A 121,896-nucleotide genomic window follows, 5' to 3' on the forward strand; every position below is an offset into this window, starting at 1 on the left:
AGGTATTAACTTTGAAGATTCAGTGTTTAGAAGCCCAGATTATGCCCATTGGGTCTTACTTTACTGAAGGTGATTTTACTTGTCTCAAGAGTGAGTCCCATTGGGAGGCAGAGGCAGGTGGATTTCTGAGTTCGAGGCCAGCCTGATCTACAAAGTGAGTTCCAGGATAGCCAGGGCTACACAGAGAAACCCTGTCTCAAAAAACCAAAAAAAAAAAAAAAAAAAAAAAAGACTGAGTCCCAGCTGACAAAGTAGGTAAGGATTTTCCCTACAGAAATTGTGACATTCTTTTTTTCTCATCAGCTTGTGTCATTGTTCAGCTAGTTGAACCTTCCCAGCACTGCAGGTGCCAGGGTACCTCCCAGGCCCCTTTAACATGATCATTGGAGGCTGTTCTGGAGGATCATTTAATATTGGTTCTTTAAGAGCAGGCATATTGATATCACGTAGGCACCATGCAAGATCACTGGATCTCTTTCAGCTTTAAAGTCCATGGAGCAAACAAATACTGTGTGCGATTTGAATGTTTCCAGGTGGCCTTGGACTTCCATTACTCAGGTCAGCCAAGTCACTCAGGACCTTTCCTAGCCATTCCCCTAGCCCTTCCTCGGGGCTAGGGTACCTTTACAGGTAGCCAGCTTGACAAGTTTCATTCTTTCCTAATGATTAAGCTATTGAGGAGTAAGAGATCACAGAAGGATCAGCAGCATTTGAAACAAGCTCTGATGGGAGACCTGGCTTTGTTCCCAATCAGCTGCTTGACCTTATTTGCATGTCACCCTTACACACATTTCCTAACTTCTTCCAGACCTTTTACTCTTCTGTATGGTGGTGTGATCTCTAATCTGCAGGACTGTGTGTGGTAATCAATGTGGCCCTGGTCCTAGAGTCAATCACATTGTTCTTCCCATCGGTGGTGGTCTCAATAAGAATCGTTCCCAGAGGCTCATAGATTTGCATGTCACACTATTTGAAAGGATCAGGAGGTGTTGCCTTGTTGGAGCGGGTGTCTGCTTGCTGGAGAAAGTGTGTCTCTAGACATTGGCTTTGATCTCCTAGCAGTGGATCACGATGTAGAACTCTCAGCTACTTCTCCAGCCCCATGTCTGCCTGAGTACTGCCATTCTCCCACCATGATGAAAATGGACTAAACCTCTAAAACTGTAAGCCAGCCCCAACGAAAATTCTTTCTTTTATAAGCATTGCCATGGTCATGGTATCTTTTCCCAGCATTAAAATACAAAGACAACAGCCTATTCTGTCAGAACATCACAGGTAACTAAATAGCAAAGTTTGTTCTCTCATCACAGTAAAATGTGCCTAAATGTCTGTTCACCGCTGCCACCAAAGCTGGTGTCAAACGATTCAGAATGAAATAACAAGAGTTTAAAAAATCATTCCATGTGAAAGGAGAGTTTCAAGCAGGGCCATGAAGGGCCTTTAAAGACACATTTCATTGAAACAGAGTTGAGATCTACGTACATGTAGAAAAGTCAACCAATGACTGGTACTGTGGCCAATTCCATATGCAAATACATGCACTGTAGAGTCCCCATGAAGAGAAGCTAATGGTCCACTTTTGGTTCTATGTGGTGAGTTAAAAAAAAATCCCAGGCAGTGGTAAACCTAAAAAATGCTATTTGGGCTCTGGAATGCATTTTATATGTAATTTTTTTTCTTGGCAGGAGACTTACCTTTCTAATTATGTTCCCTTTAGGCTATTATTAAAATCAGTCTGCATTTCCTAAGCATAGGCCACTGACAGCCAGAGGAAGGCAGTCCATAAGCGACTGAGTAAGTAAGGTCTACCTGAGGTTAAGTGCTAGAAAATACAATACCAATCAATCATAGAGTTGATGTGTGGGGCTATGTGCACAGACAAATGTTCTTCTAGTACTATCATACAAGAAACAAGAATAAAGAACAATATGGCAAAGTTCTTGCAAAAGGCCTTTCCAGAGATCTGAGTACAAGGTCATGTAATCTTTCTGGAGTCCTCTACAATCAGCCTTTATCTGCTGAGATTGATGCATTATTCTTTCTATTACTCTTCTGCATTTGTCCTAATTTTCTGTTAATTTGTTAAGAAATTCCAAAAATAGGGCCAGGTGTGTAGTTCAGTTGCAGAACACTTTAACATGTACAAACTCCTGGACTCCTTTGACATCACTTGAACAAAGAGATGCAGAGGAAGGTGGATGAGAAAGACAATAGTTATCAGGAACAGTGCTATGCATCTGTGGCCTCAGCTACGTGGGAGGCTGAAGCAGGAGGGTCACTTAACCCAAGGAGCTAAGGGCTATCCTGGGCAAAATAGCAAGATACCATCTTAAGAAAAAGAAATGTCAAAAGTATACTGCACTGTATATTCTAATTCCACACATGAATATTTGTGCTGAAAAATAAATTTCTGTAGGTTTTACTAATAAATGCTGAACTCAGAAGTGTCTTCAAACACTGATCCATAAACATTCCATTTTACACACACACACACACACACACACACGATTTTGTATATGATTCCTTATCCATAGAACAGGTAACTTCTTACAATAAACAGAATCCATTTACATATTTTCATAATACTCTTATCTCTAGCTTTTGTGGTGGCTGATAATGCTGAGGGCATCAGGATCTTGCAAAAGCATCAAGAAAGAGTACTTTGTATGAGGAAATCACAAATACATTCCAGGTCAAAGGAGCTTCTTTGACCCATTCCCTAACATTAGTAGTAGTATTGCATTCTTCCCAATAGTCTTGGTGAGTATTGTCTCAAATGGTAATAACAAGGCTGAATCTTAAAACAAATGTGGTGCACTTGAGTTGTACCCCATAATACTAGATGGTCCTTCTTTCTGTTTAATAATGGCTTCTTGAAAAACTTTGCTGAGATAATTCAAGGCCATGTGCACTAAATATCAAATTATGGCACTAGTGAGAAGTCATGGCCTCAGCGTTGGTGTCTACAGTTACTCAGATCCATTGTCATTAGCCCTTCACTCTCAATATATTTCAGCTAACCTAACTAGGAGAATAAAATGTGACACTCTGATGTGCACCACATGTGCACCATCCTTCAATTTATGGGGTGCTGGAGATGGAAACTAGGGCTGTCTCAAGTGTGCTAGCCAAGCATCCTACCAACTGAGGTCCTTCTCTGGCTCTCTTCAACTCGCGTTTTAAGTATATAGAAGGTTTTAGAAGAATTATGAGTTAAAAAGTATAGAAATTCAATCTACAAGGTTATCATAGAATGTACTTCATTTTTCCCCAGTAAGTTCTGAGTTGGACGGATTCTGAGTGCTTTTTTTCTAATGTTTCCAGGGGGCAAGATATGATTTTCTATTTTCCAATGAGATCTATCTCACAGACGCAGCCATTCCTCTAGAACAGTGCTGCTCAACCTTCCTAATGCTGTGACCCTTTAATACAGTTCCTCACGTTGTGGTGACCCCCCCCCCAGCCATAAAATTATTTTTGTTGCTTCTTTATAACTATAACTTTGCTACTGATTATGAATTGTAAATATGATAATGCAGGATATCTGATACGTAACCCTGAGAAAGGGTCCCTCTGACCCCCAAAGTGGCGGTGACCCATGGGTTGAGAACAGATACTGTCATTAACTTACCAAACTCTCTCACTATGTAAATAAACATATTCTTTCAACACAAAACGGGAAGTACAACTATGTATGGCACCATCTACTTATTTTATTGTTGGTTCTATTATCACAAGTGACAATTTATATTTCATGTAAATCCTTTGGTTTTTAAATAGTCTTAAAGGGGTAAATCAGTTCTTTGCACGTCTTTCACTTTTATCCAAATACTAGGTGCTCACTCCTTTACCAATACACAAGTTGAATTATGAACCTTTTTCTGTTTTGCCTTACATATTCCCCTTCCCTGGCAATCTCTTCTCTGATGTTTGTCTTCAATGCAGAGTATGTGAAGTGTTTGAAAGCAAAGTACCTCATAAATAACTTGCTAAAACTCAGACCCTTCACATGCAGCTAACTTTGGGGAAGTCAGGGCCCACGCCTAAGGCTTTTTATTCTGCCTCCTGCTCTAAACTCTAAAGGCTTTCAAATATTCAACTTGCCTTTCTTCTCTATTGGGGGGAGGGGTAGTGTGTGTGTGTGGGGGGGAGAGGGTAAGCCTGCCAGCTGGTGAGATGCCAAAAGTTGTCCAGTCAGACCTGAATGGAAAAATCTATGATTTGTTTATTTCATAGTTCAAGTTCAAAAGCAAAAGACAATTTAAATAATAAAAGGGCAACAGAGGGAAAAAAATTGCAAAGAAAGAAAACAAATCAGTGAGCGTCCAGAGAAACCTTCAAGAATATTTAATTCGGAAAATGTTATTAGTTTGGAGGACTTGACTGAAAGAAAACAGCTGGGCAGAGTTCAAGGTTTTAAATTAAAAACAATCTAACAAGGTCTACAGGGACAACTCTTTGAGCCATATTTTGGAGACCAGATTCGTTTCTACCAAGTAAAAGTAATAGCAGTCTAAGCTAAAAAGGAAATTCCTCACAACTGAGGTACTTTCTAACTATCAGCACATTTTCCAAGTTCTCACAAGGCAGCCCAGCTATTTACAATCTAGTTTCCCTCTTATATAAATGGAGTTATGTTTTCTGTGATTTGCTTTAAGAAAAAAAAAAAACAACAAACACTTATACACATCAGCCGGAATATGCCTATTTTATTAACATCGTGCTTTAATAAATAACTGGCTACTTCTAATAAAATTAAGCCTCTGTTTACAACAGCCCCCAATATTTTATTTTGACCATTCTTCAGAATTTGGTGTAAAAAGTTGAGTGAAATGTAGACCCTGAGCTATCAAGTAATTGTGTTTCGATATAAAAATAGAGATTTCCTCTTACAGCTGAAGATTGAATAGTAACATGAAACCGCCTCTTTGTGGGCTTTCAGTTCAGTAGAATTCTGGGATCTAAATGACTTTTAGAGCAGGAAGAGACTTGCATGGTTGTAGTCTTTCTGAAGACCTGAGTACTCATTTTGAAATGATCTACTATGTTTTCCAGATTTTCTGACTGGTTATTTGTACACAAGGAAAGGGCTTCCAAGGGGACAAGGCAGTGGACAGTCTTTGGCCTGGGACAACTTCGCCACTCCATCCATGTGGCTAAGAGTCAATGAGAAGATGTGCTCTTCCCAGTTTTACCTATTCTCATCTCTCCCACAAAAGATAAGATGCCAGAGCTCAGCACTCAGCTCTCTTCCCTGTGGGCTCCTTGCCTGGGATATGTAGCAAATGGATGCAGACCACTCTAAGTCCTTCATTTAACTGATCAAAAGGAGCAGGCAAAAAAAAAAAAAGTAGATAACCTTACACTATTTTAAAAACTGGAATCTAAAACAAACAAACATACCCCCCCCAAAAAAACCCTGCAAATATGTACACACAAGACAAAAACTGCTCAAAAGAGTGTTAACAGCTATTCACGGAGCCCAGACAGCTCCCTTTTATGGCACTCTGCCCAGAGTGGTCAGTAGGTCAGAAATCTGCATCACTCTAACACAGGAGAACAAATGAGATTGCTGGTCACTTGCTACTGCCATCGGGATAAAAAAACAGAAAGTGTCAGCACTAAAACAAAAAATTGATACACTGTGACTTCCTAACTTATCTGGTGTTTAATAAATACCCTCAAGCCTACGTGTCCATGGGCTAAGTGGGACATCCTGAGTGCCGCTCTTCTTTCAAGGGAGACTACAGCAAGAATCTTTACTTTGCTGGATGGGGTCCACTTTAAGTTTGGGTGGGTTCAAGAAATCAAGTTACATGTGATTCAACTCAATAAAAAAAAATGGGTGATCTGCAGTCTCTTCCAACCTCCAACTATGAATGAAGTCTCATTCTGTTCTTGTCCTGGTGTTTGAACACAGTCTGGCAATTGGCTCAGAACCCTGCTTGTGCCTTCACATTCTGTCCTAACTTAATATAAATGAAAGAAAGAAAGAAAGAAAGAAAGAAAGAAAGAAAGAAAGAAAGAAAGAAAGAAAGAAAGAAAAGAACAAAAAGGGAAGAAAGGGAAGAAAGGAAAGGAAGGAAGGAAGGAAGGAAGAAAGAAAGAAAGAAAGAAAGAAAGAAAGAAAGAAAGAAAGAAAGAAAGAAAGAAAGAAAGAAAGAAAACCCAAAGTCAACTCCACTTCTCTCCCAATAAGGCAGCTAAAATAACAGGGATAAATGGAAATTTTCCAGCTTGTTTGGGCTTTTTCTTTTAATAAGATAACATGATAAATAAACCTGCTTCTGTACAGCTATTTAATATTTCAGAAATACGTACATGTTACATGCCAAGAAAGGACCCTGGTTTTCTTGTGAGAAACAAGGTGAGACCATAATTGGAAAAGAAAAACCCCACAAATAAAATCAGAGAAGCCAACAAAGAAAACAAGATCACCAATGCACAACTAACTACAGTTCTGTACCTACACTGCTAGCCACGCAGAACACGAGTCTCAAAGGAGGGGGGAGATGAGGGAGGGAACAAACTTAAAGGCAGGAGGCCCCGCTGTCCCCTCAAACTGAATGAAAAAAACAAAGTCAACATTGCTTAAACCAGTGGCCACACAGTAAAAACTGTACATTGTTGTCCATTCATTTAAAAAGCAAAGTCACTAGGATGGTAAAAAAAAAAAAAAAAAAAAAGTGAGAACTTGGTGCCTTTGAACTTTCTGATGACGAACACTTTTACTCAGAGTTTGACAATTATCTCCACTCTCCCTGCACAGCGAGGAACAGGATGCAGAGAGCAGCGAGGAGGTAGGGCTTTGCCTCTGCATGGGCACCACCAGCACTGTCAGCTTTCTCGTTGGCGCTCTTCCCAGAATGGTCAGTGGCGTTGTACTCGAACTCCGAAGGGCACTGCTGATATTCACATCCGCTTCCACTTCCCTCTCCACTACTCTCATCACCTACATTGGAAAGAGAACAGGAAGTCCATCGCACATATTCTCACCAAGTCAGAGAACACCACCCCCCCCCCTGCACTTGAAAGTCACCAATGCTTACTGATGTCAAAGAAGTCCACGTCATTTCCATTGTAAGCATTCTTCATTTTACTGGTCATAACCCGAAGGGCCATGATCTGACGAAGGATCAGTATGTCTGGCTTGCTGGTGTCAACCTGGACTTCTGGGTTGTTGCCCTGGTTGGCCAATCCATTTCCTGTCACTGCAAACAGGTACCTGAAATGAAGAAATGGTCCTGTTGACACAATCACTTAGCTTGAAGACTTTGCTCAGTTTTAGAATCTCCACTGAGCATGGTGGAACAGAAGTTCTTCCATTTACAATCAACTATAATTACTCAGTATCCTGGGAAGGTGTACTTTCTGTGATCTGCCTGTGATCTTTTTGAAAATGATTCCCTTTTTTGTGGCAATTATTCTGTCAAAGAAAAACACTCTCTCAATAGGTGCTTATCTCACAGAGTGTGCCAGGATGGACACATAGAATCAAGAAAGAGAATGTGACCTTTTGAGTAATGGTGCTATATAAAGCCAGACCCCTGATACAAGGGCCACAGGCACTAAATATTTTTTAATAGCCCTTAATAGTAGAATATAACTACTGCCAGGCTTAGTCCTTTGTAAGTATCTGGGTGCCTTTTTAAACACCTAAATGGGAAGCTCATGCCTAAGGTTATCAAGAAACCTTCTGTCATCACTACCTACTGGAAGCTGCTTCCCTTGGGTACCAGCTGAGAGAGCCATGTTGGAAGGCCAGCCAGGCATCTGGATGGGAGAGGATGCTACTTCCCTGGGGGGTGGGGAGGGCTGACCTGCTTTTGCCTTTGCCATTCCAGCAGTCATCCTCATTTTCATTTCCTGCTGCCATCCTCTCATCATTGCAAACGGTGCTTGGGAGAGAGGACCAGAACTTCTTAGCTTGTTTCAGTTTCTCCTTGACATCAGTAACCTAAGGGAAAGAAAGAAGAAAAAGGTCTGTCCATGTATGAATGTGAAACTACCATGTATGATCCCAGCAGACAGGAGGCTAAGGCAGGAGGAGGGTTTCAAGTTTGAGGTCAGCGTTGACTGATCTACAGTGAGTTCCAAATCAGCCTGGGACACAAAGCAAAAGCCCATTCCATTTTGTCAGATGTATAGCCAGTGACAAGCTGCCTATGATTCTGTAAATAACCCCTCACCCTTGCTTCTTTAATTAATCCTATTAAACTCATTGACACATACATACACATCAAATACGAGTAGAAAGGGGACTAACTTGGAAGACAACAAAAAAGGATAACAGGGATACATATCATCAAAACACATTATATACATATTTAAACCATACAATGGGGCTAGAGAGATGATTCCGTGCTTAAGAGTTCTTAGTGCTCTTGCGGAGGATCTGGGTTTATCCCTAGTACCCACTTGATAGCTCACAACAACTGTCTGTAAGTTCAGTTTCAGAGGATCTGATGCCCTTTTGTGCCTTTTAACTGACCCTTACACAGGTCATACACACACACATACATGCAAGCAAAACACTTATATATATGAAATAATAATAAAAACCACAAGCAGGCAAATAACGTTGCTAACATATAGCCATCTCAAACAACCAAGCCAAATCCAAACTACTTATAGATATACCTTTTTGATCATTTCTAAGTATCTGTGGATTATATGCAACTCGCTGTTTCAAGAATGGGCTGAAGAAAAATATACAGGTTTTACGCTTAGAAATAAATAATCTCTCAAAGGAATTAATAGCTCAAATGCAAACTTTAAAGGAGCTACCTGGATCCGTTCTCTACCTCCTCATGTAATTGCCATCTGAGGTGCACCCAGCCCTATACTCTGCAAACACAATCTTTCACTCCAGGATTTTACAGTCTGAACCAAGCATCCACATCACACAGGAAAACTTTACTGACATTATTTGTCCTCCTTTCACATCAGCGTCCTGTCAGGCTTCCTGCTCTATGGTCCTTACTACTACTATACTAGTATTCCCAGGTTACCACAGCATGCTGCCATATATGTAATCTTGTTCATTTGTGGTGTGTCACTTCACTGATGGCCACAAGTCACTTTTAGACTTTGGGGGAACCTAGCATTTTCTCGCAAGTACCAGATTCCTTAAAGAAAACAAGCTGTTATTTGTTTTCCTGCCATCTGTGCATTTGGGGATTGTGAGTTGGTATTTAAAAGTATCTATTTTCCTATCATAATATTATCTCCTTTCACCTTATACCACGTGGCTCTCTGCCCTCAAATCACTTTAACTTTAAAATCTAATACACTAAAATATATCACTAAAGTTTTTGAAATATTTAAAATACAATAAAGATGGACTGAATCAAGATTGCTTTTCAGTATGAGGACATTTACTTGGAAAAGGTGATTAGGAAACCGTAGCCAATGGTAAAGATATCTTTTTTTACCCAGAGGTCGTTGTTCATTTGCTTTCTATGTACAAGGTGAATGGTGATCACGTCTGGACATTTTGTGTATAGCACAAATAATGCAAATAGTATGGGGATGGCTTAAATTGACATTATTGTTTTTTTTTTTTTTTTTTTTTTTTTTTGGTTTTTCGAGACAGGGTTTCTCTGTATAGCCCTGGCTGTCCTGGAACTCACTTTGTAGACCAGGCTGGCCTCGAACTCAGAAATCTGCCTGCCTCTGCCTCCCAATTGCTGGGATTAAAGGCGTGCGCCACCACGCCCAGCGACATTATTGGTTTTATTGGCCAAAAAAGTAAATCCATGCATGACCATAAGAAGTTAAAAAAAAAAAAAAAAAGAAGTTAATGTTATCCTATGAAATCAATTCAGGGTTTTAAGTTGTTTAGTCCTAGGCTATTTTGGAACCTATTGAACAGCTTAGACTCTCCCTTTGTTGAGGTCTTTTGATACCAAGGCCCTGTCTTATTATTGCTCTGAGCTTCCCCTGGGGCATAACCTAATGGCAGGTATATAACAGATGCTAAGTAAACACACAGTGACATTAAAGGGAAGTCGGGAGATGAAACGTGTTACAGCCCATTTCCTTGATGATACAAGAACTTTCTGAGACAGAAAACGAGGTACATTCACTGCCACCCACACATAACTACATTAAAAAGCTGGAATATAAAAGACTCAAGACTCATGCGTCCATGCTTTCCAAGGAAAAGTTCATTTTGAAGCAAATGTTTGCAGTTCCTTGCCATTAAACACACCCATCCCTGCTAAAGAGCTCACCAGTCGGTCCAAACTAGTGCCAGCTGCCGTGGTTGGGCGTTGCTCTGGATGATAAGGTCTGAATCGAGCACTGAAGGCACTTTCAGAGATGGATCGAGAAATTCGTCCAGCTGGGAGAGGCTTCGGAGGTCCACAGCCTTGGAAAACCTGCATTGGAAGTGAGTGAGTTTTTATTAGGGACTTTACAGGACAAGACAGTGGGCATCTCTAGCCATCCTGCCCAGCCTTCAATACCTTCTGAGACACTTGAACACTATTATCCTGCATGTTCATGATAGCATCAGAAATCTTCACATCGATGGGATCCATAACGGACTCAATGTTGAAAGGACCCTCCAGCCTCTCTGCCACCATCAGCATAGCATCTAACAAGGTTTGGAGAAAAACACAGACAGCATATCATTAGTACAGATCTGAGTATCAGTCTTGGTTATTTCACAGCCTTTTCTTTCTGGAGAGAAAAAGAAAACAGACTTTTTTTCAATTTATTCGTATTTTCTAGTCATTTCCATGAGTTCAAATTGTATCTATACATTATGCATCAGTAGTATACTAAAGTGTGAAAGGGCCAGATGAATTTTCTGTTCTGTGGTAATTCAATCAGGAATCATCTATCATTGAGATTGTTCAGTCCTTGAAGTGTGTCAGCTAGCATTCAGCTGCCAATGAAGCTGGGGGCAGAGTACCAGGCCTGTTCTCCCAGACACTTCCCTGGGATCTTTTCCTTTCAGGTTCCATTTACGAGACTTGAAAACATAAATCAGTTACAATCCTGGCACACCAATTCTTTTCTTTCATTTCATTTAGACATTTCAGATCCCTGTGTGCACAGTTGGATAATAGAAATGAAAGTGTTCAGGGGATTCTAAAGACTTCAAATAATGAAACTTTGAGGCTTGCAATTTGGGGGCTAAGATAAGCTCATTTGCCAATGTGAGAGCCTCAACTGATTTAGTAGTAAAACACACGCCTTTTTGTAGTCCGGTGAAACCATGAGACAACATGCACTGCACAAACATTGTCCATTTGTGGTGTGTCACTTCACTGATACCTGCAAGTGGCTTTTAGACTTTGGAGGAACCTGGCATTTTCTAGCAAGTACTGGATTCCTTAAAGAAAACAAGCTGTTATTTGTTTTCCTGCCATCTGTGCATTTGGGGATTGTGAGTTGGTATTTTTACCTGATACTTGCACAAAAGTAGAACACTTGGAAATGAAAATCCATCCCCACACCCAAGGAGAAAAGGACGCATAATTATTAAACAGTAAACTAAAAAATATTTTTACTATTATTATTTTTTAAGTTTTATTTATTTATTTTATGTATATGAGTGTCCCATCTGCTTGTATACCTGCATACCAGAAGAGGGCATCGGATCCCATGACAGATGGTTGTGAGCCACCATGTGGTTGCTGGGAATTGAACTCAGGTCCTCTGGAAGAACAGCTAGTGTTCTTATCTGCTGAGCCATCTCTCCAGCTTCCTTTTTATTATTATTAATTTTTGTGTGTGTGTGTGTGTGTGTGTGTGTGTGTTGTCTGTCTGTCTGTGGATATATATACAAATGAAGAGTGGGTGCCTATGGAGCCACAGTTGTCTGATCCCCTGGACCTGGACTTAGAGGCGATAGTGAGGCACCTGATGGACCTCTGGAAGAGCAATTAAGTGCTCTTAAAAGCTGAGCCCAACTGGTAACTTAAATGGGGTTTTCTCTTTTACACTTTCAATGCCAATGAATGACAAGCAAAAGGAGTTAGATCCCCATTGTCTACTCCTCTAGGCACTTCAATGTCAAGACCCAGAAAGAAGTATTCTTTTCCGGAAGGCTGGGTGTCCCTCTAGGCTGCTACCCCAGCTGAGCCTCTACCTAATTTTCTAGTGGGGGGGAAGCTTTAACTATCAAAATGTAAACGAAATCGAAGTTGGTTATCGACCTTTTGTCTTCAGCCTACCACAAATGCTACACAACATTTTAAAGTGTGAGGTCATTTCTCTAAACTACAATTCCAAAGTCACCAACCATGAACAGATTTCTGTGAAGTGCAGTATCTTAAAGTAACAGCAAATGAAGTTTCAGACTGCATTGTGGTAAGCACCAATAAAGTGGTGCCTCTAACCTTTAAGGAAAGGCTGACAGCATGAATATGCCATTGTACTAGAGGAGAGAGGAAAAATGCTTTGGATGTGCTAGCAGCGAAAGGCGACTTATGCAAACAAGTGGAGCACAACGTAAATATGTTCATCGCTGTCAAAGTGTCAGGACCGCCACATACAGAAAGCACATTCCTTCGCAAGCCAAGAAATATTGCTGGCTCCAAATAAAAATATTATGAATAGATAATAAACATCTAAAATCAGAGGCTTAAATGGGGGGGTGTATTTTGTACCTACTTATTCGCCTCGTGGTGAGGAAAGGCCAGATTGATCGCTAATGTGCTTGTTAAAGACTGAATGGAAACATAAACCCTAATTCTTCTGGCTGTTTGGTGTCTTTGTAAACTCAGAGCTGCTGGCCATAGACAAGGACCTGGGAATGGAGAGGGAAACCAGGCCTTTGTTGGGGCCGGTACCATGGTGTTGTGTGTTGCCCAGCTGAAGAATGCCAGTGAAGATGTATTCTGCCGGTGGCTCACAGCCCACAGTGAAAGCTGCCTCTAACCCTGCAGGAAGTTATGTCTGGCCATCTATTGACCAGTAGCTGCCACCAATCCCCCGCCCCCTAAAAATTACCAAGAAGAATCTAAAGATGGCTGCTCTGGTGTTTTATTTTCTTTCTGGTTGATAGAGGAAACAATTTTCATATGCATGTGATATTATACTTGCTACTGTCTCCTGCCAAGAACTGGCTAGTGTCCTTGTCAGCAATTCCAATACTAAAGTCCCATTGGCAGCAAACAACATATGACACTAATAGGGTTGGCTCTGAGTCAAATGAGTGTTAACGGAGGCACAGTATGTGACAGACAAGTTGAACCTAAGAATAATTTATGATTCTCTGAAAACAAACTTCTTTTGGGGTAATCAAAGGGCCAGCATTTGGTTTACTCTGTAAATTGAAGGCTTTGTATCTGCCTGCTACAAAGGCAAGTTTTCAAAGGTGTTTCCTATATTTGGACCCATCCTGTTGAAGACTGGCAAGACTTAGCACTTAGAACTTGTGGTGATAGGCAGATGTAGTTGTGGATACAGGGAGAGCCCAGCAGCAAAGCTGACTTGGAAAAATCCCTACTTGGTTTCAGAAAGAGTCAAATCTGGTCCAACCACAGAGCAGCTCAAGGCACTGGTCTAAATGGCCCCTTCCCAACTCACTCAGAAGAGCATCCCTGTCTTGGGAATCAGCAGGAGTGGGAGGGGACAAGTAGAGCAATTAGGATGAGTATGATCAAATACATTATATGCATATATGAAATGTCATATGAAACCCATTATTATGTATAATTAATGTATGCTCATAAAAAAACAATGTTGAAAAAAAGTATTCCCTTCTCACTAGGGAAAGTGACTCCTTTTTCATTTTGTCTCCAATAAAGAATGAGAGACCTACACCTTTAGCTTCCCAACCTGACTGAAGAGCTGAATGCAGTTTCCCAACTTAACCCCAAGATGTGATTAACAAAAAATCTTTCACTATGCAGTAACTGTGCAGACATTTAAACAGCAAAGAAAAATTCCAGAGAGAGAGAGAGAGAGAGAGAGAGAGAGAGAGAGAGAGAGAGAGAGAGAAATGAATATTTACAGCAGAGTCGTGTAATTGGGACTGAATTGTACGACCATGGAGGAGATTAATTAAACCCTTGTGAAAAACCCATGAAAAAGAACAGGAGATAAACATGTCTATTATTATGCCTGGCCTTTTAAATCAGCTTATTAGAAATAAAGAGTAGTGTGTCCATTAAAAATATTTACATACAATTGCATACTACACTACTCCAAAAAGTATCATTTAAAATAGCTGCAGAAAATCAATTCCAAAACCCCATCCATTTTCACTTGGGTTTAATTTTGTTTCTTCACAGATAGCACATGCAATTTAAAAAATACACTCCAAGAACAGCAGCAACAACTTAAGGCTGAAAACATTACTTAAGCCAGCCAGAGTATGTTTCTGATATGCTGCGGATCTGTAACATCTTAGAAGAGACGTAGAGAAATTTGTAATTTATTTAATACAAGGATGTGAGAAGGCCTTGGTAGTAGTCGCTGGGCAGGATGAAATAACAGAGTACACTGTGGCAAATGCCCCTGTATTGTCCTCAGGGTGCCTAGGTAAGAAAGGAACCAAAGCTTAATCACTGTCACCACAGTTTTGTACTGCATGCCAAAGATGCCCTTGTCCCAAAGACAAGCCTACTATGTGCAGAAGTTTAATAAAAGCCCCACCATCTAAGAACTAAGTTTAACCAGCTGTGGTACAGTACACCTGCAATTCCAGCCATCTGGAGGCAGAGGCTAGAAGATGGTGAGTTGGAGGCAGCCTGGGCTACTTGGCAAGAAAGAAAGCAAAGCAAAGCAAACCAACCAACCCAACACAGAAATTTAGGAGGGAAAAATAAGTGAATTACAAATTTAACAACTGGCTATGGGAGGGCCTAATGTAGGGGAGGTGCTTAGATGGGGACGCATCATAGTTTTTATTCCCATGGGAAATTTTGGCTTTCTCCCCTGGTTTCATTCTGTGTGTAAAAGCTTTTTTTCCCCCATGGTTTCCAGCTCTGAGCTATTTAAGCCACATTTGTGCTTAAGTGCTTAATATTTACGTCTTTTCCCTCCAATGTCTATGTTTAAGAATCGGTGGGAGCCAATTTATTGATGCACTTTCAAACAGACTTAATACGGCAAGTCACCCTCAGTCTAAAAAAAAAAAAAGGATTTTACTACAATTTTCTCTACCCCCAAAAAAGGGGAAAGAAAAGAAAAATTAAGCCCCCCCAAACAAACAAAATGAAACAAAATAAAGCAAATTCAAGGGAACAAATGACATGCGTGCTCCATGATGTCAATGATTTAACAAAACCTTGCTTTCTATAAAGACTGCAATTCTGTAAATGTGATTAGGGAGTGAGAGAATGAATTGGTAGACTCTCAGCATGTGAATGATGTTCCAGCAGCGCTGGGCTTTATAAATTCCAATGTTGGCCTTGGAGGTTGCAGGACTAATGCACACATTGGGCACTAAAGTAGATGACTGCTTGTGTTTTCCCAGAAATCCTAATTGCCCTTCTCAGAACCTAGCTAGCTTGCTCAGAGTATGGTCTGGGTTCTAGTAATGTTTTCCTAAGTGGCAGAAACACTGAACAGTTCTATATTCCAAACCATCAGAGAAAGACTCTGTCCACTCACATAAGAGGAGTCGACCATGGCTAAGTCCCCTACAAAAACAAATCCAGTAATTTTCCATATCAGAGTTCTAATCCGATGATCCAGTGCAAATCTGGTCAGTCTCCCAAAGATTTGGTTGCAATATAAAAAAAAAAAATGAGAGAGAGACAGACAGACAGATACAGACAGACAGACAGACAAAGGCAGACAGGCAGGCAGAGACAGGTTGTTGTTACATCAACCTTAGATATCAAGTAAAAAAAGAACTCCTTCAGGTTCCCCACCAATGCTACTTTCACCCTTATCTTTGTGAGACAGGGTCTTTCTCACTGTCCTGGAGGCACTGTTCTAAGGCTGGGCTGAGTGTCTCTACCAACCAAATCCTGGGATACACATACACCACCATACCTAGCTTTTTTTTCTGGTTCTTGAGATCAAACATAGACCCTTATTCTTGCAAAACAAGCACTTTGCCCACTGAGCCACCTGCCCAGCCCAAGAGAGACTCTTCAAAGCTACTTTTCTGGCTCTGTGAAGACTACATCAGAGGGAACATGAAGAAAGAACGACCTAGGATGAGGTCTAAACCTGAGTTTCTCAGAAAATATCAAAAAGGTACCTCTGCAACATTAAAAGTCGGTGTATCTAACTGAAAGAGGACACTGACTTGAAGTACTGATTTTACTAACCTCAAAGTACTTCGTGTAGCAGAGCCAAGAGTCTGGCGAACGTCTAATACTAAAATGAATTGAAAATTTCATACCTGGCAATGACAACAGTCCTTGCGGCCAGAAGTGGAGTCATCTCTAGTAAAACACAGAACATCAATCACTTGCTTACCTATGAAATTGTTCCACTCAAAATCAAGGTCTCCTTGGTTGGCCAAACAGCCTCGCATGATGTTTGAGCAATAGTTGTAACAGGGCTTCACAGTCACCAGGCCTCGGCAGTGGGAGCAGTAGATCATCTTCAGCAGTGCATGGGTGCAATGAGATGTGGGGTTCACCTAATGGGTGACAGGGAAAAAACAAGAAAATCATGGGTGAATTTAAATAGACACAACTGACACTGGAGCATCAACCATGAACTTAAGGATGGATGAGTTGATGCTGTTCCCAATTAGGAAGCTTGCCTCCAATGGAAATCAACTAAGAGGGAGATCAGACAAGTGGAAGAAGACAGATGCTGGAAATCTAGAGTTAATGTTGAGGTGAGTATCACATGAGGTTTGTTTTTCTTCATTCATTTGCTATTTCTAGTGCAGCTGGAACTCAAGACCCTGTGCATGGCCTGCTTCAACCACTACTTTCTTAAATGTCAGACTACAACATTGGTACAACTTCTGAAATACTGATTCTAAGACTGCCCTTTCTTCTATTTTTGGTTGTGAGCCTAGCCTTTAATGGCTGAGTCATCTCTCTAGACCGTATGAACCCCAAGAAGAAGGAAGATCAAAGTGTGGAGGCTTCAGTGCTTCTTAGAAGGGAAAAAAAATATAGGAGGAAATATGGAGGCAAAGTGTGGAGTAGAGGCTGAAGGAAAGGCCATCCAGAGACTGCCCCACCTGGGGATCAATCTCATATATAGTCACCAAACCCAGACACTATTTATTTGTGGATGCCAAAATGCATGTTGACTCGAGTCTGATATGGCTCTCTCATTAGAGGCTCTCCCAGAGCCTGACAAATATAGAGGCAGATGCTCACAGCCAACCATTGGACTGAGCTCAGGGTCCCTGGTGGAGGAGTTGGAGAAGGAACTAAAGGAGCTAATGGTGTCTGCAGTTCCATGGAGGGACCAAAAGTATCAACAGACCAGATTCCCTGGAGCTCCCGGGGACTGGACTACCGTACACATGGAGCAACCCATGGCGCTGGCCACATATGTGGAAGAAGATGGCCTTGTTGGATATCAGTGGGAGGAGAGGACCTTGGGCCTGAGGGTGTTTGATTCCTCCAGTGTAGGGGAATGCCAGGGTGGGAAGATTGTGTGTGTGTGGCCAGAATTTTGAAGGTCTTGGACACTGAACAGAAACTGGGAGACCCTACAGATGAATGTCTGCTAAGGAGTCAAATAGCAATGATAAAAATATTACTCAAGTCAGACAAGGATAGCCCTCCTCTGCAGAGCAATGGCATTTACTGTCATCTTTCTAGATGTGGAGGATAAAATTGTTTGGGGTCATGAAAAAGCCAATCCCATCCTGTCATTCATTTCCATCAATAGGCAGAAAGGATCACAGCTAAGAACCAAGTGCCAGCAGCTAACTGAAAGTTCCTGGCTTACTCTCTCTGCCCTCTTCTCTTTTGGAGCCTTTATCAGAGGATTAGTGCACTCTTCACTATCATCATCAACTAGCTCTTCAGACAAAGACTTTTAGAAGTTGATACTATCACAGGGAGCAAATCCATCCCAGAAATGCTATCACTGTGATGCTGGGTGACTAGCCGTGCATGTCACCTGCTCTGGTATGTTACTTTGGCTATCACTTAATCAACAGCGCCCTTAGTAACAGGAACAGAGATTAGTATTGTCAGTCTCCTATCTGGTAAGTACACACACACACACACACACACACACACACACATTCTTCTCTGGCTTATTTCCCCAAAGAAGTCTAGCATAAAAGGGGGAAAGCATACAACAAAATGGTAATTGTATACACTAAACGCAACATTCTCTATGAAGAGTTAGAATTTTTCCACAGTTTTAACCAGTCCCAAATGTTTTCCTAAACACTAAATTAGTCCCTTTAACTGTGTATTAATGTACAGTAAAATTCTGGCTAACCAATATCCTTGAGGATTGGCCTCTCTGTATAAGTAGATTTTCTGGATAGCTGAAAGTTCATTCCTTTGAAGTCACACATTGTTAGGATTTTGATGCTCATTCACCTCTCATTTTCCAGATGAACAAGCGGGCCTCAAGAAGGAAGGGTGCCCAAGTCATAGGATCTGCACCGGAAGGGGCCTCAACTATCACCAGTAATGTTGCTCTCACATTGTAGAGATAAGCAAACTCAAGCCAAAGAGATGAAACAACCTGCTGACAGTCACCCTCCCACATTTGATTCCAGTATCACACCTTATCAAACACTGTGTCACAAAGTTTCCCCAAATGGGTCACATTTTCCGGTCATCCTAAACAGCAGATAGGAACCTCTATTCTTAGGCAGTGCTTATTTTTCTCTTTTATTTTTAGTCCCAGTCCACATTAGAGAGACTGCTAAATGGCTGGATCTTAGAGATGTAAAGGTTATGTAAATGACTTATAAAAAAAAAGAACCACAACACAACACAGCTGGATGGGTTAGAGCATGCTTCTAATCCTAGACATGGGAGATGGAGGCAAAAATACAGCAAGGAAGAGTCAGTCTGGTCTAAATAGTGACACCCTGCTTAAAAGATAATAGTAATAAGAGAAGAAATAGAAAGCAGCAGAGGAATAGGAGGAGGAGCAGGGAAGAGGAACAGGACAATTATGGAACAGGACATGGCATGTTGAATATTACTATTAAGAGCCAGCAGTATCTTGGTGGATTAAATGCCCTATAGTGTCAACAAGTAGATGTCAAGCATTTCACACGTGCCTGGGTTTATTACTGATATCAAGAGAGGTGAGAATTTCTACATTAGAATATGAAACCTGTTCTATGGAACATAAATAAATCCCAAAGTAGAATAGACCCTTTCAGGAAGTAAACAAAGATGTTCAAGTTGCGATAATTAGATTCGAGAAGCATTTTCCGAAGCCCTTGTTCTACTACTTATTTTTCATGGAGTCAGGGAGCTAACTCTAAGAAGCAACACACTGCATCCCAAGTTTAACTGCAAGTCAAACCATAAATACAGTAGACCCATGATGCCTGCCCCTAAATGAATCTGATGGAGTCTTCAGTTTAAAGTCAGAGACCAAATGAAATGATATGACACAGTGGTGTTTAGTTAAAGGAAGATTATGGAGCTGGGTTTGGCAACATTTTTTTTTCCAGCTCAAGTTCTACATGTGATCTGTTACTTAACTACTAAAAAATGATCACAGAGCACTTGGCTATAACATGCTATGGGAACACTAAATACACCACAACTGTAAAGAGAGATGGAGACGTTATAAGAAACCTGGGATGAAGGAACATGCTAAACATTAAAGCTAGAGAAAAAAAGTGTTCTTTATTTTCACAGCCATAAATCAGACCACCATGTACGGTTCACACAAAGAGAATGCAGAACCTGGGAAGCAAGCCCCACGTGGAGGACAAGACCATGTATATAAAGAGGTTTTCTTCAATAGCCAGGGGATCTAAAGACCTGAAGGGGGAGCCCACAGGACCTACCCTTTGTAGAAGATATTTCAATAAACTAACATTTTAGGCCCTGAACCCGAGCTTTATCAACCTGCCTAAGGCTGGATGGTAGATGTAACAAGGACAGCTCTTCACTCTAACTCTGCAACAGCCCCACCTCTTGGGGTTTAGCAAATGGAAACACAGAGGACTTCTTAGTAAAAGGCAAAGTAGGTTAGTTGAAAAGCCAAAGGTGTATCAATCAACACAGGAAAGAAAGGGGTAAATACTAGTGTGCGAATAGTGGTGCACTAGAAATTCTCTTCTGGAGTCTCTGGCAAAAGCTCAAAGCCCCGTTGATCCAGGGATGGTTCTTGCTGCCTGTCACATGGTAACAACAGGCCATGAATGCACTGCAGGATGCTTCTCCACAAGTTCCAATGGGATATGTACACTCCTGGGGAGGAGTGAAAGGTTAGACCTTTCTCATCCATAAGCAAACATACAGTCATAATACCATAATTTGTTTTGGGACCAGGCTGGCCTTGAACTCAAGAGACACATCTGTCTCTGCTGGGATTAAAGCTGTGTGCCACTACACCTGGCTGGGGGAGCTCTTTATTTTGTTTTCTTTCCTTCCTTCTTTCTTCCTTTCTTTCTTTCTTTCTTTCTTTCTTTCTTTCTTTCTTTCTTTCTTTCTTTCTTTCTTTCTTTCTTTCTTTCTTTCTTTCCCTCCCTCCCTCCCTCCCTCCCTCCCTCCTTCTTTTCTTTTCTTTTCTTTTCTTTTCTTTTCTTTTCTTTTCTTTTCTTTTCTTTTCTTTTCTTCTCTCTCTCTCTCTCTCTCTTTCTTTCTTTCTTTCTTTCTTTCTTGGTTTTTTGAGACAAGGTTTCTCTGTTTAGTCCTGGCTATCCTGGAACTCACTCTGTACACCAGGCTGGCCTCGAACTCAGAAATCCACCTGCGTCTGCCTCCCAACGGAGCTTTTTAAAAAAAGGGAAAAATCAAGTTCATTTACATTCTATTACCTGGTGATCATCAAAAAGAAAGTCAATACTGCCTTCATTCGCTCTAAAACTCACTTACTGAAATAGATTTACTTCAGAAGTCCCCAAACCAAATAGCAGCTCATGCCACACAGGGGATAATTAAAAGAGCAAGATGCTCCAAGGTCTCCATTTCATCCTCAGCTATGCACTCTCCTATGTGGCACAGCATGCTACTTCAAATGTTCCATGTGACTGGGACTTTGGGGCACATCTCTTGACTAATAGCTGCTATGTTTTTCTTTCATTCAGGAGGCTCTGAGTCTAGATATGAATCACTTCCCAAATCCTTAGGGCTGGGATAAGAATGTGGGTGGACATTTATGATTGTATTTCAGAAGATGTCACAATTTTTAGACTTCTCCTAGGGATATAGTTGTTTCTCAAAGCTTCTGAAGACAGAACAGGAATGAATATATATATATATATATATATATATATATATATATATATATATATATATCCCTTCTACCTTTGAACAAAAATATGGCTTAAAGCACTCACAGAGAACATGCTTGCTTAGCTTTTACATGTGTTGGGGGGGGGAGGGTGGTGGCTGTCTTTCTGAAATTGGCAGAGCTAAAAGCTGAGCCTGAGAGACAGGTAGACAGGGATTCTGCACTGCATGCAGTTAACTTCCTTGAGGTGTAACATTTTTGTCAGTGATGAGGATCAAATCTAGGTCTCACACATGCCAGAAAAGTACTATGAGCCCCAGATGCTTTGGTGAATACCAACATGACTTCTTTGGAATCAAAGCCTAACTAGGAAGCCTGGGGCCAACACAGGGGTTCTCAGACTTCATACACTTTCAGCACACTCAATGGACACTCTATATCAGCTACAGCGTTGGATGCTTTCTAGTGATAAGGTATAGTTTTTCAGGTTTACTGGTGAAATGAATCAGGGATTATGTTAGAGGGCAATTTAGGACACAACTATATATGGAGCAATGCATAATAGATACTGGGAGGAAAGGACATATTGTTTAATAAAATAATAATGACTTACTGAGTGCTAGCACCATGACTTGAAAACTGTTCAAGCTGCTATAGGAGTGAGAAAAGAGATATAATTACAGTGTATTACTCACTGTCCCTGCTCACAAAGAGTTCAAAGGCTCAAGAAAACACCACTGGACATAGTAGAAAGGCATTCCCTTGGCTTGGGGGTGGGGGTGGGATGGGGCATCGCAGCTGAGAGGCAGAACACTTGCTTAACAAGCACAAGGCCCTGGGTTTCATCCCTAGTATCACAAAAAAGCTCCTCTTTTAACCAAACAGGCTGAAAATAACTCATATTTTCCCTAAGTTCTAAAACTTAAAGAACTTCAGCGAAATGTAGCAGAGGTAATGAATTCTTACCAGATAAGACAATGTTTATAGGAAGAAAAGGTTTATAGAAGGAAGAAGGGATGGTATTATTTATGGAGAACATGTATTCACTCTTGCTAAGGAGAGTTTAGCTTCTGGACTGAACAGTTCTGTACTAACTCAAACACCAAAATCAATTTGAGTGATTGATCCATAATCCTAATACACAAATATCCAATTGCTAAAAGTTGTAAAGACTTAAAATTCTTTACAATTGACTTATCATTTTCCCAATATAAAGACAACTCTAGAAAGCTACTCAGACTATAGCCTAGTAAGAGTCACTGGGAAGCCATTCATGTTCTTCTTAACTTTGTTTAAAAGTATTCACTGTAGGCTGGGAATGTAGCTTAAAGACAGGGATTTTAGAGCTGAAAAACGGAGAAAGGGAGGGGAAAAGTAGAAAGAAGAGGGAAAGGAAGGAGAGGAAGGGGAGGAGGGACAATAGCAGCAACCCCCTCCTCTTTGCCTTCCTGAGCATGTATCATGACATCTGTATGCCATATCTGCTATTAAAAAACCTTTATAGAAAAGTCTCCTTGTCAAAGCCTCTTTAAAAAATAAAATACATCAATGGAGCCTTTCTACCAAATAACCTGCATACTTGAGGCCCACATTAAAAACTCCAGTGAGCATCTTACAAAAAGAAAAATGCTGGAGCAGAACTCTTCCCACAGCCTGGATTTCATTTCAGAAATTCACAAGGAGCTTTAAGCAACATTACACAACGACTGAAGTCGGCGTGCTGCGCTCAAGTTAGAAACACATTACCTTGTACTTTATTCCAGCTCTGAACACGCATGTGTTGCTGCAAAATGCCCCCTCCCTTGCATTTTTTTTTTTTACACAGCCACTCACACCAAACAAACAGCAAAGGTCTAGCTTTTCATCTGTTGCCTGGTAACACAAGCACCCAACAAAAACAACAGGAAATATTGCACCAAATTATGGTAAGAAAAAGAGATAGGGAGCCCACACTTGCCGTGGGATGTGATGAGTTTATTTAGCAATTTCCTAAGTCATCTCGAATTCAGTACACACACACACACACACACACACACACACACACACTCGCATGCACGTGCGTGCGCCAAGAGATATATATGAGACATTCCTTGCTGTTGATCTGATAAGAAAAATTTGAAAGCATAATATATAGAATAGCTCCCATTCATTCACTCAAGAATACTTGTGGGCACACTGTAGATAGAAGCTGTACAAATACCCGAAACTCTTTTTTTTTTCTTTATGTGAAATCACTAGACTCAGTTATGCTCCCATAAAATGAAAATATGATTATTTTAACTCCCTTAAAGACTCTACAAGTTTTGGGTTTTTTTTTATACTTTGCAGTATTTTTTTTAAATTTTTCATTGTATATATTCGTTTTATGTGGTACTATTACCTAAGGATGTCTCCATACAAGGACATGGAGCATGGCTTCTCACACCCTACTACCCCTACCTTCTCTCTCTTTTTGCCTCCCATTAGTCTCCTTTTGTGCCCTAACAGTTCTCTTCTGCTTTTATGTCATTGTTGATGTAGCTATATAAAATTTAGAAATCATAAAGCAAATATCCAGAATTTGTGGTCCTGAGATTGGTTTAATTCACTTAATATAATTGGAATATTTGAAACTTTCACTTATTCCGCCTCTTGATATACCAACTCATCCCTAGCCTCACCATAGCTTGAGTTCTACCATGTCCTTTGCAAGTCTAGCCTTTACATTAAAGCGAAAAATATTACTAAGGGTAGAATGGAAGTTTATACTTGGTTTCTTAAAAGCTTATTGCCATTTATAAAGGTGTGGGGAAAAATTAAATATATATATGCATATAAATATATATGTTTTTAAAAGCTTATTTGCATTTATAATGGTATGGGAAAAATATTTAAAAAAATTGTCTAGTATTTGGAATCAAGGGAAGTAGAGAGGAATCCACAGAAATCATTTTCAAGGCAGGATGGTCATTCATACATCTTGATGGTAAAGCACCATTGTCTAATTATAGTCCCTGTAGTTTGGCATGCGGGTGTAGACACAGACCCATTATGCCAGTGCTAATTGAAACCATGAGAATGTATCTCTTTGGCAGAAGAGCTATTAATTTTCATGATGCATGTAACCACTTGTGCATTTCTTAAGCACCACAATAGACTCCATCCTCCCAGGCAAAACTGCTGTTACAAGCAGGTAAGCAAGAAATGCATCATGAACCATGACAGATAACGATGCGGTAAGTAATACAAAGATGCATAGCAGCAGGATCCTCTTGAACCATCTGTTCCTAATGCAGGGGCATCACATCAGTTGGAATCCTAAGGCTCTAAGGAGTGTGCTAACAGTGCTGGGTCCAGCAAATGTGAGGCACGGCAAGAGTACTTCAACCAAGTAGTGCCCTGCTATGGAAGGGAAGGAAGCTTGCTGGTGCCACTGGCCCTTTCAAAAGCATCGTGTTGATCAAATCATTATTCATCTTGGAAGTACAAAAGGAAACTGGAAATCCAGGGTGTTGTCCACTTATAAAGAGAAAGTGAGACCATCTCTGAGTTAAGTATTCCAGCAAGTTGCCCCAAAGCCAGGAGGCTTTTCCAGTTTGCCTTTAAACATCTCTTTGTAGCCAAGTGATTTGGGTCTCCTCATTTGGCAAATATATTTTCTACTCTAAAAGGCCTTTCTTCAGGCTAGAGGGCATTAATTTTATTAGGTACCAAAAAGTTACATATGTTAAATTGTTATTCCAAAGAAAATGCACTTGGGAAGGACTAGCAGGTGAAGAAACCCGGACATGAAAAAAAAAATTACTCAATATATAAACTGGAAGAGAATCCTAATTATAAGTTAGTCATATGAATTTAGTACTTACGCATTCTGAAATACATTTGACAGCTCATCGCTACGTCTCCCACATAGTAAAAGTTTAATTGCTTAACAGAGAGCTACAGTCCAAAAATATTAAAACAGTTAAGTATTTTTTCAAATATATAAATATGCCTGGCATACTGCTACATAGGGACATTCCATACAAGATGTCTTATTTTGGCATCTCTAGGAACTGATTTAATGTCTATGTATTTTGCTATTGTATTATTAAAATAATATAAGCAACTTTAGTTTAAAATTTTGGTTTCAAATCAGTCCTTAAGTCCAGAAGTAGTTCAACACTGAAGCCAAAACAGAATTATTATTATTATTATATTACAGATATAATACTTAATATAGCCTGATGATATTATTTTAGCCAAGAAACTGGCAAATAACCTTTGTCCTGTGTAATTTAGATGACATATCTTGTATTCTCTGTATTTCCATAAAACTATGAACTATCTTTTAAGAAGTCTTTTAAGAAGTACAAAATGAATACAGAACTGAGCTCAATTCTGAAACAAAAATGTTTAAGGAGTTAAGTAACAGTAGAACTTACATTTGGTTAAAGAGAGCACTTTTCAAACACTTACTTAGGGATATACATCCCTTGTTTTTCTCTGCGTACTTGTATATATAGCACACGGGTACACATGTGTAATATACATAGGGCACTTACACCACACATTGGCTCCTTCTAGCCCATTCATCTTAGAATGAACATAAGACACTGTTAAAAGTCAAATAAATATGCCTGGTGAACTGCTATGCCAGTAACATGGGCCTTAAAGAATTGTATACTGTGGACTGCTTCCAGACTGGGATAGAGTTTAAAATGACTGCTGAGGCTGACAGAAGCACAGCATTGAGATTACTTTTCTGACTATACCTATCACTTCACTTACCCTACCCGAGGTTTATATTCCTCACCAAAAATTTGCCATTGACAATGAAAGGATCAGAGAGAAAAGATAAGGGGAACAAAAATATTCTACAAAGAAATTCCTAACAATTTATAACCTGGAGTTGAGAGAATCCGTAAGTAGGTACATAGAGTTTTCTAATTCCAACCTATCAGCACCTATTTTCTGTAGTATCCCAGTCTCCAAACTTATTTGCTTCATTCTGGTAAACATCAGCTTCCTCTCTGACTGAGGTGACAGTACATTCTGTGTACTTAGTTGCTCATTAACAGTTAGCAGTCCCTGTTGCCTGGTTATGTTTGTTAATAAGCATCTGTTGGTTTAGACAGTGAGCGCCTTTGTTTGGATAATAAATTACATGGTCATCCTACCGGTAGATAAGCTCTATGGCAGTCAGTCTGGTGGGTATCTTGATATCTATAATACTGTTCAATATTTACGTTGACCTTTTGTCCAATCACCAAAACAACTAGAGGACAAAAGCCACTATCTGTGCATACAGGATTTCAACAGTAGCTTACACATTGGCCATCCACTTGAGAGCCTAAGGGAAAAGCCCTAAGAGCAATCTGACAAAGATAACTTTGCTCCAGTGTGTATCTTTCTTCCCTAGTATTAAGTCATAAACTATCTCTACCTAGGTTTCTTTTGCTACTATTAAAAAAAAAAAAAAACATGACTAAAAGCAACCTGGGAAGATCTGCCTTACATACCCTGGGTCACAGTCCACACAGAGGGAAGCCATGGAAGAGTACTGCCTTACTGGCTTGCTCTCCACAGTTTGCTCACTCTGCTTTCTTATACCAACCAGGACCACCTGCCCAGAGGTAGCAGCACCCACAGTGAACCGGGCCCTCCACCATCAGTCACTAAGCTCTGAACACTCAACACCTTCTTCAGCCCCAAATTCCAAACTGCTTTACATAAGGGTAGTGGCACAAGGTCCTTTAAAACCGTTCAAGGGCTTAAGGGTACATCTCAATGGTAAAAACTGGCTAAGTATCTGTAATGCCTTAGAGTTCCATTCCCAGGACTACAGGGAAAAAAAGTTGGCAATCTCACAGAAGGGAGAGAACCATTTGCACTTTAACATCTTGCTCAAAATCCTCCTGCAGGAAATGTAGGAGAGCAAAGCTTCCCTGTGGCAGTTAAGGTACAGATGGCTCAGTCTTCTACACACCAACACGAAGAACCCTTGTCCTTCGGTTCACCTCATAGACACTCATGAAGTCCCCTCTAAGGTGGCTCCAAGGAACAGTCTGAAAGATACCGGTCTAATCCAACTCTTTTAGTTTACAAGAGGTTCCTTTTATCACATAGTATATATCACAGTAGTATTTTCTACCCTGATAATCTTATAAACAAGGTCATGATCAAAACCTTGAATAGTGCACAGTATTTTTTATGAAATCTCTGAGCACACTTTATGATAAGGAAACAAGTGCTCTTAGGTACAGATGATTTCCTAGTCTACAACTAGTGAGCTCATAGGTAAGCATGGAGCCTATGGGGTGTGTGTCTGTGTGTCTGTGTGTGTGTGTGTGTGTGTGTGTGAGAGAGAGAGAGAGAGAGAGAGAGAGAGAGAGAGAGAGAGAGAGATTCTTGCAAGAAGAGAAAAAACTAAAAACAGATGGAGGCTAATTTGTTAAGGTCATTTTTAAAATTAAGATTTTAGAGTCAATGTACATCCTACTTAAGAATGGCTACCACGGAAACTACAGAAAATAAGAATGATATATAAAGATGCTCCTCCTAGCACTGGTGAATAATTCTAAACAACACATGCCCGCGGACAACGTGTGGGAGGTGAGAGACCAAGAAAAGATTGTTATTGAGCGAATGGAACACTAATGACTTGTTTTTGCACTGTTCTTCAACCTTTCTTTTGAAACCAAACCAGCCAAAATGTCCAAACACAGAGTACGTGCAGAGAACTTACCACGGAGACTTTGCTAACTACATCCCTTGCAACTGCTAAGCCTTGAGCGAAGGTCCTGGCTGCAACAAACGCGCGGGTAACCTGGAGCTTCAGTTTCCGAGGGACATCTCCAAAAGGCTTCAGCTGCTCCGTATATTTGCTCACACATTCCAAGTACTCATCTGTAAAATGGTACTGGGAGTTCACCAGGCGGAACATGCGCTCCAGAAGGCGAGCCCAGAAGTCATTTAACATTTCTTCCAGGTTCACGTTTCCCGCCACATAGTAACGCTTCAACTCAACGAAGAGATCTTTAAATAGCTCTGAATTTTGCATGTATAAGTGGCCATATGTCTTCACGAACATATCATTCAGGGATTTCTCTGCATTTTCAAGAAGTTCTTTGAAGAATTCTAAAAAGAAAATCCCCCAAAAAGGGAGAGAAAAAATGAGAAAGGCAGTTTTCTAGTAATTAAATAACTGAGTGAGATAAATTAGAAAAAAATGAAAAACAATTGTGAGATTAAACTGGAAAGCACATTTGCATATAAAGTGTACTTCTGAGCAATTTGCATCTCAAATCATTCGTCAATGAAAAGAAATCTCTATCACGAAGTTACACTTTCATAGATGGCTACCTCCAAGGGAAGGGGTAAGAAAATTTGACATCAGCAGCTTCTCAGGAATCAGTACAACATTCTGAAATCCTGAAATAAGCAATGGCAGGCTGGACATAGTGATACCTGTCTCTACTGCCAACACTGGAGAGGCAGGGGGATCAGGAGATCAAGGATACACAATAGATTCGAGGCTAGACACAAGACTGTGGGAAACAAACCAATAAACAAACAAACAAGCCAGAAAACAGCAGCAGCAGCTAAAGACAAACAAAACCTAGACAGAAATGAACACAGTATGTCTAAAAGATGAGGTTTCCCCAAACATTTTATTGTAAGACTCTAAACCTTGCTAATGCTGAGACCCTTTAATACAGTTCCTCATGCTGTGGTGACCCCCAACCATAACATTATTTTCGTTTCTACTTCATAACTAATTTTACTTTTAATTAAAGTTTAAATATCCATGGGTTTTGATGGTCTTAAGCAACCCCCATGAAAGGGTTGGTTAACACCCTAAGGAGTCTCTACCATTGCTCTAAACCAAAGAAAACCATGTCTCCTGATTATGACCTAAGATTAGGACAGGTGTTTCAAAGACTTCTTTTATCTCATTTCTTCTTTACTTATTTACATGATATGCCTGGAAAATGTCTGGGGGCACAAAACCTAATCAAACGGCCCTAGAATCAAGCTCAAGTTGCTGAAAATAATTTCTTGAATGTTTTCTCTGTAACATTAGTGTACCTTAGTGGTATCCACCTTGACTTTGGGATACTAAAGGATTCATACTGTGACATTATAATGTTCTTTTGAAGATTGCAAAGACAAATTTATAACAGATGACATCACAGCTCTGGTGTATTTATAAAATGACATAGAAAAATAAGTGAAAAATACAAATGACAATGTCTGGATATTTCAGATTCATACCTTAGCCACCATACACAGTCATAGCCCAAGTGCTAAAGGCTTTAAGTTTTAAGTGAAAACCGTAACTTAATTTTCTCTTGAAGCTTAATGAGATAAGAGATGCAGAAGTCCCAAGCTAGCTAGCATTTACAAACACAGGTGTGACCAGGAGATCCTGTAATAAGCAAGATGGAAGATGAGAACTGACACCCCAGGTCATTCTATGACATTGACTCCATACTTTGTGTCATGTGTGCTTGTACTCATATGTGTGCTTGCGCAGGCAAATGTGCATTCACCCGAAGATTATTTTTTTTAAGAGTGAAAAGCTAACATTAATCTTTTTTTTTTTTTTTTGGTTTTTTGAGACAGGAACTCACTCTGTGGACTAGGCTGGCCTCGAACTCAGAAATCCACCTGTCTCTGCCTCCCAAGTGCTGGGATTAAAGGTGTGCACCACCACGCCCGGCACATTAATCATTCTTAAAGAATTTCTTGCCTGGTATAAAAATAAATACCCCCATGATATTAAGTTTAAAAGCATGAAATATAATGAATACCAGAGAAAACTATGAGAACTTGATCGAATGAGAAATTGTGTCTAAGTGAACATGGATCAGAGGGAAGGTGGTGCCATTTCAAAATGCAATAGCACTACAAAAGTGTTCTCTTCCCACGCTGGGAGGACAAACCAGAGGCTGACAGTTAATTCCAAATAGATTTCAAAACCCTTGGACTAATAAGTACAGCCTTTTGGAAGAAGAAAGACATGTGTGGGTTTCCGTACATGCCAAGAGAGCCCTAACTCATCAATACTTGCTCCTTTGAGGTTTAGGGATAAGGTCCAGTATTCTGTCGAGTTTCAGATTTTTAGACTTTTACTTCTTGGGCTATTTCTTCTCTCTTGTTCCTAGTTGTGGATTTTCCCCTTTCCTTTCTACTACTTCTGGTCCTTTGTTTCCAATGTTTTCTTCAGAGCCCTTCTGCACAGGAGCCAAATAAAGACGCACTTGCTTCCTCGCTGGCCTTTTTACCAATGTTTTCTCCCTTAGAGTGAGAGCAGAGTATATGAAGAACTACGAGACAGGTACTAGGGTTCTCCAGAGAAACAGAACCGAGAAAGGGGAGGCTAATTATAAAGGGAATTATTGGACTGGCTCCCACAACCTCAGAGACTTCGAAGTCCTGAGAAGGTTATCAACACACCGGAGGGCCAGGGAGACCAGTAGGTAGATCCTATGACTATGAAGCCCAAAGGGCTGGAAGCCTCCTGAAGAGCTACTGGTGCCAAGGGAAACCTGATATGCATAAGCACCAGAAGAGCAGAGGAAAACCCACCACCTTCAAAAGGCCCATCAGCATGAGCTGGGTTCTCCATTTGTGTGTCATTATTCCATCCGGGCCAGCAGCCTATTAGATGGTGCTGCCTGCACCAAGGCCAGGGCTTTTGCTATTCAGATCACTGGCCCACATGCCAATCTTCTCTGGAAAACACCTCCACAGACACATCTAATAGGATGCGTTATCTCACCTCTGAGGACATTTTAACACGCCATCATAGGAACATGTGAGAAGAACGCTGTGAGGAGTCTGTGTGGGGAGGCCTGATAAGTTCTCCAAGGGTACACCAAACAGGGCTGGAGAGATGGCTCAGCGGTTAAGAGCACTGACTGCTCTTCCAGAGGTCCTGAGTTCAAATCCCAGCAACCACATGGTAGCTCACAACCATCTGTAATGAGATCTGATGCCCTCTTCTGGTGTGTCTGAAGACAGTGACAGTATACTCACATATACACAATGAATAAATCTTAAAAAAACAAGTCTTGGCCCCACACAGACTCACTGAGCCAAAAACTCTAGGTGTTGATCTAGCCATATGTGACTCTGTGTGCTGTCAATTTTTTAATTAATGAAAAATGTCTCTATTTCACTGCTCACTAGCATTTGAGCGGGTGGGGGCCAGTGCTGCTTTAATGGCAAAAAAGATGTTTTCTTTCCAATGAACTGCCTCTGAAAAATATTACCTTCCTAGAAAGGATGTTGTGTGATGTCTTGGGCGTAAGTTTTCTTATATGGGGGTTCTTTCAAGTACATGTTAACATAGATGACTAGTATGTGCTGCATTTTCCCATAATTCCTAGTTGGGGTTGGGGAGTTTGAGGGTACTAAGGAATTGCAAATGACATCTGGTCTGGGTCCTTTACAGTGCCTTTTTACCAGCATCCTTGGTAAATGGTGCTTGTTGAATCAGGGGCATGAAATGTGGAAGTGGATTGTGTTTGGACATGCCCAGTATGCTACACTTGCGTATTGCAAAAGGGAAGACTGGTCACTGTGAACAGTATAAAAACCTTATGCCAACCAAGAGCTCTTAATACTTCCTGATCTAAAAGAAATTCCAACAGCAACAGCAGGCCCTTCCTTACATTATATTTTATCATATTATTCATAGCATTAGTATACACCAGAAGAAACTGGGTGTGAAGCATTGTTTGGCTTCTGCTTCATATTTGTTTAATAAGTAAATCTGAATGTTCAGTTGCATTTTTAATCAAAAGCACCTACAGTCAGGATTTTACAGGGTAGGAGACATACAGTGGGTTCCATTGAGGTCAGTTTAATTTAAAACTTAGAAAAGAGTCAAGACTGATCCATTAGGCTTCAGAGTACTATAAGCCAAGGATATCATATGGAGAAAGTTCATCATCCTATTTTTTGTTTTTGTTTTTGTTTTGTTCCAGAGGCAGAGTCTCACTATGTAGATCAGGCTGGCCTCAAAGTCACACAGACCTGCTTGCCTCTCTTCTCTCCCAGGTGCTGAGATTAAAGGCATGCTCAGTGAATCCATCCATTCTCGTCAGGAGCTGACCATGGATGCAGCTGCCCTTAATACAGCTACACAGAACATAAGAAAAATGACTTAATGAAAAGGAAATGGATTTGATGGTGAAATATGCCTTTGTCCAGCATTACCACATGGACTTTACATTGCATCTCATGACTCAAGATTTTCTTGTGAGCCGTAAGAGCCGTAAGCCTTGGTTGCACATGTAAGTATGTGTATATTTATGGCAACATGTGTTCTAGGAAATTAGTGTGGTGCCACATATACACTAAATTCTAATGTGTCTCATTACCCAGAAAATTTATCTTCTTGCCTTCACACATTAAAAGACTCTTTTATGTGGCCATTTAAGTTGCAGATATAAAGAAGTTCTGAATGGGTATGTGGTTAATAAATGCTTGAGAAATTCTATAAAAACTAATACAACAAGTTAAAACCTCACAGCTTAATCTCTCCAAATGGCTATGCAATTTGACAGGTATGTACTGAGTGCCTATTATAGGCTCAAGTCAAAACACACAGCTTTACCGTGTACCTTAAGCTTTCTTCTGTACAATCAGACTACAACAAAACGTTCTAGAGAGACATTTCCCCTATCCAATTTACCTTTCCTATACAGCCACTTTCCACTTTGGCTTTATGAGTGCACGAGAGACTGTCAAGCATCTATACAATTCTTAATCCTTCATTTCTTACAGTGAGTTCTTCAATATTTATCTATTTCACCTTTGAGTCAAACAGACAAATAATTCATGAGACCCAAATTCATTTCTCCTTACATTCATTTCAGTAATGGGACTATTCTGCCTGGTTTTTGGTTTTGGCTTAAAAGAATGGCAGACATCATGTAAATTCTAAAATTAGACACGATATCAACCAAATCATAATTTTCATGCATAATTCTATTCTATCTCCACTGCTCCCTACTACTCTTCCTATGACATTTCCTTCCAGAATAAGGACACATTACACAGTCAAGTAAGTACAGGGCCACGGCCATCCTTTGTAGCAACTTGTAAGTGCTGCAGTTCTCATCTCTACCTGTGCCCCACCCATCCTCAGCATTATTCTTGTTCCTCAGAGTCAAGGTCAGATCCTAACTGCTAAAGAAGACCTGCCTAGGCCAAGATGCATAGCAGTCATGCTCCATAATCATTAATGAAACCAATTATAATACAAGAGTTGGCGAAGGGAACCAGCCAAGAGTAGTGTAAGCCAGAGTTCCCACTGGTCAGAGGCTGAGTTAATTGGAAGTTAGAGCTCCTATACAGCAACTGCTTGTACTTGTGTAAAAATACTGCTCAGACAGAGTCTGTTTTAATTCAGTGAAACTACTGGTCTGGAAGAGAAGTCAGAAGAAGAGGCAGTACCTGAGCATTTGTGAGCAAGGTTATTTCTGTAATTTTCCATTTGGAAGCTTACCCATACAAACAGCTCTTACTCCTTGAGCTCACAACTAGCCGCACCTGAAGGGTGGAAATCAGCACTCTACGGTGCTATGAACGTAAAGCAATGTGACTGGTGGGGGAAAGCATGAAAACTCCTTTTTAGACTACATGTCAAAGTTGGGAAGAAAAGAAAAAGAAAAAAATGAAAAAGAAAAGCCTATGTCTTTGATGGCATCTACAAAACAGGCGATTCTCTCTCACCTCACGTGGCTAATGCTGGTACAAAGTTATGCTCAGTATACACAGACACCACTAATAATGCAGGGAGTGATGCGATTGTCACTCCTAGAATTTCTTTATGTCAACATTTTCAAACATCTTTTTAAAGACTGGTTTATGTCTTGTCTAGCGGTGTCGAACATAATCCATCTGGGGGAAAATAAATGAAGGTAAGGCTGCTGGAGGTCTGCTAAGAAGACCTAAAGCCTTATAAAACCTGGAGCTGTTTATCCAACGGGAAATGCTTAATGGGTCTACCTTGCAATGTTGTGAAATGGCCCAGACATCCATGAGACTAGAAGCAAGTCCTGGGTGAAAACTAAGGAAGGGAATCCCAGCAACTACACAAAGAGAGAGTTGACACTGCCTGTACGCTAGAATGTTGCCAGCACTGCACACTCCAAACACTTAATCAGGACTTCTTATCCCTCTTGTCCCATGCATTTTATATGCATACTACTATATTTACTATGGGCCTAGTGGGCATAAGAATTGAGCTTGGGGCCTGTAAACACTTCTTGACTCTAAAATTCAATTATTCATAGTGTTAAAAGGATTTATTTAACATGGGAAAAAACTTGAGTGAAAAGCCAAGCCTTTCCTATAAACATATTCTATGTAAATATCCTGCTTTTTATAAAAGAACATCACGTACTTCTGGAATTTCTATCGCCAGCCACTTGCCTTGCATCAAATAAACATTCAAAATTCTTGAATAGGGTCAAGGGAGCTCTGCTTGTGCTATTAAATAGCGTTAGTTACTTCTATATAAACAATCAAGTGGGTATTGATGAATGAACGAGAATGTATTCCAGAAAGAGCCCATGGCCTTGAGAGACTGGAAGCCTTTTCTATTTAATCCATTTGTTTGGTGCTGTAACTCAGCGCCTTGCGTTTACATTATGAGGAAGCTGTCTTTACACATAAGGATTAATTTCTCCTTCACTAGAAATGCTGCATCTCACAGCCTTAGTGTGGCTTGCCAACACTACGTTATCACAGCACCAAAATTCTTGAGAAGCCTTCATAAGTGCTACAACTCATCCTTTCCTGGTAGGCAAACTGAAGGAAGCAGTATGATGGTTTGTATATTCTTGGGCCAGGGAGTGGCACCATTTGGAGGTGTGGCCTTGTTGGAATAGGTTCGACCTGGTTGGAGGACGTGTGTCACAGTGGGTGTGGGCATAAGATCCTCACCCTAGTTGCCTGGAAGTCAGTCTTCCACTAGCAGCCTTTGGATGAAGATGTAGAACTCTCAGCTCTGCCTGTGCCATGCTTGCCTGGATACTGCCATGCTCCCACCTTGACGATAATGGACTGAACCTCTGAACCTGTAAGCCAGCCCCAATTAAATGTTATTTTTATAAGACTTGCCTTGGTCATGATGTCTGTCCACAGCAGTAAAACCCTAACTAAGACAAGCAGTCTATCCCATCTTTCACTGCAAGCAAGTATGTAATGAAGAGCAGCTAAGATGGGCATCTATGAATGGAGAGAGAAGGAGAAACAGAAAGCATTTTCCTGACAATGTGAACTGCTGGCTTTGTGGCTATCTCCTCCTATAATCTGGTAGCCTGAAAGTGTGTAGCAGACACTTTCCTCTGCTGTGCCATGTCACTCCCGGAGAGTATGTGAGAGAGCCTGGGAGTACTAAAAGGTCACATACCCAACTCATGTTTAGCAGGAGATAGTAAATTAATAGGCTACTCCTAAGTTGGCAGGACAACTGCCAGCCGTAGTCCTCATTTGGGGCTGGTATCATACCAAAGAGTGCTAGGGGATCCTGCCAAAGGGTCAGTCTTTTCTTTCAAAGGTTAATTTTATTAATGACTTCTCCTAGGGAGAAAATAAAGAGTATTTATTCTCTTATGGATCTTGATTTTTTTTTTGTGGCCAGTGATTTAGACTGGGTAGTATGTACTTAGTACTTCTGCTGGTATTGTTCAGTTTACAGAGCTAGCCACTTGGGATATAGCACTCCCATATTTCTTTGTACCCTGAAGCCCCACAGAGAAGGCTTTGGGCATACATAAGTAAGTTAGGAAGCTAGAGTAACCACAGCAAGCATTCTAATGTACAATCTGTGTCCAGCATTCAACAGGTTGTCATATGGCTTCACAAACCCATACATATACCTAAGTGTGTATATACACACATACATTCATGATCTCATGTCAAGAAAAACAGGGCACCAAGTCATTTAGTGATTCTACTTTCATGCATGTATGTGTGCTTTGTGTTGATACACCAAAAAGGATGATGTAGCTACAGTGGTGATGGTGCAATGTTAATGATCAAAGATGATTTTTCAATGTCTCTCAAATTTCTGTTCCCTCAAAAATTTCAATGACATTCTCATATATATGAATGAGTACACTGTCACTGTCTTCAGACACACCAGAAGATGGCATCAGATTCCATTACAGATGGTTGTAAGCCACCATGTGGTTGCTGGGAATTAAACTCAAGACCTCTGGAAGAGCAGTCAGTTTTCTTTACTGCTGAGCCATCTCTCCAACACCAGCATTCAATTTTTTTTTTTAGATTTACATAACATTTCTACAAATTCATGAAGTAAGAGTGATATTTTGATTCACAAATGCATTAGGTAATGATCAATTTGGGGGATTAATATACCTGTCACCTTAAACTTTTGTCAATTCTTTTGGCAAGTGTATTTAAATTCTTCACTTCTATTTTGAGATATCCAATACATTCCTGGTGTCTATGGTACATCTATTTGGCAACAGCACACCAGAGCTTACTCCTCTACTCAACATCTAACCCATGGCCAACCTTCTCCCACTTCTCTTCCCTTCTACTCCTCCCCCCTCTATGAATCTACTCACAAATTCTGTGAGTTTTAAAAGGCTCATGTAGTACTTCCACATTGTCACAAATGTTAGGATTTCCTTCTTATGGCTGACTCATATTCTGTATGTGTACATCAAATTGTCTTCTTCCACTAATTAATCAGTTGACAGACAAGTTGAATCTACACTCTGGCCACTGTTAACAGTATGGGCAGTGTGACTTTAAGAGATTGCTTTCATTTCTGTTGGTTCTCCCTTCAGCAGCAGAACTGCTAGACCACATGATAGATCTACTCTATTGCTCTTTGCTGTGCCACTCTTACAATGCCTACAACAGTGGACTGGGGTCCCTTCCCCCTCACAGTATTTTATGATCAGAAAAGCAGTATTCCTTCCTGTATTCAAAAGGGGTTTTAGTTTCTTTTACTCAGTTTCATCAGTGGAGGCTTCAATGCATTTTTTTTTTTTTGCTTCTTCCCAAATTGTCTACAGTGAACAGTGACAACAAAGAAAAACATCATTTTAAAAAGACCAACGGGGGTCTATTTTTTCCACTAGGAAAAGCGCTTCTTTTGCAGAACAGAATGTTTTTCACTGTAGCAATTTGAAAATTATGCTAGGTATGGAGAAGGCCCCAATTACCTGTAACTCCACAACTGAAAGCAAGCTCCAGCCACTTGCTGAGTTTCTTTTGTCTTTTCTCCCATGAAAATAGATAGTATCACATGATAGAGAGACTAGGACCCCCACATTTCTGTCATGTAATATTATATAGTTAACACTTCCTATGTCATTAAAGGTTCTTCAGAGGCATTGTTTTTAAGGTAAACATTTAATTTTTTGAAGTATTTCTTTTGTGAGATTATAGTATAATTATATCATTTGCCCCTTTTTTTTCCTCCCTCCAAGCCCCCCCATACCCTCCCTTGTTATCTTTCATATTCATGGACTCTTTTTTTCATTAATTGCTGTTACATGCATTTAATTTGTATATATGGATACATATATATTCCTAAATATAACCTGCTCAGTCTGTATGTTACTTATATGTGTGTTTTCAGGGTTAATCATTTGGTATTAGATAATCAATTGGTGTGCTCTTTCTTGAGGAAGACTATTTCTCCCACATGTAACATTTTGGCTAATTTCCAATATTTTAGTATTCTAATTAATACTGTGATGTGCATCCTATTAATATCTTACACTAATCTTTATGAGCTTCTTCCTTTCCTTAGAATACATAGCTAGCAGTCAATTACTAAGTCAAAGGATATGAATATATTTAAGACTTCTAACACTGCCGCTACATCAATCACCTGAAAGGTGTGCCCATGAATTACACTGTATATTTGAGTCATGTTTAATTCTAAGTTCTCATTGCTCCATTAATTCTCCCAAGAGGGAATATGATGAAGATGGGCTGGACCAATGAACAAGAATGGCCTAAAGCATGACTAGTCTGGGAATTCTCTCAATTAAACAACTGGATCCTGTAATAGCTCAAATAAGCTTTTTCTTTACCTGGACAGGCAGACACGTAAGAGACAGCTGGGATGAATGACAACATTTCAAATCCCCAGGCTCAGTACACAACAAATAGTGAAGTAAAAAGCTTATACTTGTCTCCAACCAGATCAGTAACTTCTTCCTGATGCTATGTCTTCAAGAGAAGTCGAAGCTAAGTGCAGAGCCTCACCTAGCATTGTTGTGGATTCTGCAGGAACTGGACATACGCTTTCAATCCAATGAGATAACTAAAACCACAGCAAATGCCTCCATCTCCGAGAACAATTCAAAAGGCAGGGGAAAAAGTTGACTAATACCAAAATGTACTCATTCACATCAAGTATCACACATACATTGAAAAAGTGTTAGGGGGTGGGGTCTGGAGAGATGGCATAGCGGTTAAGAGCACTGACTGCTCTTCCAGAGGTCCTGAGTTCAAATCCCAACAACCACATGGTGGCTCACAACCATCCATAATGAGATCTAATGCCTGCCCCCCTGGCGTGCAGGTGTGCATGCAGATAGAGCACTTACATACGTTAAATAAATAGATGAATAAATATTTTTTAAAAAAAGTTAGGGCATAGATGGATAAGCAGTTAAGAGCACTTGTAACTCTTGCAGAGGATCAGGGTTCAGTTCCCAGCACCCACGTGGTGGCTCACACATTCCAGGAGATCTGATGATTCTTCTTACCTCCATGGATATCAGACATGTACTTGATGCAGATCATTTGCATGCACACACTCATACAAACACATAAAATAAAAATTAACAGCTGGGCGTGGTGGCACACACCTTTAACTCCAGCACTCGGGAGGCAGAGGCAGGCAGATCTCTAAGTTCGAGGCCAGCCTGGTCTACAGAGTGAGTTCCAGGACAGCCAGGGCTATACAGAGAAACCCTGTCTCGAAAAAAACCAAAATTCAAAAAATAAAAAATAAAATAAAAATTAACAAGTAAATCCGTTTAAAGTGTTTAGCAAAACTACACAGGTCCGTGTCACGTGGATGGAAAAGAAAATGAGAAAAATAGCAGTGCATTCCAAAGAAATCAAAGGCAGTTAGTGTGATCTAGGACAATGCATTTTTAAATAGGCCAGATGGCTTCATGTCTTTCTTTGTACTTTGTGGCTACTCTGCCTGTCAATTGTTGCCCAACACACTGTAATGAGGTTTCAAACAGCAATACTCGTTTTAAAGTCTTAAGGATTGAAATCTGAAGTGAAGATTAAAAACCAATCTAGGGGATCGAGAAATGGCTCAGCTATTAAGCATACACACTGCTCTTGCAGAGGATCCTAGTTCAATTGCCAGCATTCACACGAAGTGTCTCCCAGCAGCCTATAATTCTACCTCCAGGGCATCTGAAGCTCTCATCTGGCCTCCTTGGGTACCTGCACCCCTACACATATACTCACACAAAAACACATACATATACAAATAATTAAAAATAAGCCGGGCAGTGGTGGCGCATGCCTTTAATCCCTGCACTTGGGAGGCAGAGGCAGGTGGATTTGTGAGTTCAAGGCCAGCCTTATCTACACAGTGAGTTCCAGGATAGCCAGAGAAACCCTGTCTCGAAAAACCAAAATAATAATGATAATAATATCTTTAAAAACTCAAGCAGTGGTCACGGACTCCTTTAATCACAGGTGGTCTCTGTGACTTCAAGACCACCCTGATCTATATAGTGAGAACCTTTCTCCAAAAACAAAAGCAAACAAAATTAACCATCTGTGTTTGTGTTACTATAATATTCAAAATGTATTTCTATAATATTCAAAATATGAGTCAGGAGTTTTTTCCAAACCTAAAACAAGGTCTTTATTAATTATGGGTAAGCAACAAACTCTTCACCCTAATAACAAATTCATGAAGTTAAAATATAGTTAAGATCAGGGCTAGGAAAATTCTAGAAAATTTCAACTTCGCTAATGGCCATGAAGCTCACCTAAATGTATCTGTCACTGAAGGTGAATAGACAGCTCGCTTTCATTGAGGTCATTACTTTCAGAGGCCTATGACTTCAAATGCCTTCAGCCCCGAGTCTCCACACTGGTTTTTCTTATTGGCTTAATGAAATAATGACTGGTATGAATGAACTACAGTGATTAAAACACAGCTTTAGCTAAGTCTGGAGTGTTTCGTGTCATGCCTGTGCGAGATAAGCACAATGAGAGTGGGGGGCCTCTCTAGTTTACACAGTGCAGGCCGAGAGATGGGATGGACAATTATGTCTTTTATGTGCATTTTAAGCTAATTTAGAAATTTTCTACTATTATTCAAGTTAACAAGCTGTGGGCTCACGGGAGAGTTTTCAAAGAAAGACCTGGGGAAAGTAGTTGAGGGTTAAGAAAAAGAGGGTACCATACAGATGGCTAATTAACATCTTATAGGACCTTTCACTAAAGCAGCTGGTCTAGTCCCATATTTAAAAGATTCACAGAATTTTTAGAATTTGAAAGGGTTTTGAGGGAGCATCTTGCTCAACCCCCTCATTTTATGGATGGGAAAACTGAGACCCAGTTAATTGCCCCAGGTCACAAAGGGTCCTGATGCAGAATTCAGGCTGACAATTCGTTGTGTTCTGCCTCCCAATCAACGTAGCTTAATTTCCTCCTAAAATGACAAGTTAAGAATTTTCCCAATAGATGAGTATCAGGTGACATCTTTAGATCCTTAAGATTTAATGTGCAAAATTATCTAGCAAATAGTTTAATTCAGGGAGTTGTTTAACAGTTGTGTTTCTTTGTGGTTATTATATTATTTTATTATGTAATCCAGAAACGTATTTAACACAGCAGCTTTGATCACCTTAATAACCCATGTTTCTTTTAAAAACAATGAGTCTCACAAAACGGCCTACCTCTGGGGATAGGTCTTTATGTTGTAGTCCCCAAACATGGATTATTATGCTCCAGTTCTATTTCCATTCCCCTTGCCAAGTAATTCTCCCAATACCCACTTCACTGGCTGATTAGCATATTCATGAGACAACTGCTTCAGCTAATTAGCAGTTTTATTACCAAAAAATTCCCACGACTGGCCAAGAGGGGGAGCAGCTACCCCTGTCACTCTAACACTCTAGCTCGAGGACCATTTTAAGATAAAGAGTTGACAAAAAAGCCTGTAGGACAGAAAACTACAGAAGCCAGTCCTCACACCCAGAGGCACATCCTGAAAGCATAAGCGGCCCAGTGACACAGGCTCAGTAGTTTTGAGCTGAGTCTGATCCCCCAAACCTACAGTATAAACAGACAACTGACTCCTGAAAGTTGATTCCTGACATCAAACACCCTGTGCAATGAACACACCATGTGAACACACACAAAAGAATACTTATTATCGTTATTATTAATAAAAGTTTAATATTTTAAAATAAAGCCGGGCATGGGGAGGGTATAGGGGACTTTTGGGATAGCATTTGAAATGTAAATGAAGAAAACATCTAATAAAAAATTGAAAATAAATAAATAAATAAATAAATAAAGCCAAGAAACTGGTTGAAAGTACTACATGGAGGTATTGCCAAGTGAGGTGTTTTCTTGTATTTACCTAGCTCTGAAAACATACAGGCACTGCTTTGAATGTACAAATCCACTTATAAACATTGTATTTACTTGAGACACACAAAACAACAACAGAAAATGGAAAGTATGGAAGCAAAATAAAGAAAAAATAAAGAAAAACCACCAAACAAACAAAACCCAACCAGCCTCCCCCCAAATCCTTAGAGACAAAGAAATGGGCAAAAGGATTTGTTCTTCACATTTGCTAAGTCCATTATTGCCAGTGCAGGTACTACAGCACTCATTTGCAATGGGGTCAGAATGAACAAAACCTGAGGCAACTGAGGCCATTTCTAACCTCGGGCACACTCATACATTTTGAGAACACAGAAAGTTGCCAGGGCGCAAAATCATCTCTGTGAGTCTGAATTTTAGGCTTGGACACAGCCAGATGTTCTTTGGAAGTTAATGGACCTATTGCTGTGCTTTGTTTGGTTTTGTTTGGTTGGTTTTGCTATTTGCCTTCCATCATTTTGCTATTTCCTCACTATATATCTCCAGGTGGGTGTTGTGAGTAACTTTGCCATCCTTCTTTGTTCCCCAGCCGCCATCTTGTTTCTTTGTCCAGTTGCTGCTTCTCCATTTACATCAAAGACAGAAGGTTTGTCTTCTTTTTAAATCACAGTTTGAACAATTCTTTGATCCCACCTTTGGACTTCTGAGAATTGAAATAACCCTGACGTGCTTTACTCAACATCCTGGATCTTTTAAAAATATATCCATCAGCCAAACAACTGATGCATCACCCACTAAAGGATTGCTAAGTACCAGACAGCTGATGTTTTATTACAGAAAATTGTATCAGAAAACTTAAAATGTGTACAGTATTCCAGCTCTGTTCTGATCTCCAGACCAAACAGATTTCAGCGGCTTACAACAAATTTTAATTGGTACTCATTAACTTTATTGTCTTTGCCACATTTTAAATTAGAGCCAGAAGACATACGCATGAGCTTTTATAATCATTTTTGAGTATGCTTTGGAACTGATAAAGGTACCATTTTAATGTATTTATTAAATGAGAACAATTGTTTCTATATTTAAAAAAAAACAAGCATATGTTAACACTTACTGGTAATAGCTCTCTATATAGCTTCTTTAAAAGAAAGCTTGCACATTGTGATCATGCTACGTAGTATACTGCTACAAAACCATGGGGAGGGAGGGGGAAAACAGCTAAACTAGCAGACCTATAGGCAGTAACATTGGGCTCTACTCCAGAGAAAGATATTTGTACCAAGTCTATACCCAGAGTTGGGTATGTGTTATATTCTACAACTTTCTCTTTGAGCAGCCCACACCTATGCTCTTAGATGAGTCTTCCTTTCTGCTGAGCACCTTTCTCTTTCTCTCCACCCTCAAGCTGAAGCCTATATGAAATGCTTTATCTTAACCCTCAGATGTCCTCCCTCTAAAAACAAAAAGAGAAACGAGGTAACTAACTTAGAGAAGATGGGCTTGTGGCTTGGAAACAAGATGAACTTCATCATGCTGTCAACAAGAGCCAGATTACAGTTTCCTTTCTAATATGGGTATGAAAGTCCCATGTGGTTATTTTAAAGCACTCACCTCTCAAATATGCCAGAGTCAAGAGACATACACTGTTTCTGGGCATGGTAGTACACACCTATTCCTCATTTTCTCATAGCCCAATGGCTTCCAACAGACCAGTGGACCTAGTGCTAGGTGTATAGCACTGGGGTAGCTAAAACAAAATCACAAATCACAGGTCTCCCTCTCAAAAATAAAAAAATTAGATGAACTCAGAATGGACAGGAATGAGAGTATGAATGAATCATTGTTTTCAATAATAAAAGTAACAGTGACCTAGACACAGGTGGGATCTAGCATTGTACCTGCCAATGATATCTCTCTTCTCAATGATTAGCACAAAGTATTTAACAGAAAGAGCTACACATGCCAGGGTCAGGTTAATCAAGAGGATATAAACATACATATATTTATTCTCACTCATCCAGGTAAAGGAGACAGAACTAAGACCACAAAGACTAGAGGTGTAGGTCAGTAGTTGAGGCCATGTGTAGCCTGTGCGATGTCCTGGGTTCCTTTCCCAGTCTCAGCATGCAAAAATAAGACCAAGTACATATTGCACACCGTGTACTTGAAACAATGAGTAGAATCAGTTGCATACACAATAATATCCAGGCAGTATTTGAGTTCAACTACATTACAAATTAAATGTGTTATAGTTCTTGCCTGGACAGCTTGCGAATACTTACTAAACTGGTTACAAAAAATAAAAGTTTCAAATCATAACTCTCAAAATAAATGCCTGAAATATAACCTGTTCTACAGCTGGGGAGTGTCTTATCAGCTATATCAAATCTAATTTAGTCTAACTTCTCACCATGGTAACAGCCCTTTGCAGGGAAACTCAAAGACATTTCACTTCTAGAAAATTTGCTGTGTACTACTTCACCACGCAGAATGTCAAGAAAAGCCTGCTTCAAAGGTACTATGTAATTAGAATGGCCTTTAAAACAGGCACAAAGCAAATTGCTCTGATTAAAATCAAGTCTACTTCACAACGATCATGAGTGAGTAACATCACAGAAAGGAATCCTGGGGTGTTTGAGACCACATAGTATATAGTTCTGCATCTGTTATCTGTAGTGTGGACTCAGGTAGGGCTTGAAGTGCCTCTCATCTGCTGACTTCCTCTCTATTAAATGAAGTATACATGTGAGAGGGTTTAGAGTTTGGCTGTAGTTTTCCAGGGAAAGACTACACCAGACCTCAGCTAATAATGATCCTGGAGAGGGAAACAGGCTTAGTGAAGACCACAGACTCATAGCCATTTCCAGGTTACGGGCTGCACAGATGCTCAAGAGCTGAGCATCTTGGTTAGTTAGATTCTAAGAATTCTAGTTGACAATCCATTTTGAAATTTAAAATCAAGTCCAGCATCTGTAGAATCTCTCTATTGGGTGAGAGACTTAAAGAGTTTTGAGGTGCCTGCTTTTTATTAGGAAGTCTTTACTTGCGTCAAGAACACTATGGAGCATTCACCCAAAGAAAGAAAAGGAAAAGCATTTAAATTAACCCCATCTATTTTTAACTCTCTTTGTCTGTATTTCCATAATGCCTAGGATACAGATGCCCATGTAAAACTGCTTAGCTAACTTGCCCCTAGAAGCCTACTTTAACCACAGCACCACATCTGGTAAGAAAACTGAAGTTCTCAGAGAACAGAAGATAACTGAGAACTGATCATACAAAAACATAACTGTCAGCTCTTCCATGTAACTTAGATCACATACCATCAAACTTCTTGTAACGGGATGCAAAAATGGCTTGCAAATGGTTGCACTGTTCGCTGACCACAGTTTTGAAATCATCTTTACTTTGCAGGCTGTACTTCTCTTCCATCTCTTGAGAACAGCATGTATAATCCTGGGGACAGATCTTCAAATGGTCACCTGGAAGGTAAAAAGACAATCTATGTCACCAATATCCATCAGGTTCAAGAGGGAAGAGCTTGATTTCCGATGCATATTCTATTTCATTTAAGCCACTTGAAGCTCAAGCGTTGCATAAGGTTACATGGCACAAGGGAAAGATCTCATGGGTTGATGGTTTTATTTTGTTTTATTTTTTTAACTAAAACTTTATTGTTAAAATAAGCTTACAAATAAATAAACTACACACAAAATTAACCAAACCTAACCTCTATACAACCTAATGAACTTATATATTTAAAATTGGCATTAAAATGGAAGTTGTGATGCATTGTATTAAAATGTTCACTTTCAGTATCAAATATATTTATTATACTTATAAACTAAATTAAAATAAAATAACTAATAAAGTCACCTCCCCCCAAAAATCCAGAAGAGCTTTGTAATCTGGAAGATGCCTTAACCACAGGAAAGTTGGTATGAGGCAAGAAGAATAGCATCATTTGGTAGCAACACAAACCTCTTTAATGAATTCCTCAGGATTCTTTGTGATACACCATGTATGGAAGTCATGCAAACAAGATATGTCTTTAAGGATGGGAGTTTATATTTCAAGACGAAGAGAGGAATTTATAATATTTGTGATAACAATCATAAATTAAGTAAATATTTAAGTCTCTGTTGTAGTGTAAGAAAGTAACGTATAAATTTATACACATGAGCTCTACTGAGGGAAAGCAATGAGTTTTAAAATTCAAATTTGAAATGAAAGTAGTTTATGTTTAAGGGGTTGTCAGCACAGAGGCAAACTATTCATACTGGAAAATCAGAATCTATGCTAATTCTTGAAGAAGTGATCACAGGCCATTCTCTATGTCCAAGATTTCTTTGTATTGCCACTTTCTAGGCAGGCTATTGGACTCTAACCACCTACTGTGTGTGTTGTCACATATTCCTCAGATTCTCAAAGTCCAATTGTTTCCAATAAATGTGGTCTTTATATAGTGATATAACCCAGAGTTAAGAAAAGTGTCAGATGACTCATTCCCTAGCAGCCTAGCCTATAAAGTATCAATGTTCTTAGAACTACACTCTGTCCATAATTTAGAGCTAAGGGTTTGGATAGGTTCTTCTATGCCTTCTCCTTTGTTTTCCTTAGCCACCAAATGAAAACTATGCTTTGAAGAAACCAAAGCTTCATCCCTCACAATGACCAAACAGGTACAGCGAAGCTCAAATTTAAGCTACATCAGGTACTATGACTTGAGTCATTTCAATATTTACAGATTTGTTAAAACTGTAGAAACCCTCACTATGACTTGTTCCAATGCTCTGCTATTGCTGTCCACTTCCATAAAACAAAGAAGGATCTGAAAAGAATCAAGATCTCAGGAATGTGGGTCTGAGCCTGAAGTGCCCCAACTACTGGAGGTGGTGAGGATAACAGGGGGAGAGTTCATCTCAAAATGAAATCTCAGGAATGTGTCCCCTGAAGACATGGGAACTTCACAATGGTGTGTTGAAGAAGCTAAGGGCCACGGAATGACAAATGTATCTTTCTCTTGCTTGACTTTGTGTACTTTGATGAAACAAGTCTTTTCCTAACACAGACACAAAAGGAGTGTTGGGGTTGGGCAGGGGATATGAATATAAAAGAGTATTGGCAGATCAGCTAATTAACATTAGACTATTAATGCATAGATACAAATAATTACATACTTAGGATGGATACACACACACATACATAGACTGAGATAGATACAGAAATGGAGAAAGAGAGAAATAGAGCTATTCCTGGTCATTATCTGCAATTAAAAGTTATAGAGACTGTTACTACTTAAAGGACAATCTTCAAATCTCCATCTAGAAACTATTGTTTCTTTAGTGATTTCTAAAAGCCTTGGATAATAGATAATTTTACTAAGAGTGGAAAAGCGATTTAAAGATTGTGAAGCAGAGTTTAGAGCTGAGGTTGTAGAATATCTCAGATCTCATTAGTAAAAGAAAAGCAATGGCTATGGTTGTGAAGATTCAGTTTAATGCAACCCCTTCCTTAAAACCAAAACAACCCCCCCATTAAAGGTTGCTGGTATCAGAACACATAATTAACAGAGATAGCCTGCTGTCCGCTGCTCTTAAGCTTGAAAGTTCCTCTAATAGTCTAAACACATAAAACAGTATAAAGACCCACAAGTATGTAGTACTATACTTTTATCATTCCAGTACTCAGAAGGCAGAGGCAGACAGATCTCTGCTCAAAGCCAGCCTGGTCTATTCTCAAGCCCTTCCAAATATTCCATTGGGCATGTATAAAATTTTCAAGGCAAAAATAAATTATCAAGAGTAACTAGTAAGCTAACTAGTAAGCTAACTAGTAAGAAAGGCTTGCACCTTGTGTAAAGAAGAACAACAAGGTAGAATCATGGACGTGTTCATTGCCAATGTCATCTTCCTCTGAGAGATCTCATTCTTAGAATACTAACTGTTTTCTGCACAACACTCTGTCTCCATTTATAAAAAGCACTCCTTGAAAATTTAAGTTAATATTTTGGCCAAAAGCTCTAAGAAATGTATAATCTAAAGCATACTTGTAAATTAAACCCTAAGACATACTGAGGCTACTGAGGATTAAGGGACGGAGCAGTTAATGCTGCTGAGAACAAGGTGGAAAAGGGCCACAGTATTGCGCATTTGAATTATAGATGCGTTCCAATAAGAATCTTGGAGAACTCACTAGAGCAACAAGGCTCTTTTAAAAAGAAGTTTTACCCTTATTTATTTACTGTCTTGGGCCGTGTGTGTGTGTGTGTGTGTGTGTGTGTGTGTGTGTGTGTGTTTGTGTGTCTTGGTATTATCTTTAGTCACTGAGCCATCTTTCAGATGCTTATGTGTCTTATAAAACTTAGTACTTTTAAACGTTTTTCAATGTATCTTAAGTGGTTTGTCTGCATATGGGCCTGTGTACCATGTGCCAGGTGCCTGCAGAAGGCCCCTCCAAAAGCATTAGATAGCCTAGAACTGAAGTTACAGAGATTTGTGAGCCTCTGTGTGGGTATTTGGAATTGAACCATGGCTCCTCTAGAACAGCATCATCCTTGGTGCCATAATGAGCTAGACAGCAGCTTGGACTGTGTGAGATCCATTTCAACATCCCTTTCCCAATGTAGCAACAAAATAGATATCTGCATTTCCTTTATGAATAACTCTCTTCATAACTCTGAAGCAATCAGTTTCTTTGAGAATGGCCAAATGCAAACTCATTGCCTGACACAAGTTTGTCCTTCTCATTATGCCCCCCACTCTATTCTTTCCCCTTATCAGGCATTGTTTGATCTCCTCAACTTGAGTATTTCATGGTCAGGGATGTGGCTCACTGGTAGAATGTTTACCTAGCATGTGTAAGGCTCTGGGATCAATCCCCATCACCAAAGAGATGAAAACATAAAACAAAACAAAACAAAACAAAACAAAACAAAAAAGAAAAAAACTCTAATTATACTTTAATCAGCAAAATGCCTTATCTGGAAGGCAGAGCACATATGAATGGTTTTTCTGCTCACATGTTGCTGTGTTCAGTGAGAAATACCTTTTCTTCCTCAAGACCTCCCTTTAAAACCTCATCATCTTATTATACATTTCTCATTTAAAAAAGATATTATAACTCCTTTAGGCTACAAGAGCACAGCCACAAATGAGCTGATTTGGGAGTCAGTGGGAGACAGCACTAGATGCAAGCAATGTATACTAGGGTCTCATGTAATTCTCATTACACCTTGCATAAAGAATCATCACTAGGGATGGAAAGATGGCTGAGTGGTTAAGAGCACTGACTGTTCTTGCAGAGGGCCAAGGTTCAGTTCCCAGCACCCACATGGTGGCTCACACCTACCTCTAACTCCAGTTCCAAGATATCTAACACCTTCTTCTGACCTCTGTGGGTACTGGTATGCATGTGGCACACATTCATATGTGCAGGAAATAAATCTAATATTATTTTTTTAAAAGAATCATTACTGGATACATATTCCCAAAACTCAGCGTTGTTCATTACCACCACCACCAAAAACAAAAAACAACAACAACAAAAAAGATGGACAGGCTTCTGGATTCAAGTCGTTTCCAGACAAATAGGAGCTAGGATCTCCAACTGTCATTTGTCCCACATGCTACCATTTCCCCAACTCGATCTCCTCCTTCCACAATCCCGCACACACATCCATATGTACATACATTGCTTTAATATGTTCTATCTGCTTTTCACCCTGCCTTCACTCTGCCTATTGTTCTTTTTACCACACCCCACTCATTTAGCTGCATGTATTACAGAAAGCTGATTTTTTTTTTCTTTGTAGTACTTGTTCAGAGTTCCTTGTTCTCATTTAAAAAGCAGGTGAGCTGAATACTTTCTTGATTTTCTAAGGAAGCAACTAAATGAAGTTGCTCTTCGTGCATGGCCCTTGATTCCTTTTTTTTTTTTTTCCCTATTGTGGCCCAGCCCTGTCCTAGGAGGCTTGAATTGAAATTCAATGAACCATGCTTTTAAGGCTGAACTCTACAGCATTAAAAACAAAAAATCACTCGAAAGAGCCAAACTTTTTTAATCATACCAGCTCTATGTAATTTCTCTTTGGTCTTAATATAAATGCCTTAGTTTTTAAAGCCAAAGACAATCATAAGAAATTACTATGAAATTTTGATGAGTGTTTATTGGTTCTTTTTTTAAGGCAGTTGAAATCAGTGTTTTAAAAAGAAGGCATTAAATATTAGCAATCTCTTCAGTCCTGTAACAGAGTAACAGCAACTTGAAGTGAACAGTCTGTAGAAGCAGGTTCTTCCTCTTGATTATCTGTTGTCTACTCCTCTTACCAAAGACTGACTCTGATGCACTAACGGGTGCGTAGAATGTTCAGTTATTCTCAGATGCTCCCAACTCAGCTTCCCATGGAACATGCTGTAAATAGCAGTTGAGTTCTTTACTTAGTTTTTTTGTACACTGGTATTTTGACTGCATGTATGTCAGATCCCCTGGAACAGAAGTTGCAGACAGCTGTGAGCTGTTATATGGGTGCTGGGAATTGAACCAGGGTCCTCTGAAAGAGCAGTCATTGCTCTTAACCAATGAGCCATCTCTCTAGCCCCAGAATTTGGGTTCTTAAATGGAGAAGAAACCCTTGGCTCATACCATGTGATTGGGAAAGCACACATTCTCTATTCATAGGCAAAGTGCCTGTTCAAACACACTTGGAAAAGGAGGTACAAACTGAATGCTAAGGGTAAGAAATGTATTGAGGAGAACAAATGGGATAGATTTTAAGTGTAAATGTTAAGAGGCAATGAGTTTGCACCAGTTTCTCAAAGAAACACTGTTTCCCATGAGATATAAAGTTCTTTAGAAATATGTGTGTGTGTGTGTGTGTGTGTGTGTGTGTGTGTTTTATTGCTGATCCAGGTGTTAAAGGGGGTCTTATACAGCCGAAGGTGGCCTCTAACTGTGTCACCAAGGATTATCTTGAACTTCTGATCCTAGTGTTTCTGTCAGCCAACAATCAGCCAACAATCTAGATATAGTCACATTTCTGACAACTTGTACTAGGTGACAAAGGAGTTATTTTGACACAAAGTAGAAATGTGGAGGAAAAACCATACCCAATAGTTGAGTAATGCGTATATATGACCATGAAGATAGCAATCAAGTACAATCATTTAAGAGGCACCAGAAGTGCCGGGCATGATGGTGCACACCTTTAATCCCAGCACTTGGGAGGCAGAGGCAAGTGAATTTCTGAGTTTGAGGACAGCCTGGTCTACAGAGTGAGTTCCAGGACAGCCAGGGCTACACAGAGAAACCCTGTCTCGAAAAACCAAAAAGAGGCACCAGAAGCAAAGTCAAGATACAGAATCGGTTATATGGATAAGACAATATGGCATACACACACTATGGCATTTCTCTTCAGCCACAAAGAACAAAATGTGATTTGCAGAGAAATGAACAAACATGAAGATCATCATGTTAAGGGAACTAAGCCAGAGCCAATTCCTTACATAATCTAGATGTTTTAAGGATATCTAGGTTTTGCAATGAGGACTATTAGGGACAAAGGGATTAATGAGAAGGGAGTTACTTAAACATAGTGGGGATAGATCCAAGCAAAGCACAAGGGCATCATGATGGAACTCAGATTTTTTTAATAGGGTTTTAAGCTTTTTGATTTTTTTTTTTTAAGGAATAAAGTGAAGTCTTGGACTGGATGCGTACCCAGTATAGAACACCCATGAGCTAAGAACCCCATCTATGGCAGGAAGAAAAAAAAAGAGGGAGGAAGACATAAAACAGAAACACCAAAACCTTGAGTTCTAAAGAAACATGATACAACATAATATAATGTCCAAGGTGAAACTGACACTGGGAAAAATCTAAGAAAAGTCACAAATTGTTGTGTCGCTATTCAAAGCAGCACCACTAGTAATAACCTAATTATTATCAACAGAGGAAGGGGTCAACAAAATACAGTCTATCTGTATAATAGAATATTATCCAATCATAAGGACAAGTAAAATTCAGACATATGTTACCACCTGACTGAGACTCACACACTGCCAAGTAAAAGGAGCCTGTCAGAGAGTCCATGCAAGATTCCATTTGTAAGAAATGTTTAACACCAGCAAATCTAGACATAGAGAATATATTAGCAGTTATTTAAGAAGGGTTCTGGGGGTGAGGAGAAAGGAGGATCTATGATTAAAGAGTGGGTAGTTTCCTTCTAGAGTGATTACAGTTGATCTTGGTGAAGGAGGTACAATAGCCAGCATATTAAGAGGCACTGGCCACTACAAATGTGTGAAGGAAATGTAGGTCTGAGTCAAGAGGAATGCATCAGTACTAACTCATGAGTTGGAACAAATGTACTACACTGAGGACAGGTATTAATAAGAAGACATGTGGGAATTGGATATCTAAAAATCACTCTATTATCTGCTAAAATGAAAAGTTAAATTTGAGAAGAGTAAACCTTGGCTTTAAAAGAATAAACCATCAATGATAAATACATATGGCAGGCAGAGGGCCGGGGCCACCATGATTATGACTTTCAACATGCTTTTTAAAAAGACCAGCCGGGCGTGGTGGCGCACGCCTTTAATCCCAGCACTCGGGAGGCAGAGGCAGGCGGATTTCTGAGTTCGAGGCCAGCCTGGTCTACAAAGTGAGTTCCAGGACAGCCAGGGCTATACAGAGAAACCCTGTCTCGAAAAAACCAAAAAAATAAAAAAATAAAAAAATAAAAAAATAAAAAGACCAATACTTGGTGTAATTCTAATATTAGAAAGCTACATTAAGCTATTATTTGCCGGGGCAATTTTCCTAATCTCTCAATTGCTACCTTACCCGTTTTCTAATTTTTATTTGTTGTGAACATAAAACAATTCTTTGCTGTTGGTCTAAATAAAGCATACCAAAATCGTTTCAGTTCACTTTCTAGATGGGCTATGTAGTTACCAAGCAAGCTAAAATACAGGTTGTTATATAAGTTTAGCCTTTCCAGACCACCTAAGAAACCCCAGAGGAACAAACAATGGTCGGCTTCATGAAAACAAAGAAAGCAAATCACAGAGGTTTTTAATAATCACAGGAGGTGGGGGACCATATACATTAATCCATCCTCCCTGCTTCCAAAATGGAGTGAAATTACTGCATATAACGTGCTATGCACATTGAAAGCCTGAAGTCATTTGACCTAAACTTCAATAATAAAGCACAGAAATTACAGTCATTATGCAGGTGTATGATTTGAGATCACCTACCAATCAGTAGGAGAAGCACAGCTAGTTAGCATTTTTCAAAAACCTTGCCAAAACACAGCTCTGGAAGGTTTAAGACTGCCGATTATTCTTAAGTCTACTAATCCTGCAAGGTAAGAGAAGGAGGCCAATGAGAAACACGCACATTTCTGCAATCAGCTTTATTATATTTCACTAAGAATCACTTTCGTGTGTGTGTGTGTGTGTGTGTGTGAGAGAGAGAGAGAGACAGAGAGAGAGAGAGAGAGAGAGAGAGAGAGAGAGATGTTACTTTAAAAGTCCACTCTTCATTTTGGTGAGTTCCTAACAGTTTTAAATGTTACTCCACATTGAGACCAAACAGGTTGCTTATTACTTGTTAAATGACAAGTTCATTATGAACTTAAAATACTATCTAAGGGTCTTAGATCCCCATTTGAACTGCAAAGTGACCTATGCCAAACCAGAGTGAATGGACTGCAATACATACTGATTGACCTCTGCTGTGCTCTAGGAGTGTATATGTGTTATGTTTACTGTTCACTGGAATTCTTTTGTGTCCACTTCACATCTCAACTCAGAAACTCTGGAACCACAGATATTTATTACTGCACCCAGCACTATCTGAATACCTGCATGTCAAATGGTTTGCCCAGTTGAGTCAACCTCGTCTATTTTGCACACTTATAACCACTACCTCTAGGACTCAGTGCTAGGGACAGCAATCAACACTCAAAACAACAATATGAAAGAGCAATACTAGAATTTCTCCAAACCTCTCCAATAACTCTCAAGACTCCAACAGATATGTTCTCAACAGTGTTACTAAAAGTTATCAAAGGAAACATGTTGGGGCTCTGAGGGGTAACTAGGGGCAGTAAAGAAAGACTTTCTGACACTGATTCCCCGAGGCAAGGATACATACTTTGTTGGTTCTGAGAATCTCATTCAAATCCTAGTTGATTTATAATATTTATCTGGACTCATTGAACAGAAAGTCTGATGACATCCAATTCCAAATTCATCTATGGATTTCAGAACCTTACAGTGATCTGCAAGAGCCCCATGTGATCGTGAAATCCTTGAGGAAGTATACATAAAGAGGCTCTAAGGATGGCGTCACAAATGCCTATGAAATTAAGCGTGTCACAACTTTCTCCGAGTCTGTTTCTCTTCTGAACTTTCTTGCCTTTATCCTCCATCCCAATCTTCAAGGTTTCCTTCTGTAGAGGATGAGTCAAAGACAACGAAGAAAACAGATACTCCCAAGGTTGCTCGAATCTGTTCTAGCCTCAACAACAAACACAAAGTGGCCTAAAGAGGAAACACCCCCTGGCTATGACTTTTTTCTTTGTTGCTCAATAGTGTATCTCAACTGTCATCTCCAAGCCACGAGTCACGGTTACAAAAACAACAGAGACACGGGCCTTATCAATCATACCAGATTAAGGCCTTGGTAGGTCCATTTCTGAAAGGTGACAGATAGAGGGCTAAGCTCAAAGTGTCAAGGAAGTTCCTCAAGTCAGAGAAGTCTGGCCATTAGCAACATAACCTTCCTCGGCACCCAGCAGAACTCTTGTACAATCACAGATGACCCCAGGGAAAGCAAAGGAAGAGATAGCCTCAGGCAAACATGGCAGATATCCCTTCCCTCCACACAGAAGGCTGACTACCACATAACCACTCTGAGAATGACAGAGTACACTGTCTGGGTTACTATATGTCGTCCAAAGCAATAGCTTTCAGGCTGTGCCACACCTTAAGTTACTCCATTTTATAAAGGCACGGCCTTGACCTCAGTTGCTACACTGTACTTGGCACATTGGCCAAAGGAGTATGGCTGTACATCTTGTTGAGGTAAGTTAAGAACCACCACTCATCAGTGTATCATGAAACATTAATTTACTAAAGCAGTAAATAAACCTAAGAATATTATCTAATCTTAGCAGAAACACTGGAGATGCAGGCTTATCAATCATACCAGATGGATGAAATACCAGTCCCCTGACCTTGGACTATACAAGCAACAATACCCCAAGAATGAGATGTAAGCTACCAAGACCTAAGCACACTGGCCCATTCATTACCTGATGATTTGTCATGAAACTCCCCTAGGAAAACTGGCACAGAAACATATCCATTTCTATCCTCAGAATGCACATAGCTCAAGTAGTTTCTCCCTCCATGACATATTGCCTACTTAGGAACCTGAAAGCCATGTGTGGTGATACACACCTATAAACAATACCAGTGCACAGAAAACAGATAGTCAAGAGTTTAGTCCAGTTTCATAGAGTTATGATAACAGAGTTAGAAGCTAGACTGCTCCAAGGGACCTTGTCTCAAACAATAACTAAAACTAAATCAGAACAAAGCAAATGGACATTTGAAAATGCCTGACCCTCAATTCTGCATCTGCTAGCTCTGTACACTCCAGAGACTTTACTTTGCATGTGTATCAACTCTCTGCCTCTGCCTCCTGCTACTTTCATCTTTTCTGTAACATATATGTTGATGTGTATTTATATATAATTGTGTGATGTGCAATGTGGCCTGATTAAAATTGTCTATATCCATGAGTAGCAAATAAAATTTGAAAATTAGAAAATTTAGCAGATTAAAAGCAATGAAATTGATATTATTGTTTATGTACTTATTATTCAATCAATATTGATATTATAGAAAGACACAAATCTGTCCATTCTCTGTTTGTAATATAGTTTGCTTACTATACCCTCTCTACCACTCCAGAAATGGTCATTGTTTTTTTTTTCTAAGACCTGTAATGTTTAAATAAAAGGATATCTTAAGACAAACATAAGGATGTCTTATCCAATTCATCTACAAAGAGGTAATAGTAGCTACCTACCATTTTTCTGTTTCCAAAGTCCCATGGAAACAAAAATACAGTTACATATGGTGCATGTCTTTAATCCCAGCACTTGAGAAGCAGAGACGTTGGCCCTCAGTTGAGTTTAAGGGGAATTTAGTCTACATAGTGAGTGGCAGGCCAGCTAGGGCTTTATAGTAAGATCCTATCTTGAGAAGATGAAAAGGAATATCTGTTAAATCAAGGTCTTAATGTGTTTACTTACAGAAAAACTGATTTCACATTGGCTAGAGATATAGTTTAGTGGTAGGTCACTTTCCTAGTATATGTACATACACAAGACCCTGGGTTCCACATCCTCCTCCATCCTCCTCCTCCTCCTCATCATCATCATCAATAGGTTTCTAAGAAAACAGAAATTATAGGGAACAAAAACAAATACTCATTTGCTATACACTCAAGTCCCTACAGATCTGCTTAATTTCTGGCAATCTTCAGATACACATATAACCAGGCTGGGGCTGGCTCCTCAGTCACTATACAACCATAGTGACAGTGCAAATATACAGAGAGTGTCTTTGTTCTCTTTACTATATGACTGTCAGATAACCAAAAAAGGAAGGACGATGTGTTTCCATTCCTATTTGGGCAGAGATGAAGGGAGAGGGGCTGACAGTAGAATTGCTGCAGAATGGTGGTGTCTGCCATAGGATCTAATGGAGATAAGGGTACTTGAGAAATCAAGCCAAAAGACAATCCTGAGACCCACTGCTCACAAACTCAGACTATCAGTCAATTTTCTAGGGTTCAGAACAACAGGGTGAGTGCATGCTGGTAGTATTCTTCTAAGCTACCAACTTGGCTGCCATAAATTTTGGGGGTCATGTGCCAACTATTAATCCATAAAGCAATTATTGTCCTCACCATTTGAACCCAAAGACATTCCAATTACCTACCACTTCTAGAATATGGCTGGCCCTTTGTCAATTTAGGATGAGCTATGATCGTGAAAGTGGGTGGTTCAGGACTGCAGTCACTAAGAGACAGAAGTAAGTGAGAAAGAAATGGCTGGGATGTGCCAGGAGAGAGAGAAAGAAAAGGGAAGTACACAGCCTCGTACTACCAGTAACGGGAAAGTCACCTCCAACTGATGCAAATGGTGACCATGATAACTCCCACCAAGCACAGGGATCTGTTTTTCTCCCTGGTTTCCATTACACAGAGCCTGCAGATGGCACGCAGCATTACTACTGCAATTATTGAACATAATTATCATGAAGAGTCTTTGATGTGATAAGAAAAATTATTAAAATGACCCTTCCTAGAGAAGAAGGGCAATAAATACAACCTCATTCGGAAAATTCAAGGACCGCCTTTTGTAGCAGACCCTTCTGTCAGAAAAGCATAAGTCATTTAATACGCTTGTTTTTTTTTTTTCTTCCTCTCCTTGAATATCTTTTATCCTATGTGGAAATGAATAATGGTATGTCATTCAAGATATATTTTAAGAATATACTTAAAAGTACTTCAAAGAAAATAAGAAATGAAGTGACCTCCTCTGTGTAGTTCCTCTGATCCCATGGTAACCAAGAAGGAACAATTTTTAGAATCTGCCTTCAAGGATGAGAATAAATAACAACTGAACTAAACCCTGGCCTCATCCTAAAGCTAATACTTGCCAATGCCATGATTATCTGCTAGAACATGACAACACTGCAGTATAGTGTTAAAAGAAATACTAACTAGAAGTATAAATGCCCCATGTCACATTTTGAATCAATCTGACCTTGTGTTTTAATACTAAGCCAAAATAGTAGAATCCTAAATTGTATTCAGTATTACAGAAGCAGCTGCATTTACCATATCCAATTTGCTTAGTTTCGATGTAGGATAGTAAAACCATTTTAAAGGCTGAGACAAAACTATATATGTCCAGCATTATGAGCCTTGAGTTATATAAACTGAATGCACAAAACCGAGTAGGTTCAACTAGGTTATATGGAAAACGTGTTTATGCTTTTGGTTCTACTTTTTAATATATGACAATAAACATAGCCCAATATAAATACCAGTTAGTTGCTATGGTCGAGAGATGGTATGAGGTCCCATAGGGCTCGTATGTTGAAGACTTGCTCACAATTGTGGCACAGTTGGGGGGTGAACCTATAAAAAGCCTAGTAGGAAGTCACTTGAGAAGACTCTCTGTAGAGAATGTGGAAGCCCAGCATCTCTGGCTTCCTATGAGAAGCAAGTTCTTCATCCTATACAAGCTCCTCCCTCTGTGACACCATCTACAAGAAGTCTTTGGAAGAGCAAAGCTGACACCAGCACCATACCTTTGAATCTCTACAACTATGAGCTAATGAAGCATCCGTCCTTTATAAAGCTAGCCTGCCTCAAGAGTATATAGCAATGAGATGGACTTTACCAATTACTCTACTGGGTTAATAGTATATCAATATAAACAGATAAACTTAGAAATAAACCAATATAACCCTGAGGCTAGAAAAACAGGGGCAGGTAGATGCCTGGGGCTTTCTGGCCATTCAGTTTTGCTGAATTGTTGAGTTCCAGATTCAACAACAGCCTCTTGTTTCAAAGAAAATTGTAAGACAAAAATAATAGAGTATACCTGACATTGACCTCTGATACACACACACACACACACACACACACACTTATAAACACAAACAGACACACACACAAAGAAATGAACTACAGTTCAGTCTCACTTTCTATGCATATGCAAACTAGAAAAGGTCCATGGTAGCACAGACTCTGAGTTTCTAGTTAGCTTAATGACTGCCAGGAAGAGAAAAGGATGGGTTTCTAGAGTGTTCCATCATTTCATTAGTCTGGTATGAATTTCTGGAATTCTGTAAATTTTGGCTACAAATAAAATAAATTATTATTTCAGAGTCTATGATGGCTAATCTCGACTGTCGGCTCGACTGAATTGACAATCACCATGGAAACATACCTGAGGGTTTCCATAAAAGTTAAGAGAGGCTGGGTGTGGTGGCACACGCCTTTAATCCCAGCACTCGGGAGGCAGAGGCAGGAGGATTTCTGAGTTTGAGGCCAGCCTGGTCTACAAAGTGAGCTCCAGGACAGCCAGGGCTACACATAGAAACCCTGTCTCAAGGGGAAAAAAAAAAGTTAAGAGAGAAGAAGAAGAGAATATGGGCAGCACCATCCCAGGGCCTGAGGTTCCAGGCTGAATACAAAGGACACAACAACTAAGCAGGAACCTTTCCCTTCCCCCTCCCCTTCCCCCTCCCCCAACCCCCTCCCTCTCCTTCTCCCTCTCTGCTTCCTGACTGTGGATGCAATGTGACCAGCTGCCTCGAGCTCCTGCTGCCATGCATTCCCCTCCAGGAGGGGTACTGTCAAACTGTTGGCCAAAATAAACTCTTTCTTAAAGAGGCTTGTCTAGCATTCTTGCTACAACAGTGAAAAAAGTAACTGATTAGCCTATGCCTGAAAGAAATATTTCAGGCTGAGCAAGCACACTAGCAGTGGTGGTGCACACCTTTAATCCCAGCACTCAGGAGACAGAGACAGGCAGATCTCTGAGTGTGAAGCTGGTCTGGTCTACAGAGCAAGTTCCAGGACAGCCAGGGCTACACAGAGAAACCCTGGGCAAGACAAAGCAGGAGAAAAACATGCTTGGCACATGTGAGGCCTTTAGTTCTATCCCTAGAAGTAAAACGAAACTTTCTTTTTTCTTTTTTTTTTTTTTTTTTTTTGTTTTGCTTAGCAGTTAAAATTCTAATAGCATGCATGTGCTATTTCTTTTTATACTTGTCTATTTACTTAATGCCTGTGTGTATGTAAATGGATGTAAGCATGCTTTGGGTCTGACATCTCTGGAGGCCAGAGGGCAACTTGAGGGTGTTGGTTCTCTCCTTCCGTTGTGTAGAGTCTGGAGACTGAACTCAGAACGTCAGGCAGGGAAATGCCCTTACCTCCTCGAAGCCATCTCACCAGCCTGAATTAACATGTCAGTAGCCCAGGGATAGCTGCCCAAGAAGTATACTACATAGAGTGCACTTGTTAGAACCAAATTAAAAGCCTGGCTAAATTTCTGCGAGTGTATTCATTAAGCCAGAGAGACACCATGTGTTATGAGAAACATAGAGGCTTGATTCTGTTGCTTAGCAGGTATGACCTGGGGAAAAGACCAGAGCCTACTTTGGAAAACTGTTGGAAGCATTAAAGGTTTATAGTCTCCAAGTCAATAGCATCCACAGGATGTGCAGCTCAGGGATAGAAGAACTGTCGAACAGGCAGAAGACCCCAGGTTCCATCTTATGAACAGCAACGTCAGAAGATACTAGAGGTTTCTCCTTTTAGCTTCTGGGTTCTGGTTATTTAACTGATGAAAATGTGTTTGTGTCTTAGTATCTATCAGTAGCTTTAAAAGTGCTCATTTTTAAAGATTTGTTTAGGTATAGTCTTTTAAAAACTTATTTATTTATATGAATGCCCTCTCTGCAGATACACCTGAACCCTACCTAGTAGAGGGCATCAGATCCTGAGCTACCTAGTGGTTGCTGGGAACTAAATTAAGGACCTCTGGAAGAGCAACCAGTGCTGTTAAACACAGAGTCATCTCTCCAGCTCCCTGTTTTTGCTACGCATGTGTGTGTGTGTGTGTGTGTGTGTGTGTGTGTGTGTGTGTGAGAGAGAGAGAGAGAGAGAGAGAGAGAGAGAGAGATGCTCAGATGCTGAAATGTGCTTAAGCATTCTCCAGAGGCCAGAGATGTCATGGAGTGTGAGTTATAGACGGCTGTGAACCATCTGATGTGGGTGCTGGGAAGCAAACCTGGGTCCTTCGAAAAAACAATCCACACTATTTGCCATTGAGCTATCTCTCTAACCCTCAAAGCACTCATTTTTAATGACAGGCTAACCAATAATTTCACTTTATTCAAAAACAAAACTGTCCCTTTATGAAATATAGGCTCTAGAATTTTTGGTTTTAAAAATGACTGTTAGCAGGGCATGGTGGCACACGCCTTTAATCCCAGCACTTGGGAGGCAGAGGCAGGTGGATTTCTGAGTTCGAGGACAGCCTGGTCTACAGAGTGAGTTCCAGGACAGCCAGGGCTACACAGAGAAACCCTGTCTCGAAAAACCAAAAAAAAAAAAAAAAAAAAAAAAAAATGACTGTTATAAATTTGGAAATTAAATAAGAAAAAAAAGTATTAAAAGTTGACTTGTATCAGCAAGTTCATAGTCTGATCTCATATATTATGGGATAAATTTTGTGTCAATATCCAAGTATTTCTATATACTTTTCCTTTGTATCTTAGCATATTCTTACTCACAAATAAAAATGAAAGAGATTGAAAAAGGACACTCCTGTTATTTTATTTAAATATGAACATGACCTTTTAAATTCTGCAGGCAAAAAACTGTACCTACTGCACCCGACTAATGACCACTCTTCCTAATAGCAGTCATTTGGTTGAAAGAACATTCTGTTCTGTGCGGTAAAAGCAAAACAGGTGATGCAAAAATTCACACTGTCTACTCACGATAAGTCTATGTCAAATGAAAACTAAAAATATAAATAAATAAAACACCCTGAGATGAAGGGACTTTGTTCCTTATCACATCAAAGGAAGAGAGAACAAAGATGGAAATGACAGCTCTCCACACAATTGGTTAGCATTTAAGCACCTTTTTTATCCCCCCCTTTTTTTTGATGTTGCTGACGAGAGTTTATGGACCTCAGAACATCTGTCAGCTTACTGCCTGATCATTTCCTTATACTCTCTTTTCGTCTTAAATATCTCTGTCAAAGAGATATGCTTCTACTTAGCTTTAGCCTGGTCCTATAGATTTCCCTTTCCTTACCCTTTCCCATTTGTGCCTAAGATTCATATGTGTATACAAAGGCAGGTGACCTCAGTGGTACTCTGGCCTTGATCCCAATAGTATATAGGATTTAGGGCACCAAGAAACTGGATAAACAGGTGTGTGATGGTAATTACAGCATTATTAAATTCAACAATATAACAGGGGATAAGCAAAAGCTCCAGGGGACTCTATGCCTTCTTCTGGATTCCCATGTGCATGTAACCTACCCTACTGGCATTTACACATAACTAAAATATAATAAAAATAAATCTTATATATATATATACACATATATATATATGTATGTATACATATATATATATATATGCATATGGGGATGTATACACAAGGCCTTGGGTTTAAGGATTGCTAAGTACATAGGAGTTAAGGGTATAAAGTGGAGAAAGAACAGAACCTTCAATATTTGCAAAGCAGAAGACAGGCCAGTGAGATGGCTCAGTGGGTAAAGGTAATTGCTGCCAAGCCTGACAACTTTAGTTAGATCTGAGACCCACATGGTAGAAAAAGAATCTATGCCAGCACACTGCCCTTTGATCTATACACACACACACACACAGAGAGAGAGAGAGAGAGAGAGAGAGAGAGAGAAGTTAATAAATGTTAAAGTTACTTTTTAGAAAAAGACAGAAGCAGTTATGTTTTTGTTTTAATAAAAAACAAAAACCTACTTCAGATTAGGGATAGAAAAAAAAAACACAGAAGGCCTAGCAAATTAAATACAAAATCAAAACTTGACAGGAGCAATTTCTACAGAGATTCCAAAGCCCACAGCTGTCTGGGTCTGGGTCTCTCAGTCTCTCTCTCTCTCTCTCTCTCTCTCTCTCTCTCTCTCTCTCTCTCTCTCTCTCTCTGTCTCTCTCTGTGTGTGTGTGTGTGTGTGTGTGTCTGTCTGTCTGTCTCTGTCTCGTCTCTGACTCTGTCTCTGTCTCTGTCTTATCAAAAGGAGGAAGGCATTTAGAGGAACCATTTCATCACAGTCATGGGGCTGGAAAGGAGATGGTCAAGTGACTGAATGACTTCTTTGTCTGCTAAGGAGACTCACATTCTCTAACGAGAACACTGAACTGAGCAGGTCAGAGGTACTAGATCAAATAGTGGTATCCATGATGCTCTGCATCTAGTCACCCAAGCAGGAGGAGATAAATCACTGGGACCAGATGGTATCCACCAGCCAGTTTGGAGGTAACTCAAGGGTGAAATTGTTTTGGCCAACATGTGTAGGCTGACTTTACAAACAGCTACTGTGCCCAAGAGACTGGTGCTTGTCAATGTGATTCCTATTCCTAAGAAGGGCTCCAGAAGGGATCCTGGGAAGTAGAAACCAGTAGCACTCATTTCCATATCAAGCAGGCTGGGGAACTTTACAAGAAAGCTGAAATCACTACACACTTGCACAATAAAAGCTTTAAGAGGAAGAGAAAATCCAGAATGTTAGCAAAGGGGAAAACGTCCTGTTCACTTATTAACCTTGAGGCAATGGAACAGGTGGAGCAAGGAGAGTATACATATTAGGGACAGTTTATGAAGAATGCTAAAAACATTAACAAAAGGCACTAACACAGCTTAGTGTATATAACTGAACTTTCCTTAAAGGCTTAAAAGAGAAAGGAAATTCAGAGGTTCAAGAAAAAGACTGGGTCACCGATGATTTCCTCCAAACAAGCAAGCAAGCAAGCAAGCAAACAAACAAACAAACAAACAGAAAAGCTATAAAAGGTACACAGAAAGAAACTAAGGTTCAGTATGGGAAAATAAGAACATGACCTCTTTTGATTAAGTAAGCTAACTTTGCATCGCCCCCTGTTATGTTCGAGATACTTAGCAAACAACACAGAAACTATAGCAATGTCTCACTTAGCATCGATTCATATTTGGGGATGAACCACCACACAAAGCAAGCCTTCGTTTCACCCCCTCCAACACCCCTCCCCAAAGAAAAGGGGGCAAAAGAAACATTCAGCCTGTGAAATTTACTGTAGAAATCTGAAGCCACCCTCTGGGACACAGCCCTTTCTTTTGCACACAAATACTTCAGTTGCATATTTAACCAACTCTGCCATCTGACTTCTAGACATTCAGTTCTGCCCTGGGTTTAAAAGGGACAAAGAGTGGACCAAAATCAATGACAGCAGAAGTGACAGCTGAAAAGGAAGGCAGAAGCGACAGCAGCAGAACAGTCTGGGGCCACTTAGCTTAGGGGCACATAGTTCCTCATACTTCAAAGAGCCCTAAGGGCATTACTGCGTTATAACAGCATTTAGTAGCTGACTCTCATAATGAGGACTTCAAGTCTTCTTTAACAGATTGTTTCTATCTTTTTAACAAGGTGGGAGAACAAATACATTAGAAACCATTTTCCTGGAAAATGTTTAAAATATTTTCAAAGACAATTTGATGCCTAAAGAGTAATCTTTGGGAACAACAAAAATAACTTACACGAAGCCCCCGCCCCCGAGAAAGAAAAAAGAACTGAGACTTGATTGTATTTAACTGGTACTGGAGATGAACTTAGGCCCTGACACAGGCACTGAGTCACATATCACCAGGAAAGGTGCACAGGGGTTTTTAATCCTTATCCTCCCCAAGTACTGGAATCACAGGAATACATCTGCATCCTGAGACACAACTCTTCCCAGTGTTATTGTTTCTTTTATGTACGTGCATGTGCAGGCATGCCACAGTGTACATGTACATGTGGAGTCAGAGAGTAACTTGCTGGCGTTTGTTTCTAATGCATGGGGTTCCCAGGACTGAACTCAGGCAGCAAGTGTCCCTACTTATTGAACCCATCTTGTCAGTCACCTAAGACATTGTTTTATTTATTTATTGATTGATTGATTGATTGAAATTAGGTTTATTTACTGCATGTGAGCATATTCATTCATGTGTGAGCACAAATGTCCTTGGAGGTCGAAGGACAACTTGTAGGGTTTGGGTCTCTCTTTCTACCACATGGGTCCTATGAATCAAATTCAAGTCGTCGGGCTTTGTGGCAAGGTCTTGAACCACTGAGCAATTCTCCCCCCAAGACATAACTTTAAAGACGTAAGCCAACACATGATACAAGGTGCAACTTGAAAGACTTGCACCAAAGTTCTAGAGAAAGCTATTTGGGAGGATTCTGTAAGGAAAACCGGTTTGCTTGCTGTACATTTGGAATCTAAGAACTGTTCCAAGGGAGGCCATTAGTGGTCCTTCCACCTGAGTGTGATGTCCTTGCCAGAGACACAACATCTGAGGACTGACTGGCAGAGCAAGGCCAATAAAGGACAAAAAAAAAAAAATCCCCGAAAATTTAGAAGAGGACTTAAGTGAACATGGTAACAAGGTTTATTTCTAGGGTGGGTTCAAATTATTTCTTCAAACACACAATTTCCCAAGTGGGTAGAGAAAAATCTGCTGAACACACTTCACATCTGTTAAATGCATTCCTCTTGAGGCAACTTGGGCATGGTGAATGGAGCAGAACCTACACACACAGGAACAGACCGAGAGGACGGGCCAGTCTTGAAAGGATTGGGCCAGTCTCAAACTGCATACCCACAGCAGCGGGACAGCACACCCCGTACTCGCTGTGAAATGGACTGGCTGCTCCAGGGAATGAAATGGGGCCTGGGTGACACGAACGACTAAAGAGCAGTTTCTTGGGGGTGGAGGGGGGAGAGCTGCTTACATTATGTTTCTGTGCATGAGAAAGTCCCCAAGGTCAAAGAGAAAAAGTGATGTTAAAACTGGCTTTGCAAAAAGGGACTCTAAATTCCACATGATGGAAGTAAAGACCTTCAAGAATGGACTGACAGGGAAAGGGGCAGGAAAGAAAACAGTGAGTCACTCTTTTACGTTCTAAATGCCAATATGCTAAATGCCACATGCTCTATCTGGAACTGACACAAAACCCAGATGATACAAATGTTCTATATGAGAAGGAATGAGTTATGACTAGTTTTATAGTTTTAGGTGGCCTTGACGTAAGATGGAACATGGGCATAGCTCATCACTCTCCCTAATCTTAGAAGGCATTTCATAAATGGATGTGTGTCTGTGTGTGTGTGTCTGTGTGTGTGTGTGTGTGGTCATATATGGCACTTAGTGCTGATATTTGAAGAGCGCTTCTTAGAACAATGTCTTCTTAACATTTCCTACTTCTTAGCAGGATCACACACTAAAAGCTCCAGAGTGATGCCTCGCTACAGGAGGGATGAAAAGCTTACAATCCTGCCAGCATTTCTGGAAGGAACAAGCATCCTCTGTGAGGGCACACAGGATTTATTTCATGAGAAGCCACACAATGCGGACTTTTCAGCGAAAGCTTGTAAACTCCTTGTTTCCTCTCCAAGGGAAGAACGAGCACTGCTGTGGTCCTCAAGGCTCCCTGCCTCCTCTCCAGCTCCCACCACTCCATAGCTGCCCCCACCACAGAAAATAGGTGAGTGAGAGAGAGCAGAGGCAGCCTAGCAGCAGAGGAGGCAGCAAATGGTGGCAATGGCTGTGGCAGCAAAGAACTGGGAATGTCTGCCTGTGTTAACTGCACTACAGTGAGCAGTGTTTTACTTTTGTTTTGAAAGATGAGTTTCCATACTCGCTCACCCTCCCCTAAACATCTCACCTTTGTCGAATGAAAAAGGATGATTTCTCTCACTTCTCAGCTCTCAATGTTTCATCTCCCTCTATACTCCAGGGATGGAAGTAGGAAAACTAGCTGCTTGTGAATGACTGCTCTCTGGGTTTCAAGCCACTGAGACACAGACAGAGCTTAAGACCTTAAGATGAATTTCCTTAAGAAACGGTAAAGGCTAGTGGAAGTAAACGCACTTTGCTCTCTTGTTCTCCAACCTGTGAAGAGCAAAAGAGAGGGTAAGATCCCCTGGAATTACAGTTACAGGCCTGATATGTGGGTGATAGGAATCTAACCTGAGTCCTCTGGAAGAGCAGCCAGTGCTCTTAACCACTGAAGCATTCCATCTTCCCAGACCATGTAACATTTTTAAAGTCCACATTAGTTAATAGTAAACATTAGAATAATGCCAATCAAGAAGTATGATTTGAGTGGAATGTATGGGTATGTTGCTTGCTTGCCACATCAGGCGTTTTTTCAAATTTAAATGTAACTCCCAGTTTACCCGTGGTCAGGGTACAATTCTGTGACTTTTCGATTACTCACGGGGCTTTCTATCAGCAGGCTCAAACCATCCCTATCATCCTCAACAGAAGGCCAAGGTGGCCACTTTCTCCCCCCGACCCACCCATACATACTAGCCTTAAACAGATACTGGCAACTTTCTGCTGCTCTGAATTTGCCTTTTCTAGATAGCTCATTGGCCTGAGGCTAAGAACATGTACCCCACGCCCAAAGCCTTTCCTTTATCTCAAACATGTTTATGTTATATATTTTGTTTTTATTCTAGTGTGGGATAAAATATTTTAGAATACTGAAACCATGCAAGTCTCCAACGTCATGAGAGGCTCCCACTACCCTGCTAGGGTTCTGATTTTGAGTATCTACCCAGGGGTGGGGTGCTGGGCTGTATGAGCCATCCATCTCCATCTAAAAGAAACTCCAATCCACAGACACTGTGGGCTAATGACAGAAACTTAACTGTTATTGGTCTCCACAAGCTGACATTCCTACTACTCAAGAGACCAGAAACAACAAGCCATTTAAATTGGGAGAGAGGATCAAAACACAAAGCACTCTAAAACAACAGTTTTAATCCCTCAAGTAAGAAAACATACTTAAATTTAGTCACTACTTCCTGTTTTCAACCTGGAATTTTGCATTCTGAGCTTTAACTAACACACACACACACACACACACACACACACACACACAGGCAATTGTAAAAGCAGAATGAAATAGTAAGAGGCAGACCCTCCGCCTTGAAAACACTCATGTGAATTACATCTTTCAAAAAACGGTAGAGGGAACACATAATCAACTCTCAGGATCAGAACACAACGAATTATCCCCAAGATATCTAGACGTGAATGCAGCTGAAAAGCTAAGAATACCCAGTGTTCTGAACACAGCTAAAAAGTGGGCTTCCTAGTCACTAGGCAATTCAAGACAGTCTCGGGCTATAACAAGACACTCTCGTAATACAGTTGAGTGCAAACATGATCAAGCTATTTTAGGAGCCTGGCATGGGTGGGTCGAATGTCCTTCTCAAATGATGGTGGGAGGCAGTAATTGGCCTTTGTGAAGAAAGTCATAGAGCTTGTTGATTTCTTTTCACTCTGAAAACTCTTTTTATTCATTATTCCAGCTGCTGGGCAAAGCCTTTCCCCTGATAATATTTGCTGAATTTTAGCCCCATAGTCAAGGAATTATTTTTTTCTACTTCCCAAATTTCTCTTTGATTTAGTATTTTCTTTTCTTTCAGCAGTAACTTTGGTGGTTATCCTGTGATTTCCACCTAATTGTTAAAACTTCATCTCTTTACCGCAACTTCAACCTCTCACCATCATCATACTTGTTTTCCTGCCTTTCCCCAGCTGTCCCTCTCTCCGTCCCTAGACAATCAACAAGCACTTAGTGTTTATCTAAATAAAGTGGTGCACAGTGTCAAACATCAAAGATAAAAATGACCACACTCTGCTCTTGAGCCTAGTGTGGTTTTTTGTGCCATGCCATCCCTTGCTAGCCCCACTCCTATCCTTGTCTTAGCAATACCTTACCAAGCTTTGGAGTTGAGAGAACCTTCCCAAGGGGTGGCTAGGATTGAGACCTGACTATCTTGGCTGTCCCTTCCCCAGGCAGACCCTCTAACATCTCCATCATACTCAATTGGTTTGATTTTATTCAGATGCTGAACACATGCAGTAATAGAAGAGACTCAAGAACACTAACGGCTTAGGAATTTCCACCTCCCTTACATAAGCCAAAGCTACAATTACTTTATTTTCAAAAAAACCCATCAAAACCTACCAACTGATGTTGTAGAGGGGAGAGGAACGACACACAAAGGAAACAAGCCTGTTAAAAGTTTCAAATATGCACTATTTTCCATATTACTCATCTTTCCTAAATGCCTACAGCTGTCTCGCCTTCATTTCTCTGCAGAAAGATGGAGCAATAGCCCATAGTAGTTGACAGGTTAGAAAGCAATGAGTTCAGAAACAGCAAGTGACTAGACAGTAAACTTAACAAGCAAGGCCTCAGACCAGGAAGGACATTACAGCACCAGTACACTCATCTGCCCTCCAAGTGCAAGCATGCTACCACAAAGGCCATCTCAAGTCCTCAGCGGCTAGCTTCAGAGGTGACAGAGGTCAAGACTGTCCATGAAAGGCACAAATCAAGTATGCACTGAGATGATGAGTAAAAGTATAAAAAGATTCTAGATCACAGTGCCGAGTTCCAAGACTGAATTCCAAATGTTAGTGCATGGAAACATAAACATATGTTTTTAATGGGTCAGTTCCGTGGTTCCCTGCTTTTGAATGGTAGAGGTATTTCCAAAATAATAATCAACACAGACCTAACAAGTGGGTCCACAGGACCAACTCCACAAATTACATATATCTAAAATTCTTACCTCTTAAAATGGTGGTAGGGCATCAGTTTTCTCATCAAACTAGATGTCCTATGGACTATTTTAAGCTCTAATGTACATTTACAAAATTCCTGGATCTCACTCTGTTGTTCAGACTAACACACTCCCAGTTTGAAGGGTATCCTCCTGCCTCAGCTTTCTGCATGTGTAATTGGAACTCCACACAGTATACCACCTTCCCCGGATTCCAAGAAAAAAAGAATTTCTGGGCACTATCCCCTTTTAATGGCTCTAATTCGGAGGAAACCAGTTGTAATTGATGAAGGAAATGAAATCTTAATACTTGTTCAGATAACCACAAACAGGGAAATCAGGAAGATTAATGTAACCTGTTAACATTACTGCCCAGATCTATACTTGAGGCTCCACATCCCCATCTACCGAGACATTCTTCAATGAATCTGGACTTTATACTATAAGGCATTTTCTAACTGAAATCTAGGATTTTCTGTTTCATCATTGCTACTTGTGTCCCCCAAAAACAGGCTGCTCAACATAGTTACAAGCTGCCACCCGCTAAGCCAGCTATCTTGACAATGCTATCCTACTAGTTATAAAGCCAGGGCTGGCCAGAGACCCCATCCTGCCTTTACTCAAAGCTTGGCCAGAGGGCCCTGCCACTCAAGGCTCCAGTTTACAAACACTGCCCTGGAAAAGAAGCTGACCCACCCTAGTGCCCTGGAACTAAAAATAACCCTGTGGGCCTGCAGGCTAGCCAGGTTCAGGCAGCAAAAACCATTCCTGGACCTCCTTACCCTGGCTAGTCTTAGGTTGCACACTCTTGCCAAAGAACTGACTCCACATCCTGAGTCTCCTCATGCTCCAGGCAAAGGGTGGAACTTAAGGCACGTTAAAGTCTTCATGACCGACCTCTCTCTCCTCCTTTATTTAGTAAAACACAAGGGGAGGTAAGTGAGAAAGGAAACAACTGGCTTTGTTAACCCAGCCCTGGGCCTCAAAGGGTAGAAAAGGGACCTCAGGACACAGAAGAATTAAATGACTGATTCAAGGTTATTTGGCACAGTCCGGGGATCACTCTTATAGCTCCTAGTCAACTGTAAACACATCAATCTGATTCCAAAACATGTATGCTACACAGAGTTTGGACACTTCTGTACAAAGGGGTATTGTGATGATCCCTAGGCAATCTTTGACCATTGCACTCAAAACAATAATTCATACTTTAGCCTATTGTACTCCATCTGGTTATCAAAAATAAAAAGCAGCATTGGAACAGAAAGAGTATTTCTTTGCTGCTTTGTGGTTCCCTAGGAAGAGACTCACACACAAAAATTATTCACACTATCTGGTCTTTTAAGCAGAAATACTAACAGGTCTTGGAGGGATGTAGCTGATTACTCTATGTTGAATTTCCATGCAGAAGCAAAGTGTGGAGGGAGGCTAGTCTTAAGAAACTCACTCATAAAATTCCTTCTGAAGTACAGGTCCTGGTTTTACTTCAACTACATATGCATCCAGAGCAGGGATAAGGAATGTTCATATTGATAACATGTCATCAGAGGCAGACATCATTCCATTCTGTACAGTCTGTCTGTCTGTCTATCATCTATTATTCATCTATCCATCCACCCCCATCCATCTGTCCGTTTGTCTGGTTATGCACAAGCTGAGTGTGTCTTAGCTGGACCAGCAGTCCTTCTGAGTTCAGAGCTTTGTCAGACTTTGGAATATTTGCATACATGTCAGATGTCTTGAGGATGACACTGATGTCTAGACAAACCCATTTATTTCATGTACACATTATCATACACATACCTGGAAGTGATTTTATACAGTATTTTAGTGCGTGTGCATTTTTTACTTTGACCTAGCTGTCACATGAGACCAAGTGTGGTATTTTCCACTTGTGGGATCATGTCAGAGCTCCAAAAGTTTCAAACTTTAGAAGCTTTGAAAAGTTCTGATTAGGGGTGCTCAACCCATATGACTTCTTTGCCTCTGCTCTCCTACAACTGACCCTGCTGAGTTAGGAAATCAACCTCCTTTCTCATTCTGCCAATAGGCTTTGTTATATAATATAAAGTTCTTGTAATCTTTTTCCCCTAAGCACTTAAGAAAAATATTTTTGAATATTTTATATCCTTAATGTGACCATAAATTATTGTTCAAGTCAAGATACACTGCAAAAAAAAAAAATAGTAGTAATAGTGACACTGGAGGGTATAGCTATAGCTCAACTGGTTTATCTAAATTGCACAAAGCCCTGGGGTTCACCGTCAGCATCAAATATACCAAGTGTGGCACAGCTTACACTCGTAATATCAGAGGATCAGAAATTCAAAGTCATCCTCAGCTACATCGTGAGCTTGAGGCCAGCTTGGAACACATGAGATTCTATGGAATAAAAGTGTAAAAAGCCTGCTAAGTTCCATGCTCTCTTCTCTTAAAATGAGTCCTGTAGACAGATATTGGAAATTTGTTGGACTTTTTTTTTTCCTGGCAGTGTATGAAAATAATTTAAATTTCATTGTTTGGATAGTACAGTCAAGGCCCTTTTCCAAAGGTAGTGGCCTCCCTGATTAAGAAACCCTGAAAGCTATAGCTTCACATAGTGGCTCTCCCTGTCCCAAGTGTCCACAACTCTCCTTGGAAATCATTCTTATCTTCAAACCTCAGATCTAAAATCATCTATTCAACTCATGAAATCCTTATTGGGTTGGGAATGTAGCATGTGTGTAGAGTTTGTGCAATCCCTAGCCAGGTCCTTGTTCAATCTCCAGCACTGTTCTGACAGAAGTGAAACAACCTGGCTGGTCCTGTTTTCACATGTTCTGCAGAGCCATAGCAATCATCTAAAAGCTTCTGGTGGCTCATTTTTCACTCTTTTAGGATTTTTAAGAGCACAATAAGGGGCCGGAGAGATGGCTCAACAGTTAAGGTCCTGAGTCCAATTCTCAGCAACCACATGATGGCTCACAACCATCTCATAATGAAATCTGATGCCCCCTTCTGGTATGGAGGTATACATGCAGATATACATTAAATAAAACTTTTTCTTTTAAGAACATGGTAATTTTACTGTCTAGGAAAATAGAAAAATCATTTCAGTATCCCGGGTACCTAAATTATTTCAATATCCTGGGTACCTGATGTTATTTTCACTTATTGTCACAGCTCCTTAACCTTGTTCATGTATCTAAATGTAGAGCCTACCTTAAACATAGTAATCATAGCAGGTACCACAAATTACAGTCCTTACTCTTCTATGAAACTCAGAAATTAATTTCATTCTACATAAAATTAATAACGTCATATAAAACCATTCCTTTAATCTCCCCACAGTGAGGCACACAATTTAATCCTTGTTAGTGCTGTATGTTTGCTTTAAATCCTGTTGCTGCATTCCTTCGTGCAATCAAGTGCCTTTTAAAAACCAGTATATGGGTTACATTTGCCTTCTCTAAGAGAGGTTATGACCTTTTTATACCCTGTGGGGCTTTTGACCCCGGTTCCTGTTTTTCTTACATTTCTGCTAAGTTACGGTTCTCACAGAACCACTCTCACTTCAGTGAGATAACTAGAATCTGTCTGAAATAATATTGAGCTTTCTCCCATTAGACAATGTGAGCTAAGCAAAGAAGCCTAACATAGTATTCCAATGCATCCGATAAAGAATGACATGAAAACCTAGTCGAGGATGTCAAAATATTTTTAAAATCCTTCCTTACACGGTGATTATAACACAGCCTGATTCAACTCATGGCACTGTTCTCTTCACAATGAATTTTAAATGCTGCAGCATTTGCACAGCCTGCTTAGCAGAATAAATCATTATTTCAATTATTTAGAAGACAATTCTTGAACAGCACATAACTAGTTAAGGATTTAATTATCCTAAAGGAATAGGGGGGAGGCCAGAATTTGAGAATTAGGAATGAAATAAATCGTTTTACTCAGAAAAATGTTTCATGACCTATGAAATAGTGAATCAAGAAATCTGGAGTCGAGCACCCACAGAGCAGCTGTGACTGGTATTACTATTAGGGAGCTGCCATGCAAGAGGCAGATCAAAATAATTAACACTCAACCTGATTTTAAAAAGAGAGAGAGGAGGCCAAATGACTCCCATATGATTGCTTTTAAAATAAGAAAGGTATGTCAAGTAGTTGATCACTCAGTTAAAGATGGGAGTTGACAAGGTAGGCTGAATAAAGGTGGGCGGTCAGCGCTCTCGAGCTGGTACAGAGGAAAAGAAAATTTCAAAGTCAAGTGTCTTCTTACCAAATGTTTTAAAACAAAAACAGAAGAGCTCCTTAAAACCCACCCACATTGCTCCAAAAAGAAGGCTGATGGTTTTTTTCTTTCTTTCGGTTTTTGGTTTGTTTGTTTTGTGTTGTTTTATACTGAGAACAGCAGATATGTAATCTGAGTTCTTTTTCCGACTTCAGGAGCAACAGCAGCAAAACCCGTCCCCCAAATTTTGAGGGTTTGTCTTTCACTGTTCCAAAATCTGGCTGGAGGGAAAGGGGGTGTGTGCTCTCTTGCAAGAATTGGTTTATGGTTACTAGGGGGTGGGGGGCCTCTTACTCCATTAGGAAAAGCAAGTTTGTAGAGAAATGAGCCAACCGACAGGACCAAAATCATTGAAAAAGGCTCCACTTGAGCTCATCGGTGGTCATCGGTGGGGAGTGAGAGTTCCTCCACCAGCAGACAGGCGGTTTGTATGTGTTGGAGACTGAAGCTTAGCTTTTCATACCTTCATGGTCCCAGTGGGACAGTTTTATCATGTGAATTTTACAGCCTGGATCACATTTCCCAGCTTCTTCGGCAATGCTTGAAATGGCTCATCATGAGGAGTCTTTTCTCTTCTTGTCTTCTTCTTCTGTTTCTCTTTTCTTGGATGCTCTTCAGTCTCCAGAACCAGTTGCAGATTTATCCCACTGCCCTTCCAAGACTTCAGTGACCACTAGCTGAATCACTATTTGCAGACTAAGTCTATACTCAGGAGTACAAAAAATAATAATAATCCAAACATGCTAACGTGGTTTTTTAGAACATCTTAAAAAGAACATCTTTCTAAAAACATCTTGGGTTACAGGTGTTTGAGCTCCAAGCAAAAATGAAGTCTCAATTACTTTGTGAAGTAAAGCAGAAAATTCAGTGAGATCCCAGCAAACTTTATTAGTGATGACAAGCAATATTAATGCTTTTGTTTCAGGAGTGCTCTGGAACCTTTGTTAAAGTATTTGAAAAATACATCAGACTGTGTCTTCCCCCTGTCATTTGTTTAAGAGCTCTGCACGTGTGTGTATCAGTATGTGAAAAGTTATCTATGACCGAATTCCCATTCAGCATATGTTAGGAGCAAAACTATGCAATTAAGCAAAGTCCGGAATCTTCTTCTGGTTTAAATATACGCATAATTGGAAACTATAGCGAAGCTTCAATCTGTTGCGTAATTAATTAATTAATTCTTTTTAAAAAGATTTATTTATTTATTATGTGTTCATCATACCACTTTCTGCCTGCATGTATGCCTGCAGGCTGGAAGAGGGTATCAGATCTTATTATAGATGGTTGTGAGCCACCATGTGGTTACGTGAGAATTGAACTCAGGACCTCTGGAAGAGCAGCTAGAGCTCTTAACCTCTGAGCCATCTCTCCAGCCCCAATTAATTAATTCTTGACTTCTAGGTCTAAGACCACTGGCTTCCATAGTTCTCGAGGAGTTTATCATGAGCAGAGGAATAAACCTGATGAGAGAGGCACCTATATATTACAAACAAGCAGTTAGTTCTCTGTATTATCTACCTTAGGAGTGAGGGTGGGAATTTAGACAGGATTTCTCTATGTAATCCTGGAACTCATTCTGTAGACATGGCTGGGCTCAACTCACAGAGATCCACCTGCCTCTGCCCCCTGAGTGCTAGGATTATCTTCTCTGTATTAAGATAAATATACAATATAGCAGTCCCCATGTTCATTATTTTTAAGTTATTTTCTGCTTTCAGAAGTGCAGAAGTCACATATACATCTAGGAGTATGAACTGTATTTAGATTTGCTTACGCCACTGTCAAGTGCTTCAATTGAATGAACTCCTTTTACAGTTGGTTAAGAGGGCCAGCAACAGGGCTCATTGGGTTAAGGTACATCCTTCCAAGCCTGACGATCTGGGATTCGTCCCCAGGATTACATAGTAAAAAGAGCCTACTAATTCATAAGTTGTACTCTGAGAATCACATGCATGCATGCGCGTGTGTATGCATGCTCCCGCGCACGGGCACACACACACAAACACAAATGTTACAAATTGGCCAATATAATGAACCTTAACCTTATACCAGTTTCTGTATTTCTCATAGGGAAAAACAATGACCTCACAAAACAGAAAATGGCACCCCCAAGAGAAGCAATTTACTTTTCAGGACATTCTAGTGGCACATAATAATCCATCCCAGGGCTGCAGTGATGGCCCAAGTCGAGTGCTGGTGCAGTAGAAATGAGTGCTTTTACTTCACACCTAACCTACATGCCACCACACTAGTCCATTCCGGCCCTGCATTAGCAGCTTCGAAGAGATTTTATAATAACATCATGTTTAAATATAATTTTCAGAAAATTGAGATGAACTGGGCATAGTGGCACACACCTTTAATCCCAGCACTCAGAAGGCAGAGCCAAGTGTATCTCAAGAGTTTGAGGCCAGTCTGATCTACATAAGAGAGTTCCAGGACAGCCAGGGCTACATAGTGAAACCCTGTCTCAAAATAATAATAATAATAATAATAATAATGATGATGATGATGATGATGATGAGATGAGTATGGTGACTCACCTGAAATCACAGTTTAAGGCCATCCTTGGCTACATACCAATTTGGAGGCCCTTATGAGCTACAAATGCACATGTATGTGCGTGTGTGTGTGTGTATGCACATACACATGCACACATGGCACACACGCACAATCATTTTGTTTTGTTTTGTAAAGAGTCCCCAAGGATATAACCAAACTGTAATCATATAATATGTTGGTGTTTGTTTTCTAGAAAACTCAAGGCTCCTATGCAAATCTTTAAGTTCACCACCAGCCACTCTCTCTAGACTCAGACACCTACTTAGGACCAAGGACCCCAAAGCCACCAACTTCAAGATTCCTCCCTGTAACCACATCTCTTACATGTTAACAGGGAAAGTGGTCTAAAACTGCACTCTGATTCGATGAGAATGCCCTGGCTCTTACAGAGTCTTACATTTGCTGAAAATGATTATAGATCAATTGACACTCCAGCATTAAGAAAAATATGTTCTCCCTTTCCCCTCCCACCATATTCCACCCCCCTCTTTTTACAGGGTTTTTTCAAAATGCCAAAATACAATAAAAGATTTATATTCCCTTACCATGTTTTGGAATCAAACTGCCGTTGTCCCTGTGTACGGATGAAAGCACTGTCCTCATGGTTAAGTGAAGGAGCTTGCATGGAGATAGTCTTTCCAAAGACACGCGCTCTGTGACTCCGTGAGCACTATTCTGACCTTGCTTTTAAAGCTTCTCTTTGAAAAACATAGATCCTACTTCTATGAAAAATGATTTTAAAGTTCACAAACCAAAACACCCATGGAAAGAGTTACAGAGACAAAGTTTGGAGCTGTGAGGAAAGGATGGACCATCTAAAGACTGCCATATCCAGGTATCCATCCCATAATCAGCTTCCAAACGCTGACACCATTGCATACACTAGCAAGATTTTGCTGAAAGGACCCAGATATAGCTGTCTCTTGTGAGACAATGCCGGGGCCTGGCAAACACAGAAGTGGATGCTCACAGTCAGCTATTGAATGGATCACAGGGCCCCCAATGCCTCGAGGAGCTAGAGAAAATACCCAAGGAGCTAAAGGTATCTGCAACCCCATAGGTGGATCATTATTATGAACTAACCAGTACCCCAGAGCTCTTGTCTCTAGCTGCATATGTATCAAAAGATGGCCTGGTATCAGTGGAAAGAGAGGCCCATTGGACTTGCAGACTTTATATGCCCCAGTACAGGGGAACGCCAGAGCCAAGGGGTGGGGGTGGGGTGGGGGGACTGGGGGGGGGAGTGTATTGGGAACTTTTTGGATAGCATTGGAAATGTAATTGAGGAAATTACCTAATTAAAAAAAAAAGTAAAAAAAAAATAAAGTTCACAAACATTCAGATATGTTACTTCTATTCCTAACAACCAGTTTGCCTTTGTATCAAGAAAAACAACTCATAAGGGGGAGGGGGGCTCACTGACTCTGTATGCTTAGCCTGCCTGGCTCTCGGGCCCTTCCTTAGAATGTACACACGGGGAAAAAACATCTTTGATAAAAATTAACATTGAAGTGCTGGTGAGACGATTCAGCCAGTAAAGCACCTGCCCCAGAAGCATGGAGAGCCAAGTTTGGATCATAAAGCACACAGACAACCAGCTCCAGAGAGGTGGAGATGGCAAAAATAAAAAACCTGTGGCTTGCTAGCTAGACAACCCAGTTTACTCAGATTCAGCGAGAGACCCTGTCTTGAAAATTAAAGTGGAAAGCAATTAGCTCTGGCCTCCTCAAGCACACACACACACACACACACACACACACAGAGAGAGAGAGAGAGAGAGAGAGAGAGAGAGAGAGAGAGAGAGAGAGAGAGAGGCAGGAACACAAACCCCATATATGTACACTTTCACAGACACAACATTTAGAAATAAACAGTAACGTGCAAGTTTTCTTTCTTTTTCTTTAATAAAGAAGGCTCCCCTCACAGGTGCTAAACACAGAAGCAGTTCACAAATGGGGCTAACATGCTCACTGTGCATGAGTGCTTGCTGGCATCCACGAAACACAGGTAAGACAATGCTCTTGGCGGAACAGTCAGCAAGCTCCAAAAGGAAGCGCTTGTTCAAACTTCATCCCTCTTCTGATCACCTACCATCTGCCCATAAAAGACTTCACTTGCTTTGATGGCTGACAATCAAATGAGATGACAAGTCTCCACTACCCACCCTGGGACTCGGAGGTTAAGCCAAACGCACACTCATAATTGCCGAAGTGGAAGTTTTGCAAATGCCCTTTGATAAGGTCTCTGGTACAAATTAGCAGCATTGTAGGCGCTTGCTTAAAAGCAAGCACGTGGCATATGAACCCCTGCCCTTCCTGCTTATCACGTCTTGCAAGTCCCTGGGATATTCTACATAGCAAGCTTTGAAAGTTCAAAGTGATTTTCAAAGTTCTCTTCCTTAGTGTGTGGCTTTTAGTATCAAATTGTTGGAAAACCTTAAAGCCGAGTCTCGCTACAGGTTGTACTTTGGGATTTTGACTGTAACCACAGAGATGTTAACAAGTACTGGACATCAAAATGTCCTGCCTCCTTGAGAATCTCCTCTAACACTTACTGACACCCTTGAAACTTCTTCAGCAGCAACAAGTTAGGGTGCTTAGGACCTGCAGAGAGATTTGCACCGACTTCCAGGCAGCACAGGCGGTGTACACAGAGCATCACAAGCAAATGGATTCCTTATCAAACATTCATTCTCACATGAAGAACTTAAGAACTAAGACTGAAGATGTAACAAGAGTGGTAAAGTACACACTTAGCATGCACACCACACGAAAAAGGAAATTAAAAGAGCTGAAAAAAAAATCTATAAACTCTCTGAGTTCTCTTCTCCCTCTCCCCCTTTTGTTTTTCTAAGACATAGCCAGGCTATCTTCAAACTCACTCTCAAGGAGACACTGACCTTGAACTCCTGATACTTCTGGTGCTGGAGTTACAGGCAAGTGCTAGGCATAAGCTGCTATGCCTGGCTCAGAGTACTGTTTTCTATAGAATCATCAGGAATGATTAAGAAATATGTTCCAGTACTGGAGAGATGATTCAGTGCTTAACAATACTTGTTGCTCTTGCAAAGGACCTGGGTTTGATTCCCAGCACCCACAGAGTGGCTCACATTCATCTATAACTCCAGTTTCAGGAGATCTGATGGCCTCTCCTGGCCTCAGGCACAGCAGATATGTGGCAGATACACACATACACAAGCAAAACAAGCACACTTGTAAAAACCAAAATTAATCTAAAAATACTTTTGAAAGGAAGGAAAAAATGTTCTCTGTGCTTTCTACTCCCTGCCTCATGTACTTTTAAAACTTAAAATGTCATGATATGTGGCTTTCTTCTGGATAGGAAGCGAGCGGACTTTATGAATTCTTTTGGCCAGAAATAAATGGTGGGCAATAAAAGCACCCATCTTGGCTAAGAATACAAATTGGGATATGCCAGGAATTCACTGTGATATTATCTGTACTTTTTCTTGTATTTTCTTTTCTTTCTTTCTTTCTTTTTTTTTTTTTTTTTTTTTTTTTTTTTTTTTTGTAAGGGTGGGGTTGGGATGACCAGATCTGGCTATGTAACCCTGGCGGGAAATGCAAGGACTATGTAGACTCTCATTCTTTTCTTAGCCTCCCAAGGGTTTTAAGATTACAGGTGGCACAACCACACATGGATTTTACATTTCACAGTTTGATTATTCACAGAGGGAGAGAGAGGGAGAGAGAGAGAGAAGAAGAAGAAGAAGAAGAAGGAGGAGGAGGAGGAGGAGGAGGAGGAGGAGGAGGAGGAGGAGAAACACACAGAGACTCTAAACTAGCTCACTACCTTAACTAGTTCCCAGAGTGACTGGTATTTCCAAAGGGATGTTAATGTAACGTTCATTAATCAGTGTGTAAAGTTCATTTATTCAGTGACTGTCACAGGTCTACAGGACAGGTGAGCACTGAACACCATGTTGGGACAAACTCCAAAAGCTCTCTCCTGAAGCAGTGAATAGTCTAGACTTTTCCCCTAGGGGCCCACAGGCAAAAAGTAGGCAAGCACCTGGCAAAAACTGGGAGGAACAAAAGAGGCATCAGAAAGGCATTCAGTTCCAGGCTGTCCACAGTCCCATTCTGGAGTCTCTAGAATAGGAATGACTGTGACCCATCACCAACTTTTGGCCTCTAGTCAGTGATGTATGGAGCAAACGAAAGAAATGAGCACAATTCAAGCAAAGCTATCAAAGTGAATGAGTAGGTCAAGACTATACCTGTTGCTGGGAAACAACTGTGGAATAGGCCCTTACATATCAGTGTGCAGACCAAAAGTAGATGGATATGCCAGACCTGGTGGCTCACACCTGTAACACCAGTACTCAGGAGGGTGAGGCAGAAACACTGTTGGGAATCTGAGGCCAGCCAGTGATACCTAGGCCTGCCTAGGTTATACCGTGAGCCGTCTCAAATGATCAGACTCAGGCTGAGAGAAAGAGTCTGCTCAGAAGTATGGGGTTTATGGAGAAGGGCAAAATGTTCTAAATTAGATTGGGTCATAGGTTTACTATTCTGAACATACTGAAAACCCTGTACTTTAACAGGACAAAGTTACAATCCTCGAGGTATGAGTCCGTCAAGCTGGAGAGAGGAACCCACGTTGTGCTGCTGCCACAGCTGCAAACAACCCTGCATCACAGGAAGAAATTGGAGAACCAAGATATAGCTCTCCTTGCATCGACCGAGTGACTAAAGCAAACCCTATTCTTTATGTAAATGGGTAATTTGTACACATCCTACTCCCGGGCACTATGAAGGAAAGTTCTAGAGAAGGGCAGCAAAAATAAAAGAAGAGAGAATCCCAGGAGACTAAAGATGGAAGGTAGGAGGTGAGGAAAAGAAAAGGAAACTGTTGAGTTATGAAAGAGTTGAGCCAGGGTGAACCAAGAACAGCTCTCACTATGGAAATCTTTAGAAGCTTCGAATGGCTCGGCTGGGAGCAGGGCAGAGCCTACAAGTACACATGGGGGAAGGAGAAGGAACCCAGAGAGCCAAACCCACTCTATGACCTTGGGAAAAGTTTGCTGACCCTGCTTGGACTTCTACTCTCCAGTCTTCAAACGCAGTATGATTCTCAAGTGTGCTCAAGTCCTCACTGATTGATCAAGTGTAGCCCTTCAAGCAACAGAAAGAAAGAAGCTCCTTGAAGCAGACCTATCATATTCTATTCTGATTCCCACTACGAAAGTCTATTAAAAAGGGGGGGGGGGCATTGAGCTTACATGTGGCTGACCATAGTGTTGGACTAGTCAGTACACGTGCAACTTCCAAATTCTGAAAATACCCAGAGGGTCTGAGGCCCAGGCAAAACCACCAATGACCCTTCTGGTGTGCCCTGACATTGTTGCAGTGTATTGTACAGCTGGGTGGGTTTGGCTTCCTGCTTGGTCAGTGTAGATGAAAACCAACACCATCGACACTTCCATGTGCACACAATACATAATAAAGTGTTCTCAAAGCCTCTGACCATTTCAGCCCTCAATTTGTAAATGTCATCTATCACGCACAACAGAGTATCTCACAGGATGAACACAATCATTGAAATTCAGCCAACACTGGTGTATTAAGGGACTGCAGGAACTGAATTGAGTGGCCCTGGTATGTGTATAGTGGTAGTCTATGCTTTTTGATTTGTTAACATGTCCTCAGGGAAATAATTCTAATGGAGCCAGTACAAAACCTAATTCTCTACCAAGTAGCAAGAGAAACACAGTAACAAAATGGAAAAAGGTATTTTTTTTTGTAAATTTACAGCAAAGAACAATTTGTGGAAATGTAAAACTTTAATTGTGATGGAAACAGGTTTTCAAAAGCAATCTATTTATAAGCATGGAATGCACATTTAAAAGCAAAAACCTACTTACAGGAACAGATTTGGGGGGATAAGAAATTGAACTCAGGGCATACACTAATCAAGTGGCCTCCCACTAAGCTACACCCCCCATACACACCCACCACACACCACACACACGTCTTAACATAAAAATAAGAACTCCTTTCAACTGTGGCAATTTCCACGTGTTAATAATGTCGAACTGGAAAGACTTCACACAATTACACATTTGACAAAAAACAAATAAGATAAATAAAGAAAGAACAGTGCACACAGGAATTCCCATGGCCTTTGGGCATTTAGTGAACCAGTTCTAGGGCTCTGTTCCTCTCAGAAGAGCCAAGCCTCCCACTTTCCATTCCTCTCCAGCCACTAAAAAGCAGACGTGGTTTTTTTTGTTTGTTTGTTTGTTTGTTTTGCTTTGCTTTTTACTTTCTTTCCTTGTTTTGTATAAGAGTGAGAAACATCAGCCCGAGAAACCAAGTAGTGACTGAGCCTGGTGATCACCGAAAACATCGGAGCCTTCTTTCACATCTTTGTTGACAGCCTTTAAAATATCTGATTGACCTAGATACCGGCGTGACCCTCGAGGTAGCTGCTGTGGAATCACAAAAGTATACTAGAAGATCAGGCCTCAGAGCCTGCAAGCAGGACAAACTAATTTCAGAAAAGAAGAAGGGAACTTGAAATCACTCGGAGAGAAGAAGTGGGCCCTGGGCCCCTTCAAATGGCCCAGCTCAGTTCTATGAGCTGTCCCCTAGCCAAGTCTCCCCAGGTTTCTCCTAATCCTCAGCAGTCACTGAAGAGAACCAGGATGAAACTTCCTTCTGAACAAAGAGAACTGAAAAGGGCTGAGTCTCAAAGTCACAGGCTCCTAGCTTGCCACTGGCTCAAAGCCAAGAAGAGTCCAAGTACTCAGGCCCTGGGACCTGTGTTTCAGCTGAAGGCCAGTGAGCTGACAAGCAGGGTGGGGTGAGGGTGGGTAGCACATATGCAGAGAAGTCTGTCTTCTGAGCTACAGGATAGCTCTCTCTTAGCCCATAGCATTCCACACCCCCAGACTTTTCCCAATTAATCTATGACGTGACTGGGCATGTGTGGGCTCCTGTGTGCACACACGTGGCTTCACCTGACATACCTCCATGATGGAATCCAACACAAACACCCTTGCAGAAACAGACATGAATAAGATGCTCTTGGTAACAAATGACAATATGCAGGGAGCGCAGGGTTCTCCCAGCTGTAAAACACAAGTGGTCGGTGCAGTGCACCGAGTTACCAAAAGGAGTTAAGGAACTGGCAGTAAATCACTCTGAAAATAAACCATGGACCACAGTGCCTGAGTGCTTTACACAAGCAGTTTAAAGCCCCATCCAGTTGCAACTGCAAGCTTGTTCCATAGAAGCATCCTTTAGCCCCTTCAAGTGTTTCCTCTGAGTTCTGTCTCCTCAAGAACCTTAGGAGAAGGCTGGATATCATCTCAGAGGTACTCATAGCCAGGAGCCTTTGAATAAAGAAACAGAGCCGGGCGTGGTGGCGCACGCCTTTAATCCCAGCAATCAGGAGGAGGAGGCAGGCGGATTTCTGAGTTTGAGGCCAGCCTGGTCTACAAAGTGAGTTCCAGGACAGCCAGGGCTATACAGAGAAACCCTGTCTCGAAAAACCAAAAAAAAAAAAAAAAAAAAAAAAAAAACAGGTAACCCTGGGGCTGCATTTCCTGGAGGGTCTCCCATCTGAGCATAGGCCAAAGAGGATGGATGGCTGTTTTGTCTCTCACTCTTCTTTCATATGCCTGTCTCTATAAGCCTTCCCTCCCACCTGAGCCTATCCCTCTGCTTTTTATATTAGCATGAATACCTAACTACCTCTATAGCCACTGGAGATGGGAGGCATCAGGGAAAGAAAGAAGACACACTCAAAGAATTAATCCCTGCCAAGGTCATGCCATCTGTGGGATAACCTCTGGAGGAACCAGAGAGAATTTCAAGGATGTCAGAGGCCTCTGAGCTCAGAGCCTAGGACTTCCCAATATCTGCGGTAAGGGCTGAGCAGGCTTTTAAATAAAATTTTATCTCCTGCCTCAGCACCAAATTTTTTTCCCAGCCCTTACGTGTACCCAACACCTCTTCCCATATGACTTCATCTCCTCTTACCATTCAAATTACGGCCTCATTGCCATGTCCTGTATTGCTCATTTCCCCTTGGCAGCACGGTTGGATGAGGCAGCTCAATTTTAAGAATAATTCTAGCTATTTCCTGTCTTCATTGCTGTATCATAAATACCATCTATCAGTTTGGAACTTCAAAAATATATTATGATGCTAATGCTAATATTTAGTAAGCAGCAGTGAGTGCTTGTTATGGGCCAGGCACCAGGCCAAGTGCTATGCTTTCTTTCTTTTTCTCTTTCTTTCTTTCTTTCTTTCTTTCTTTTTTTTTTTTTTGAGACAGGATTTCTCTGTATAGCCCTGGCTGTCCTGGAACTCACTTGTAGACCAGGCTGGCCTCGAACTCAGAAATCCCACTGCCTCTGCCTCCCGAGTGCTGGGATTAAAGGCGTGCGCCACCACGCCCAGCTTCTATGCTTTCTTTCTATCTTCCCTCAGTTCAGAGCCACAACTCTGTGGGATAGGCAGGGAACTGCTCTCCCCTCCCCCAGCACTACTGTACATGGGGACACTGGAGTAGAATCCCATGGAAATATGACCATATCCAAAGCTAGCTGTGACGAGGGTAGCTCATCAGACATATTACTCCATGTTCAGTATGCCATAAGATGGCTTCCAGTGTATTCAGAGATGCTCAGTTACCACCACAAGCAAGAATGTAACATTTTCATTACCCTTGGTCCAAACTCTCCACCTTCTCCATCACTCTGACATCCTAGGCAGCCTATATGATTCTAATTTCTGAACTTTGTCTCTGTAACTCCTTCCATGGGTATTTTGTTCCCCATTCTCATTTTGCTCACTATGGATGTTTCATGAAATTGGAATTGGAGTCATAAAAAATGTGCTTCTAAAACTTCTACTCTGAGCCCGTCACAGGGGAAGAGAAGTTTCTCCAGTATTGACACATCTCTAACACCTGTTCTTTCCCCAAGCCAAGAGTCCTATTACCAACAACTTCCCCTTGCAATATGAGATACATGTGGGACTTTTTTTTTTTTTTTTTGGCTGAAGGTAAGGCTTGGCAGAAGGTTACTGGAGCCTTTGGGGAGTTCTTAGGATATGGTCTGGCCTGAGAAAATGAGCAGAGTCCCTGGAGTCGGAAAGACCGTAGTCACTACGGGAAACACCTCGGCATTTCCTCAAAAGGTTAAGTGTCAAACTGCCTTGTACTTGTTCATTCTACTCCTAGAAATATAACCTAGAGATGGAAAATAAATCAGAAATGGAAACGAATATTAGAAATGTTGATCACAGTAGTGGGAAGGTTAAAAAAACAACCAAAATTCTCATCAAATGGTAAATGGATGATGAAATTGTGTTATGTCCATACAGCAGACTAGTAACCAGCTACAAGTCTAAACGATGAAATGATGAGCACAAACAGGGAAATTCAGAAACAAAAAAGCAAATGGATTATTATTGCCAGGAACTGAAGGGAAGAAGGACTGAAAAGTGCTATCTTTTTTTTAACTTGTCAGTGTGGGGTGTGTGTGTGTGTGTGTGTGTGTGTATGTCATCCCCTCCTACCCGGTGGGTGCTTGACCAGTTAGTTCTGTTGTTTAACAACTCTATGAATGCACTGAGTCCACTCTGACCACTCCCTGTCACTGAACTGCTCTTTGTAAGCTGGACCCCAAGCTACAAGCTGTTAGATAAATCTTACTTCAATTGAAAAAAAAAAAGTTCATTTAAAGCCCTGGATTCATCTTGTAGAAGTGAAGGCAAGTCTCTGCTGCCCTTGTGGGAAGAGACAATAAATCATTTTACAAGGTTTTGTGAGAGTTACTCGAAGACCCATAAAAATCAAGAGTGCTGGCACAGAAGAAGTGGTTAAGAAAAAATAAGAAAGAAAGAAAGAAAGAAAGAAAGAAAGAAAGAAAGAAAGAAAGAAAGAAAGAAAGAAAGAAAGAAAGAAGAAAGAGAAGACTGAAAATCACTGCCCTTGCTACTTAAAGCAGAAAGCAGCATGGCTGGCTTTCTCAATTGTTTCTTCAGTTTGGCTTTGTGTGTGTTACCTATGGACCTCATGTGCACCTGACACCCATGGAGGCCAGAAGAGGGCATCAGATCCCCTGGGACTGGAATTATGGACAGTAGTGACTCATCATGTGAGTCCTGGGAATTGAACCTTGGACCTCTGAAAGAGGTAGCCAGTACTCTTTAACCACTAAGCCATCTGTCCAACCCTAAGAAAGCCTATCTTATAGCCACTAGACACAGTAATGTTCTCATGAAACACATCAGTGGTCCTAAATGAGCCAATACCAAGAAACCTAGGCATCCATGAAAACTAGATTGCGTGGGAGTAGAATTCAGGGAGTATTACATTTTATTTATTTTTTTACTTCTTTCTCTTTCTCCTTGCCTCCATCCCTCCCCTCCTCTCTCTCTCTCACTCACCCTCCCTTCCCGCCCACTGCTGTCTGTGTGCATGTGCACCCTGTGTACCTGTATGTGTTTGACCATGTGTACATATGCACGTGGAGACCTGAGGCCGAGCTTGATGTTGAGAAACAGTATCTGTCGTCCACTTTACTATTGCAGACAGAGTCGATCGAACACAGAGCTCACACACCTTTATTCCCAGCAGTTGTGGGACGCAGGCAGGAGGATCTCTAAATTCCAGGCCAAGTTCAACTTCATATACATAGTGAGTTCCAGATGCCTCAGTTACATGGTGAGACTGTCTAATTAAAACAAACCCTAGGCTTTCCAATATGGCTAGTCTCACTAATCAGCTTGCTCTAGGGATCTCACCTCTCCTTTCTGAGGCTAGAATTCCAGGCAGATTGCCATGCTCGCTATATATTTATTTGTGTTTTGGAGATCTGAACCTGCTACTCACACTTGCAGGGCAAGACCTTGAGTCATTATCGCCCCTGCCCTTTTAACATTCTTAAATTCCTTTAAAGTAACAGATTCTAGGTCCCAGATTCCATCTTAATCATCCCATCAGCCCCATAAATCTCATGCAACTTCTCCATGGCAAGACACTACAAGGTCTGATGTGAAAATGAATTCAAGGCCCCTGAAGCCCCCCCCCCCAGAGTAAGTGTTTTAGGGCTCAGTTCCAAATACAATATTCAGAGGTGGAACTTTGGGAAACTGACTGGATCATGAAAATTCTGCCTTAATCAATAACACTGAATTCATAACTTGATGGCATTATTGAGGGAGGAGAGTCAAATGTGATGGAAGTTAGTCCTCATGTTCGAGCCTTTTCTGTGATGCCCCCACCTACTTCCTAGCTGTCACAAAGGGAATAGGTTTGCTCTTCCACGATTATCTGCCTCAACATAAGCCCACAGAGATGGGGCCAAGGGACTTGTTAACTTGAAGCCTCTGAGAGTATGAGGCAAATAAAGTTTTCTTCCTTTAAGTTGGTTTTCTCATTTTTGTACTAGCAACAGAACACTAATAAGACTAAGAATGAGTCAATAAAATCCTATTGAATCTTATGATGAAAAAAAAATTCCAAATAAGAGACTCACTCAGGATATAAGGCATCCTTAGTGAGGGGGGATATGGGGAATTAAACACATATTATCAGAGCATTTATGTAAAAAGACCCTTCTAACTGAAAATAATCATATAAAACTTAAAACTGAAAATACATAACTTAGGAGCTAGCTCAGCTGGTCAAGTGAAAGCACTACAACCTAAACTCCATCTCCCCAAACTTACATGCAAAAGCGGGTGCTGGGTGCTTATAAGTGCAGCACTGGAGAGACATACACAGGCAGATCCCTGGAGCTCTCTAGCCATGACTTTGAGCACAGATGGTGTGGTGCAAGAAACCCTGTCTCTAAAACCAAAGTCAATAGCTCTTAAGGAATGATACCTGAGGTCAACCTCTGGGTTCTACATGCATATGCACAAATACACAAACGTGCGAGCACACACAGAGACACAGACACACACACAAGATGAAGGAGGGAGGGAGAGATGGAGGGAGGAAAATGGAGAGGAAGAGGGAGAGCGAAGGAGACAGAGAGAGAACACCTTGTTTAGTTCTCAGCATTTGGTTGCTGTTGGAGGACTTGTTGACACTATTTATACACAATGCGAATTTTGCATCTATTTTTGAAAATCAGTTATTCTCTAAAGTAGTGTTTTCTCTTGGAAAGTGGAAAGTACAAAGAAAGGGATAGAGACAGACAACTGGATCCAGCCCTGCTAGTTACTACCCCATTCCAGAGTCCAAAATAAGACCTGCTTCCAATATGTTCTTCATTACTCCAGGAAGACAGTCCACTTAAGGGCTCAACTATGGAGCCAGCCCTAGTTAGTCAGGCTCAATGATAACTGATGCTCTGTCCACGCTAGCAATTTTGAGGAAGCAATACCTCCAAACAAGCCAGCACTTCTTCCTCAATATGAAATCAGACATGCATGTCCCTCTCACAGGCTAACTGCCTTCCAGAGCTGCACAAGAAGGTCAGGGTGTGTTGAGGAAAGAATCCCTGGTTAGTGTAGGCTAAATACCAGCACTGCAGTAACACTCACTCATAGTGAGTACCCCAGTAGCTCCATTGGGGTAAAATAAACATACGAGATCTTAATTAGAGTTCATTAAGCTATAGCATTTATTTTGAAACTGTGAATTTGGTTCAAGACAATTGATAAATTAGGGCATAATTTGAGCATAATGTGGAATTTCACATTTACTTATGCACACAATTGTGTCGACAAGAAACATGAGGTGAGTGTAGAAAACTGCAACCAGCTGTCCTGAGTCATGTCAGAAGGCACCAACTGTACAGAGCAAACATTCACCAGCCCTCTGTGTTTGTTGTGTAGTGTGAGCCACCTCATATGCAGTCAGTGACATTTTCCATCTTCTAACACTTTACATTCATGCTGGCACCCATGCTCCAGGCAAAGTCTAGGTGTCTTCAGGGTCAAGGACCACAGTTACTGTCACAGCTAGGTGCTTCTTAACCACTCAGCATGTAGTGCACTTGAGCGTTTCTTCAGTCAGTCCTTTAGTGTTGTACCCTAACTCCAATCTTATAGGAATGCAAATAAAACAGGCAAGATCTAAGTCAGGACATAACTAAGTGCTGGTGGGGTTATTACAAAGCAGTAGGAACTCTCATCATTTGGCAGGAAGAAAAAAAAATGGCACAGGCACCTGGAAATACATTTCCTTCTGCTATTTCTTCTAAAACTAAACATGCTCCTACCATTTCAGTCAGTGGCCATGTCCCTTGGCATTTACCAAAAGGATCTGAAAATCTGTGGCCACACAAAAACTTACACACAAATGTTAACAACAGCTTTAATTGAAATTGTGAAACTTGGAAGCTACAAAGATGTCACTCGGGGGCCAAAAGGGACAATACTGACTATGGTATATATCCAGACAACTGAGTCATATTATTTATCACTAAAAAGAAATGAAATATTGAGCCATGGTAAGGAATGGGGGAAACCCATCTGAAAAGGCTGTAGACACCATGATATCACATTCTGGGAAAGGTAACATACTATAATAGTTAGTGTATGTTAAATATTTGCCCCAAACCACAGAACATATGCCACCAAGAAGAACCTCTTATGTATACCATGGACTCTAGGTTCATAATGATATGCCAATACAGGTCCATCCACTGTAATTACTGGCCAATCTGGCCACAATGTTGATAGCTATGCACATGGAAGAAGGAAGAAATATACTTTCTGTTCAATCTTGCTTTGATTCTATAAGCATTCTAAAAATATTATAAAATATTAAGGGTGGAATTATTAAGATGGCTCAGTGGTAAAGAGCACTTGCTCTTGCAAAAGACCAGGGTTCAATTCCCAGCACTGGCGTGGCAGCTCATAGTCATCTGTAACTCCAGTTACAGGGGATCTGACATTCTCTTTTGACCTACACAGGTACACCCATGCACACACAATTAAAATTAAAATTAAAATATATACATGAGAGGGGGATAAATCTTAACATTCAAAGGCCTTCAAAAATAAATAATTCATGATTATTATAATAATGTAACATAAAAATTTTCATCAAAGGAATGAAAATGACGAGATGTGCACTTTGACGTGTTTCAATGAACAAGACAATCAACACAAATCGGGATCAAAATGTCAAAGACCTAGATAATTCAGACAATTTTGACTCCTTTGTAGATAGGACTTACATGCTCTTTTTCTTGTTTTCTGGAAAGAATAGTGCTACTGAATTTTCAGAAGTTAATAAGTCTCAAGGATCTCTGTCAAACGAGGCGATATCCTTCAGCTGCAGACAGGAGACCGGGCATACCCTGTTCTTAAAACCTGCAGTAAATTAAAGCCATTTCTTTTTTTTTTTAAGTGTTTTTTTTTTTTTCTCCCTGAGGATCTCAAAGTTCAAACTTTAAAAGAGGAAAGAGACAGATGAGAGAAACTTAAGAGTTGCTATAAATGTCTCCATCTTCAGTTTGGAAGGTTACGCAAGGATGCACAATTATGTGAGTAGGAGTGAAAGTCCCAGCCAAAAGCAGACACAAAGCTTTGACCGTGGTTCACGGAAGCTTCAAGGCCATGGGCAATAGAACTGCAGGTACAACCAAGGCACCAGGAAGTCATGCATCATTTCCAAAGACTGACATTCAAGACCTCAAGAGTAAACAGTCCTTCTTAAGAGCTGCAAACGAATTCTGTATCTGAGCCATTACCCATCCTTAGATGTTCCCAGTGACTCTTTTACTAGCCAGGACCCCCCTTTCTGACCTGCCACAATCCCCCACAATAAATGAAAAGAATATCTGTATTAACTGTCATGTTGGAACCTGAGGCCCTCTTAGCATAGTGTCTGACCATATCTGAAGTACTGCTTGGTAGAAACCTCCACTATCCAGCAGATGATGATTGCTCAGTGGGATAGAATGTGTCTTGGATGTGAATATCCTATTCAATCCTTAAAGGGAGTAGCTAGATAGAAGGAGGGAGGGAGGGAAGGAGAGAGGGAGGGAGGGAGGGAGGGAGGGAAGAAGTCGAGAGAGGCAAGTTAAGCAAGCAGAGAGGCATACAGGCAGGCAAGCAGGCAGGCAGGCAGGCACGGGGGCCGACTCTCTCCATGCCACTTTATGAAACTATTAGAGGACTCATCAGGATCAACAGTTTAAAGCCAGTGAAAAAGCTCAATGGGTTAAGTCACTTGCTGCCAAGTCCAACAATCAAGTTTTAATCCCAGGTCCTGTAGGGTGAAAGAAAAGAACAGACTCCTGGAAGTTTGTGTGGGCACAAACACACAAAGGAAATGAATAAATGTTTAAGAACATAAATTTGTAAAAATCATAAGCTTCTCCAGTCCAGCCCTGATCTTTACCTACTACAGGCATCCTATTACTTCTGATACTAATTGAAATAGTGGAAAGCAGTCCACGACTAGTTAAAATACAGCTCACCTACCTGCTGAGCTCTTCTCTGTAGCCCACAGGACCGAAGGAAATGTGTGTATATTATTAGGCTGACACTCAAATGAAAGGACTTTTCTAAAACAGTCCTTTGGCAGGAGAGCACTGTGATTTGGGCCCAGCCATTAACTTTCTTGTTGCACAAGCTTCACGCCGCTTACCTCTTTTTTTTTACTTCCAACCTCTAAGCTGGCTTTTAAGAGGATTCTACCAGGGACACAAATAAATAGGAAAATGTTTAAACAAAGAACACGGACTTGCTTGTTTCAATTAAAATTAGGCTAGGCACATTCTCAGGAAACTTTATCTGGGAAGGAAGTGGGCACAGCACAAGGACTCTTTTAATTTTAACACATCACATCTTCAGGAGAATGAAAGGGACGTGATTTTATTCCCTTTCAAAAGACAGCAATAAAGACCCTGATGATGCTGTGTAACATGTGATATGCAGCCCCTAATGACATTAATGGAAATGAGAGGCAGGTGCATATTCTCGGAGACTAAAGAACAACCTGAGAGGTGGCTATTCACTCAGAGATCTGTCTATTCAGAAGCCCTAGCCTCCCTTGTTTTAAGGGCCTGCTCACTCACTAGCATGCTGTTCAAGCACTAATAATAGTCCTAATTTGCTCTGATACACTTGAAGTAAAAGTACTATTCTCCCAGGACAAAGGAGTCCTACTCCACCCCCGGTTTCTAGTCTGTTAAGTTTATGTTTTCTGAGAAGATGGGCAATTTTATACAGAATTAGGTTTTTAGGGACGGGGCAAAAAAAAAAAAAAAAAGCCCACATGTTAATCCACCTGGTGTTTTTGGACTTTTGAGCTAATTCTCACGGCCATTAGAGACCAGATTCTGCCTCTCATAGTTGAGGGAGGCAGTAGCCAAGCGCTAGCCCCTCTTTCTGAGGGTTAGATCAGGGAATTCCATGCCATCTGACACACTGGTGCTGGCAGAAGTTGGAATCTCTCCTAAAGGAGAAATGGCTGCAGTACTCAAGAGCAGGTGTTTACATCGGCCTTGACTTATGATCTGCTGTGTATTGACAGGATTCTGCTTTCACATATGGCCACTAAATCTTACTTGGCCATAGTACAGTAGCCTTGGTTCATAAGCATCAAGAGACTTTATGGATAAGGCTGGCTATGGAGGAAGCCTGGCACTTGTCCTTGGGGTGGGCTCCAAGACTGCTGATCTCTCAGTATATCCTTTCAACTGCACTGATGAAAGCAGAAGTGGCTTTCAATTGCATGGGCTGACAATCCTCATAGTGACATTAATTCCTTCTGGGTTTTTTTTTTTTTCTTTTTCTTTTCCTCTTGCCCTCTGAGATAGAATTCTATGTAGCCTAGGCTGGGACTGTAACTCCTTATGTAGATGAGAATGACCTTGAATTTCTGGCCCTCCTATTCCTAACTCCTGATGACTCAAATTATAGGCACTGGGCCAGCACAACTGCTTTATGAGGTACTAGGAATCGAACACAGGGCTTTAGGCTAGGCTGTATCTCCAGCCCGATTAATTTACTCTCATTTCCAAGTGTCTGCCAGAAAACAAGATAGTACAGGAGTAGAAGACATTCGGGTGAGCAAAGGTTCATTTTTAAAAGATTTTTTAAGATTTAATTATGGGGGGCGGTGTTTACAGGCGCCCTCAGAGGCCAGAAGAGGGCGTCACATCCCCTGAAGCTAGAGCTACCTGCAGTTGTGAGCTGCCCAAACTGGATGCTAGAAATGAGCTCCTGTCCTGTGTGCAAGCAGTATATGCTCTTAAGCCCTGAGCCATCCCTCTGGCCATGCTGTGCCCCTCTAATTCCAGTCCTGGAAAGGCTTGAAGAGAAGGATGAGACATTCAAGGTCATCCTCGGCTTCATAAGAACTTCCAGGCCACTTTGGAATACATGAAACTCTGACTCCAAAAAATTGACAGACACACAGACAGACAGACACACACACACAGACACAGACATATATATAGAGAGAGACAGAGAGAGAGAGAGAGAGATCCCAATGAGATTTTCACCTTATTAGCAAATTGTATCTTCAGAGTTTAAAATATTAAATAATATTAAATATTATTTCCCAAAAGGTTTAGGAACAATTACATAGCACTTAACAGACAGGCAATGCCAGACAAGCCTAATGTTTAGAATTTGTACCAGAAGCAGGATTTCCTGTAAACAAGAGCAGGGTTTAATTTTATAATCAGACTTAAACATGTTAACTGCTAATTAATCACATAGAACATCCCACCTGTGAAGCTGCAGCTTCTTAGCATCCTAATTTTAATGCAGCATTGACACCCATAAAGGCTCAAAGGCTGGAACCAAACTCTGTCTTAAGCTCTCCAAGCTGTAACATGGAATTCATGCTAGATGAAAACTTGAGAACCAGATGATCCATAACCATTTTCCTCAACACTTTCATGTGGTCACAATAGCTTGGTTCTTCTTGAGACAAGTCCTTTCCCTGGACTCTTCTATGCTAGCAACAACCCTGAATGTTTCCAGTAAGCATACACATTTACTGTACAAGCAGTGCTGACTGTAAGAAGCAGATGGGGAGTTGTAGTATGCACTTAATCGGGTAGCACAAATGGCCCCAGAAGTCCATACTTTTGAGACTTCACAGGAAAAAGACCTTTTCTCTACCCACCAGTGTTAGGTCTTTGCCTGCTGTGGTTTTAGTCCATTTGATATAGAGGGAAAGACATGCTTCAAAGCCTAATGGTCCTGATGTTCTAAGATCAAAGTACAAAAGCCAAGATGATGCTTTGGTCACACAAAGGTACTCTTTGTTATTATTTTTTTCTTCTAAATGGGAAAGAAAACAAGTTTTCAGGGGGTAGGGGCACAAAAAAAAAAGAAAATGAGTTTTTAAATCAAGTTGATAAAGATTTACTTAGTTCCTGATATAAGATATGCAAGGCATGATGAGGGACTATAAAACTGAGTAAGACATAATGCCTGAATTCAAGGGGCTCTTTCAGAGATGATTAAAAAAAAAAAAGTCCCTACCCGCCCCACTTTTTGAACCAGGGATCTGTTGTAGCCCAGGCTAGCTTGAACTCACTTTGTAGTCAAGGATCGCCTTGAACTCCCGACCTTCTGACTCATCCTCCTCAGTGCTGGGAACACAGGTTTGAGCCAGCACACCTGACACAACAGCCAATTTTAAAATAAGATAAAATGTATTGCCTTGAGGACTAGGGCTATGTCCACCTTCCTCATTTTTAAATCTTAGTAATTAGCATTTAGGCGGGGCCTGTAGTGGATACCTAATGTATTCTTACACAAGAAGTGAATGACCAATTCACTAATCAAATCATTTACTCTTTCCTAGAAAATTGATATGAGGCAAAAGACTTTGCTAACCATGGGTATGTGAACAAACATGTGAGAGATTTTTTGGTTGTTTTTGACCAGCAGAACCATCTAGGGATGAAATGAAGCACTTACCTAATATGTACAACTAACTCCCTGAATTCCATCCTGAGGGCCAGAAAAGAAAGAAGCAGAAGAAAGAGAGGGGGAAACTTCAATAGAAGACCCAAAGAAAGAGAGCAGTCCCAGCTGTTCTTGAGAGGTAAGAGGCAGGCATAAGATGGTAGATAATGTGAGAATGGTGGAGAAAAGTAGCCCGTGGTCTCTCATAAACTCACTATTTATGGCCACAGCAGACATTTGTGGCGAGGTCCACAGATTGGGAGTACACACTCCTATTGGCTTATTGGTCTGAAAGACTGTTCTGAACATAATGACTGTGACTGCCATTAGATTTTGTATAGGAAGAGCCTATCGGGATGTTAATGCCTTAACATTCAAGTGTCTTAGGATATGGATGAGTTCAAGTTCACCCTGAGATGAGGCTCTGAATAAAAAAGAATAGGCCCTCCAGGGCCATTCACAAGTTCTCATCTAACATCCCAGGGCTCAGCCAGACAAGCATACTGGTTGAGCGCAACCTTGAGCAGAGAAGCACATACCAGCCAGTCTGCTTATTAGAATCCAATCTACAGAATGGACGCCAGCTGTCTCCCAAAGCTCTGAGCCCAATTCTTCATACTGCTTTTTTGATCTCCTGGGAAAGGGGGCCTCTTCTAACATATGTACACCACATATATCAGCCCTGACCCCACCGCTTCTCAACCCCCTCTTAATTTATTAATTTGAATGACTGCATTAACAATATTAACCTATAACATACTACTTATCTAAAATCTAAAAATATGTCTCCAAAGACTCTGACCAGCCAAAATCATGCACTGAAGAAATAGAAGAAGCCCTCACCTTACAATGTATGTGTGCTTACATGACACAGAGTTTTGATAAGCTTAACATTATGGTTCCAAAGACTGCAAGGGATGCAGCCAAAGGAGGAGGAGGGACAGGAATTGCTAAAAGCCAGCACAGAATGACAGCTGACAGCGGGGAAGGAGACAAAAACCATTCAGAAAGCTCAGTTACCCAGAACTGCTCATTTCAAGGTTTGATTGTATTCAAGAATCCATATGCAATGAGGAAGGGGCTTTCCTCACAGTCCCCTTCCCTTTCCTGATCATCTCATCAGCTCTCATCATCTCATCAGCTCTCAACCCACTTGTCGCTAAGACAAAGAACGTCATAGTTGGGCAGTATCTTCATAATAATTGAGCTCAATGCCCTCATTTTACAAATGCTCGGAACAAGGGCCTGATAGGAGAACACGTTGCATGCCCTTCCTCCAGCTAGTTAGTGGGCAGGGAGGGAGCAAGCACTTCAGCTTCAAGACCCAAGCCAGATCTAAGGCACCACGCACCACCTCCTGTATTACAGTGATATCTTGATATGTCTATGCTATGTTGTGTGTTGTCACTGGTATGGTAATACATATAGATAATCGGGGTGGGGATGTGTGTGAGAAAAGGCAGGGAAGCACTTAGCCTAAGGGAGGGGACTTCCTTTCACAAGAGGCCCCTTTGCACAGAGATTAAAAAAAAAAAGCAGTATGAACAGTTGGGCTCAGCGCACAGAAAGAGAACAGGTAAGATGGGCCAACAGGTTGAAACACTTGCCAATAAGCCTGAAGACTTGACTTCAATCGCTCAGACACACATGGTGGAATAAGAGAACTGACTTCTGAAAGTTGTCCTCTGACTTCCACACATGCACCATGGCACATGTGTGCCTATATGTATATATAAATACGCATATACTCCCTTATACAAAATAAAACATATATTTTTGAAAGAGTCCTAGTTGGCCTGGAGAGAGGGCTCAGCACCAGCTGCTCTTCCGGAGGACCCAGGTTTGATTTCCAACATGCATATGAAGGCTCAAAAGTATCTGTAACTTCAGACCTAACACCCTCTTCTGGCCTCTACAAGAACTATACACTCATGTGGTACACAGACATACCTGCAGGCAAAACAGTCATTCACACAAAATAAAAACTTGCAAATTTCTTCAATAACAAGGTTCAAATGTCAAGTATTTAAAAACCCATCTCTAATTTGGTTGATTCTTATGATTATTGTTGGTATATGTCTTCACATTGGAGCTTAGAACACCCTTCCTAACAGGAGGCCTGTATATACATCACTACGAATTCTGAAAATGACCCCCCCAAAAAAGACCCTCCCCTTCATCACCCAGTACACAGAGTGCTCTCTCTGCTTCCAGTGGTCCTCTTTGCAAGGAATTTGTTACAATAGTTCTGCAAAAAGCCACGTGGACTGCTCTTAGCTCCCTGTTTCTACCGTATCAACCGCTTCCTTTCCTCACAAGGTCAGAACTAGGACAGAACAAGAAAAAAAGGGCTTTGCAAAAGAATTGTGTAGATCCCACATCCAATTAGTTATATACTGCTGTAGTGTCTCTGGTTTCTACTGGTTAATTCTTTAAATTGAGTGAACCTTACATATTGTTCTTAATTATTAACAGGCTGTAACCCATTAAATGCAGTATAGTCAACAATTAAAAAAGGTTCATGAACAGAAAGATGAGGCATGGATTAGAAAAGCAAACTCTCTCATCATTTCTGCAAGCCCCCTGGAATAGTACTGCATAATTCTGGGCTGGAAGATAGAAACTAAACTGGGGCTCAATAGAAGTAGCAAAGTAACAGAGGATATTACCTTGTACAGGAATATATCCATGGTCCTAACTCTCACAAAAGCCCCTTAGTCCTACAAGTGCTAATCTAAGATAGGGTGATACCAACCACCAAAGGTTAAGAGAGAGATGGAACCTTATATTTAGCTTTAACCAAGTGCATCATTGCCTGATCCAGTAAGCAGCCAAGAGCCATTTCTCCCACCTGTGCAGGTGGCATGGACAAAAGCAAGCAAGCCTGGGGCAAATCCTGCTATGTGAAGGTTATTTCTGAACTCCAGGGTTGAGGCTCCCTGAGAGCCCACACGAGGCTGATCACTGCAGCTTATCCACTCCCGCTGCTACACACGCTTACCTTTTAAATGATTCATCACCCCTGTTCCTCACAGAGGCCTAATTTACACAGCTGTATCTTGTAGGTCCTAAATCAGTTTCCATTCAGCATACCTCAGCCTACTGGCCCAGATATGCTTGCAGAATAGGCACAATCTGTCTTGTTTAATGGGGCATTATTGGCCAGATCTTCTTTTTAGGTCCTACTGAGGAAAAGAATATAAAAACCTTGTTCCCAATGTGTCAGACTGTCCCCAATGAAGTAGCTAACCTTTGCTCTCTTTCCATGTTTCTGCTACTCCTCCCTCTATTCCACCCTTTAAGCGCCTGTTTCACTGGCCACCTGTCAAAATAAAACAAGCCTCCTCAGATCTTTCAAAAACTGATGCTGCAAAGAGGCTATTAGATGATTTCTTTCCAGGACCTGTTGAAAGATAAAAGATGAAGCAGACAATTTAAAAGGCGAGACTGTACCCTGCCGATCACAAAGCTCGAGGCAGACAAACCGTGGAAGCCAATGACACAGGAAACGCCCTTTGACCAGACACAGACACTAGGCTAGGCAGACTTAGTTTCATAAAAGAATACGAGGCTGAATTGATCCATTTCACAAGTAATAGTCATAGAACCATTTCATTGTAGTAAAGTAGGAGAGGAGGGAAGGTGGAAGGTCAAGAGGAGTCCCTCTTTTAAGAAAAACAATAGCAGTCAGTATTTTCTAGAAGTTCTGTTCAGATGACAAATGGTGTAAGCAGAAGGGTTTTGTTTGTTCACTGTCTATGTTTTGAAGTGAGACACTCAGACATACATATGGGAAACTTTCCACTGATGAAAGGATAAAAGCCAGAGAAAAGGTACTACCCCTTCAACTGGGGACACTCAACCTGCAAGTTTAACCCGCCTTTCCACCAGTAAATGCTTTGGCTGTTTCCAGGAATATTGCTAAACTTGGTTTTTTAGAAACCAAAAGAGAGGCAGGTTCCTGGCAAGAACTAGACGGCAGGTCAATTTGGGAAATGCTGAGGGGAGGGGCCCCTGATCTTATGGTGCTAATTCGTTGGCTGAACATTCCAATTTGCTTCCCTTTGCCTTCCCTGCTCTCTGAAGGGCTTAAGAGTACGCTGTGCTTAGACTAGGCTTTATGCCCAGGGCACATTTCCTTCTTTAAAGTCTCCTGAAAGTAAAGAACTTGGCAATAAAACTGAAGTGAGGAATAAAGGTGGTCATTGCTGTGTCCCAGCATCTAATCAAAGAGCCCACTGGAGCTCAAATAGAAGACACTTGCCTGGAATGTGTAAGGCAGGTGCGCACACACGCGCGCGCGCGCGCGCGCGCGCACACACACACACACACACACACACACACACACATACAATTCAGCCATTTGTAAAAACTGCCAGTATAGAGCCACAGAGCCATGTTCATAATTTCACTTTGGAAGTAGCAGAAGCAAACACTTGGCTAACTCATGAGGCCCTAAGGTTCAACTGGTAGCACAAGGGGAAACAAAACAAAACACAGATGCACCAGCGTGTTAGGTATTGTGGTTTAAACCATGTAGAAATATACCCATGTGAGAAGGGCTGGACTATGATAGGAAAAAGACAGATGCAGAAGTGACTTGTCACTGTGGCTGTCACAAAGTATCTTCAACTGCAAAGCATTTGACTTGTGACTTGCCATAAACTATAATCTCAAGAGGCCACCACTTGCACCCAGGTACAAAGTCCCAGTAGCGTAATTATTAATCAGGGCTCGCAGGAAACAAAGACCTGAAAAATAAAGAGAAGATGCTGTCTGGAACCACCAAATCCCTTTCACTTTCTAGATCTCAAGGACACAGGCTGGGGCTAGAGATCAGAGCACGTGCCCTACATACATGAGGCCCTGGGTGCCATTTTCAGAACCTGAAAAAAGGTTTTGTTAGGCAGGGATGGTACATTCCTTTAATCTCAGCAGGCAGATCTCTAAGTTCAAGGCCAGCCTGGTCTACATAGTAAATTCCAGGACAGCCAGGGCTACACACAGAGAAACCCTATTTCACAAAACAAAACAAAAACAAAAACAAAAACAAAAAACAAGAAAAAAATGTCTCTAGGGTCGGGAGAGATTGGCTCAGTCATTCAGAGCACTAGCTGCTCCTTCAAAGGCCAGATGCTGAGAGTTCCAACACCCACATGGTAATTCACAACTGTCAATAACTCTCAGCATCTGGCCCTCAAATGCAGACATACAAGCAGACAAAACATCTATATACCTAAAAGAAAAGAATCTTTTTAAAATAAGTTAACCTTAAAAAATTATGTTTAAAAAAAAAATCAGGCCAGACAGTGGCACACGCCTTTAATCCCAGCACTTGGGAGGCAGAGGCAGGTGGATTTCTGAGTTCACGTTCAGCCTGGTCTACAGAGTGAGTTTCAGGACAGGCAGGGCTACACAGAGATATCCTGTCTCGAAAAACCAAAAAAAAAAAAAGAAAAAATAAATACTGAAGAAAGGACTGACAGGATGTCTCAGCAGATAAAGGCACATGGCACTGAGCCTGAAGAGCTGAGTTTAAGCCCTGGGAAGCCATGGTGGAAGGAAAGCCAACCCCAAACCCCCTACAACGTGTCCCCTGACTGTCACACATGAATCATTGCACATACACACAAAAATACATGGAATAAATAAGTATATGTAATTTGCATTTTTTTAAAAAAAGGACAAAGTATCAAATGGCACACAGCTTCTTGAATTTGTATGATATACATTCAACATAGAACAAAAGTATTTTCCGCTTTCTGGTTATTGTATTGGGCTGTTGTTTCCTGTTAACATAGTCTTGGTAGCTATGTAAAAGGAGAATTCTGGCTCCTAGAATAAGAGATCTGAACTCACAGATACAAAGGACACTAGAGATGGGAAGAGTCTCACTCTTTAGACTAAAGATCCATGATGGTACCCGAGACCTGACAGCCTGGCTGAGTTTCTTGATTCCTGATTCTTTGGGCTTTATGGGCGATCAGTGGAAGAAATTGGCCATGTGAAATCATGTTGACAACACTGATTCTTACCCTGTCTAATGTCTTTACAAAGGAGCCTGCCATAATAAATCCTTTCTAGATTTAGGAACACTAAGAAAATATCTTGCCTGAAGAGCTGTTATGTTTTCTTTTATCAGATAAGGGGGCGGGGAAGCATAAGCAGGTGGGTGTCCTGTTTTGCCTCAGCTACCTGGAAGCCCAAAGTTCATTTATTGTAATAGGTAGGTCTGGTTTTAAATTCTTCATTCCATCTGGAATTCTCTCCTCTGTGCTCACTCTTTGTATTTCCTATTTGCATTAAGTGGATTAATCCACATAATGTATTCAAATTCTATCTAAAATGACTGCTCAGTGAATGTCATCTCTTGTTACTCAAAATAATTGTTGCAAATAACAATTTTCCTTCTGATTGTAGGAATCCAATTGAATATGGCTCCAATAATTTTAAGCAGGTGGGATTTTCATTAATTATTTTGTAATTTTTTTTAAAGTTTCATGTTCTGCCAGAATTTCATTTAATTAAACACATATGGTTCAAGGATCAGTAACCAGCCCCTTTTATAACTGCGCCCGCGGTGTTTGAGGGACTAACAGATTGCCATTACTACAGCAATTAGAGAGCTGAGGAAATCATTTTAGTGTCTTGTTTTTTTTTCTTTAAATGGAAAAATATTCAATATTGACTGATGAAAAGGAAACAAATATTAGGCAATGGGGGAAGAGAAGAGAGGTGTATGAGACGTGCTGGTCAAAGTTACAATCAATTGTTTGGAAAGGGACATGGGCTCAAATCATCCATCTCACGGGCCTGAATCTAGTGCAGGGAAATTTGTAGTGTATGAGAAAGTCACAAACATTGAACATTTATTAACATTTAAATGTACTACTACTCTGCCTTAATTACAATAATGATAAGCCAGGCTTGATAGTTCATACCCATCATGGCAACCCCAACCATCAGGAGAAATTATATCAAGTAAAGGATTATTTGAAGTTGGAGGCCAGTCTGAGGTACATATCAGCTTCCAGGCAGGCTTATGTTGCAGAGAAATTTTTAATAAATAAATAATGTAGGGTGGGCATTATTTCATAAAATGACTATCAAAATTGAGACCCTTCATAACAAATTAACGTTCTCTCGGATATCTCTCCAATCACTACTTTCTCCAACATGACCAAGTATGTAACTATAGAAATACAAGCTCTAGCCTAGTATGGGGGTTCACGCCTTTAATCCCAGCACTTGGGAGGAAGAGGCAGGCGGATTTCTGAGTTCGAGGCCAGCCTGGTCTACAGAGTGAGTCCCAGGACAGCCAGGGCTACACAGAGAAACCCTGTCTCAAAAAAAATCAAATAAATAAATAAATAAAAATTTAAAAAAGCATGCAAGCTCTGACCTAACTTACTGGTCACATTTCTAGAAACTGTTGAAAATGATGAAAATTCCTCTCTAATCAATTAACAACAAATTTCCTAAAACTTGAGGCAATTCATATTTGGCAAAACATAGGATCAAAATCTCCATCTCTTAAATGTCACCCTAGGCAGCCACAGAGCATTGGCATAATATTCAAGCATATAGCATATATTCAAAGACATTTCTGAAATTAATAACTGTGCCAAAGCAATCATTTCCTCTTATTCTGAGTGATCAGCTACATTCTCCCCATATTAAAAGCATGTCTCAATTTTCCCTGTTGTTTTTCCTCTGTGCAAAACATGAGGGGACAACAGCTGCTGGGACTTCAAGAAAGAAAACAAATATCCTGCCGTAACAGCAGAGCTGCCATTAGTCTCTTATATTAATATGGTCAATTGGAGAAATGCCTTCCATAAATTTGAGTAATTGGAAGGAATACGGGATGAACCATACAGTATTTTGAAGGAAATGAAGATTTACCACTTTCTAACACACAGTGACTCCAGGAAGTATAGCAATAAAAACAACTTCAAGATCTACTTTTATATACAGAGATATTGGGCTAGGGAGTTGGCCCAGTGGGAAAAAAACCTAAGGACCTGAATTTGAATCCTAAGTTGGGAGGAAATAAAAACCAGCACAGCTATGCACGCTCATAGCCCCAGCACTGGGGGAAGGGAAGAAACAAGCAATTCTCTGGCTTCCACATGTATGTGACATACACACACACACACACACACACACACAGCCCACAAAATAAAGAAAAAAACAAAGAGATATTGTTGAAATTAACACACTGCTTCTGTTTCAATGGTTCCTGACATGTTTATTAACACTTTTCCTCCCTTGTGGATGTTAAACACCTCCTAATATCTTATTTACATCACTCATTTGATTAGCAAGCCCCCCCCCTTTTTTGACACATGCTGTATTTGTAACATGTTATCATAAACATGTTCTTCCCCGGAATTCCATTTTATTTAATTCACTCTGAAACTTAGAGGCAACCAAGAAAATGATCAGGGTTCCAGGACAGAAGCTAATGAAAGTTCGCTGATGAAAGTGGTAAATGCTGGGTGCTTTAAAAATAGATCGTTCTTTTTTTCTCTTTCAAAGCAAACACATAAACATGCAAAAAATGAAAATAAAATAAAAACAGAAACTGGGCATGGTGGTGCACACCTGTAATCCCAGCAGTCAGGAGGCAGAAGCAGGTGGATCTCTGTTAAGCTACATAGGAGACAACATCTCATAATCAAACAAAGAAACAAAAAAATACATAGAGTCTCTTCCTGTAAGCTCAGGTTAGACAAGAATTGCTTAAACTCTATCATGAACTCTCATGGCTGAGTGTACATCACAAGCCCTTCATACCACAGTACCATCTCAATGATTATTATTTTGGTTTGGTTTGGTTTGGTTTTGGTTTTTCGAGACAAGGTTTCTCTGTGTAGTCATGGTTGTCCTGGAACTCATTCCCTGGACCACGCTGGCCTCGAACTCAGAAATCCACCTGCCTCTGCCTCCCAAGTGCTGGGATTAAAGGCGTGTGCCACCACCGCCCAGCTTCAATGATTAAATTTTAAGAAACACTTTCAGTTTGATTTAGACAAATTATCTTCATCATAATAGTAAGTCACATTATTTTAAATAAGGCACTGGCCATAATAATCACATTTCAATTTGTACAGAAACCAGGGTATACCCTAATTGCCATCATGAAGCAAAGACCTGACTCTCTGACTACAAAGTGGTATATCCAATTTATTACTATGCAGTGAGGATTCTGCATCAGTTTGGGCTTGGACCTTCAGCCTTTGCCATTTCATTGTGAGTGTAAGTAAAGTTGCCTACGTTCTGGGTACCAGCACCTCACGACTTTGAATTTCTGAAGAAATCACCATCTAAAGATGGATTTTATACACAATAGTCATCGAAATTTTCTGGAAAAAAAAAAAGATGTAGCAGGGGTTGTAGTTCTATGGTTATGTGAAGTCCTTCAATCTTCAGCACAGGAAAGGAAATAGGGAAGAAAAGAGAGAACTGAAGTAAAACAGAATAAAATTAAAAACTAGTAACTCCTGAAATGGTGAGAGCCCGAGCTGAGTGTCACGGGGCTTCCCACTGTGTTCCTGCAAGTGCTACACTTATCACTCGGGTTGCATTTGTTTCTGTCCTAATCTCTGTGAGCAGCCTCTCTGTACATGCTCTCCAGGCGAGGGGCCAGGGTCCTCCTCTCCTCCTGGAGGCAACTTGCACACCACCTCGTCATCGTTAAGAAAAGGCTCAGAGAAGAAAGTTATCAATTGACAGAGACATTCCCACCATATTTTGCTGAGCCGGTGGTGTACTCTAACAATCATTACTGGACTAAAGGACACCAGCCTCAGCCACTCTATCATTATGGGATGAGAATGGGCACTGCCTTTTCACAAACACCTGAAGCCTCTGGTGCTTATACACTGATTCCTCTCCAGAGTAGAACAGAAAAGTAACCCAAGAATTAACTTAGAACTTTCCAGTTCCCATCCAAGTCCAACAAGCATGTCAATAAGGATGTCCATCCAGAGTATATGGCCAGAAAAAAAGGGGGAGTGGGTTCCTTCTAGGTCTTGATAACAGGTCCATAAACTCTGCGTGCTCTGATAAGTATTCTGCAACTGGCCTCAGGACTCACTGCCAGAAACACAAACAGCATGTTCATGGGTTGAGCTGGGATGAAAAAAGCATGGCTCCTAGTAAATAAGAAGATACTCATAGGTCTGAAACACGCAAGAAAACAGTTGTCCTCCCATCCCTGGTAGTCCATGAGGCCAAGTGCTAAATTCTCTCTTTCTCACTACTTTGATTTCAGTGCCTGTCAGTGAATAGCTAACTCAATAGGGATGGAATCCTCAGCCCAGGCACCCCTTCCTATAAGGAAAAAAGATTAAGATGTATTAAAGACAGTGAGTGCTGGGCAGTCTGCCCCAAGGTTGGATGGTGATAACACAAAGAAGAAATCAGAGAAAGAGCATGACAAAATCTGGGGGTGGGGCATTTTCCTATTTTATATATGGATTAAAAAAAAAAAAGCTTCTGTAGTGAGGCAATAAGTGAGTGATGAAGCCTGAAATCTGTGAGGGGGTGAGCTCTAGTCTGGCTACAGGCTATTCTCAGCACTGAGAGGCACAAAGTCTGGGGGTGGAACCCTCCAGTACATTACTTACCTAGCACGAGTGAGGGCCTAGGATGGGACCTGCAAAGGCTCAACTATGCCTGGGTACTTGAGGAACAGAAGAGAGTGTGACCAGAGTCGAGGCAGGGGCATCACAGAATAGAGAGAGAAACTTGTTCAAAAGACACCTAATGGGCAGATACCATAGGACTTCAGAAGCTCTGGGGAGCACTCTGGGGAGCACGGGGAGCAACTAGAACCTGAACTTAAGATTTGATTTGGTTTGATTTCGCGTGGGTACTTGATGATGGTGTGTACAAGTGGAAATCAGAGGAACTCGTGAGGACTGAGTCTCCCCTTCCACCATGTGGGTCCTGGGGATGCAGCATAAAAAGTCATCAGGATAAGGGGAAAATACCGTGACCTACGGGGTCATCTCACTGTCTCCCACTAGAGCCTTTTGAGCAGGGAAAGTAATGTGTCCTGAGTTAAGTGGAAGAAAACAAGAACACAGACTGCTGTGTTGAAACCAAGGATACTGGTGATAAGCCACTAATAAATCCAAGCAAGAGGTGACAGGCACCAGTATGACACTGTTCTGAGATCAAGAGTGCACGTTCGGGACACATCTTGAAAATATGGCCCAGTACCATAGAAGACCATCTAAGCAAACTCCCCCCACCCCCCAGTCACTGGAAGCTTGGTTCAGACCATAAGAAAATGGATACAGACATTGGACATTGGAAAGTTCTTTTTTTCTTTTGCCTCTGTACCTGAATGAGAGTGTGGCCTCCGAGTGCCAGACTGCTTAACGATCAATTACCTGACCTCCCACGAGAACAGTCTCTCCCAAGGGCATCCAGGTCTAGTGGACCTGAAGCAGCAGAGCGAAGAGAGCTAAGACAGTTAGTACCAAACTGAGGGTAAACAAGGCCAACCATTAACCACATGGCAAGCTGGGGGCGTTTCATTCAAGTACAGTTTAAAATGAACTCATTTCAAACGCCCCTTGTCCCCCCCCCCCATGCCAACAAAAAAGAACTCTTTCCATGGACCCAAAGCACTAAACCCAGTGACTTCCCTGGAGAAGGAGATACTGCGAAGATCTGTAAAGCTATGTTGGTGAGAAGTTTGTCTTGGTTTGCTTTTTTGAAAAAAAAAAGTCTTTGCCCAGGGGAATATTGTATAATTAAAGCAATTTTGACAATAGTAGATAAAAATTTGACTCTAAATCGTAAAGAATGTAATGACTACCTATTCTGGTGTGCACCCACAGACACACAGACACACACACACACACACACACACACACACAGGGACTTCTGTGAAGTGACTGCCAGAAAAATGGCACTCCCACTCAGACTGGACCATTGCAAGTGGGAGCTGCTAACCACATGCTTTCCACTGCTGTTTGCAAGGACAGAGTGCTTTGTTTTTGTCTCTGACTAAGCACCAGACTGAACACTCAATGGAGACAAATGTGTGAGAGAATAGAAACAATAAGAGAAGGAGGAAGGAAGAAAAAAAAAACTCTATGCTTATGCCGGGGACTTCAGGCTTGCTGGGATGTTGCTCTCAAGGGCTTAGGGGAAACCAAGGGAAGCTCTGTAGTGCAAATGCAACCACTTCCAGCCACTCTGGGAGATACAAGCTGGATGGTTCAGAATGAAGCCAGGCTAGCTCTGAGCAGAGCTGGTGTGAAAGGAGTGGTGAGAGAAATCGAGATGGGGCCTGGGTAAGAGTAAGGAAAGGGGCATCTGGTAGGCAGAAGCAAAAGCCCGCAAGCTTCAAAAAGCTCATCTGCAAGCCCAGCGAGTTGCTGGAGTTGCTGCTCGTGCTGGAGCAGACAATGTGAGAAGTCTCCGGGGATTAAAGCCAACCACATGCAATGCTGTCCTCTCACCCCAGAGCGAACCAAGTATCAGCACCGCATTGGACGTGGAGAGGAACAAAACATGCTAGACTTTGCCCTGTTTCCTTTGGGCACCAAGGTCTAGGTAGCTGTAATAAAGTAGAACATGTGGCTTATAAATGGCAGAAGTGCAGTGTCCGCCACCAAGGAGGCTAAGAAGAAGTTCCACATCAAGGTACTGGCATATTCATATTCGGTGTCTGGTGAGGGGCCTCTTCCTAGTTCACACATGCTAGGCTTCTCACTACTGACCGCATATAACCCATGCTCAAGGAATCTCACAGAGGCCTTTTAATAGGGACACTAACCCCATTCAAAAATGCTCACCTCCCTCCCTAAAGTCTCCTGTCCCAATACCATGAGCATGTGCAGTGTTAAGCTCACAATATATGGACTTGGAGGAAGACAAAAACATTCAAACAGAGCAGGTTGAATAAAAATGCCAGTTCCTAGAATAAGGGCTGAGCTCAATGATGGCCTTGGGGTTCCATCCTCAGAACCATCCCAAAAAATCTATTCTCAGAATTAATATAAAACTTTAATAATTCCTGTACTTTTGGAAACCACAAAACATTTCTCAAGAACCTACCACTAGGCTACCTGGTATGACAGAACTAGAGGCCATGGGTCTGGTCTCTCAGATCAGGTCGAACCAGGCAAAGGAGGCTTTCTTTTTTTAAAGGCTCAAATACCTACAGAGTTAAGTATCCTTAACTTGTAACATTTCTTTTCTTATCATTATACATTTACTTAGTTTGGTAAATGTTTAAAAGAGAAACCAATATTCAAATATTTAAACCCGAGAGCCAGTTTTCTTGCATCTTGTGACTTTATGTCAAAATGTTGGTTTCCCAAACTGGGCACGGCAGGCGATTCATCTAACTTGGGTGTTCTAGAGGGCTTAGAAGACAAGCTGGAGGGGAAGAAAATCATAAGCCAAACGCTCTCAAGTGAATAACCCATTACATTAATAATATACAGTCTTTAACTTATTTTAGGGGTGGAAAGCTGGAGACAGAACTCGGGGCCTTGAACACACTGGCCAAGCACTCTACCGCTGAGCTTTAACCTATTTTTTTTTTCTTTTTAAAATAAAAACACGAGGGGATGGAGAGATGGCTTAGCAGTTAAGAGCACTGACTGCTCTTCTGAAGGTCCTGAGTTCAAATCCGAGCAACCACATGGTGGCTCACAGCCATCCATAAAGAGATATGACTCCCTCCTCTGGTGTGTCTGAAGACAGCTACAGTGTACTTACATATAATAAATAAATAAACCTTAAAAAAAAAAACACAAGCTAGGTAAAATGGCGTGCACACCTATACTGGTAGCACACTGGGGAAGTTGAGACAAGAGGATGGCAAATTGTGGCCATGCTGGGCTACAATCAAAAGACCTGGCTGAGATAAAAAGGGGAAGTGGAAAGAGAGAAGAGGAAGCTGGGGAGGGGAGAGAGACAAAAGAGCATAGTGATTGGTTCACTCACTGGACCCTGAACCCCATCCCCTGTCCCCTGCCACTGTCTTGAGAGCTTTCATTCGTTTGCCCAGGATTTTCAGTGGAACTTTCTCAACTTTCACTTCAGAACACATCAAAGCCAAAGGTTCCTGTCCTAAAAAGGGTGCTTTGTGGGCCGGAGAGATGCTCCACAGTGGCGCTCAACAGTTCAGAGTACATGCTGCTCTCCAGGAGGACAAGTGTCTGTTTCCCAACACCCACGGCAGGGGTCTCACAACCACCTGTGACCATGAGGGGACTGACACCTCTGGCCTCTGTAAGCATCTACACAATGTGCACAGGAACACATAGGCACATAATTTAAGATAATAATAATTAAAAAAATCCTTTAAAAATCCCAGGGGTGGCTCTAGTCTAGGCATTGTAATAGGTATCAAAGGGCCCAGATCAACAAACTGATTGTGTGTGTAATGTGGTCAGCTCCGGCCGCTCACCCAGATTCACACTAGCCTCTTCACTTCCATCACAAGTCAAGTTTTAGGTTTCTCAAAAAATAAAAATAAAAACTTAAAGAAACCTTTCTATAACATCCTCTGACCTCCCAGCCAGCACACTTAACCAACTTATCAGCCATAGGCTAGGAAAGCAGATGTACTTTGTCTCCTCCTGTATAAATGCTACCTACGAAATCCATCTGCCTGGTTCAAATGTAAACTCAAAAACTTGATTCCAGTTTGACACCTTTTGGAATCCCCAGAGCCTATCACACGCTCAATGATTCCTGAGGAGAAAAGTTCGGAAGGCCTTTTCTCCAAGCAGAATGCACAGGCTTCCTGACAGCTGTCTCCATCACTTAGCTTTCCCACCAGTTCCCACATTCTCAGCTGTGTTCTGGACGCTTGTGCTGAGGAGAAGCCCAGGGATTTTTTGTACTTCTTTTTCTTGATAAGACACTTGAAGAGAATCAACACGTGGCAAAGAGAACATTGAAGTTAGGAATAAAGAGATTTGGGGTTATTTTACCAATAGACAAAAGGGAAGAAATATCACTATGTACACTGACATTTATTCAATATATGACAAGAAGGCTGGATTCCCTCTAATTCCCTCCAAAGTGCTTTCAATGTCCTTATGTCTCTATTTTCAAAGAGTCAATGGTTCTGGTTTGTGCTTCTATCTTGAATTTAAAATATATTTCCCCAAGTTTAATAGGCATTCCCTTAACCCCAGACTAGCCAAAATTCAAGCAAATATGCATACTGTTGCAATGAGAGCTTTTACCTGAGCCAATTTCCCTGGAGAGTTCAGAATCTCAGAATGACAGTAACTCGGAGATGAGGTGGGGAGCCTTAGACATCATTAATGACAGTAGGTTTTAAGCTGCAAATAATCATTAAGAAAAAAAACACATACAGAGGCCTGAAATTGCAGCCACTGCTGCTGAGTCAGGAGAACTTGAGTTAAAGGCCTGCCTCAGCTACAGAGTGAGTTCAAGACCAGCCAGGGCAACTTAAGGAGACCCTGTCTCAAAACAAAAAAGGTCAGCGCTATCACTCAGGACTTTGCCTTGCGCAGGAGGGCCTAGTGTAGGTTCAATCCCTATTACCAGATGACCAGATGACCAGATGACTGGGGCAACCCAGTCAGCCAAGACATAGCCCTACTCACAGATTCTGCTCAGTAATATTATAGTACAATGTGAACTGACAACCACTAATTCTAATTCTACATTCAAAATCTACATTCTAATACCACCCCACCCCCTCCTTTTCAAAGAAAGAAAATCCTCCTCAAAAGCAGCAGACAACAAATTCGTTCTAAGAATGCAGGTCTCCTTTTACTTCTAAGGCACTAGACTTGCTTTTCTCCCTCAATTAATTTTTCCATCGTTAATAAACCAACATCCCTACCTATCCCAAAATAAATAGGCATTTTAAGTATTCTCAGCTCTGGTATCGCAATTACATAACTTTTTTTAAACCTAAATTATGTATGTCTGCTTCCCAGTATCCAAATGCTTTTATTGATCGGGTTGAATGACTAATACCGAGGACAGAATCCAGAGCCCTGTGCATGCTAAGCATGTGTTCTATCACTGAACTACACACCCAACCCTCTCTCTCGGGATCTTTTTTTTTTTTTTTTTTTTCCTGGCAAGGAACTCTAGGTGATTAATCAGACATGATATCCCTTTAAAGAAACCATACTGCTTCTCCTCTGGAAAGTTGAGCTCCGCCTACCTTTTTCACCATCTTGGTAACGTGGAGGAATTTTCAATCTACCTCATAAGATTTATCTTTTGTCTCACTTAATTTCTAGTTTGTACCTGCCTTGCCATACCTGGTGGACTTCTCCTGCCCTAGCCTCTGTTTTGTGAGAGACTTCTTTTTTTTTTCCCTGAAGCAACTTCTTTCACTCTGCCAGTTAGTCATGCCGGGTTTGTTTTTTTTTTTTTCCTCCCCCCAAGCAGCTGGTCTTTTTGATGTCTGGCACACATTTATCTGGGCTTCCAATAAGATGTTTTTACATAGTTTCCAGGCTTCCTGGAGGTTATTGACTTTCTTTAACTCTTCCATTCAATTTTTTCCCCTAATTTCGAACATTTGTTAGAGTTTCTTTTTCAAAAGTTGAATACCTGGCTGATGGATCTCTTTGATTTTTTTTTTTTTACTCTCCCACCAGATTGCTAAATTAAATGCATCAGAACTTAAATATAATATTTCAAATTACCTTCAGGATGGAATCGCTTCATGAATTCTCTGCACTTTCATGTTCTCCCTAGTAAGCAACAGATGTTTCACCAAGTGGAATTGGAAATGCAGTTACCTGTTCACATTTTAATGTATCTGCTTATTTATATAAAATATTCTGATGCTGTTACACCTTGGTAAATATAAAATTTAGATTTTTGGTAAAAAGCATAACTCACGTACATTGAACAAGCTCGATGCTCTAGACCTAACGTGGTAATGTGCTCTTCAAAGTATGCAAAAATCATAACCACTTCAGTTGTCTGTTCCCAAAACTGTATTTCAAAGCACGAAGAAATACAGAATTCGGTTGTCTAAAATTTTTCTACAGTTTCCTATAACAGGACCGTGGTTATGCCTCACCAGGTATAGGTGCTTCCTGTCTGACCACTTGAGTTCAATTCTGGGGACCTGCATGGAGGTAGAAGAGAACTAACACTCCCAAGCTACACTGGCATTCACAAGCACATCTGACCCACACCTGTATGTACCCCAACTTCCTGCCACTGTCCCATATACACACAGATAAACAAATGTTAAAAAAAGTAAGTGCCGCCGGGCGTGGTGGCGCACGCCTTTAATCCCAGCACTCGGGAGGCAGAGGCAGGCGGATTTCTGAGTTCGAGGCCAGCCTGGTCTACAAAGTGAGTGCCAGGACAGCCAGGGCTACACAGAGAAACCCTGTCTCGAAAAACCAAAAAAAAAAAAAAAAAAAAAAAAAAAAAAAAAAAAAAAAAAAAAAAAAAAGTAAGTGCCTATAATGCTCAGTTATCAGTTCTATAACTGCAGTTACTCCCTCAAAGCAAAACAATCATCTCTAGGGAACATCAACATATCGTGAAAATTTACTCTCATTTTCCCCCGTATTTTAAGTGTTTAGATCCAAGATTCTTGGGAGTAGAACAGACCAATGGGTTTGTTATATACTATGGAAGTATAATGCCATTACATCACGGGTGCCATAGAACCATATGCATGAGAACCTCACCTAGAACATACTCGTTACTGGTGGGCACCGAACCCTTGAAGAGAGTTCAGCAGTAACTCAATGAAAACAGAGTGATTTAAGATATCTGGAGCCACAGAAGCTCAACACAGGGGGATGAGTCCATTCAAAGTAGCTGACACAGCCAAATCAGAATGGGAAGTTGAGTGGCAGGTAAGAACAATTTAAATAGCCTCTGCCTACCTTTATCTCTTGCCTCACAACTCCTTTAACTCCAAATAGTTGCTAATTATCTTTCTAAAACAACATAAGCCATGACATTTCCCTCCCTACAAACCCTCACTACCCCCTATGGTCCAAGAAATAATGTATATTCCTCCAACTATGGACTCTATACTATCTATAATTGGGTTTGACATTTTGCCTGCTGAAGAGGTGACTAGATCCTCTCCACTACTGCGTGAGGACAGTGCTGCCTAACTTAGATCTATAGAACCTCCAAAGGAACCAGAAAATATATCTTCCCGTCTTAGCACAACGCAGTGCATAGTAGGTTCAAAGAGGACTTGGGTTCCAACCCTGCCTCTGCCACTCACAATCTGTACAACTCTGAATGTACTTCTAATTTAATTACTGTATTTACTTACTTCTATGTGTATGGGTGTTTTGCATGCATGTTCCTGTGTGCAGTGTGCATGTCTGGTGCCCTTGGAGACCAGAAGAGGGCGTTGGATTCCCTGTGACTGGAATGGCGGATGGTTGGTGCTCACAATGGAACTCAGTGCTCTTAACTGCTGAGCCATCTCTCTCTCCAGCCCCATGAATGTATTTCTTAATCCTTTCCAATCTCAAGTTCTATGAGTAAATAAAAGGTGATCATTTTTGAATACATAGATGACAGTTGTAGACTTTAAATGAGACAAAGCCAAAAGAAACTACACAATAGCTATTAGCTATTAGAAGGCAAAAATGTGTTTTTGTGAGCATATAAGAACAAACCTGTGCTACATAAAATTGTTAATGTTACTGGGCAACAATCAGAGAAGGGTACTTCAGACTGACTCACACTAACACTGATGTTCAGAAAACTCCCTTTTTCCTTCCTCAGTGGAGTCTCCAGGTAATCCCGAAATTGCCTGCAACCTGATGTGAGTCAAATAAAGGTAAAATAGTAATTACACTGAATCAAACATTTATATTTATACATTCTAAAAGAGATTCAACTGCATAAGCCAGAACTGTTACTAAGTTCTCTTTTTAGCAAATCCAGAAGACAGTTGCTTTAACAATGAAGGGACAGGCCCTGGGATTCCATAAGACCCTCTCAAATGACACATCCAGAGCCAAAGTGACAATGTCAATAGATTAAGAAATCACAAGGTCAATTAACAAAATCCAACCCCAGCTGGCTGTGGTAGCAGTGCATTCCTTTAATCCCAGTACTTAGGAGGCAGAGGCAGGCAGACCTCTGTGAGTTCAAGGCCAACCTGGTCTACGCAGTGAGTTCTAGGACAGCCAAGGTTACATCATAAGGCTCTGTCTCAAAAAATAAATAAAATAAATGAATTAAAATAAAATAAAACCCAACCCAGCTAAATGGAGGGAAAACACAAATCTAGAAACACATACTTTGTCTTATTTACAGTATCAGTATCTCGATCCTCCTTTCCTCTCTGTCCTAACATAGCTTGAGTAATTCCCAGAATCCTTTGAGATACATATATGAGCATTTTCAAGTGTGGGTACATGTTCACAGGTTCTATGTTGTTGTGAAAAGGCACCTTTTACACTTTCAATATTATTCTAACTAAATGCCACACTCTTCAAGGCAATTCCAGCACACTATTAATGTGCTAATTTGTCACATATCCTAATGAAAATGGTTAGGATTTTAGAGAGTAGGGCCTGGGGAGATGGCTCCGGGCTTAAGAGTACTGACTGCTCTTCCAAAGGACCCAGGTTCAATTCCCAGCACCCACAAGGCAGCTCACAACTGTTTGTAACTCCAGTTCCCTCACACAAACATGCATGCAGGCAAAACAGCAATGTACATAAAATGAATCTTTAAAAAACATATAGATAGCTTATTATTTTATTATTTTATACTAACAAACTACCATCACCTATTTAATACTCTAGCCCCAATCTCTTCTCCTTGTTTGTGCTAGGGATTAAATCTAGGGTCTGGCACAAGCTAAGCACACACTTATACCCCCAAGGCCACATTTCTCATCTCATTCACATGGTATTTATCACACCTTATGGTGCATTCCAAGTATGTGTGAATGGCATATCTCCCTACTACCAAGCCCTGTGGTTTGTTTTTTTGGGGGGTGGGCGGTGGGGAGTGGGGGCTTGATCTCCTACCCTTCTTGTTGCTTCTGTGAATACTTCACATAGCAGGCAAACCAAAAAATAATTTTTTGACCAATGAAAGCTATTACAGATGCTGTGTGATCATGGCACGTGGACTGGCCATTAGGTATTGGAGTCAAGCATGTTTACTTCCTCCCTGACACCAACAAGAGAACATCAAGATGGTCTCAACTACGACCTATAACTGTGAGTCCTTCAGAACAGCAAATCTGCTCACAGTCTTTCTAGAAGTGCAAGGGTTTCAAGAATAAAACTTCAAGAAGTAGGGAATGGTATATCTCATGGGTAAGAGTGCTTGTCTAACATGTACAAAGCCCTAGATTCAATCCCCATTATTCTTTCCAAAGAAAATAAAACATTACACCTGGATAAGCCTAGGGTTCAGTGAACTAATCCTACAGACATTGCAACCCGCTACCTGTAAAATCATCTCTGGCTTTGAAGAAAATACATACTTCTCCCAAGTAAAGTGCATGGTAACTAACTCCTTCATATCTAGGCTCATGCCAAGTCATTACATTGATTTCCCCAGAACTGCCTCCCCAAATGGTCAAAATGATCTAAGGATAGTCCCCAAAAGGTGAGGCTGATGCGAGCACCTGGAGAGGCCAGGGTGATGGTAAAGACTACCCTGCTTCTAGACCAGCTATCAAAAGGTATTCACTGGGGTCTGTCTGTGTTGTGACAGTGTCCTAGACTCAACTGAATGCCTCTAACACTCCACATTTTTGAGCCATTCAGTCATGCATTTTTGTTATTGTTGAAAGTGGTGCGAAATTGCACTGCATGAGCTAAAGTCCTTGGTGGTCTTCCAAGGATTCCAGCTAAAAAGGCACTTCCTTTGTTCCTCAGGAGAATGCAGTCCAGTAGGTCACTGAAAAGGGGAAATAAAAGCAGCAGCCCTGGGAGGGAGATGAAGGACAAGACAAAAAGAAAAAAATGTTTTGGGTGTGAGCACATTAGCTTCCATTTCCTGCTGCTGGGCACTAATAACTCCCTATCTTTTTTGGGGGGGGGTCCAGATAGACATTTATGCAAAGATGTACCACAGGTATCTTCAGTGCCCGTGACAATCAAAGGGAACACCCATCGTCCCTGACCATCACCTTTCCAAATTCCTTGTCCATCAAACTGATGGCTGGGGATGCTGCCATCTCTAGAGACTGCACATCACAAACCTGAAGTACCTGGGGAGGGTGATTTCATAGCCCTCGGCCAAAATGCCACTAGTCCATCTCAGAGGCACATATTGTTTGCACAGGCACATGGAAACTTGTCACTGTCCCATTAAGTGCATAGCTGCATGCCTCCCTTCAGAATGTGGGAATGACAACTGTAACCTTCACGCCAATCATCTCTGAAGCACCCAGGCCCGAACCGTGCAGGGCACAAAGACCTCAGGTCTGACCTGCAGAGCTCCCAAGCTTCTGCGGCTGCCGGTTCAATTCTCTTTTGCTGGCAGGGCAGGAGGAAGAGGGAAAAGAAAGGGGGCTTTTCAGAGCTCTACAACCAATAAAATCATGAGTCTGGGAGGACATACTTGAGTTCCCAAAAAGACAGGCAGCTGAAGGGCAAACAGCCTTTCATCAGTAGCCTGTGAGTTACTTGACAACTGCCAAGGTGCAGTGGACGCCTGGGCTACTACCAACAATTTCTTCAGTTCTATTTCTAGACGGAGCCCGATTACACTCTGAAAGTACCCAGCAACTTCCCTCAATTACTTTTGTAATTTATATGTAATTGATGACCACACTTAATCTCCAAGGTTATTAATAGCCTTCCAAAAGATGACCCCCAAGTCTTCTAAAGCTTTTGGAAGCGCCTGGTTAAAATTACAGTATTTCCTTTGCTGGCTGCTGGCCCCCTGCCTGCCCCACCCGGGTAACCAGTACAGCGAGGCAAAGGCGCACTCTGCACACTTCCATGAAAGGTTCGGAATGGAGATTTGGCCTTCGGGGCTCGAATCTCTAACGCCTCCGTTAGGTTAAGCTGGCCAAAAGCCAGTTAGATTCGTAGCTCCTTCGGAGTCCCCGGGGTGAACAAGCTACCTGTGCCGCTTCGGCCACCAGCCTGCAGGGCTGTGCGCAACAGTTGGCGGCTTCAAAAATCTAGTACAACAGGGAAGGAGGACTAGCCCAGGCACTGCCACCAGCGGGCCTGGAGACCTCGGGAGCAGGAGGGGAGGGCATACCTGATGCAGCCTCCCCAGCGCTCTAGGAGGACTTCCCCAAATACCATACGCAACCCCCTCCCCGCAACCCCCCAGCGCTGAAATCCGGTGAACTTTTTCAGAGGCAAAGCCATCTTCATTTGCATAACCATCTCCAAACTGAGATTTAGGTTTCCTGTAATCAGTCCTTTCAAAGGTCTGTAATTGAAAGTGCAATTAACCCTTAAAATGAGGTGAGAAAAGAGAAAAGGAGGGGAAATACCCGTTTTATCCAACACCTTCCGGAAAGCTGGAGACTTCCCAAAAGTCGGGATTTGAAGGCGTACGGAAGAGTTCGCTTTTTAAAGGTGACTTCTAAAGCCCTTGCGGCTCCTAAAAACTAAACCGTGTCAGCGGTGGAAGAGAGGCGGCGGGGAGAGGAATTTTAGGAGACCGTCAATGAGCGGCTCATTCAAGTCGCACGTTTTGCGCCCCTAGGAATCTGCAAACTCCAGGAGGTTCCCCACCCCGCCCCCACTCGGCCTCGTCGTCACCCACACAACAAAGCGGGGAACCCAGTAAAGAATTCAACCCGGAAAAGGCGAGAGAGCCCAAGCCACGCACGTTGAGGGCCAGAGTCCCTAGTGGCTTCCCGGGAGTGAGAGGGCTGGGGTGGGGGGCAGCAGCAGAGGACCTGGGTGGCACTGAATAAACCCGCGGCGCCCCTCCACTCGCGGTGCCCGCTCAAAGCCGGGGCTGGCTCTCCTGCCTGCCCGTTTCTCCCTCTCGGCTACCTGGTGCGGCGTGGGGGGCCGCCCCTTTTCCCGGGGTGCCCACCGCTCGGTAATGGGGAGAGTGCAGGATTCCCACCTACCGTTGATCTCATAGAGGGGGGCATCGTTCTTGTTGAAGCCTTTGGACACGTAGAGACGTCGCACTTCCGAGCAACTTTTCGACTTGAGCTCCGCAGCCAGCAGCGAGGCGCTGAGCGCGGCCAGGGTGCAGAGGAGCGCGAGCAAGCCTAAGCGTGCCATGGTGCGGACCCTGACGGACGCGCTCCCACCTTTAGAGGACAGAATGAGACCCGATGGAAAGCAGCGCTGCGGAGCGGGCGGAGAGGCGCGGAGTGAACACTCACGAGCGGAGCGAGAACTGGGGAGTTGGAGTTGGTAGTGAAGGAGGAGGAGGAGGAGGAGGGCAGGAGGAGGAGACGCGGGCGAAAAGTGGAGCTGGGCCTCGCGTCAGGCAACGGTCCCCGGTGCCAGGCGCCCAGCCGGGGTGGGGTACGAGGAAAAAGGCGTGGAATGGGCGCGGGACCCAAGGGACTAGGGAGAGGATCCGTGACCTCGGGACTCCGAAGGCTAGAGAACCCGGGCCAGCTAGCCAGGGGCGGAGGGGCTCAGGGAAGGAAGGGAAGGTGGCAGGAGTCGCAGAAGAGCAGAGTGTGGGCGGCGTCGGCGGGCGATCGCTGGCGCGGGGCTTCAGCCACCCGGCGCTGCTCCGCTCACCCAGCCCGGCTCAGCTCACTGCCCTCGGCCGCACGGCTGTGCCCTTCTCAGCTCTGCCGCTGATTGACTGGCCCGGCTCGCACAGCGAGGCTCCGCAAACTTGGCCAAGCGGGGCGGCCCTAAGGGAGGGAGGGGGCGGGCATGGGGAGAGGGGGGAGCGAGCCCGAGACAGGCGGGAGCACGCAGGGCCGGGCTGGGAGAAAACCTGGAAGCTGGGTTGGATCTGGAGCAGGCCAAATCCACTTCCTAGGGGGCCCGCACGGGGCGCGCGGAGCTCCCTCTTGCGACACGCCCTGCTGGGCTCCTCCCTCCTGCCCTCCTCTTCAGAGGCGGGGAACCTGACCCCCTGGCCCCCCAGCAAGAGAGGAAAGGGCAGTTTCTTCCCCCTTAAGGGGCCAAGTCTCAAGAGATCCTGGTGACCTGGATCTTGGGGCCTTGAGCCCCTGTCTGAGCCACAAGCCTTTCTCCACAGCCACTTGACAGGCTATCCCCACGGGCCTGAGCAGCACTTAGCCCTCCAGCCAGCTTCATTACCAGCTTCATTGCTTCATTGCTTCTACCCAGCATCCAGGGCCACTTCTAACCAACACCTGGGCAAGGAAGGCACACTCACATACTGGCATTGCTTTGATCCAAACAACTCGGGGTGGGGGGCCGGGGAAACCTGGAACTCACAGCTGGGCTGAGAGGCTCACCTAGCCTCCCTTGGCCTGCTTCCCATCACACAGTGTTCCCCTAAGAGCACAAGCTAGTCCCTAACTCTAGCAATCATCTTCTCACCTGCTTCATCCCCACGCACTGTTCAACGCACGCTCACACCCTAAGTTCTGCAATAAATATACACAAACTCTGAAACTGACCAGAAAACAATCACTGAACCTCGAGGAAATGGAGCTAAATCAAGGTTGCTCAGAAAAACTTTTGGCCCCACACTGCCCTGTGTAGGGTATAGGAATTGACACCCCACAGAAAGAAAGAAACGCTAAGAATTGGCACTCACCTGAGGTCAATATGTTCAAAGTCCCAAGACTCTTGAATGAAAAGACCCTAGTGGTGGCAGGGAATGACAACCCAGGATCTCCAATCCTTCTCGTTCTACATTTAGCCACAAGAAAACTGGGAATGGGTGAGTCTTCCCACCTTCCAAGCTTTGTCAGATTCCATTAATGAGTGTTTTTGAAGCTCCCAGGGCTCCTTTAATGAAGGGAACCGTGCAGATTGTGAACTTGTCATTACTGTTGTTATTGTTACAATCTGCTTTAAGAGCTTAGGGTGAGAAGTGCCTCAGACACCTCGGGAGTGTGCTGGGAACTGGGCAGATGAAAAGGGCTGGAGCTTATTATTTGGCTAGACTCTCAATTCCCATAAAATTACATAGGGTGAAGATACGAACCATCATTACAATTATCGCCCTCAGAGGGTTTGTGGAGACTTCCTCCACTGTTCTTTGGAAACCGTGTTGACATGGTTGGAGGTGAGGAGCCGTAGAAAGCTGTGGAGGCTGTTTTGAATGCCCACTGCAGACTCCTCTTCAATATATTAACTCTTGCAGAGCAGTAGCATGAACAGACACACTGTGACCTGTCTGTAACTAGGACTTCCAATTTCTTTTCTGTTTGTTTGCTTGTTTGTTTGTGGTAGAGTTTCTCCCTCCCTGTAGCCCTGGAACTCTGTAGACCAGGCTGGCCTTGAACTCAGACACCCACTGGGCTCAGGCTCTCAAGCACTGATATTTAAGACCTGCGCCACCACACCCAGCTGTGACTTAAAATTTTTTATGTCTGGCAACACATTTAATTTATGCACACTCAGCTCCATTGAATTCCCTGTCATGTTCAAGGAACTTTTGAATAATCCAGGTAATCCTTAAACTGCTAACCATGAGGTCCTCCTGGCACTACTAGCGCTTAGCACAGCACCTTAACATCCACTGATGCATACATAAAGATATTCTTCAGCAAGGGAAATATGATTTGAGATGCAACCAACATTAATAGTAAAAGGAAATTCCAAACTGGGTATATGATACACACCTGTAATTCCAGAAGGTATAGACAGGAAAATCAAGAGTTCAAGACCAGCCTCAGGGACATAAGGAATTTGTGGCTAGCCTGGGCTACATATGACCCTCTTTCAAAATAAAGAAAAATAAAATAAATCTTTGACAATAAAAGAGAAAGGGATTTTCCTAACGTATAAAAGGACCACATTGGAACATTGCCTCCTACAGCAAGAGGAACTCATTTTTGCCCCCCTCAAGTCACTGATGCTCTTCCTTTTAGTGTATTATTAACCAAAACTTGAGCCTTTTCCACCAGAAACAGTAACCTCTGGCTACAGGCAGATCTGGACAAGTCTGAACTTTACCAGGGAAGGCAGGAACCCCAAGCCCTGCTCAGAGGCGGTTCCCACTTCAAAGCCTCCTTTCATTTAAATACAAACAGGGTGAACAACTGGCAATCTATGAAACAAATATCACCCAGATGGAAGCTTTTCAGATGGCCCTAGCTCCTGATGCTCTCCCCTCCCCCTCCCTGGCTCACCAACCCTGGAGAAGCACCCTCACCAGGGTTGGAAGAATGCGGAGAGTTTTCAAACTGTTAAACTTCACTTGACTTTGGATTGGTTTTCACGTTTGTTTCTTATTATTATGGTAAAGACTACATAAAATTTACCAATTTAGCCATATATAGATATATAAAATTGAAGGCCTAGGAGTTTGCTCAGTTGTCAAAGGGCTTGCCAAGTAAGAGAATCTTGTGTTCAGTATCCAGAACCAGTTAGGAAAAAAAAAAAAAAAAGCCCAGTGTAGGATGGGGCGTGGTGACAGATGCCTTTAAGAAAGCAGGGGCTGAAGGATCTCTGAGTTAGTCAAGGTCAGCCTGCTGTACAAAGCCAGTTCCAGGACAGCCAATGCTGTTACACAGAGAAACCCTGTCTCAAAAAAAACAAAACACAAAATAAAACAAAAATTCTCCAGTGTAAAGGCACCCATTTGTAATCCCAATGCTATGGAGGATGCTTGGCTCCTTGGCCAGGCAGAGTAGGCAAATTGGTCAGCTCTGAGCTCTAGGTCCCAGTAGGAGATCCTGTCTCACCTAGCAAAACTACTGAGGACTAACATCCAAGGTTAACCTCTGACCTCCACAAGCATCTCTG

At 41.4% G+C, this 121,896-nt stretch overlaps 1 protein-coding gene across 2 annotated transcripts; it reads right to left on the reverse strand.

Moving 5' to 3' along the window:
- Window positions 1–4,324: 4,324 nt before the first annotated feature.
- Gpc4 (glypican 4) lies at window positions 4,325–118,825 on the reverse strand. Of its 2 annotated transcripts, none has more exons than XM_021153828.3 (9): window positions 118,104–118,825; window positions 45,177–45,335; window positions 27,986–28,377; window positions 16,396–16,561; window positions 10,470–10,600; window positions 10,236–10,382; window positions 7,821–7,957; window positions 7,050–7,225; window positions 4,325–6,952 (listed from the first exon to the last, which is right to left on the reverse strand). In XM_021153828.3, exons 1-9 carry the CDS (start codon window positions 118,261–118,263, stop codon window positions 6,747–6,749), a joined length of 1,674 nt encoding a protein of 557 aa, XP_021009487.1. In that variant the 5' UTR covers window positions 118,264–118,825; the 3' UTR covers window positions 4,325–6,746. The 2 variants fall into 2 exon arrangements, with proteins under 2 accessions (XP_021009487.1, XP_029329053.1); XM_029473193.2 differs by lacking the exon at window positions 118,104–118,825 and adding an exon at window positions 98,058–98,301.
- Between the last annotated feature and the right edge of the window lie 3,071 nt (window positions 118,826–121,896).

Source organism: Mus caroli, unplaced genomic scaffold (genome assembly GCF_978045245.1).
Source record: "Mus caroli unplaced genomic scaffold, Mus_caroli_1 scaffold_5, whole genome shotgun sequence".
In the NCBI taxonomy this organism is placed as follows: domain Eukaryota; kingdom Metazoa; phylum Chordata; class Mammalia; order Rodentia; family Muridae; genus Mus; species Mus caroli.

Bases quoted from the DNA above. Each gene is read 5' to 3' on its own strand.
- Gpc4 (XM_021153828.3), bottom strand. From the start codon at position 118,263: ATGGCACGCTTAGGCTTGCTCGCGCTCCTCTGCACCCTGGCCGCGCTC. The intron at 28,378-45,176 runs GTATGTGATCTA...TTTTCTTTTTAG, and splicing joins CCGTTACAAGAAGTTTGATG to AATTCTTCAAAGAACTTCTT. The intron at 10,601-16,395 runs GTAAGCAAGTGA...AAACCTTGTTAG, and splicing joins TGAGTGGAACAATTTCATAG to ATGCTATGCTGATGGTGGCA.